The sequence below is a fragment of the Eurosta solidaginis genome, chromosome 1 (assembly GCF_040869045.1).
Source record: "Eurosta solidaginis isolate ZX-2024a chromosome 1, ASM4086904v1, whole genome shotgun sequence".
In the NCBI taxonomy this organism is placed as follows: Eukaryota; Metazoa; Arthropoda; class Insecta; order Diptera; family Tephritidae; genus Eurosta; species Eurosta solidaginis.
In genome coordinates this window covers 276023433-276167611 of record NC_090319.1, presented here as the reverse complement: position 1 = coordinate 276167611, position 144179 = coordinate 276023433, and the positions used below count along the sequence as shown (strand labels likewise).

General features: G+C 36.1%; 5 protein-coding genes across 6 annotated transcripts in view; 3 read left to right on the top strand and 2 right to left on the bottom strand.

Moving 5' to 3' along the window:
- LOC137237343 (acyl-CoA Delta-9 desaturase) overlaps positions 1-26462 on the top strand; it is a 40791-nt gene extending 14329 nt beyond the window's left edge. For both annotated transcript variants that reach the window (XM_067760866.1, XM_067760865.1), the window contains exons 2-5: positions 21841-22186; positions 22265-22601; positions 24054-24400; positions 24492-26462. In XM_067760866.1, the coding sequence (XP_067616967.1) occupies positions 21841-22186; positions 22265-22601; positions 24054-24400; positions 24492-24721 (1260 nt within the window). In that variant the 3' untranslated portion in view covers positions 24722-26462. The remainder of the gene's footprint in view (positions 1-21840; positions 22187-22264; positions 22602-24053; positions 24401-24491) is intronic.
- An 8146-nt stretch (positions 26463-34608) lies between these two features.
- On the bottom strand, positions 34609-37285 carry LOC137240531 (uncharacterized). Its single transcript, XM_067766955.1, has 2 exons — positions 36709-37285; positions 34609-35042 (listed from the first exon to the last, which is right to left on the bottom strand). Exons 1-2 carry the CDS (start codon positions 37283-37285, stop codon positions 34609-34611), a joined length of 1011 nt encoding a protein of 336 aa, XP_067623056.1.
- Positions 37286-42155: 4870 nt separating this feature from the next.
- apn (apnoia) lies at positions 42156-51556 on the bottom strand. Its single transcript, XM_067770627.1, has 3 exons — positions 51356-51556; positions 42978-43111; positions 42156-42875 (listed from the first exon to the last, which is right to left on the bottom strand). Exons 1-3 carry the CDS (start codon positions 51462-51464, stop codon positions 42723-42725), a joined length of 396 nt encoding a protein of 131 aa, XP_067626728.1. The 5' UTR covers positions 51465-51556; the 3' UTR covers positions 42156-42722.
- An 11753-nt stretch (positions 51557-63309) lies between these two features.
- Positions 63310-70433, top strand: Osi22 (Osiris 22). The gene is made up of 2 exons (XM_067766920.1): positions 63310-64297; positions 70105-70433. The coding sequence occupies exons 1-2, from the start codon at positions 63310-63312 to the stop codon at positions 70431-70433; spliced, it is 1317 nt and encodes a 438-aa protein (XP_067623021.1).
- Positions 70434-71786: 1353 nt separating this feature from the next.
- On the top strand, positions 71787-134560 carry LOC137240508 (uncharacterized). Its single transcript, XM_067766907.1, is given in 23 exon segments — positions 71787-72090; positions 72446-72816; positions 72880-73027; positions 75362-75626; positions 75718-75888; positions 76275-76372; positions 80366-80802; positions 80883-80968; positions 87320-87447; positions 89022-89299; positions 89383-89661; positions 89732-90088; positions 101292-101993; positions 102060-102207; positions 102843-103107; positions 103173-103343; positions 125653-125750; positions 130153-130589; positions 130672-130757; positions 130849-130976; positions 133504-133781; positions 133848-134126; positions 134191-134560. Coding segments are annotated over 23 exon segments (5844 nt in total). The 5' UTR covers positions 71787-71826.
- Positions 134561-144179: the final 9619 nt, after the last annotated feature.

Sequence of the window (144179 nt, the reverse complement as noted above, 5' to 3'; positions counted from 1 at the left end):
TTCAGCGTTTCAGCTCAAGATGAATGGAAGGGGGCACCTGATAATCAAAGCAAAGACGTTTACTAAAGCTGAGACAATTGGGGCCTATGGAGAATGAAAAACTAAAATGCCACGTAGGTTTAACTACAATTTTTGATTTGAATGTTTAACTTGTAAATCAACTCAAATGAAATACGAGAAGGTAATTGACAGTTTTGGTTAGTGTCATAACGAAATACCGTAACATGCGCAGCATAACCAAGTGAAATGTAAAAGTTTAATGACGTCATGAATTGAATTCCGAACTTTATTCATGGCTGCATCCTCGTTTATTACCTTATAAATCATGAGTGTTTATGCTAAACTGATGCATAATAGTACTTTTTATTTGCTGGATTTTTGGTTAATTCACAAACACAAAAAAAAAAAACCCCAATTTATCACACGAACTCTGACATCACAAATTTACCACGCAGCTAGCCTACTTGCGTAGTTGATCTGTTTGTAAATAATAAAAAAATATAAGTAAGGCGCGATAATCTCCGAAGAGATCTAAGGCCGAGCTTCTCTTCCAATTTGCGTCGTGCTCCTCTTGATTTTCCCTACAAATTGGCCGGACGGGACCTACATGTTTTATACCGATTCCGAACGGCATCTGCAAGGCAGGCGAGTTTTCACTGAGAGCTTTTCATGGCAGAAATACACCCGGAGCGCTTGCCAAACACTGCCGAGGGGCGACCCCGCTTAGAAAAATTTTCTTCTAATTTAAAAACCTTATTTCTAAAATTTTGATGTTGCTTTGCCCGGGGTGCGAACCCAGGGCATACGGTGTGGTAGGCGGAGCACGCTACCATCACACCACGGTGGCCGCCAGTTGATCTGTTTGAATTCAGTAAATATTTGGGGGGGGGGGGGGGGGGAGAAGCAGTGCACGGACTTTACCAATTTAATGGTAGATCTAGCAACTTTTTAGCCCATTTTAATTTTCTACCACTTCCACCACCAAAGCCCAAAAATCTACCAACATTTGCCTTTGTAATTTCGAAGACGAAAAATTACACCTTTTGGAATATTTTGATGCAAAAAATATTCAATCTAGTCAAATGACAACGATTGTTCCCTTAGTTAAAGCTTTTACATTTCACAAGACTTCCATGGCAATTCTTAACATCGAATGGCGACCATTAATGTTATATGATAAGGAAAAAATAGAAAAGATATTATCCGACGATATTCTTACAGGATGGATAAAATTGGGAACTGAAAAGAGTCTTCTAGGAGAAAATTGGTTTGAAAGTCTGAGTGAATAAATGTGCTCCTTAGCAATATTACCTCACAGTAGTGCATAAACGACATAAAAACCAACAAGCGTAATGGATTACAAAATTTCAAGCATTTCCAATCAAATATTAATAAAAGAGTATTGTATCGGACGGACTTTATTTCAGCCTCCAACTGAATTAATAAGATTTTACAAAAAAATTTTAATTTGTAGAAGGTGATTTTGCTCCTTGTATCTAATAACACCCATATGGCACTAGATTTTTCTTTTGTTTTTTTTTTCTGACAATTTTTTTGTTGTTGAAAATTTGGTTTTTATTTTGAAAAATTTGTGCACAAATTCAAACAAGAAATAAAATTGTTTATGAAAGAAATGTAGTAGTCACCTACTCGCAAATATTTTCCTGCGCTATTTTCATCAGTTTTTTATGAATAATTGTGAACGAAAATAAAAAAGTTTTAAGTAAACGATAACATGCTAAAGTCGGTTATTTTGTAGCAGAAAATACTAGGTACATTGGAAAATTGTTGTTGTAATTAGACATATCGGTAATTTCCTTAGTATATCAAGCTCAAGATACAGGAAAAAAGCAAGTTTCATATAAGGGCTGATCACATTCAACACGGCGTCTACAGAGCAGAACCACAATAAAACAAGGCTTGACGACAACCGTACTTTGAAAGCGGCAGCCACCAATTGCAGTCATCCAGTGAGTTTTACAGCTCCGGCTCACGCTCAATTCCCACGGCAATGCTCTGGATCATTGAGAGACTTGAGAAGCAGATGTCGTGATATTTTCGCATACGTGAAATTTGATAGGCAGATGTCGCTGCTGTTTTTCATTTAACTCATATGGCGAAAGGCTAAGCAGCGACATCTATTTTTGAAAAAGTAGGTTTAATAAAGGCAGCGTTGCCAAACTAAAGACAAGTAATTAACAAATTGTCTGGCTCACAAATTGAACCACACTTCTATCTGGATTTATCTGGCTCAAATCGTTGTTGTTGCATTTACATTATTTATCTGGCTCAGGATTTTGCCACCGGATGATGGCTAATATAAATTAGAGTAAACAGTAGCGAAAAAATTAGAAAAAAATATTAATTATGTTTTAAAAACGCCCAAAGGAATGATTTTATCTTTTATTTTCTGTTATTTACTTCTATTTTAGTTTTTATTGACAAAATAAAAAGGACGTCACTCACTGTCGCTTCCCAAAAATAGAATTAGGTTTAATCTGGCTACAACAGCTGCCGTGATTGATTGTCGTACTGCTCTGTCGCGCCGAAAATATCGACGCTCATAAGAACATGCGTAAAAATAATATGACAGATGTGGCTGCTACACCGCGTGAATGTAGTCAGCCCTATAGGCATACGCTATGTATATACCATATATGTAATACTCCTATATTGCTACAAAAGGATAGGTACATTCCCAAACACCAGAGTGCCGATATATTGCTGTTTAAACGTTTTTGTTTTTGTATTCAATAATCGAATGTACCAAAATAACATTTCTTTCTTGTCACACTTATGCTGCTACAATCACAGAAATCTTGTCTTGTTTTTGGAATTCAAAACTCATTGCGAGCATTTTCTATTAGCAATAGCCATGTGTTTTTTTGCACGCGTATACGTTTCGTTTGCGCGTGAAAAAAACGCTTATCCTCGCTTAGATAATGCTTAGGAGACCCATCTAGCGGCAGTGGTTAAACAACTAGCTACAGCTACAGGGTGTCAAGCGGAGACACAACCCTCTGTTATATTTCTGGGTATAACATATAGCTGAATCAGATGTGATAGATAGTGGATGCGCATAGAATACATGGAATTAGTGCAGAAGGTGATACATGGACATATATTTCAGTTACATCTGAGTATAATGCGTATTGAAATTTAGTAGTACTAATTTTATGCGTAACAATTTCAAAGGTGCATTTAAATTTTGTCGCTTAGCAGTCCATATAAAGTTGAAGCGTAAACGTATATAGACGTGAAAAAAAACACAGCTAATAAATATAAGAGTATTACATATATGGTATATACAAATTTACATGATGTTTTTTGTTTTGTTACATGTTTTTAAAGTGTTATTTCCGTGAAATGTGCTTTATTTGTTTTACTATAAGATATGAATGGTTTTGTATAAATATAAAGTGTAGCTATTGTTTTCTTGGATAAAAAATCTTCCAACTTCTACCACTATTTTAATTTTTCGTCTACCAACATTCTCTTTTTAAAGGTCCGTGCACTGCGGAGAAGGGTTGCATGTAAATATCTTTTTTATATAACTGATGTTTTGCATTTTGAGAACATTTCCCTATAAATAAAAGGATCATTCGAATATGTTCAGATTTTCGATAGGTGTTCCAATCTAATTAAATGATTATTTGTAAAATTGTAATATGATAATTCAGAATAACCAAGTAGTTTGAATAGTCAAATATTTTTGAATAATCAAGCAATAATACACCATCAAATATTTTAATGATTATAATTCCGTTCACGCAGTAGTCGAACCTAACCAAATCAAAAGAAGTAAGGAAGTTTAAGTTCGGGTGAAACCGAACATTATATACCCAGCTGTACACTTGAAATGCTGTTGTTGTTTGTTTTGTGTGCTTAATAGTGTTACAAGGCTGCGCAATAATAAATATACATATGGTTCTATTATGGACTAATTTTTCTTCGAGTTATGGCTCCCGAAACATAGAAAATTGCTTAGTCGTAAAAGGGGTGGTGCCACGACCATTTTTTAAAATTGAAATTTTTCCTATTTATTGTTATAAATCCACTTGGGAAATGAAATACCCTTTATGTAGAGCTCTTTTTGCAAAGATATGGATTAATTTATTCGTCCACGACCCTTTTAAATACCTTTTATATAAAAGTGGCCGTGGTTCTTAACCGATTTCGTTAATTTTTCTTCAACGCATTCCTTATAGTAAAGGCAACCTCTCTGCTTTGTTGCGATAGGTTTAACGATTTTTGATTTATGATTAATAATATTTGTAAAATTGATTCTATCACAAGTGGGGGTTGCCGCGGCCATTTTAAATTTTTTTTCAAATTTTTATCAAGTTTCTCAATATCAGTCCACACGTCAAATTTCAACATTCTAGGTGTATTATTTACTAAATAATCAGGTTTTTTGTGTTTTCTAAAATGTTATATATATAAAAAGTGGGCGTGGTTATAACCCGATTTCGCTCATTTTCAATATCAATATATTCTGGGTTCAGGTAAGCTCGTGTACCAAATTTGGTGTAGATATCCAAATACTTACTCAAGTTATCGTGTTAACGGACAGACGGACAAAAGGACATGGCTAAATAAATTTTTTTTTCGATACTGATGATTTTGATATATGGAAGTATATATCTATCTCAATTCCTTTATACCTGTACAACCAACCGTTATCCAATCAAAATTATAATACCCTGTGTACAAGTACAGCTGGGTAATAAATCAATAACTGGGAATAATAGAAAATAATTGTTTAAAAATTTGAATTAGTCAAATAATTAACAGGACTAAATAAATGGTAGTACTCCAATAATTAAAATATTCATAAAACTAAAATTGAATAAAATATTTAACTAATTGAAGGGAACAGATAATGTATACGAATTTAAATTAAACAAATAATTGAAGCCACTAATACAATTTGCAGTATTCAGAAAACGAAAAAATAAATCGATGATTGAAAAGAGTAGAAAATAATTAATGGAGATAAAAATTTTAAATAACCAAATAATTGAAACGACTAATAAAATTACAGTACTCAAATAATTAAAACGTATCATATGCATAACAAAACGAATCAAATAATAACAAGTAATCAAATGAATAAAAACAAATTATTTATTAATATAATAGAAAAAAATTGGGATGTTTCCAAATCTAAATCTATAAAATAAAACTTGAAATGATTATAAAAATTTAAGCACTCGAATTAATAAAAATTATTATATAGCTGCAACGACTTAAATTAATGAAAATGAAAAAAGTAATAAAATGAACAAAAATAATTCAATAATTGCAAATAATAACAACTAATATAAGATATCAAAATAATGTAATTAATCAAAAAATTTAAATGGTTATAAACATTTAAGTTATCAAATTATTTTAAATAATCAAATAACAACAAGGAATCAAATATTCATAAGTAATTGAATGAATACAAAGAAATCAATAATTGCAAATAATATAAAAAAGTAAATATAGTTAAAAATAAAATTAATCAAACAGATAACAAATATAGTTAAAAATAAAATTAATCAAACAATAAAAACAATATAATATTTGAAAATAATCAAATAATAAGGGATAATCAATAAATCAAAGAAATCAAATAAGTTAAACGAATAAAATTTTAAAAGCAATAAAATAATTCATACAGAGTAATTTATTAAAAACAATAGAGTAAATAAAACCCAACAATTGATTAAAACAATTATTCTGTAATTTTTATTAGTAAATTGACGTAATTATTTTTTTGATTAATGACATATTGATTATTGGGTAGGGAAAAATTTAGTCATTAATATTGTCTATACCATCAAATAAAAAAAAATCATTAGTTGTAGACTTGTTTTTGAATTTGTTTGTTACTGAAGTGAAAACAATTTGGCAAACAAACTTTAATTTTGATCAGCGCTTCTGTGCGGCCTGATTGCATTGCTCATTCTAAAGCCATCTGCTTAACTGATAATCAAATTTCTGCCATTTTTCATTAAACAAATCAAAAGAAATTAACATGTAATTTCACAATGAATAAAAAGATTATGAGATTAGAACAGAAAGCGCAGTTCCCCCAGTTCGTTCGAAAAGTCGCTGACAGCTTTTCACACACTTCTAGGTATTTAGGGAATAGTATTTCATCAACATAGATATTAGCATATACACATACATATATATACGTACATATTGACATACCAATGCAAGTTGAAGTCGTATTGTTGTTCTTATTCTATGTGAGATATGATATTTGTTTAAAAGTAAATCACGTATGATTTACTTACAAAAATAGTAGAATTATAAATTATTCAAAGTTTTGCAGACCATAAGGAGCATAATAATAACAATAAAAAAATGAAATTATAAAAATTAAACTCAAGAGAAAAAAGTAAGTGCGAGCTACAAAAACGCATACGTCAACTCGAAATCAATCGATCAAATTGATTATTCACAATATGCACGCCAATTCGTTCGCTATTCTGCATATTGATATTTTCTAGTTTGTTGCGATCGAATTGGGAGGATGACAGCGTTTACTTTTGTATATATAAATATTCATATGCTACTTACATATATTAGATGTTTACGCCTATCACTTTATCGGCAGCGGTGGCGTGGGCGGCGCGCCGGAGTACGCCGGTGTTCTTACTTTAAAAAGCTTGATTTTTCTATTAAAAAAAATAATACTTAGGAAAGGTTTTATTTTTATATTTAAGGAAATTAACGTTTCGGCCATTTCGGAAAGATCCGGGATTTTTGCCTCAAAAACCCCCAGTTCGTTCAATAATTTTCAGGAGTAGCTCTTTGCGGAGGGCTTGTCGCTCGTTCACTTACTCCAGGGAGGCTTTGAACCTAACCCCGGTCTTTGGAAGGTACTGCTACGTCTGCTGAAAATAAATAGAGATACATAAAATGGTCACAGTTTTGTCTGCATATCTCGTGCAAAGCGTAGTTTCACCTGGGGTCAAATCCTAATAATCGTGGCGAACACAATTTCTTTAAATCATTTGTGGCTCCTTGCCGGTCACGCACAAAGGCGACCTACGGTTGCTATTAATGGTCTCTTAATACTAATGACCCTCGTGGCACAGAACGTATCCAGTTTTTTCGAGCTACAATTCCCGAACAGTAGCAATCCCAACCACCAGTCGCTACCACGCCTCATGATCCTCAAACCATATGCCAGCACAGAAGCTATAGGACTGCGGCTTCTAACTCATATGTACGTCGTCGACGTCACTTTCCTAGAAGCTCTTGGTGTAGTTCCGAAGACTTTCTAACTCACGTTTTTGTCGCGCTATGCTGCCGAGCTACACCAGAGAAACACCTTCAAACGTTAGGGAGTGACTATTCGGCCAAGGATGCCGCCCTCTAAATCATAAGCACTCTAAGTGGATGTCATTGCGTAACCATGGGTGAAAATCGTATAATCCTCTGCGCATCTACATAATTTTATACATTTTACAAGGACCCTGGATACAATTTTTTAAATCTAGACCAAAGTTTGCAGACGTTTGTGTTCACAACATTGATTTCAATAGTCTTCGTTAAATCAAAACGATATTTTAGAAAGGATGACCGCGTAGTTTCAGTTTTCAGACTAGTTCGACTGTCCACTACGTTAGGGTAGTAGCACACATGGTCATTAGTTCCATTGCCTTGGAAAAGCTTTTGCTTCACCACTTTGGGTGTTCTTGCGAAGGACAAAGCCTCACCTGGTAAATATATGTGACTACGTATTCACATTTGTAAAAGGAGCCGTAACGCGTAGGTTATATTTAAACTTGGTTGGTATGCTATAAACAATGTGATTCACTCCAAGGGACTAGTTTTGGATAGGGCCGCCAACCTTAGGAAATGTCAAACCGGGAGACTTGGGTGTTGAAGGATGAAGTGTGAAAATCAAATTTAACATTTCAGACGCTTTGTATAGTTTCGCAAATAAACAACAGGTGTTTAAATGTAAGCTCGAGTGATTTTCAAACCCTTCTCATACGTACATATATCCTCAACTTAATTATGAGGTAAGAATCATTTCAAATGAGTGTTAATGCCCCTAGAACCTACTAAAGGATTATGCATCACTGATTTCGCTTATTCCTTCAGCCAAGCGCAGTGCAAATTTTTTTTTTTAAAACGGCACCTTTTTTGGGTAATTTGCTTTTTTAACAACTTTATTATACAACTTTTCTTTTAGTGTTTTGTTTTAATAACTTGGTGAATTGGGTGATGCAAAGTCCGTGTTAAGCTGACATCGAAGTAGCAGTAAAGCGCATCCGTTGATACCACTTTCGACCATATCCGACCAATTTTCGACCATATCCGACCAATTTTCGACATGAACAATAAATGGCCTAAACAGTCGTAAACGAGTAGAAAATATAGTAGCTCGCCGGACGCCGCATCCGCCGCCGCCGAGCCGATATTTTTGAAATTCGACGGCGGCGTGCGAAAAACGACTAAAATCGGCAGCGGCGGCGGCGTTTATCGGCGGCGTATATCTCTACCACATATGCCTATAAAATCAAATGTTTAAGTGTAAGTAAATTCAAGAGCTAAGCGGAATCTACTAAACATCTACATAAGTAAACTGAAAAAAATAATTTGTAGTTACACCGCAACAAGCGAGAAACTCTTCATAATTAGTATTTATTGCATGCGCATGCGCAAAAGTGTATGAATCTTGAGCGCGTCTTGTCGATTTGTCTGTGGCGGCTTTGTCTATACCCATCATATTGGCATTAGTTTGGAGTGCCAGTGGCACGTTGACGTTATATGCGTCAGAGCTGTACACGTACGAAGTTTTATATATAAATATGTTTTGTTGGTATTTATTGGTTTTGATAGGATTTACTTATATGCTTTGGATGCTTAGTGGGGGGTGTAGGGGGCTTTGTTTGCTTGGATGTGGGAACCATAAGTTTTTAATTTTTTTATTTAAATTAAACGTGACCAGTTACTAGCTTTCAGTCAAAATAATATGCTTTAATTTTATTATTGGGTCAAACAAGCAGATTTCTTTCTTTACAGGGGATGTTGTCCGGTGAGCAAAATCTAAGGCATACTAAAAAACTTGGATTATTTTCTACTCGTTTCTATGCTTCCGCGGTTTCTTCAGGGAGACAGGTTTTATTTAAGGAGAAATCAAGTCAAAATTTTAATAATTTTTTTACATTGACATACTAAAACTAGTAGTTTTCAATTTATTTTTTATTAAAATATGCTTTTTTTTAAATTATGCTTTTAATACCCAGAAAACATTTCGTGTCAAAAATGACTCAAAAAGAAATTCTCATTCGTAGCTTTTACATTGATTTTGAGCATAGTGAATGTGAATGTGTTTTCCTTATAGCGATGGTCGTCCCATATAAGTTTAATTGACTGCATCATAAGGATTCGCTATGACTCCTAATAGGCTCATAAATATATCAATTATACGTTGATTTCATAGGACTCTTTTCGGTGTCATTTATGACGATACCTGAGCAATTATATTGCCGATTATCAGATCTACATTTTTGGGGCATTTGAAATGCAACTAATAGTCAGGATGAAACTCTAAGCGTTTCATAACAAGTCACGCCAGCCATCGATGTTTCGCGATAGATGACGCCAATTGGTAGTACAAATGGAGGTTAATTCTTCACCTTCCCTCTCCCAAAACAGTGGAAGTCTTTCCCTTCCCCTGCCTCCGACCTGCGGTCTCGACGGAAATACTTCCTTGGCCGCATCGTCTTCATCCATACGCATAACATGGACTATCTTCATATCTGCATAAAGCTCATACAGCTCATTATCATACCCCCCGTCGGCATCATGGACAGGTACATAAATCTTCTCTCCACACCGTCCACTTCTACGGGCAATATATCAGGACAGGTAGGATCAGCGACTTGTAGAGCGTGAGTTTTTTTCGTCGAGAGGAGACTTTACTTTTCAATTGCCTAATCAGTCCCACGTGGTTCTTGTCAGCAAGAGTTATTCTCCGTTTGATTTCGAAGTTGTCATTGTTTTAGCTGTTAATGATTCTTCGCCGAAAGACGAAATTCTTAACACTCTCGAAGTTGTGTCCGTGCGTTGATAACAGCAACAACTGCGTCTCGTCTTCAATTTTAAGCTTGTAAATTATGTGCCCAGCATTCTGAACGACTTCAAATGCATTTCCGCTGGACTACTGTGCGACGGTTTCTGCTCTTGTTGCGACAGTCATCACTCAAATACCGTGAATGAATGAATGGACGGGGTTGTTGATGCGGGTAGGTGTTTTGGTAAAACTGTTCATAGATAGATCCAAGCTGCGCGGAATAGTTAGGTGTGAAGTACTATGCTAAGAACTCGGTGTTATCCGGAAACTGCAGCGTCATCCAAGTCACCTCTGTAACTCTTTAGGAATATAACATCTACTCAGATAGTCAGGCGACTATTAAAGCGGTAACGGCTCTGCCACCGTGTGGTTGAGGTATGTGTGGTATTGCTTGACTTCACTTGCGATGGCATCCAACTACTTTTTGATAAAAATTATCTATATGCCATGCCGTTAGGATATCCCTGGCAACTGCCAGATCTCGTGTCCCGGTGAGGGACGGCGATTTGAACTTGTTCAGTGCTTGACACCACCTCTTTTCGCGTGTCGATATATTTCTTGCTCGTTGTTGACAGTGAGTGCTCGAGTTGTTTTTTGATCAAATTTTGTGAATTATACTTTTTATGTCCAGCTGTACTTGTACACAGGGTGTTATAACTTTGATTGGATAACGGTTGGTTGTACAGGTATAAGGGAATCGAGATAGATATAGATTTCCATATATCAAAATCATCAGTATCGAAAAAAAGTTTATTGAGCCATGTCCGTCCGTCCGTTCGTCTGTCCGTTAACACGATAAATTGAGTAAATATTGAAATATATTCACCAAATTTCGTACACGAGCTTATCTAGACCGAGAATAGATTGGCATTGAAAATGAGCTAAATCGGAAGATAACCACGCCCACTTTTTATATAGATATATAACATTTTGGAAAACAAAAAAACCTGATTATTTAGTAAATAATACACCTAGAATGTTGAATATTGACATGTGGACTTATATTAAGACTCTTGATTAAAGTTTGAACAAAAAATGGGCGTGGCACCGCCCACTTGTGATAAAATCAATTTTACAAATATTATTAATCATAAATCAAAAATCGGTATCGTAACAAAATTCGGCAGAGTGGTTGCCTTTAATATAAAGAATTCTTTCAAAAAAATTAACGAAATCGGTTAAGGACCACGCCCACTTTTATATAAAAGATTTTTAAGAGGGTTGTGGACGAATAAAATAAGCTATATCTTTGCAAAAAAGAGCTTTATATCAATGGTATTTGATTTCCCAAGTGGATTTATAAGAATAAATAGGAAAAGCTTGAAATTTAAAAAATGGGCGTGGCACCGCCCCTTTTATGGCTAAGCAATTTTCTATGTTTCGGGAGCCATAACTCGAAGAAAAGTTAGTTCAGAATAGAACATATGGTTATATATATTATTGCGCAGCCTTGTAACACTATTAAGCACACAAAACAAACAACAACAGCATTTCAAGTGTACAGCTGGGTATGTAATGTTCGGTTTCACCCGAACTTAGACTTCCTTACTTGTGTTTTATTATTTTCGATAATTTAAGAAAAACTTCTGTGAATTGGCGGTTTTAAACTATAGAAAGCAATCCCAAAAACTTTTTGAAAAAATTTCGAAAATTGTATAAGAATTTCGTAATTTTTATTTTCAGTTTTCAGAATTTTTTTGAGTATGCAGTTTTGTAGCCCAATCAATTTAAGTCTAACGAAGCGCAAATTAGAGGTCTCTAGAAATTTGAATTGAGTTTTACTTTTTGTATGGGAGAGAATCTAAAACACCCTTTGGCTAAAATTTTGTCAAGAATCAACGCAAATTTTGAGAAACCTAGAATTTTAGCCTAGATTTTTTGGGCTACAAATCTGCATGATAAAAAGAATATAAGAACTTAAAAAGAGAAATACGAAATTTTTAAAAACGATTTTGAGATTAGTTTGCATAGTTTTAATAAGAAATTTCATGGTAATTTCTTTTTAAATTATTGAAAATAAAATAAAAAAATTCAATGTGCTCAAAAATGCTAAAATATTAAAAACCACATAATGATGGAAAAATATTCCTTTACCAATATATTGAAGTCTTCAAACTTGAGAGCCGCATTCTTCTAATTTTTCACATGACAATCTGACTTTTTCCGAATGGAACACCCGATTCTTTGGCTTGAACTCGAAAGCAACCTTCAGCGAAAGATTAAGAGAAAAGTTTTTTAAAGTACCGAAAAAAATTGCGCCAACTCCTTGGTTCCACAAAAGTTTTTGTTGTTATTATTTTATCACTACAACCAACAATTGTTATGCTTAAACTTTGCGTAGTGATCTTCAGTATTAGATATAATTGAGTACATATTTGCTATGAGCACAAATAATTTTTGAGTATAAATAATATTTTCAATGGACAGAGCAACATAATGATAACAAAAACTTGCTAGAATACTCTAATATATGTTTGTATACATTGCTACAAATATTTGGACATATACATATGCGTCCATACGTAATATATATTAATTATATACGTAACTATCTAAATATATCTAGACAAATATATATACATAAATTCTATGACATGGTACAATGTCTATTACTGAAACCATTTGATGGCTGATGCATGATATAAATACAAAATAAAACAAGTAAAGGTTTCTAAGTTCGGGTGTGACCAAACATTATATACTCAGCGTGAGCTTCAATTGTACATTTCATTTCAGATAAATTACTTTTCTACATAACACGTGGCACCGCCCGTTTAAAAAAATGTCTCCCAATTTCCTCTTACAATAAAATTTGATAAGTGAAATATCATTGACTCAAAACAATTTTTTACTAAGTTATATCTTATTATTCTAGTCTACGACCCTTTTAAGTTTGTTTTATATCTAAGTTGTCGTGGTCTTTAACTGATCCCGTCCATTTTTACTAGAAATATTTTCTGCTATAAGAAAAATATTTGTGCAAAATTTCATTACGATATGTTAATTTTTCTTCGAGTTAAGGCTCCCGAACCATAGAAAATTTCTTTGTCATAAAAAGGGCGGTGCCACCCCCATTTTAAAAACTTTTAGTGTTTTCCAATTTAATGTTATAATTCAATTTAGAAAGTAAAATTCTATTGATACAAAGCTCTTTTTCGCTAAGATATTGCTTATTATTTTCGTCTACGACCCTTTTAAAAATCGTTTATATAAAAGTGGGCGTGGTCTTTAACCGAACTCGTCCATTCTTTCTAGAAATATTTCCTGCTATGGGGAAAATCTGTGTACCCAATTTTATTACGATCCGTTAATTTTTCTTCAAGTTATGGCTCCCGAAAGATAGAAAATTGCTTAGTCATAAAAGGGGCGGCGTCACGCCCATTTTTTTTAATTTAAAGTTTTTCTATTTATTGTTATAAATAAACTTGGATACAATTGATATAAAGCTCTTTTTATGCAAAGATATAGCTTATTTTATACGTCCACGACCCTTTTAAAAATCTTTTATATAAAACTGGGCGTGGTCCTTAACCGATTTCGTTAATTTTTCTTCAAAGCGTTCCTTATAGTAAAGACAACCTCTCTGCCGAATTTTGTTACGATAGGTTTAACGGTTTTTGATTTATGATTAATAATATTTGTAAAATTAATTTTATCACAAGTGGGCGGTGCCATGCCAATTTTTCAGAAACTCAATGTTAGTTCACATATCAAATTTCAACATTCTATGTGTATTATTTACTAAATAATCCGGTTTTTTGTGTTTTCCAAAATGTTTTATATATAAAAAGTGAGCGTGGTTATCATCCGATTTCGCTCATTTTCAATACCAATCTATTCTGGGTGCAGGTAAGCTCGTGTACCAAATTTGGTGAAAATATCTCATAATTTACTCAAGTTATCGTGTTAGCGGCGGACGGACATGGCTCAATCAAATTTTTGTTCGATAATGATGATTTTGATATATGGAGTTCTATATCTATCTCGATTCTTTTATACCTGTACAACCAATCGTTATCCAATCAAAGTTAATATACTCTGTGAGCAAAGCACGCTGAGTATAATTAGACAATGATGAGGTACATTAGTCGCGTGTATATATGTATGTTATTATGTGTCTATTTACAGCCTAATAAGAGGTGCATGCGTAATCATCAGGGCTTTTCAATGTAGATTGTATGAATAACTTATTCATGATACCATGGTGACACCGGCGCCTTATTAAAAAATTTTAAATACCAATTGATATCGAGTTGACATTTACTTCGAAATTGAATGACATATATAGCAGCGGAGTTGGCATATTAAAGTCGTAGGCATGTAATGATGAGGTTGTTGCCCTCTTAAGTATCAAAATTTGAATTAGAGAGTTTATATTCTATAAGAAGTCGGGCTTCATCGTCATTGTCTATATTTGATATTTAACTGTCTAGATGTTTTTCGCTATAAACCAAGCCAGTACGAGACATCAAATGAAGCTAAGCCCTCGACCACGCTTATTTTAATTTTGTGTGCTGCGAAGGAGGCAACGGATGGGGATACTTCTGGAATAGAGGGCTTTAGCTAGATGTGTAGGAAGTCCATATTTAAACGTTTTTTTTTTTTTTTGTTATTTTAAGTCAGCATATTAATATTCGTCATACCTGATGGCCGCCTACCACACCGAAGATCCTGTGTTCAAATCCTGGGAAAAGCAGCACCAAGAAATTTGTAATAAATTTTTCTAATCGGGAACTTCCCTCGGCAGAGATTTGGCTAACACTCGCAGTGTATTTCTGCCATGGAAAGCTTCCAAGTGAAAACTTGTCTTCCTTGCAGATGCGGTTCGGAATCGGCGTGGCCACCATCCCGCCAATTTGTAGGGAAAACTAAAGAAGGAGCAGAACGCAAATTAGAAGAGAAGTTCGACTTAAACTCGTAGGTTATCGCGCATTACTTTTATTTATTTTTTAAGTACAAATTCTAAGTCTCTCAAATTGGTCGCCTTAATCTCATCTCTTTCTCTCTGTTAATTTCTCACTTCACTTCTTTTTTTCTGCCCTCCGCTTCTTCTTACTGTTCCTTTTTCGTTGGTTCTTTTAATATTTCCTGCTCCGTTTCTTCTTCTGCTTCTTTATCTTCCCCTTTTTCTTACACGATTTTATGTTCCTTTTCATATCCCTAATCTTATTCTTCTGCCTATTAGTCTTTCTATTAATATTACTACCTTATTCTGTTCATATTCTTATTTACATACCTATAAGTGTTCCTATTCCTATTTCTCTTCCTACTTCAATTTTCTTTTCTATTCCTTCTCCTATTCCTATTTCTATTTCTTTTGCTATTGCCTTCCTGTTACTATTCCTATTCCTATCCCTTTTCCCACTCCCATTCCTATTCCTATTCTTATTCCCATTCCTATTCCTTTTACTATTCCTATTGATATTCCTACTCCTATTGCTATTCTTATTCCTATTCCTACCCCCATTACTATTCTTATTCCTATTCCTACCCCCATTCCTATTCTTATTCCTATTCCTATTTCTATTTCTATTTGTATCCCTATTCCTATTCCTATTCTTATACCTATTACTATTCCTATTCCTATTCCCATTCCAATTTCTATTACTATTGATATTCGTATTCCAAATCCTATTTCTGTTACTATTCCTATTCCCATTCCTACTCCTATTCCTAATCCAATTTCTATTCCTATTCTTATTACTATTCCTATCCTTAATCTTTTTCCTGTTCCTGTTGCTATTTCTATTCCTATTCCCATTCCAATCCTTATTGCTATTGCTATTCCTGCTTCTGTTCCTATACCTATTCCTGCTCCTGCTCCTATCCCTATTCCTATTAATTTTCCTATTACTATTAATTATTCCTATTCCTATTTTTATTCATATTCCCATTTCTATTCGCATTCCTATTCCTACTCCTATTCCTTTTCCAATTACTATTCCTATGTCTATTCCTATTCCTATTACTATTTCTATTCATATTCCTATTCCATTTCCTATTCCTATTGCCTTTCCTATTCCTTTACTATTCCTATTTCTATTTCTACTCCTATTCCTATTCCTTCAAAACTATACGATTTCTATACACAAAATTTTAACCAAATCGTGTAGTGATTTTCAAGATGATAGATAATCTTGTTAAAACATAGATTAGTTATTACATAAATACATACAGTGTATAAACATTATAAAAACGAGTTGTGTTTATCAATTATCAATTAAAGTAGCTGTACAAAATTTAATAAAAAATCGAACAAAAAAAACTTAAAAACTTAATTCAACGAAAAATCGAAGAATGGCAATTGCAATGTGATAAAGTAGCAGTGGAGAAGGGAAACCACGTATCTTAGAATGTTAGCTATGATTCTTCATATCAAAGAGTGGAATAACTTGCGCTGCTGCTAACAAGGAGGGGTTTGGCAACGTTTGAGGGGAGGTGATAGAAACTAAAGACCTCGCAACTCGTTTTCAATAAATTATTAATACAAAAATACTTAAGCCGGTATATTCACGTCAATGTGTATGTGCTAGTAATTTGCGGTACATAATTTTTATTCAATAAAAACATTCTATAGAAATAAACTTGACCTAGAAAATAGTGCCAATATTTTTAAGTAAGCAAAAAACCGCACCACACATACATTTTTGTATGAAAATGATTAAAACGAGTATGACCATAATGGGTATATGAAGAAAATCTAAAAGAGAGTTGATAAAATTCAATTTAATTTTTAGAAAAATTAAAAAAAAAGCACAAAATATTGATGTTATAAACAATTTCTTTTGAGAGTTAATTTAGTATTTATATGAGAATAAATGCAATATTTTTACAGCATACCTTATCGTACACAACACCCTGTATTTACTACATTTCAGTTAATGTACTTACGCAAATACTCAATTGAATGCCCACTACTGATGCATTGCCACATAATTGTTTGTCGTTTTTTTTTTAATGCCAATGCTACAGTTGCAACAGATGCATTACGAACTTCATCTTACAAGCTAACGTTCAAGGTCGGCGGTGGTAATTTTGCACATAAACATATCCACACATACCTATTAAGCATCATTTGCGTTGCTCAATGTCAAGTCCATCAATTCGCAGTAGCCGCTTTGATGTTGCCAACAAAGTCCAAGTATTTATTTGTGAGCAAAGCTCGTCACAGCATTTTGTTTTCGACGGATTTTAAGTTCACTTTCATGGCTAACAATCTTTCAATGATATGCCTAGAACTTGTTTATTGAAGAAGTTTAGCAAATATAATGAGTTTTGAAAGTTGAATGGTTATTGAATCTGCATTTTGTGTTATAAAAATTTTGTTTGTTCTTTTATGATCTTAAAATTAGTAATAATGGAGTATCTAATATAATTGGTGAAATGATAGGTGAAGGTAGGTATAAAGCACATCTTAATACGATAATTGTTTAAAAGAAAATTCAAAAGACTTAAGCAACGAACTTGATTTTAACTGCGCCTTGATTTTTTTGTTTATTCCGAGAAAAATTATATAGGTACGAGCAAGCCCGCAAATGTTGTTCTGCCCTAACTTTGGACTCTCTGCATGCACTTTAAGAAATTTTGTCTCTTACTCCCCCTCCCTCTCTCTCTCCCTTTTCCCCTTCCTTTTGTTTGCTTTTCCATCTCCTTGAAGACATAAATTGATTGGGCTACAAAACTGCATATTCAAACAAATTCAGAGAACTCCAAAAAAAAGTTCGAAATTGTCGTAAAATTTCTCAAATTTTCGAATTTTTCCGAAAATGGTTTTCAGAAAAGTTACAGTTACAAAATTATTAGAAGTTTTTTTTCTCAAAATATCGAAAAAAAGAATTTAAATGATAAAATTTGATAAAAATTGCCACTACTATTTTTCTGTTCGCTACTGTTTATATACTTCTTATGATGAGGTTACCCTTTACAAGAGGGACTCCATGTGGAGGAGAGAACGTAGAAAGCATCCTTTACTTAGGTTTTCCATTTACCGCAATAGTCCCAATAAGAGAGGTAAAAGGGACATACATGCATACTCAAAGGGGAATGGTCGTGAAATCGTGATCTCTTCCTTGGAACATTGCTACGTTGCGTTGGGTGTGAAATAGGCAATTCACAATATTTGTTATTTTTTCCTTCTCTATGACCTGCTTTGGTGGCAGCGCCTAGAGCTTTTTTCGCTTCCTAGTTCGCTTTCGCCATTCCCAGAGAATCAAGTATGCCACGTGAGTGTTGTTCGTTTGGCACCCTATGGAATATTTTCTGCTGCTTCATAATTTCGTTGTTCTATCTTATACCTGTTTTTGCCCCTCCATATTCCTCTACGTGGCAAATAGACACTGCAAGCGTGACAAAACCAACGCATTATCTATTCAAGTGCTTCTGAAGCATTTGCACTATTGATTATTTGTCGGTAATTCTCTAGTACCGAAGCGGAGAACGTGGCAGAGTCCAACTTGAATGCGTCCAGTGGCAATGTTTTGCGTGACCCGTTCTGTATCTACCTCTGATCGGAATCATTAAGTTCGAAAATGATGTAGTTGTGATCGCTGAAGTTTTGGTCTGTTATAGCTCTCCATCAAACAACGGTCGGCTGCAAGCTTTTGGAAACTTATGCTATTTCGGGAATCAAGTATCCAAATCCCTGCCATCGGTATATTGCGGTCCCAATAGTGTTGACTACGGTCAAACCGAGCTTAGCTGACATCTCAAGGATAAACGTTTTCGTGTGTTTGTCTGCAGCAAAAATTGGGTCACTATTTAATTCCTTCAGGTCATCTTCAATAATTGCAAGCATGCCCCTAAAGGTTGGAATGGGGTCATTCGGGAACAACTGGCAGCTGACAGCTGTGGCAATAGTCGTAGTTACATGGACGTAACCTTGCGCGATAAAACGGTTCACAACATTGACATTAGCATCCGCTATCCAGTTTATGGCTGTGCCTTTTTTTCTATATACCAATCACTTGCTACTCTACAGGGTTCGATGATGATTACGCAGTTGGCCTTGTGATCAAAGGCTGATTGCTGTAGTAGCTCATTAGCAAGCCTGCCTCGGCTTAGATTATCTTGAAAAAACTTGAAACTTAAGAAAACTAATTACTAGTAGGAACTTCATTCCGTAATTCAAAGATCATATGATAACTGCATCATTACAATTCTTTTCTGGCTCTAACGTTATTTAGTTCGGTTGCATGTGTCCAGCACCACTCTGTTGAAGGATATGGGCAATAAGCGCATGCGAATTATCTCTTTCTGGTGAAAGGAATGAAAATGATGTTGTGATGGCTTGGCCTACACTTCCACACGACCCTTTCGTCAGACGCAGTGCTCTTTGAAAAATTATCGAGAAAGTGCCTTGAATTTCCTTTTTGCAATTACGTAGAAGTTTTCCGAGCTACCCTTAGTACTTTTAAGCTCTTCAAATGTTCTAACACGTCAAGCACTGTAGTATCGGTACTACGTTTTTGAAACAGCTTCTCTCCATTAAGGAAAAAAGGAGAAATTCATAAGATTTAAGCAACAAACCTGCAATTACTGTTTGATCTAATAATGTAGTGTCTAAATACGAAAGACTCAAACAACGAACTTTGTTCATACAAAATTACCAAACCCATTTTTTCAAATATATTTTTAATAAATATAAATACTGCACTTTGAAGGAAAATAATGAACTAAATAATTTTAGAAATCAATAAATATTTAGAGAAATAAAATTAATTATTTATTGCACTGGTACGGAATTAAAAAAAGTAACATTTGGGTTCTTTTTTATTTCGTTCATAAAATATTTATATTTTTTTCTTATTTCGTTTAAATTCTTGCCAGAATTTGATACTAAAACTAACTTTAGGACTTATTTAAATATAAAAAAGCTGCACGCCCTGCTATTTTACACGTTTCATAAAGAATTAGCAACTCACCGGTGTTTCTTATGCGCACTGAGTATATGAATTTACTACTATTAATACGAAAATAAAAATTGTAAATAGAAAAAGAACAAAATTTCATAGCCTGACAAGAATATTATATGAGAAATATTCTGCGTAAGTTCAGTCAAGTCAGACTATAAAACGTTTAGAACATATTTGGTAGTCAATGGAGGAAGTCATAGACATACATAAACCGAATTGGTAACGGCTTCAAGGCGAAAATTTGTGGTTGACGACGAAATTGGAAATTATATGGTTAGAACGTAGAGAATATGCTTTCTTGAATATATTTTTATTTTTATATATGTAGACATATGCATGTAAATGTTGGAGGAGGACGGTGATGATGCGTTTATAATTTAGGATTTTATTTTATTTATTTTCAGTGGATATACATTTAAGTATGACAGTTTCCGATATTTGTGTATACATTCCCTTAAGACAAAATATAACTCAAATTAATTAAAAAACGCGATGTACCTCCGAGGAGGTTGAAAATATCCTCAGTGATAAAACCTTAACAATAAATCCCCCAATAGAGTACAATATTTACCTACCAAATTTTATTAGAAAATTTATATTAAAACGATGTGTGAACAAAAATACAAATAGGTGGCAATCTTGTTGAAAATCATAATCCAATACCACCTCGGTAAAAGGGGTTAGAGTATTCAAAACTTTAATGGCTTAAAGCATTTTCGAGATATTGTCGGCCACGCAAAGAAAAATATATAATTGTTCTTTGTGGGAATACTTCTTTAAATACCTTATAAATATCATAAAATATCCTCAGTAGCAAAAGCGAAAAAAAGCTCTAGAACAAAATATTTACTAAAAAATTGGGTAAGAAAATTTCAATTGCAATAACACGTGAGATACTTTTCGTTCGATATTCATATTCATATCTCCACGTGATATCTAAACAACTTTCAAACAAGTGGCAACATTGTAAAAACGTTCCAAGTGGGAACACCTAGTTTCCAATTAAAATATTTATCATCAAATTTTATTAGCAGTGAGATGCCTTGCATTCGATACCAATATTGATAAGTTCCGTATGATTTAAAGATAAAAATTCAAATAAGTGGCTACTTTATAAAACCAAGGAAAGAGATATATGAGTGTATCGAATTACTACATTACTACATATAATATTTTACTAAAAAGGCTTAACTTATTTCCAAAACAATAGCATTAATTCAATAGAATAAGTAAAAAAAGTAAAGATGATAACCCTAGAAGGTAATCATAGTTAGAAATATTTTTTTTTGAAATACAGCGTGAAATATCTTTCGCGTCTCATATTGGCAACGCTGACCCATAAAGGTATGAAAATTAAAATAGGAATCAGCCTTAGATAGCACTAACAATAGCAACACCTGGTAGCAACCCCACCTAATATTAATTTTGTAGCACTGCGGGGGAAATATTTTTTTTTTGAACCATCCTGTCCGTGAGGTCCTCGCATAGACGTACCCTTGTCCACAATGTACACCTTATTAACTTTTCAATTTCAAATAGGTGGCAACCATGGAATTTCAAATAGGCGCAAACCTTGGAAAAATATAAAAATCAGGTGGCAACCCCGCTTAATAATAATTTCGTTACAATTCGCCGTAAAATAATTTTCCTATACCATCCGTATTGCTATATCTTATTAACTTGTTAAAATTTAAATTAGGTGGCAACTTTCTTGAACAGTCTTTGTTGCAAAATTTAAGCAAAAAGTTGAAATATAAAATTATTTTTTAATTAAGTAAACAAAAATTAATTACATAGCCTTAACTTAACCATAATCTTCGCACTTCTTTTTACTTACAGATGGCTCCAAATTTAATTGGCAGTACTTTTCTTATCGCCGAAACGGCCATAACAAATAATGACGCCAACAACAACAAACAAGCAACATTAGCTCAAACCACATGTAAAACGAGCAACAATGATCGTGTACCCAATCAGGGTGAACCAGCAGCATTAATGCGTCAAAATGCTGCAAAGCCACAAGCACAACTACAACTACAAACCAAAACCGAAACACCCACACACAAACCATACAAATTGGAAATTGTTTGGTTCAATGTTATGTTGTTTGTAGTGTTGCATTCGATGGCATTTTATGGCATTTATTTAATATATGCTGAGAATGCTTATTTAGAATTTGTAATTTGTAAGTATAGCTGTATATTTTGTGCATTTCATTTAATAAATATATTTTTCTACTTCTTTCTTCTCTTCCCCTTTATAGCCTACTTGTACGCTATGTTAGGCGGTTTGGGCATTACAGCTGGTGTACATCGTTTGTGGTCACATCGCGCCTATAAAGCTAGATTGCCATTACGTATTTTCCTTATGCTTTGTCAATCGCTCGCTTTTCAGAATAGCATTTACGAATGGTGTCGCGATCATCGTGTTCATCATAAATTTACTGATACAAATGCTGATCCTCACAATTCGGGACGTGGTTTCTTCTTTGCTCATATGGGTTGGTTGATGTGCAAGAAACATTCGGATGTTACAGAACGTGGCAAAAATGTTGATATGAGTGATATTTTAGCCGATCCTGTAGTTAGATTCCAAAAGAAGTGAGTATTAATTTGAATAATTTTTATTTGACCAATTTACTTGATCAAAATTCAAAAGAAAACGAACTCGAGCTTAGTGGTGTTCTCTCACATGGTATAATGATGTTTAGCTTGTTCTATATGTGTTTGTGTGCATGTACTAGGTTAGAGATGGGTGGATGGATAGTCAATTCCTTACTCGGTGGCTCGTCTCGTTAAACATTTTCGGAGATATAGCACCAGAAACTTCAAATTTGCATTGGAAGTGCCACGGAAAATGGTTCGTATTAGTGAAAAATCTTTTAAGAGGGTCGTCAACATAACGGATGCTTGTAGTAAATGAAATATTCAAAACCTTTGAAGTTAAAGTAGGGCAGGCGCGTATCCCTTGACATAATTATACTCATCGCAGGTGAATTCCTTCTCACAGCTAGTGACGTCATGGCATTCGCGATGGGCACGCAAAAAAGCGATGCGAAAATCCGATATCTCCACAAACACCTTTGAAAAAATAATCCAAAGACTTCGAAAAGGAGCTTTATTTACAGCAGCGGACAAAAAATTGCGTAGGCAATTTTTATCAAAATTCTTCTATTTTTTTGTTTCGGATAATTTAAAAAAAAATTGTATGACCTTTGTAGCTAAAACTATGCAAATCATTCTCCAAAACATTTTCGAAAAAATTCGTAGAAAATCAGAAGAATCCTTTGGAAAAATTGTAAAAAATCAATGCAATTTTGAGGGACCAATCAATTGTACTTTAAAGTGAAAATCAAAAAAAAAAAAAAAAAACTAAAAAAAACTTCTGAAAACTCTTGATAAAATGGTCAAAAGTTTTGTAAAACTTCCTCGCATTTTAGAAATCTTTGTTAACACATACTACTACAAAAAAAGTTGCATTTGTTCTGCCGGCGTTGTGCTGATCAAAATTATCAAAAGTAGAAGTGAAGAATAACTTGGGAATACAAATCATCAGAACCCAGTGACTAAAACCCCTGCGCCTTATTAACACCCAATGGGTTAGGGGGCTTCAAATATACCCGTGGGAGGTATCCCCGGATTAAGAGGCGCCTAACATTCCAAATTGATTCAAGCAGATGTGTAGCACAACCGTTTCAAGAGGTTGCCAGTGTAATATATAGATTCTCCAACCCAATTTCCAACCTCACCCACCCGTGGCGAATCGTGTTTCTTTAACACCCGAGACTCTGGCGACCCCAAGTTCCTCATGGATCTAGAAGGTTGGAGGGGGGGGGATGTTCTAGAGGGTTTCATGTGGTCAAAGTAAATCGTTTCCGAGTTCGTTGGGCTAGTACATTATTGGTGCTTGTTGCCGGAAGGTACTGGATCTGCAACCGGCAAAGGACCAACAACATCGATAATACTCCCCAAGGCCTATCGCTACAACAACATCAACAATAACCCCGGCTCCACTAACCACTATATTTTTTTATCTTTTCTCCACCCAAATAGATACTATTTCCTTGTCATGCCAATTTGCTGTTTTGTTATACCTGCAATCATCCCCTACTTCGTGCTTGGATCTTCGCTAAAAGTATGCTTCTTCGTTTGCTCAATGTTACGTTATACGATCTCATTGCATGCCACTTGGTTGGTTAACAGCGCCGCACATTTCTATGGCATGAGACCATATGAGAAGAATATCAGTTCGGTTGATAGCAAAGCCGTTGCAATTATTGCATTCGGCGAGGGATGGCATAACTATCATCATGTCTTCCCATGGGATTACAAAGCTGGAGAATTGGGTACCTATCAATATAATTGGACGACAGCCTTCTTGGATTTCATGGCTTATATTGGTAAGTTGACAATAGTTTTAAACATTTGTGTATACAAAAACAAATTTTTACATTTCTACATTTCTCACTTTTCTTCTGCACTCTTATACAGGTCAAGCTTACGATTTGAAATCGGTGCCTAAAGAAATGATTTTAAAACGCGTACAACGCACCGGTGATGGTACACACCTCTCCGTAAAAGACATTAACAATAACAATTTGAGTGAGCTGGTATCAAAGTTGGATCATGATAAAGAAGAAACAATGGTTTGGGGTTGGGATGATACGGATGTATGTGAAGACGATCGTAAGGATGCTTTACATGTAGGAAAAGTAGAATAAGAGGAAGAAGTTATTTAAATATTTATTCATATTTAATACACATACACGCACATAAAAATATTTGTACTTAATGCCTTTTGGAAACTTTCAATTTTCATTGAACAATTCATAAACAAAGCAGCGGCCCTACCAAGAAAGAAAAAAATTATACACAGCTACTAACATAAAAGTACGCACAAACATGCGAAGAATGCCAAAAACCAATATCAACACGCATATACTCAAACACATACATATGTACGTACACATGCACTTTCTATTTAATCACTTGCGGGTATTGGGGTAAGGAAGTGTTTTTGTATTTTAAAGAAATTATTTTATGTGGAACAAAATATTAGTTTTCTTAATGCTGCGCATACTCAAGAAAAACTTTTAGAGTAATATTTCGCTTATAGAACTGCAGTAAATAATTTTCGTGTTGAGGTTGTTGGTATATGAGATGACGATTGGAAATGATCCCTGCAAAAAATGCTATTAGTCTAGGATGAATCAGAGATGAGTCGTAAAGGAGTATGCGACCAATGCCAGTGGGTTAGGTGGTCAGAATGTTCCAGCGGTAGTTATGCCTGTCGTAAGAGGCGACTAAAATACCAGATTCAAGGGGCTGTGTAGCGCAACCCAAACCCAGTTGTCAACCTCACATATCCGCGGCCAATCCTGTTTCACTAACAGACGATGCTCTGGCGAGGGAGGGGATGGCCTGAAGGTTTAATGTGGCCACATAAATCGTTCCCGATATGGTCGGGCTAGCACCTTAATGGAGCTGTGGTACCGCAGCGTGCCGGATCTGTATCCGGCAAAGGACCATTACATCGATAACACTCCCCAAAGCCTTCGGGGAGCAACCTTATCACTACAACAACAACAACAACCAATGCAAATTTTGATCTCTTTGTACACTAATTGTACCCTTTTATACTCGAAAGGGATCGATAGGACCAATCCCCTTTGTACCCATATTGGAACATATGAAGGCTAGTTCCCTTTTCGGTTCAATAAAGACTCAAATAAGGTCCAGTCGAATTTTCTGCCATGAGAAACACTGTCAAAAGGTTTGCCAAGCCACCAAATCTATTGGACACAAGTTGTTTGCCCGCTTTTCAAAAAAGGAATAACAAATATTCTTCGAAAATTTAACCCTAACACCGGCGTAGTCGTATGGTTCGGTATAGGGCTCCGCATTTTTCTTAAATAATTCGATTCAATCATCTGTAATCTTTTTTATTTTAACAATTTCGTTGCCGTTTTTTTTATTATTTCTTAAAATTGGCTACATAGATTTCAACCTGACTAATCCCAACTGTACCCGAAAGGGACTAAAGGGGATCAATTATGCCCATTTATGGACAAAAGAGATCAGTCGGAGCCCAATCTTCCTAAGGATTCATCGCACGATTTTTTGCAGGGATCGAACGTACTTCAAAAGGCAGGTTCTGTGCGGCATACTAACACACATATACGTTAAGGGAGGCAGTTCACATATTTACAGTGTTAAGGCTAGTTGTTAGACGATTATTTGTGCAATGTTTTGAGATGCTTTTATAATATGTATGTGCAAACATACATGTATATTTATACATATATATGTATTAGTTTTAAAATCGATTGATGTTTTATATACAAATACAATTAAATAGTAGTTATAGTTTGCTTTACAATTATTTTGTATATTACAATGTAAACAAATAACCAAAAATGTTAAGGTAAATTTTTATAAAATAAATAAAATTAAAAAAACAAATTACGGACTTTTTTAGTTTATGAAAATAAATAAGATTGTCTTAGCTTATGACGAACTAAAGAGCATACACTCAGTTCAACAAAAAGTCACATAAAAACAACATAAAAAAATATTCATTATCATATAAATTAAAAATATCAAAAATTAAATATAATTTTCCCTCTTTAAAAAAAATTAAATAAAGCAATCAAATCGACTGCTGAGTAAAATATCAGTATATCTCGGCTACCGTTTCGAAAACGGTCTATCTCAGAAAACGTTTGAATAAAGCCTTATTTCAGACTTTGTTTCATAACACTCTATATCAGCTCAAATTCAATACATTTTCACATAAGCTGTGGTGTTTATGAAAACAGTTCTGAGTTAGGGCGTTCTTCAGCTGAATGCTGAGAAATGGAATTTTTGAAACAAGTTCTGAATTAGGGCGTTATTCAAACGTTTTCTGAGAGAGCCCATTTTCGAAAAGGCAGCAGAGATATAGCATTTTCAGGTCAAATGAAACTTTTTGCAAGTCAAATGAAACTTTTTTCAAGTCAATGAAACTTTTTTCATTTTAAGTGAAACTTTTTTCATTTCAAAAGAAACTTTTTTTCATTTTAAATGAAATTTTTTCAAGTCAAATGAAACCCTTAGTAGTATGGTTATATTTTATATATATATATATATATTTATATCGTATTTTATAGCGCTGTTTATCAAATTTTTCTTTAAGACAACTATTTCTAATTAACCACATTCAAGGCAAAATTTTTGCCCAAATTTTCTTTGTGAATTTAAGCTGCAGTTAAGTTCAGCTTAGTTTAACCTTGCCTTTTGATCGTTTCAATTTTTTGGTAGATAAAGTAGTAAAGGGTTAAACGCTAGGTAACTTATATACTACAGTTTAACCACCCACTGAAAATAAGCACCTATATTATTTACTTGTATCCACTCCTCTTATATATAAAGCACATTCTTCTTCTACATATATATACTTCGTTAATAACGTAGGAATAAAGTAACGTAGAGAACAAAGAGAAGGAACCAAAGAGCATGGTGTGAGCGTATTTCCTATTACTGTCTGACACCAACTAACAAATCGCTTGAATCCTCTGTATTATGCTTTGCTCTTTGACCAACGACTTACCAAACAACATAGAACGATAACAAGATATGGAGAGAAATATTACTTTTACCAACTAGAGCATGTGGACTGTGGAGAGATCTTTTTTAACTATGCTGAAAAACATAACCGTAAAAAGTGATCTTTTCTACTCTGTGGCGCAGTCACATTGCACTTCGCCCGTGTGGGACTTTGAAAACAAAAACAAATATTCCATTATTTTTCATTGTATATTGTATTTAAATGTAATACTTAGAATATATATATTAGACATTAGATTAGACGATTTATTAACCCATATCGCGCCTTCGATTTTTCGATAGGATTTGGGCTCAGGAAAAAAATTCCACTACGCATACCCAAAAAAATAATTTTCGAGCCTGCGAAATTTAATTTTTTGTTTTTACTTTTTTCGACTTAAATTTTTAAGGTTTTTTCATGACCTATTAAAAAAATGTTCATATGTCCGACCCAAAAACGTCCGCTAAAAACGTTGGTATACATGAAAATTATACAATCAGATGATGGTTAAACTGTAGTATATAAGTTTCCTAACGGTTAACATTGCTAATTTATCGATTAAAAAATTGAAACGATCAAAAGGCAAGGTTAAACTAAGCTGACCTTAACTGCAGCTTAAATTCACAAAGAAAATTTGGGCAGAAATTTTGCCTTGAATGTGGTTAATTAGAAATAGTTGTCGTCTTAAAGAAAAATTTGATAAACAGCGCTATAAAGTACGATATAAATATATATATAAAATATAACCATACTACTAAGGGTTTCATTTGACTTGAAAAAAGTTTCATTTGAAATGAAAAAAGTTTCATTTGACTTGAAAAAAGTTTCATTTGACTTGAAAAAAGTTTCATTTGACCTGAAAATGCTATAGTGTAATACTCCACTCAGCAGTCTAATTATTATACAAATTTAATTTTAAAAAGCCGGTAGGGATATCCAATTCCTTTTAACGATGTAATTTTTCGAGACTTTAACTAACGGCTTGACAATTATTTCCATCTCATGTAGGTAAAAATTATACAATACTCTTCTCTTATTTAGATATAATAGCTGATAATTGATTAACGAATAAAGACAAAAAATTGTTACCATATTCCAAAATCTTTATAGTTATTGATTCGAGAATATAGCGATGGCCAATATCGTTAAACAAGTTGGATAATTCGCTTATAGTAGGCGAATTCATTTCCTTTTAACGACGCGACCTATCGAACTAACGATTTTTCACTTTCAATAATGAATGTGCTATTCACTATTCAGAGGTAATTAAGTTAAAAAAACTTAATTATCTAAATTATTAAGCGACAAAGCTGATCACAAATTAACGAATATCGATGAAAAAATTGTTATCGAATATCAAAGTCGTTATATTTATTGATTCGTTATATCGCGGAGGCGAATATGGGTAAAAAAGATACGGAATTCCACTACAGGAGTGTTTTTAAAATTGGTGTTGGAGTCATTGCGGGAATATTATAGCTATTTTCGAGTCCATATGGTACGATTCCGGGATTATTTCGAGATTATGTGAGGATTGCTCTAGGAGAAACTTCTTGATATTTTCAAAATCATTCCTGGGTTAAGTCTCTAATTATTTCGTAATTATTTCGGTGCTTTTTGAATTGATTTTGGAATGGGTCCGAAACTATTTTGACATCTAACGGATATTTACTGAGCTTTTTTCGTTTCGTTTCGAAATTAGTTTGGTTGTGTGATCAATTTGTAGATAATTCTGGAACTAATTTCGGAACTCTTTCGGTATAAGTTGGGACTAGTATAGACTTATTTTTTAATCATTGTATCATTTCGAAGTTTTTTTGTAATAATTTCGGGATTATCTGAAGAATAATTTCGGGATTTTAAATCAATTCGGAGCTTTTAGGGATAATTTTGGGGTTATTTTCACAATCCTTTCAGAACGTTTTCGGAATAATTTGACATTATGATAACAATTTTGGATCATTTCTAAACTATTTTATATCTATTTCAGGAGTAATTTTGGAATCGTTTTGAACCTATTTTGAGATCGTTATGGGATTGTTTTAGGGATAATTACAGACTAATACGGAATCGGTGTGGGATTATTTTGGAATCGATGCTGGATCTTTACGAAACTATTTTAATCACAATGCATGACTATTCTATGGATAATTTCGGGACAGTTTAAGAATAAGTTTGGACTCATTGAGGGACTGTTTCGAGGAGTTGGATTTTTAAACAAAAAATTTTGGGATATTACCACCATTTGTGAAAATTGACTAGCAAATTTGTGCCGTATACTAACTCAAGGCGAAACTCCTCCCAGTTATACTTTTTATCTTGGACTGAGATATCAAGACGTCGTTAGAAACGTAAATGTGTACAAATCAAATTGTTAGCAAATTTAGTTTTAATTTTACTGTTTTCGATAAATCCATACATTGTTCCAGATTGACCAAACTGAGACCTCAAAAAGTTTGCTTTACTTTTATATCCCGTACTCAAGATTTTGCTATAACAAAAACGCAGATATTTTGTTCAACTCCCGGGCAAAATAACATCAAAAATTAAGAAACAAGTTTTTTCAATTAAAAAAAAGTCGGCAGTGATTTGGAAAGCAATCCGAGCGTATTTCTGCCATAAAATTGTTCTAAGTGAAAACTCATACTCTTTGCAGATGCCGTTGGGAGACGGCGTAAAACATGTAGGTACCGTCCCGCCATTTGTAGAATTGAAAACTGAAAATGAGCATGACGCGAATTGGAAAATAAGCTCGGCCTAAAATTCTCTACGTAGGTATATCGCATCTTGTATTTTTATGATCCAAAATTCGTTCAATATTCTATGTTCTTTGCATCGTCGGCTTTCTATAAATGTTTTCAATGTTAACTAAACATTTTCACCTCAGCACCATCAAGCGGAAATTTTTAATATACATAACCATTCTTTTAACATAGTCATGGCAGTTTTATATAAAACTTCGTTAAAAATGTAAACTCTTCTGTTTTAAGTGAAAATGTCTATGAATTTCTAAACTGAAACTATGTAAAGAATTTTCAAAATACTTCTAGAAAAAATTCGAAAATCCTAGAAGACTTTGCGGAAATTTCGATCTAATTTTTTTGAGGTTTTTTTTAGTTTGCTGTTTTGCAGCCCACCAAAATTTATTCTAAAAGAATTCGAGTAAAAGGTCTCTTCAAATTCTTATTGATTTTGAAATTTTTTTTCTGAACGGTGTTTTTTTATATTCGTTCATACGATTTTTTTTTTAAATGAAAGAAGGTTTGTCAAAAATCCATAAAAATTTTAAGGATCATCTATCAATGGTTATTGCGGTTTTGATAGGACACTGTCCAATGGGAATATATGCGATACGTCCCAATATACTTGAAAACCCATCCTGCTGGAGCTGTTTGGAGAATGATGAGGAGGAATCAATGAATTACTTTATCATCAGCTTTTGCCAGAACTAAGCGAAAGTATTTCTGTTACAACTCACTTCGGTTTCCGGATGATTAAGAGAAGTTTGAGATCGTTTTGATTAGAAAATATATCGTTGCTACGCAACGTCTCTGTAAGTAGCTATAACTTAAGTCATTTTACGTTATTTTATAAGGCATTACAACGGACCTTCATGCTATCTATTTCCATACCAGGGCGGCTAAAATCTTACCTAACCTAACCTACTTGTACGTTTTCAATTGTCTACAAAATTCCTTAAATTCTAAATAAAAACTTTGAAAATTTTTTAAAATTTTTTCGAAATTTCACTTTGGGAAAACGGGTTTCAAAAAGTTTATGTTACAAAATTCATAGGTATTTTTTTTAAATTATAGAAAATGGGAAATAGAAGAATTTAATTGACGAAATTTCAATTGAACTACACTGCCATTGTGTTTTGAATTATTTATATAATGGTTTGTTCTAATTAAATTTATTTACACACCTTCTAGTTCGAGGCGTTACAATCAGTTTGCTTTAGTCATATTCGCATCTCTGAATTCTTATTAGCTCAAATATAACCTTTCAACTTTTGATTAATGAGCAACACTCTCGTAGTGTCATAAGTAGCAAATTGCATAACTTTGCGAACTTGATCTTTATTCATCATTATACAATATATTTTATTTAAATTTGTTAAAATTTTGCTAATCGAGTTGCTGGAGAAGAGTTTTTTATTCTGTTATAGAAAACAAATAACAAAGCGGAAGTATTTTAAAAGCAAAATCAAATTCATTCGTCGTTAGATCAACCAGCGAAGAAGTTAAACCTGGCTTTCAGTGTGGCGAAACATGATTTTGATGGTGAACAAGATAAGCAAGGACACACATACATACACACAAAATACTAAATATACTCACAACCAACCACTTTTGCCTAATTTCTTATTCCTCATATTAAAATAATATAATAATTTTCAGCTAATAGTAATGGATTTTTTGGCGCACTGATATATTTAGCATCAAAGTCGGTTGGCTTATTAACCCTTCTGTTACGTGAAGAAAAACATAGGCACGTGTTGTTAAGGTCGCGAAATGCCCAGCCCTATGCTTTCCATGTATATCGCCTTAATGGTTTATAACTCAGATGCAGTTTTCAACATTTATAAATTTTATTGATTATTCTTAGGTTTATAGACAAAGTTTAGGTTTATATGCATATTTATGAGCTCCTAACCGTATCATTAATTGGAAAAAAAACTTCGCCTAAATGTTCTAACAGACCTCTATTATCCAATTACTATCATTTTTATAATTTTTTCCTATAATTTCTTTTAACAGCAGTTTTGCTCCACGTAAGTTTGTTTATTATCAGTTATTGGAATAGGCTAAATCTCGCTGTTTAGTCTTTTTGGGAGTTTCGCTTAATACACAAAGTCATGAAAGGAAATTTCAAAATTTTTCTTTTATCGAAAGGTATCAGAAAAAGAAAGCAAAAAGGTAACCAAATGACCTTAACGTAATAGAAGTGTTAATAAAATATATAATAAAAATTTATTGAAAAATAAAGAGTATTTTGATACTAGTAGAACAAGATTCTTAAATAAACCTTAATAAAATTGTTATTGTATTTCCCCCAGCGACTGATTGGTCACAGAAAAAAATAAATTAAAAAAATGGTGAATTTTAATAAAAACATATCGAACGGACGTTGTTCTATCCGAAAATTGGTTTTGTTACAAACAAAGTAGTCCGTACTTCCCACTGTCACTCTCTATCGCATTCTCGTCTTTGCTATCTTCCATTTCTCCTTCTTATTACTGTCCTTCCTGTACTCTTTTTATCTCAACAAACTTCTAATTCTCCTTCCAGGGCGCTCACACACTTACTTCCATCCCCTGGTACAGTCTATAGATTGCAGTGAACTACTGCGTAGCGACGCTAAGATAGGTAAGGTGAGTTGAATTGGCCGGTCCATGAGGACCTCACATATACTGAATGAGTCCGTAGTGTTACTTGAAGTTAGTTTAATGACCAAAGTGTGAAACCCTATCAAAAATCAGGACCTATGTCATAATAAAAATCCTTCCTCTTGGCAAACACTCGAAGCTTTTTAGACCTACGCCACTTGCTGCTTCTAGATTTGACAGCTGTATAACTCCTTATATCTGGATTTGTAGCCTGGTAGCGGTACGAGCGCAAAACGTGCTTTACCGTTTCCTCTTACAACCTGCACTTACCAAGTCTGCCCTCACTGACAAAGCCTTATTCTTTTTAATGATAGAAGGAACACTGTTAGTCCAAGGCTGTAATATATAACACAGCCTCATACTTAGGTTCACGCCTTTCCCGCTTGGTTGATCATGTGCTCCTGCCGCCTTCTCTTTATCTCGCCCCATATAATTGGAACATCTACGGATCAAGCATCGATGAATGTGCCCTGTTGAGCTAGTTCATCCGCTTTTTCATTCCCATCTATTGCCATATGCCCTGGGACCCAATATAAATCTATGCTTCTCCCTGACCCGTTTCTTTACGGGGATTGCTTACACTCTCACATACTTTTAGAAGTTGTTCTATGCGCGATTATTGCCTTAATTGCTGCTTGGCTGTCAATATAAACGTTTACACGGCTGCAGTTTAAGCTATTATCTTCCTGTGTTTCTACTGCTTTGGTTCCGGCTATTACATCCACCTAACTACAGTGTTTTGACAGGTTGTAGGATCTGGTTATTTCCAGTTCAGCACAATATACTGCATACCTTACCTCTTGCAATTCTTTTGGCACTAAGACACATGTTAATGTTCTATTTTTCGTCTGAAAATTGTGCGAAATCTGGACTGTCAGTGACCAGCTAATTACAAGTCGTCATCTTCCATGCAACAAAATATTGAGCCGCATAGTGTGCGTTCACATCGATAAGAGTTGCATCAAGACTTCAATCAATATTGAGAGCAAGGCCTTAGTGAAACGTAGTAGCTACTTAGCATGGGTGCTGTTCCATCAACGGGCTCACTATCCTCCAGAATCGAAATTGTGAGCGAAGCCACCGCGCTGATGGATACTGATTCACCTTGGGGCTCGTCACCCTACTCGATGCAACAGGTAATAAAGTCACCTGACACTGAGAGATGTTCCGTGGACACCGTACTCAGCAGATCAGAGCTTGCAGAGGATGACCTACAGGTTCCTCTTATCTGAGTACTCTCTTGACTCTGGTAGCGACAGTTTAGCAGCAGCCAAAGCCAAGCATGTTGGGTGCAAAGGAAGATATCTTCTCTACACGGATATGAGCATTATGAGCATCCCCTATAAGACATACTGAGTTCGGCGAACGCTCTGCAGTGCACTCTATGGGTCTTAAACTATAGTGCCTCTACATGTACGTAAGAGAAGAACGGAGTTCTGGGAAGTCTCTAGCGGCAGGTATGTAGGCTGCAGAGATCACATTGGAAACCTTTTCCTATTATTTCTAATACAAAAACTTGGGAAATGAAAACTCTTTACCGTTTTTTTAATTATTTTTTTTTTATTTCTTCGCGAATAAAAAATCGAGTAATTAAAAAAGCAATAAAATCAAAACACAAAACAAAAAATAATTTCCTAAAAATGTCCTTGTGGCGGATAACTGATGTGTTGTTCCTCCTGTGCATTCGCATGTGTTCGAGCAGCATAGATGAGCGCAGCAATAAATGCGCTATTATTCAATACAATCGACATAATCGTGGCCATTTTCAAAACCGGTAATAAAAACGGTATAACAGTGCCCATGAGAATGGCGGGCATAACCATGACGGGAACAGCCATTTGTAAAATCGTCGTTTTATAAGAAGAGTAAGAAGAACCCTTCTTATTTTTACGGCGTATACCGCCAACACCAACACCGCCAATGCCACCCAATTCGCCATTTTTGGTATTTGCCAATTCATCGCTTTGTGCCTCACTCATATCCGCCGTCGATAGAGTTTCATCAAGGCTGCTATCAAGTTTTGTAGTGCGGCCGCTAGAGATATCATTCTTGTTATGTTTTTTGGGCGCTGAAAGTTTTAAAAAAGTTTAAATTATTAAAAAATGGTAGAAATGTGTTTTAAAAATATGCTTTTAAATCGACTTTTGTTTTTATTTTTACGCACTCCGTTTGTATTACAAAAATAAGTAACATATACAAGCTTTGTTCTAAAATGCGCCTTTTAAAAAAAAAGGACGTGTGGCACTCGGGGACTGCCACGGTAAAGCTATTGCATATTATCAACTTATGCAATTATAATATTTATGCAAAATTTTGTTGTCTTTGATATTAATTCAAGTTACACTTTTTAAGCGTGGTGACCGATAAGAAAACAAATTTTTTACTTTTATTGAATAAATCTAGCATGCAGCCCATCTGGCATCTGGCGATTATCAGTGCCATCTACAGTGCAGTAGTGAAGATAAATGTACACCAAAGACAACAACCAATATTCGCATAAATAGATCCAATTTTATGTAATCAGCCTGTTGCTAACACCGAAACTTTTTCGAACCTTTTCGAACCTTTTTTGACAAATATCCGTTGCCGTTTTTATTGATTTAGTCGCCAAGCCCGCGATAAAATCTATGCAATAGCTTAAAAATATTTTTTGAGATTTTATTTCGTAAGGAAAATAATACGAAATATTCGAATTTTTTGTTTCCATAGGAAAACACAAAATAATTTTTGAGATTTTAATTTGGTCGGAAAATAACAGTTACTTTTGTAGTTTTTACTTTTTTTCGGAATATAACTGTTATTTCTCAAGTTTTGTATTTTGATCCCAAATGCTCATTTTTAGAGTTTTTTATTTCGAATCGGAAATAACTGTTATTTTTTGAGATTTTTATTTGGATCAAAAAATAAAAGTTATTTTTTAGTTTTTTATTTCGTTTGGCAAATAAAATTTTTTTCCTAAGTTTCTTTTTTCAATGCGAAAATAATTTTATTTTGTTTTTATAGTTTTTTCTCAACGGAAACAACAGTCTATAATTTTGATTGAAAAGTATTAGTTATTTTGTGGGTTTTTTTATTTTCGTCCAAAAATAACAGTTAATTTTTTTTCTATTCGATTAAAAACAAAAAAGATATTTTTTGAGTTTTTATTTCATGCGGAAAGTAACAATTACGTTTTGTTTTTTTTTTTTTTTTGTTCAGAAAAAGTAATTTTTTAAGTTTTTCACTTCGAACAAAAAATAATAGTTATGTTTTCGATTTCATGTTCTGTTCAGAAAATAAAATTTATTTTGGGTTTTTGATTTGATCCGGAACAAAAGTTTTTTTGTATATATATATATATTTTTTTTTGTCGAAAAATGGCAGCTGCTTTTTTAGGTTTTTATTTCGATCACTTATTTTGAAATTTTGATTTCGCTCAAAAAATAAAAACAATTTTTAAAGTTTTTTATTTTGGTTCGATAACCATAATTATTTCTTGAGTTTTTTATTCCGCTCGGAAAATAAAAGTTATTTTGTAAGACATTTTATATCGAACCGAAAATAACAGTTATTTTTCAAAAAACTCAAAAAAATAATTATTGTTTTCGAAACAAACTAGGAAACTTAAATGAATTGTTTTCCTCCAATATAAATAAAATTAGTTTTTGGTTTAAATTTTGAACAATAACCGCTATTTAAAACCTCTTGAAAACAAAAAAAACAAACATATAAAACTCTTTCCCTTCGCAACTCACTTTTTCCTTTCTTTAGCGCAAAACTCAAATTATTATTACGGCTTGGTACTATTTTCATTTCCACACCCGGCAGTATATGCAATTTGATGTCGCGGTGCTTAAAAAACTTTTGAAATTCCAATATTAAAAACTTATTTAGCTGCTCATCAGACATATTTGCAAATTTGTTATTGATTAAGCTGCCCAACCTTTCGTCCGAATCAAAGAATTGATTGAGAAAGTCGCGCGTTATATTGTCAGTATGAGCCACATTTTTACGTTCTTCCATTTTTTGCAGCATAAATAATTTTGTACAACGTGAAACGCTAAAATCACGCAAACATTCGTAGACGCGCATGGTCAGCGACGCCTGAAAATATGGCACATTTTTCGCAAAGCTGTTAGTGTTGCGTGCGGCCGTAGCGGAATCGTTTTCATTGCTGCTACTACTATTTTCACTACCTTCATTGTGTATGTGCGTAGGCGCGTTAGTTGTTAAGCTTTCTTGATTGGTTGGCGTGATTAGACAAAGAAGAAGCAGAAGCATCATTAGCAATACGAATGTGAAATATTTTAATTGTTTCAGTTTTTGCGCCATTTTTTTAAGAAAATGTTTAAAGGATGTTTTTCCCTCTACAACAAAACCGAATATTTAAAAGCCCGTACCGCGTTACACTACAATTGCACTTCTGTGCAGTTTTGTGCGCCAATAGTGACTGCTGCGCTTGATTGTGCATCGCACCAGCAAACACCAAACGCTTTACAAATGCTTTCCAATTTTTCTTGATCAAGATTTCTAGCTGGAAATTCTAGACTTTCTTGTCTCAAGTGAAATAGATACAATCAATGTAGCTGTTCACTATCATTGAAGAAGAATACTTACTGCCGCTAGCTGCTGTAACATCGAATTGTCCATAGCGTATTTATTTTTAATTGGGTTCTTGGAAAGAATCTAGTGCAGCTCAACAGATGCAGCAATGCCTAAGCAAATTATTTATATGTATGTATGTATAACGTCCGTCCGCAGCTAGTTTAGAAAATCAACTTTCGGTTCATCGATTTCTGATATTTGCTATTTTCACTTAATAAAAACCAACTCACATACATACGCGCAACCGAAGATAAGCGCCATATGCGGATCATATTTTTGTATGTGCAAATCTCTTTAGAATGTCTTGCATTGTCTTCTGCAACATAGCAATAAATGTAGAAAAAACGACCCAATTATGATTTTGCGTGAAAGTAGCTTAAGTGTGTTATGTTTACTGTAAACATAAATATAGTTGTTGTTTTGTATTATGGTAAATGCCTCTAACACTTTTGGCGCTGGGGCGTACAACATGTAATTGATTAATAATTGCTTGAAATATCAGCGCGTCTAAAGGTGTTTGATGGCAATTAATAAGAATGGTACAGCTTTCAAATGATACTAAATGGCATTTATTTCGAATTCGACGGATTAGAAGTCAAGATGCAAGCCAAAGCCGAAGCCAAACCCTAATGGATGGCGTTTTACTAAGTTGTTATCGAAAAGTTATCGGTTTGTAAAAAAATACTATTGATATTTTAGCGAAAAGGGGTCGATTATTTAAAGGAAATTTATCGATATGTTATTAAGATATTATCGTTAAATTATCAAAAAAATATCGTTTTAGTATCGAAAAGCTATCCATTATTAATTGAAAAGTGATCGATAAGCTTTCAACGCGGTAGCCATTTGCTTTCAAAAATTATATTTGTTATTGCGGTGTTGCTCCCCGAAGGTTTTATGGAGTGTTATCGATGTTCATGGTCCTTTTCCGTATGCAAATTCGCTACGTTCCAGAAACAAGCACCATTATGGTACTAGCCCGACCATCTCTGGAACAATTTAGAATGACCACACGTCCTCGCCCATGAGGAATTTGTGGTCGCCAGAGCCTCGACTGTTAAGAAACAGGATTCGCCATGGGTAGGTGAGGTTGACAATTGGGTTTGAGAAGCTATGTATTGCGCTGGCAAACCCTTGAAAGGGTTACGATACACAACGATTTGAATCAATTTGTTGTTTTAGTTGCCTCTTAGCCCACTAACCCCCTGGGGTCATTATTATTGTTATGAATAGAGGTCAGTTTCGTATGCAAGTGCATATTTTTGTTTGATGTCAAGGAGACCCCAATAAAGTTACGATTTTTTATGCATACGTACATTAAGTAGTACAATGATTTCAGTTAGAACCTCCGCTATTATTTCAATTATGTCAGTCTATGTACATATGTTAATAAATTAAAAAATAACGTTGTGGATTAAAAGAGCGTTTATCCTAATTGTTGAAAAGGATTAGAAAGATTAGAAACCAAAACCGAAATCGCAACCAAGCCGAAACCAGATGGCGTGATATCGTTTTGTTATCGAAGTGTGAAGATTTTGATGTAGATAACAACCGTTATCGACGGGTTATCGGTTTGTAATCGGCGAGCTGATTTAACGACCAGTTATAGATTTGTTATCGAAATGCTATCGGTTTGTTATCGAAGTGTCTTCCATTTGTTATTGACGACTTATTGGCTTGCAATCGGTGTGCTATAGTTTCAAATGGACGTGCCAACGTTTTTTAATCGATAACAATGGTTATACATGAGTTATTGGTATGTAATTGGCATGCTATCGCTGAGTTATCGGTTTAAAAATAACGTGTTATCAATAGCCACGTTATCGACGACTCTTGGGTTTGTTACTAAATAGATACCGAGAACAGCTCATCAAGTCGGTAACACATCCATAAGCCTTTAATAAAAAGCCGATAGGTTGTTACCGATGACAAGCTGATGAGGGTCTTCTCAAAAAGTCCCGAAATTATATCAAAGGGACCCTGAAATATTTTCATCATGGTTGGAAATTATTACGAAATAGACTCGAAAAGAATCACAAAATAATTCCGAAGTAGATCGGAAATGACCCTGCTGATTTACCGAAGTGATCCCGAAGTAGTACCTACACCATTACGAATAGTCATTTCCAAAAGATTCATAACTCATCTTTTAAGCGTCCCGATAACATTCTGCAAAAATCGTATTCAAATTCCTAAAAGCAGCATAAAATAATGCCGCAATACTTTTAAAATAGTTAATACCTCGTAAAGTACTAGTTGTCAGCATTCTTTAAAGCTTGAGCTTGTTCCGCACGCATTATAGGTGAGAATACATTTTTTTCCATTGGGAATGCTCTCAGTTAGTGTCGGATGGCGGTAAATTCATTCAGTCAGAATGTATATTCTGAGCATCGAAAGAGAAAGCGTTGAATCGACTTTTCTTTCATCTCATCCTGACAGCTTCTGCTCAAAAAAAGGAAATATTGAAACGCCCTATGGATGAGAGCGTGGCTCAACTTCTCCGCACGATATGCGACTTTATCAAGTTGTATTGCTATGTATTAAAGGCAGCCTGGCTGCCCACAAAGATAGTTACAATGGTTTCTGAGATCGTGTCGTCTGAAGCAATGAAGCTGATCTCCATCTGACCCATGATGCATATAAGGTTTAAAGATACATATAAATTGATTGTAAAATTAAGAGAGAAAATTTATCATAAATAAATACAAGGCGCGATAGCCTCTGAAGATATTTTGGGTCGAGCTTCTCTTATAGTTTGCGTCGAGTCCCTTTTTAATTTGTCCTACGAATTGGCAGGACTGGACCTATATGTTTTACGCCGACACATAATGGAATCTGCAAGGTAGATGACTTTTCACTGAGCGTTCAAGGTAGAAACACACTCGAAGTGTTTGCAAAATCACTGCCTAGGGGGACCCCACTTAGAAAACCATTTTTTTCTAATTGAAAAAACATTAACAGAATCTTCTGTATAGTAGGTGATACCCATATACACCGATGGTTTAAAAGTAGTGGAAGGAGTGGGGTCTGTTGAATACTACGCTAATCCGGATATGAACAGATCCAACAAGCTGCACAGATTACTGTAGCGGAAGTGCTAGCCGTAACCAAAGCAGTAGAAGCACTGGAATAAAGTAGCTTAAACTGCAGCCGCGTCAGCTTTTATTTTGACAGCCAAGCAGCAATTAAGCAATCCATGGAAAGAAACGGAACAGAGAGAAGCTTACATATATATTGGGATCCAGGGCATATGGGAACAGATGAAAATGAAAAAGCGGATAAGCTAGCTAAACAGGACACATCCCTAAGCTAGCTCCGTAGATGATCCAATTAGATTGGACGAAATGAAGAGAAGGCTCTCGCCTTGCACATGATTGACCAAGCAGGAAAGGCGTGGACCCAAGTGTGAACCGTGAACCTTGAACCAACAAAGCTACTTCTATCATTAAGAAGAGAGGACATGACGGATATTCTGGCTGGACACTGGCTTCTAGCTTCACATGCCTTTAAATTAGGCTTGGCCAGTAATAGCAGACGAAGGATGAAGGATGAAACGATCGAGCACGTTTTGTGCTCGTGTCTTGCGCTTGACACGCTGAGTCTGCAGATATTAAGATTGATGCGACGGTCAGATCTGTTGTTGTTGTTGTTGTAGCGATAAGGACACTCTCCGAAGGCCTTGGGGAGTGGCATCGATGTTGATGGTCCTTTGCCGGATGCAAATCCGGTACGTTCCGGTACCAAGCACCATAAAGGTATTAGCCAGATCATTTCGGGAACGATTTGGTATGACCACATGAAACCATCTAGGCCATAACGCTCTCACACCCCCTAGATCCAACAAGAGTTCGGGTCGCCAGAGCCTCGGCTGTTAATAAAACAGAATTTGTCACGGGTAGGTGAGGTTGACAATTGGGTTCGAGAAACTATATATTGCGCTGGCAACCCCTTGAGAGGGTTGCGCTACACAACCCCTTGAATCAATTTGGCATTTTAATCGATAGATGATGATTTCTTTGTAGTTTTAGTACTGTAGCAATAGCCTACAAATGTTTGTTTTTCTTGGATAACAAAAAACAATAATTGAAACGCAATTATTACTAAGTGACATTTAGCCAAAAGTTGAAGAAACTGAATTACCAGTTTAGAATATAAAGACGACATGGTCCATTAAAATCTATAACTACTTTCTCCATTGCGATTTTAATGAGCAGCAAATAATACTTTAATTAATTTGTCACATACATGCCTAAAAAGCACATGTAAAAAAAAGCAACCACAGAAGCCACAATTGCACGACATTTGCGTTTACAATATTTTCCAAAATTTTATCGAAAGCGAAGAATTGTTTCCCAAACATAGCATTTGACATCATTTACCATTTGTTTTGCTATCGACGACACATTTTTTATTTGCGTAGTTGCGTGTACTTTCTTCTTTCTACATATTTCAGCAGCTGTCATCGATCAAAACGTGCAATCCTCAATCGTCACGTTCCGCTCCGTCCATGTCCATAAAAACTGAGGAAGTGCTGGGCAGCAATTTTGAATATTGATTACAATCAACATAATTTTAATAATTTCACTTTCAAATGAGTAAATGTTTTGCATATTTGCATAATTAATTTTCGTGCATTTCTTTATTTGCTAATCCAATTGCTTTCTTTCTTCTTCAAATAAATAAATATTTTAAATTCAAATTTTTTATAAATATTAAAACTAACTTAAATAATTAAATTAATATAAATTTAAAGTAAATTTTTATTAAAACTTTTTCCGAGTTCTAGGCCATGTATATGTAAATTGAAACACCAAAACTGCTTATGGACAGGTCGACAGGCACTCAAGAGTTCCTGAAGATGATTTCAGTTTGAAATCGAAATATCGATAAAAATAAATTAATAAAAATAAACTTGACAAATATACAATTTATATATAAAATAAGCATTTTTGGTGTTTCAATTTACATATACATGGCCTAGCACTCGGAAAAGTTTTTTATAAAAATTTATAAATTTAAAGAATATTTGGTCTATTTGCAATTTTCGTTGTCAGCGTCGCTACACTGAGGTAATTTCGTTTATTTACTCGCTATTTAAATGACTGGTGCGATAAGACATGTTAATAGTCCTCTTTGTACTATTTTATTCTGAATATTTTCTTATTTACCACTCCTTTTCAAGCCAAACAGGCTGTTGGGTATGCGAATGTGAGTAAACTACCGGCACGGGTGCTGGAGCAGCTGTGTAGGCGGCCGCATGGACTTGTGGAATGGCGCGTGATAGCATTTGACCGATAGCTAAAACTAGCAGGATTACCTAATTGGGAAAGAAAATGTTTTGTTAGCTAAAAGTGTTCAACTCGGTGAATTTTTTGAATATGAATTATTTTACAAAAAATAATCGAAGCGTAATACTCACACCTACACCTAGGCCCTTTATTGAGACGACGGTGAGTGCAGCCAGCAATGTAGTAATAACTCCAATAACAAAGGCACCGGGAACAACAGCAAAACTCATACGCTTCAAAAAGTGATGACTGAATGTGCGGCCTTCTGTTAAAAAAAATTTTAATATTTATTAATTTAAACTTAAAAATTACTTCAAAGTTTTTTTTTTTAATAAATAGATAAAAGGCGCGAAACCCTCCGAAGAGATTTTAGGCTGAGTTTCTCTTGCAATTTGCATCGTGCTGCTTTTAATTTTTCCTACGAATTGGCGCGACGGGACCGACGTGTTTAACGCCGAATCCGAAAGGCGTCTGAAAGTTTTCACTGAAAAGCTTTTCATGACAGAAATACACTCGGAGTGTTTAGCAAAACACTGCCGAGGGGCGTTCCCACTTAGAAAAACTTATTTCTAAATTTTTGATGTTGTTTCGCCCGGAAATCGAACCCAGGGTCATCAGCGTGGTAGGCTACCATCACACCACGGCAGCTACAAAATCAAAATTTAAATTTTTTTAAAAATATATTAAACAATAAAGGACATTCCCTTTTGAGCAATAACAACTAACATGCATACTTAGTTAATGTGCTTCTAAAAGTAGCATAATGCAAAAACGTCGTCATAAAGAACATGCCAACAACAATTCGTAAGTTTCGTATATAGTGCCATCCAAAGCTATGCACTCTACGGACGTATAAATATATGCAGTAAAAGTCTATCATTACAGGAGTGCAGGTCCGTTTTGTCTATTCTGATGCGGTGTTGTTTAAAAAATATTTAATAAAATAAGAATTGTACCCTTTATTCATAAACAATAATATAACTTTATAAAACTCCTGTATTAGGCAAATAATATGGAAATATTATCATAAAAATTGTTGGAAAACTTTTCAAATTAAAACACTAAGCTGCAAGGAATACACGTTGGCATCTTTCCTCGACATTGAGCGCGCTTTCAACAACGTGCAGACAGAGGCCATCTGCAAGGCTCTTACACGATATGGAACCCAAAGCTCTATAGTTGCATGGATCTATGCTTAGGAGTAAAGTTGTCAATGCGACTTTAGAGACTGGTTCTATTGGAAAAATGACCACCAGAGGCACCGCCAAGGCGGGTTGCTATCGCCTCTTCTCTGGATACTGGTAGTCAACGAAATTCTTGAAATCTGTAGAAGAAAAGGAAGAAAGGTAGTTGCATACGCCGATGACTTAGTGATTCTGAACAGAGGCAAATTCTTGCCAACCATCAGCGAACTCATGGAGTCGGCACTTTACGACATTTCGCGATGGGCAGGGCAAAATGGGCTGGGGGTAAACCCAACAAAATCCGAACTTGTCCTATTCACGACAAGGACAAAGATACCCTCCTTTAACTTACCGAGGCTAAACGGCACAATGTTAAACCTATCTTCGGAAGCGAAATATATTGGAATTATACTTGATTTCAAGTTAAGCTGGATAAGGAACGTTGAGATGAGATCAAAGAAAGCTCTAGCAGCATACTACGCGTGAAAAACGGCTTTTTGGCGGAACTGGAGACTGGCACCACATGTCATTCATGGCATGTACAGCACAGTCATTCGACCGATACTAACATATGGAGCTCTAGTCTGGTGGAAGGCGCTAGACAAAAAGAGTAATCAGCAGAGGATCGGGAAGGTACAAAGGCTGGCATGCCTGGGAATGTCAGGCGCCGTGAGCAGCGCACCTCAGGAAGCGCTAAATGTCATCTTTCACTTGATGCCTCTACAAGTGTTCGTGCAGGGATTAGCCGCTAGAGGAGCTCTACGACTAAAAGAATCCAACATGTGGAAAAGAGCTAAGCACGGACACGCGACGATTCTGGACGATATGACGAAGGGGCAATTAAACAGAATAATAACTGACCTAACATCCAAAACAGACGACACTACAGGGGTTTTGGACTTCCAGGTTCAGAACATACGATATCCTTCAAGGGAGGAATGGGAAGAAGGCCTAGACAACGGCAGGGGCATCACAATATACACCGACGGCTCGAAAATGGAAAAGGGAACTGGAGCTGGGATGTACTCGACACATCTACAGCTAAGCCAATCATGCCGACTTCCTGACGTATGCAGTGTATTCCAAGCCGAGGTCTATGCCATAGACAGAGCGGCAAAGCTGCTCCAAGATAGCGTGGTCTCCAACACCGACGTAACAATCTTTGTTGACAGCCAAGCCGCCTTAAGGGCATTAGAGTCCAACATGATAAAATCGGACATCGTGCGGAGGTGTAGAGCCTCTTTGGCTTCTATAAGTCATCTCAATATCTCCCTTTGCTCGGTCCCTGGCCACAGTGGCATTGAAGCGAATGAACTCGCGGATGAGGTGGCTAGGACTTAGACATAAGTGAGGTGGACAGCTCCGTCCGCCCGCCGCTGAGTTGTCTCCTAGGGAGAATCGACGAATATGAGAACAGGGCTACGGAACTGCTATTGAACAATAGGGTTGACTTCGAAGTCTCAAGGTCCTTATGGCCATGCTTGGATAGGAAGGGCACCAGCTACTTTCTCTAACTGAACAAATCTGTGGTGAGGGTGTTTACGGGTGCCATCACAGGTCATTGTGCTATCGCAACAATGCTCCGACGGTGGCGAATACCAACAAGCTCCCTCTGCAGAAGCTGTCAGGATGAGGAGGAAGAGGAGTCGATCTAGCACTTTCTCTGCCGATGCCCGGCGCTTCAAAGACGAAGGCTCAGATTTCTGGGCTCACGCTTCTTCGACAGCCTGGCAGAGGTTGGGAGGGTGTACGTCTCGCTTCTTCTTGGGTTCATCAGGGAAAGAAAGTGGTTCTTTGGGGACCGCTAGGAGGTAATGACGCTAAATGGATTTGCCGCCACCCTGTACTTACTGAGGGCACTCACAATGGACAAAAATGTCTCCGAGTGGAAGTGTGCGTATCGCCCACGCACGCCTTCTTAACCTAACCTAACCTAAGGGTGTCTAAGTTCGGGTGTAACCGAACATTATATACTCAGCATGAGCTTCAGTTGTGCAATTAATTTCAAATAAATTACTTTTCTACAAAACATATGGCACCGCCCACTTAACAAAAATGTCTCTCAATTTTCTCTTGCAATACAATTTGGTATGTGAATCAATGATAAATATAATACTATTATTATACTCAGTTGAGCAGAGCTCACAGAGTATATTAACTTTGATTGGATAACGGTTGGTTGTACAGGTATAAAGGAATCGAGATAGATATAGACTTCCATATATCAAAATCATCAGTATCGAAAAAAAATTCGATTGAGCCATGTCCGTCCGTCCGTCCGTCTGTCCGTTAACACGATAACTTGAGTAAATTTTGAGGTATCTTGATGAAATTTGGTATGTAGGTTCCTGGGCACTCATCTCAGATCGCTGTTTAAAATGAACGATATCGGACAATAACCACGCCCACTTTTTCGATATCGAAAATTTCGAAAAATCGAAAAAGTGCGATAATTCATTACCAAATACGGATTAAGCGATGAAACTTGGTAGGTGAGTTGAACTTATGACACAGAATAGAAAACTAGTAAAATTTTAGACAATGGGCGTGGCACCGCCAACTTTTAAAAGAAGGCAATTTAGAAGTTTTGCAAGCTGTAACTTGGAAGTCGTTGAAGATGTAATGATGAAATTTGGCAGGAACGTTACTCTTATTACTATATATCTGTTTAATAAAAATTAACAAAATCGGAGAACGACCGCGCCCACTTTTTAAAAAAATTTTTTTTTTAAATTCAAATTTTAAAAGAAAAGTTAATATATTTACAGTATATAAGTAAATTATGTCAACATTCAACTCCAGTAATGATATATTGCAACAAAATACAAAAATAAAAGAAAATTTCAAAATGGGCGTGGCTCCGCCCTTTTTCACTTAATTTGTCTAGGATACTTTTAATGCCATAAGTCGAACAAAAATTTACCAATCCTTGTGAAATTTGGTAGAGGCTTAGATTCTAGGACGATAACTGTTTTCTGTGAAAAAGGGCGAAATCGGTTGAAGCCACGCCCAGTTTTTATACACAGTCGACCATCTGTCCTTCCGCTCGGCCGTTAACAGGATAACTTGAGCAAAAATCGATATATCTTTACTAAACTCAGTTCACGTACTTATCTGAACTCACTTTGTATTGGTGTAAAAAATGGCCGAAATTTGACTATGACCACGCCCACTTTTTCGATATCGAAAATTACGAAAAATGAAAAAAATGCCATAATTATATACCAAATATGAAAAAAGGGAGGAAACATGGTAATTGTATTGGTCTATTGACGCAAAATATACCTTTAGAAAAAAACTTGGTAAAATGGGTGTGACCATATTAAGTAGAAGAAAATGAAAAAGTTTTGCAGGGCGAAATCAAAAGCCCTTGGAATCTTGGAAGTAATACTGTTCGTGGTATTACATATATAAATAAATTAGCGGTACCCGACAGATGATGTTCTGGATCATCCTGGTCAACATTTTGGTCGATGTCTCGAAAACGCCTTCACATATACAACTAAGGGCCACTCCCTTTTAAAACCCTTATAAATACCTTTAATTTGATACCCATATCGTAGAAACACATTCTAGAGTCACCCCTGGTCCACGTTTATGGCGCTATCTCGAAAAGGCGTCCACATATAGAACTAAGGTCCACTCCTTTTGAAAATACTCATTAACACCTTTCATTTGATACCCATATCGTACAAAAAAATTCTAGAGTCACCCCTGGCCCACCCTTATGGCGATATCTCGAAAAGGCATCCACCTATAGAACTTAGGCCCACGCCCTTTAAAATACTCATTAACACCTTTCATTTGATACCCATATCGTACAAACAAATTCTAGAGTCACCCCTGGTCTACGTTTATGGCGATATCCCGAAAAGGCGTCCACCCATAGAACTAAGGCCCTCTCCCTTTTAAAATACTCATTAACACCTTTCATTTGATACCCATATCGTACTCACAAATTCTACAGTCACCCCTGGTCCACCTTTATGGCGATATCTCGAAAAGGCGTCCACCTATAGAACTAAGGCCAACGCCCTTTTAAAATACTCACTAACACCTTTCATTTGATACCCATATTGTACAAACGCATTCTAGAGTCACCCCTGGGCCACGTTTATGGCGATATCCCGAAAAGGCGTCCACCCATAGAACTAAGGCCCACTCCCTTTTAAAACACTTATTAACACCTTTCGTTTGATACCCATATTGTACAAACGCATTCTAAAGTCAACCCTGGTCCACTTATATAACGATATTCCGAAAAGGCGTCCACCTATAGAACTAAGGCCCACTCCCTTTCAAAATACTCATTAACACCTTTCATTTGATACTCATATCGTACAAACAAATTCTAGAGTCAAGCCTGGTCCACCTTTATGGCGATATCCCTAAATGGTGTCTAACTATAGAACTATGGCCCACTTCCTCTTAAAATACTCTTTAATACCTTCCATTTGATACACATGTCATGCAAACACATTCCAGGGTTACCCTAGGTTCTTTTTACAACATGGTGATTTTGCCTTACTTTGTCTCCACAGCTCTCAACTGAGTATGTAATGTTCGGTTACACCCGAACTTAGTCTTCCTTACTTGTTTTTTTCTAAAATATATCTTATGATTATAGTCTACGACACTTTTCAAATTATTTTATATAAAGGTAGGCTTGGTCTTTAACCGATAACATCCCATTTTACTAGAAATATTTCTTGCTATAAGGAAAATATGTTTATCAAATTTTATTACTATACATATGTTAATTTTTCTCCCAGTTATGGCTCCCGAAACAAAGAAAATTGCATAGTCATAAAAGGCCATGCCCATTTGTAAAAATTTGAATTTTTTCCTATTTCTTGCTATAGCTCCAGTTGGGAAAAGCAACATTATTGACATAAACAGCGTAGTGAGGTTTTCTTGCGCACGGGGCTAAATATTTTTTGCCGCCAAAAAAATCTCTTCTCCATACGAGATTATAAATGTATGTAATTCTAACGGATTTTTAGGTTCAATTGGCGCCCCTCAGTGAGTAGCGCCCGGGGAAAGATGCCCCCCTTTCCCCCTCACTACACCTATGGATATAAAGCTTTTTTTTGCAAAGATATAGGTTATTTATTCGTCCACGAACTCTTTAAAAATCTTTAATACAAAAATGGGCGTGGTCCATAACCGATTTCATTGATTTTGCTTCGAAACATTCCTTATAGTAAAGGCAAGCTCTCTGGAATTAAATTATGATCGGTTTAACGGTTTTTGATTTATGATTAGTAACATTCCACAATTTTTTAAAATTTATGTTTTGCGTCATAAAACCAATACACTTCACAAATATCCCCCCAGCGGTTTAGGGGGCTTAGAATATACCCGCGGCAGAAATGCTTGTCGTAAGAGGTGACTAAACTACCAATTTGATTCAAGGGGTTGTGTAGCGCAACTCTTTCAAGGGATTTCTAGCGCAATATATAGCTTCTCCAACGCAATTGTCAATTTCACCTACCCGTGGCGAATCCTGTTTCTTTTACAATCGAGGCTCTGGCGACCTCAAGTTCCTTATGGATCTAGGTTTCATGTGGTCATACCAAATCGTTCCTGAGATGGTCGGGCTAGTTCCTTAATGGTGTTTGTTACCGGAACGTACCGGATCTGCATCCGGAAAAGGACCATCAACATCGATAACACTCCCCAAGGCCTTCGATGGTGTCCTTATCGCTAAAAGAACAACAACAACCTATCAAATTTCATTAGCTTAACGCTACTCGTTTTTGAATTAACTAATTTTTCTATTTCTCTAAATTTTCGATATCAAAAAAGTGGGCGTGGTCATCGTCCGATTTCGCAAATTTTTAATACCAATCTATTATGGGTCCAGATAAGCTCATATAGTGAATTTTATATCAAAGATATCTCAAAATTTGATCAAGTTATCGTCTTAACGGACGGACGGGCTTACGGACGGACACAGATTTATCCAATTATTGCCGATACTGATGATATTGATATATGGAAGTCTATATTTATCTTGATTCCTTTATATCGTAAAACCAACCGTTGTGTTGCCAAAGTTAATATACTCTGTGTGTAAAGCGCGCACAGATTGCTTATTGAAAATTATTTTAAGAAGGTGCAACTAAATTTAAACCGATTTTATTTTGACTATGACTATGAGCCAATAGGTCTATCCCTTTACTCTAAAAAACTTAGAAAGAGTAGAAAGTTTCCCAAAATTGTATCTTTGCCATACTCAAAATATGTTATGTTAAGTTATGTTTGAATAGCCAGCTTATAAGTTTCATGATACCTATATGACACTATTTTGTTTTCTGTGTATTTTTCTTGTATTCTCTCTTATATTTTTTTGTCGCCCTCCCCCCTAATACGGTTTCAGTACTCGTGTAAGTGTGTAAACTAAATTTAAAAACCTAACGAAATACAAGAAAAAAAAAACACAACTAAAATAAACTTTCTTGTGAAAAAAGTGGACCATCAGAGACCGAAATAATTTTTCCGTGTTATTTGCATTGTTTTTATTGTTAAAAATGTTAATGTAAAAATAAAATTTAAAACATAAACAAAAACATGTCAAACTCATTCATTTTTGGGGGAATAGTCGTCTCGTTTTCCCATGGTAGAAACTGTTTTTGTATTTTGAAGTTCCGATAAAGTTTCGTCATTTTCTCTAGCTTGGATTCCAACGCACAATAAAGTAGTGTCATATAGGTATAAGAATGTTGAAAACAGAATACAATTAGTTTCTCAAATTCTTCTATCTGTAAAATTTTGTGTAAAAAATTCATTCATTAAGCGGCATTTAACCTGCGTACCGAAATGTGCCTCAATAAAGAAAAAATCGTTTCTTGACCGCTTAATTCAGGATTTAGTGCAGTATTATAAAATTTGATAAAAATTTGTGCAAGACCTGCAATTTAAGACACGTTACTCAAAATGTGTGTTTTCACTGTCATATAATGTTATTTGTAACATTTAAATTTTTTCGCTAGATGTAACACCTTGTATGTAGCAATTTGAGACTTAACCAACTTTAAACTACTTAACTTAAAACTAGGTTTAGATTCGTTATTTTTCACTAAGGTCTCTGCGCAATTTCATTACACATGAGCACAAAATTGATAAATTTCTTGTTATATCTAAAAAACTTGACATTTTGGCACGGGTCTTAAAAGATTCATACAGATCTTTTAAAAGATCAGACATGTTTGTTTTATTGTTATTAACAAATTTTTTTTCTGAAATTTCAAACTAGCCAATTCTCAAATTTTCAGACATTCACTTGTAACTTTTAAATTCTCAAAAATTTTCCAATCACTAACCAGCAACATCGGAAGTATTATCCTCTGCGATATTCTTGCACAAAGCTTCGCTCAGCATTGCTGCAAACATAAGCAAAGCAAACACAATTTTTTTGTTGTTAGCAACCATTTTTGTAATTTGTAATCCTTGACTTGTATTACACACACACACACCAACAATGCAACGACAGCAGCGTCAAAAAGTGTTGATTTACTGTTGAAAGTTCGTAAAGTATTGAGTATTAATTTAACTTCGACAAGCGCTTTAATAGCGCACGTTTTAGGGTAGAATTTGATAAGCCCAAGAAAGAAAAAACGATTTAAAAAAGAAAACAATAATGCCAGCAAAAACAACGAATAACAACACAGAATTGTAAAAAAAGAAATGCTCACGATTAGCCATATTTTAGCGCTCACGTTGATTGACATATTCTTCTTTTTCGAATCATGCTTACCATAAGTCATAAGTTACACATATCGACATACATATATACAAATGCCATTACCCATTTTGTAAAGAACTTTTATTATACTCAGTTGAGCAGAGCTCGCAGAGTATATTAAGTTTGATTGGATAACGGTTGGTTGTACAGGTATAAAGGAATCGACATAGATATAGACTTCCATAAATCAAAATCATCAGTATCGAAAAAAATTCGATTGAACCATGTCCGTCCGTCTGTCCGTTAACACGATAACTTGAGTAAATTTTAAGGTATCTTGATGAAATTTGGTATGTAGGTTCCTGGGTACTCATCTCAGATCGCTATTTAAAATGAACGATATCGGACAATAACCACGCCCACTTTTTCGATATCGAAAACTTCGAAAAACCTAAAAAGTGCGATAATGCATTACCAAATACGGATTAAGCGACGAAACTTGGTAGGTGAGTTGAACTTATGACGCAGAATAGATAACTAGTAAAATTTTGGACAATGGGCGTGGCACCGCCCACTTTTAAAAGAAGGTAATTTAGGAGTTTTGCAAGCTGTAATTTGGCAGTCGTTAAAGATATCACGGTGAAATTTGGCAGGAACGTTACTCTTATTACTATATATCTGCTTAATAAAAATTAGCAAAATCGGAGAACGACCACGCCCACTTTAAAAAATTTTTTTTTTTTTAATTCAAATTTTAAAAGAAAAGTTAATATCTTTACAGTATATAAGTAAATTATGTCAACATTCAACTCCAGTAATGAATATTTTAACAAAATACGAAAATAAGAGAAAATTTCAAAATGGGCGTGGCTCCGCCCTTTTTCACTTAATTTGTCTAGGATACTTTTAATGCCATAAGTCGAACAAAAATTTACCAATCCTTGTGAAATTTGGTAGAGGCTTAGATTCTAGGACGGTAACTGTTTTCTGTGAAAAGCGACGAAATCGGATGAAGCCACGTCCAGTTTTTATACACAGTCGACCGTCTGTCCTTCCGCTCGGCCATTAACACGATAACTTGAGCAAAAATCGATATATCTTTACTAAACTCAGTTCACGTACTTATCTGAACTCACTTTGTATTGGTGTGAAAAACGGCCGAAATCCGACTATGACCACGCCAACTTTTTCGATATCGAAAATTACGAAAAATTAAAAAAATGCCATAATTATATACCAAATACGAAAAAAGGGATGAAACATGGTAATTGTATTGGTCTATTGACGCAAAATATAACTTTAGAAAAAAACTTGGTAAAATGGGTGTGACACCTGCCATATTAAGTAGAAGAAAATGAAAAAGTTTTGCAGGGCGAAATCAAAAGCCCTTCGAATTTTGGAGGAATACTGTTCGTGGTATTACATATATAAATAAATTAGCGGTACCCGACAGATGATGTTCTGGCTCACCCTGGTCCAAATTTTGGCCGATATCTCGAAAAGGCATCCACCTATAGAACTAAGGCCCACTCCCTTTTAAAGTACTAATTAACACCTTTCATTTGATACCCATATCGTACAAACAAATTCTAGAGTCACCCCTGGTCCACCCTTATGGCGATATCTCGAAAAGGCGTCCACCTATAGAACTAAGGCCCACGCCCTTTTAAAATACTCATTAACACCTTTCATTTGATACCCATGCTGTACAAACGCATTCTAGAGTCACCCTGGTCCACGTTTATGGCGATATCTCGAAAGGGCGTCCACCTATAGAACTAAGGCTCACTCCCTTTTAAAATACTCATTAACACCTTTCATTTCATACCCATATAGTACAAACAAATTCTAGAGTAACCCCTGGTCCACCTTTATGGGAATATCTCGAAAAGGCGTCCACATATAGAACTAATTCCCACGTCCTCTTAGAATACTCATTAACACCTTTCATTTGAAACCCATATCGTACAAACAAATTCTAGAGTCACGCCTGGTCCACTTTTATGGCGATATCCCTAAATGGCGTCCATCTATAGAACTATGGCCCACTTCCTCTTAAAATAATCTTTAATACCTTCCATTTGATACACATGTCATACAAACACATTCCAGGGTTACCCTAGGTTCTTTTTACAACATGGTGATTTTCCCTTACTTTGTCTCCACAGCTCTCAACTGAGTATGTAATGTTCGGTTAAACCCGAACTTAGCCTTCCTTACTTGTTTTTACCGATTTTTGGCCACGTGCGGTAAAAAAATGGAATATGTATTATAACTTAATAGTTTAAAAGAAATTTTTTGTGCGCATTGTCATGTCCAAAAGTCATCAATAAGTGACCAAATGTTTGAAGGAAAGTTGCATGTACCATATAAATAAATGAAAAGCATTTTCGTGATTAAAATTTGCTACCAAGTAACCACAAATATAGCCAATAAAAAATATGCATATATTAAAATTGTCTGGCTGCGATTTAGTCATCACTTGCACTATTTTGTCTGTAATATACAACTTGCTTCTCTTAAGTTTATTTGCTTGTGGCTTTAATATGGAAAAGAAAATTTTATTGCTTTTTTATTACTTTTTGAAGGGCCGATTTTTGATGATTTGTGACTAATCACCCAGTGTGCTATTATTTACGATCTTTGCTTCTTTTGCGAGTTAAGCTTAAAAGAAATATACATCCGTAGTGAAGATGTTTGATTCTGCAATAGTTTGCACTGATTTCAGGTTTTGCTTACATGTGTAATAGGCAGAGCAGGTTTAGCTTCCATCCGTCAAGGCTGATGCATATGCTTCCACAAATTCCATAATATTCACTTCGAAATCCAACTGAAAATCACATGCACCACAAATGGCGACTTTAAACTGTAGGCGAAAGGGAAGCTCTGAAACTGAAGGTGCTGAAATTTCCATCATTTGTCGATTAGAGCTCGTGGGCTCTCGCCTTTTGCATTTTGTCGTGGGCTATTCAAATCAAAATTAAACTTGCCAATAAAAAAAAGAAATACTTTGCGCGATTAGCCACCGAGAAGATTTAGGCCTATTATTCTCTTCCAATTTGCGTCGTGCTCCTTTTAGTTTTCTCCAGAAATTGGCGGAACGGGATTTACATGCTATATGCCAATTCCGTACGGCATCTGCAAAACAGATCAAGAAGCTTTTCATGACAGAAATACACTCGTAGTGTTTGTAAAATCACTTCCGAAGGGCGAACCGATTAGAAAAACATTGCTTAGCCTATCTCCAAGGTGCCCGGCTATGTGACCGAGCTGTATAGAGAATTGCGTCATCGCCATTCCGTCTCAAAGTAGGGCGGCGGGATGTTGGCGACCAAGAACTGCCAACCCCCTAATCCAGGGGGCTACGCTGACCGTGCATATTGACTTATTTGCATTTAGCTGTCTTCTAACCTCGGAAAGTAACGATGGCTTTACTTAATTAACAGAGGCTACTGTGACAGACGGGGTTTAAGATCCCCGAACCGGCCTTGTTGGGCAGGTGGTTGTACAAGAAAAATTAACAATTCAATAGATTATTTTAATGAGGAAGATGAGAAAGGGGGAACGGAGTAGTAAGCTAAGGAATACTAAAAAGTACAAGCGCTGCTTGAACTCGATGAGCGAATGTGGTGAAGATTCAGCTGCGTGATGAATCAGCAGGTGAATCCCAACGGAGAAGTGGGTAGAGAAGGGTGCCGAGCAGCGCTAAGAAATGTCCAATGCTTGGGAGCATTGCTCAACCAAAGAGACCTGGAAAGTAATCCCTGGGTAGCAATGGGAGGAACGCAGTTCTAAAATTTTGCTGCGAGCAACTCTCTGTACTGCAACCGGTACGGGAAGGAAAAAGCTTCGACGAGCGAGAAAAGGCTTTGAGTAAGTGGCGAGGAGATTAGCCAAAGGGAGGTAATGCTTAGGCTCCAGCTTTGTCCAAGGGACCAGTGGGAGTTAACACTAAGACTCCGGAGGTTATCCGAAGGATGTTGTGGCGATTAGAACTGATTAGTTGATCAAAGCAGTCCTATCGGATATAGGTATTTTTAATGCTCAAAGTGAAGTGGGAAGAATCAAATAAGGCATTTCTAACCTTTGATAGGGCGGGATGGTACAATGGTCTAAAGATGAAACCGTGCGACAGCATCGCGAGCTTGAGGCTGCTCCTAATCTTCAAAGACAAGTCCGGAACGTGTAGGTTGTGGTGGTAGGTAGAGCAAAAATCCTCACGATACCAAATGCCAAGGTATAGATACCAGACGTGATGAAGATGGAGGATACGCTGCGCTTTATGCGGATTCAGAATCCGAATATATCGACACAGGATTGGAAGATACTTAAGGTCGGCCTATGGAGGGGGGTCAGCATTAAATCTTCTAAATAAACAAGCAGGCGGGGAAAAATAGCGGCGGGTGAAATGAAGGCCTTTGCTTAACATACCGGATTGGCTGCACACCTTAGGCCCTTATTAATCTGTTACATCACAATGACTTTACTAAGTTCAACTGAATGAAATCCTCCCAGCTTTCTGGGGACCACACAAACACTTTTATATTACAATCGCAGAAAGGCACGAATCGGTCGACTTTTAGTTCTGACCTTGAGTTTATGGCCATCTTTACACACAGTGGCACTTACTTAAAACATTTTGTAGCATCATTTGAGTGGCATTATAAGCCAAAAGGAGCCGTGTATTAGCTGCTATCTAAAAATGTTATACTCATGGCGATTTACTTTGATATTGAAGCAGGTATAAAGGTCGTACAGGGCAGAAAAACTTTGTGTAAAGTATCAATAGACTTTAGACCGTCGTTTAACGTGCAGGTGCGCAGGTTACAGTGATGCACCTGGAAACTGTGCTGGCGACGAACCAGCGAGGAAAGCAGAAAACTAATAACATATTTAAACTGGACCCTACATGTGTGAAGTCTGCTTGAACGGATTCCAGGGCTACCTGGGTGGACATTTAAGTCTTCACACCGTAGTCATCTAACGCTGTTAAATATACCTTCTCACATATTCTCATATAAAGCTACCAAATATGCTTGGGTACAAAATTTGGAATCAATTTAAACATTTATAAATTTTGGTATACTGGGTGATATATACTTAGGTTAAAAAAAATTTACATTAAAATATTGTCGTTAGTACGCGCGTTAAATATAAATCAAGTTCTTGCCTTCATTCAATGTACTGCATTGGGTTTTCAAAATATGCGTATATAAGTAGCGGTGTATGGGCATTTATTAGCTTTACTTATTTCAACTTGAGCATTACCTTAAGCAATCATACATACATATGTACACATTTTTCTTTTACTACGACGCTTCGGGCTGACGTAGATTTTTTTTTATCTTGGACGTTAGGTTGCACTGCCCTCAAGTAGCCAATGAAATTAGGCTAGTCCTGTTCATGTACGCACACCCCGCAATACCTCCTTGAGGCATAACGTCATGGAAGGTAAGGTGCTTTAGTTACTGATGCTTCTCATGCGCATTTCTCTGCGCCTCCTTGCGGCATGCATCAATCGCGTCATCGCTAGAAACGAAATTTTACTGACAGCAGTCCAACAATTTATTTCTCTGCACATTAGGAGAACCAAATTCCCAACGGTAGGCTTCTCCCCAAAAACTATGTGTACAGAGAGTCTTTCGCCGTGAGAACGAGGGCAATGAAATTTTACGTGTTCTGGGCTTACCAATTCGGTGCGAAAATGTGGACAGAAAGGATCCTCCTCTATCCTACGCTTATGTAGATACCCCTTTGAAACCGCCGTGCTCACTCAATATCTGCTTGAGGTGCTAGTTTAGTTCCGTTCGTACCATTCTAGTATGTTCCGAACCAACATAAAAGTCCAGCGTCTTTCCTTCGATTCTTCCTACCTTTCTTGACACCTAGCTAATGTTCGTTAGCTTGCGCTTTTCTTGGCATCTTCAGATGGTCGGCTGATTCCAATGCCATACATATCGGTAATTTCACTTGACGGTAAATCCACTGCGACTTTTCGGTAATACGGTACGTTGCTAGTATATTTTGTTGGAACAATTTATATCCGCACCATAGTGGTGCTGCATATAATATTATCGAGCAGGTTATATTGGGTAAAAGCTGACGGGTAGCTGCGCCTGGGCCGCTGATCTTGGGCATTATTCGCGCTAGGGCTCCACTAACTCAAGAGATTTTCTCTCGACGCCGTACTTAATGACTTAGATATTTGAACCGACAGGTCCTCCGCATGTGTCCTTCGTATTGTCGCACCATTCCAAACAACATGAAATGTTTGTGGTTCAAAAAGGTGTTGTTTACATCTTCTTCTTTGTAGTTGATTGGCAGCTATCCCTGGTGAAGTTTCCACTAGCTCTAAGCTAATATCTTTGTGGTCGCTGAGTTTATGACGTTACTGATGTACCACTTTGCTCGCCTCGCTATTGCGCTACTAGAAAACGTAAGATCTATAACGGATCGTCTACTGCCAGTGTCGAAAATATATTTCCCCCGATCACCTAGAAGTTCTAGTCTCAGCTATGTAAAGCTTTCGAAAAGAACTCTATCTCTATCCTTAGTTCGACTACGACCCCATACAGTTGACCAAGCATTAAAGTCTTCACCTATTATAAGTGGTTACTTACCCTGTGCTTCTAAGCTCCCAAGAGTCATGCTTTCAAACTCCGTGCTAGTCATATTCTCAGGTGCATAGCAACTAAATATGTATATTCCTTTGATTTTCGCCCACGTGAATATAGTCGCGATCGGTGCCATCTTTTCCCGTGAAAGAAGTTTTCCTGGTATCCAAATTTAGGCTCTCCCAGCTGAGTTCGACAGTCAATCTTGCTTCTGAGTATATCAGTACGGTTCTGAAAGTACTGTTATATCAAATCCTCCTCTATTGTTTGGGATAAGAGGTCTTGAGACGCTTGGCAGTGGTATAGATTGAGTTGTAACAATCTCATGCCTATAGGCAATGAGCAATCACATTGCCCCCCATTGTGGGCTTCTTAACTGCCTCCCGGATGCTGTCCCCCACGTACCACATATTTCGGTAAATGTGAGCAGTTCACGGCCTTGTGGTACTCCTGACAGCATTTAATGCAAAGATTTGACCTATCTTTAAACCCTCATGACGACTGTGTTCATTCTTAATTCGCTTCTACAAATACATCAATATTTCATTAAAGATGTATGTATATATGTAAGTATGTATGTGTGTTTATTTTCCTGAATATACACATATCATAAACCCATAACCAAAAAACGGATGTCAACGCATAAAAATTTAAGAGGTATGTCTAAACATTTTCATGTCAATTAATTATTTTATTTATGTACATTGGTGAAAATGAAAAGCAAAAGCTAAGTGGTGCAATTTCTTTAATTTATTTTGGATTAAAAGTTAGCACTTGCCACTAACCAAATGGATATTTTGCTACCGTATTACACAGGCAAAAGGAAGTCGTAGGCTCATAAACACATCTTTGATTTACTTAATGGCTTTCAAATTAATTTCCGTCAAGGCCTTTGCTAAGTTATGCTAGCGAGCTGAGAAAGATTTGCATTCGAGTTGTATACCGAACGCAAAACTTATGTTGCAGGTTAACAGGTCGGGTTCGATCTACATCAAATTGCTGCACGTAAATTAATGGATCACTTAGTGCATTCATTGCACTTTAAGTATTGGTGTAAAGAGTTGTGGTTGGCAGTATACTGCTTGTAGGGAAGAGGGAATCCCGAGCTTACCAAGCGACTTTGTGATTATAAATTATTCATAGTAAATAGGTTGGTAAAATAAAATGAATTACGCAATCGTTTAGAACATTTATCAAAAACGGGGTCGCCACTCAGGAGTATTTTTTTCAGCAACAATTTGAGAAACATCATTTTCACCGTAGCCAAGAACCAATATCTTCTATATAGGTATCGATAAAGCAGATTCTCCCTGTATGTTGTCGATTGTTTGCTCCTACCGCAGGTTTCGGTTTCGAGACACTATTGTCAGTTATACAGATCGACCCCGCCTGTTACTAGCTATCTCAACCACCGGCCGCTACCGCTCCTACTAGCATACCTTATCTATTACTGCATGGCTAGTTCGACGGATGTCACCCAATAGCTGTTGAAATTGTTGCAAAGATGGTCCGGCATTTTGTATCTGTTGTGACCCCCGTCCAAATTGCCCATATGCTAATCAGTACTTACTTACTAGCTTAATTGGCGCTTAACCTTTTAAACGTTTATGGCAGTCCGACAAGGCGCGCCAGTCGCTTCTTATTTCGGTTAACTGACACCAATTGGTCGCACCAAGTGAATTTAAATCTGGTACTTCCATTGGGGTGGGGACAGCCCTCTTTCTCTGCTTTCGTAGGCGGGTTGCGATAAAAATATATACTTTATTAGTCTTTCGTTCGTGTAATATGACCCAGCAAGCGTAGCCGCCACGTTTTAATTCGCTTAACTATATGATTGATGTCCGCGTAATGTCTGTTGTTGTTTGTGTTAATGCTCGTTCCCAAATAAACGAAATCTTTTTTTTATGGAGCGCTTGTTCAGGCAGATGATATCAATGTCATCAGCATATGCTCCACAGTTCTGTAGCTAGTATGATTTTCTTCAGGATCAAATTAAAGAGATCGCACGATAAGGGGCCCCCTGTCTGAAACCTCTTTTAGCTTCGAAAGGCTTTGCAAGATTTTTCCCAATTCTGAAAGAGGTCATGGTGTTGCTCAACGTCATTCTGCACAGTCGTATAAGTTTTGCAGGGAAACCAAATTCAGACATAGCGACATATAGGAAACTCCTTTTCGTGCTGCCGAAGGCGGCTTTAAAATCGACGAATAGGTGATGTGTGTCGATTTTTTTCGCGGATTTTTTCCAAAATTTGGCGCATTGTAAAAATCTGAAGCCGCACTGATAAGGTCCAATCAGTCGATTAACGGTGGGCTTCAATCTGTCGCATAATACACTTCACAGGACGGTATATGCGATGTTAAGAAGAGCGATTTTCCGATAGTTGCCGCTGTTTTCTGGATCCACTTTCTTGTGGTTTAGGCATGAATTCATTCTACCATATTTTGAAAAGAAGTTGTTACATACGCCTTACCAATCCATTAACGCCTGCGACGTTCTGATTTTTAATCTGATTTTTTCTTTTTTGACTTCGTTATGATCGGGAGGACATTTATTCCATCATCATCGATTGCGGGATCGGATTCATCATTCCTATGCGGTACATCGCTATCTCCTTGCATTCACGCTCTGCTTTTTTTCCTGAAAAGGCGTCTTGCTTCCCTTTATGATACGAATACAGGCCACGCGAGAGTTGAGCTTATGGCAGGAGCACTCAAAGCCAGACCCAATCGTAAAGCGGGAAGAGTTTCAAAAGCATTTATTCCATAAATTCAACGGCGATAAAGCCGGAAGGTACGCTGAAAGAAAGATACTTCTTTTATTTGGGAACCAGCATTAACACAAACAACAACATCAGCTCTGAAATTCAGCAGAAAATCACTCTTGCCAATAAATGCTAATTTGAACTAGGTAGGCAATTGAAAAGTAGAGCCTTCGCTCGGCAAACGAAAATCATGCCCTACAAGTCACTTAGCGTACCCGTCCTGCTATATAGTTCAGAAGGTTGAACCATGACAACATCAGATGAAGCGGCTCGGGGATTGTTCTAGAGAAAAGTTCTTTGAAAGATTTATGAACCTCTACGCGCTGGCGACGTGAAGTATCGAAAAATATTTATTGATAAGCTGTACGAGCTTTATGCAGACATCAACATAATTCAGCTAGTTAAAATGCAGCGGATACGGTGGCTGGCCTTGTTGTGCGTATTGAAGACGACGCTTCGGCTAAGAAAGAATATATTTTTATAGAAACCCGCCGACCCAGTTGGAGAACGATTTAAATTCCTTTGGTGTGACCAATTGGCGCCAGTTAGAAGAGCGAAGAAGCAACTGGCGCGCTTTATTGGATGACTATAACCGTTTAAACGGTTAAGCACCAATTGAGTAAGCTAGTAATTGCCTTAACGATGAAATTAATAAAAAAAATGTATTGGGTATATATAATTTAATTAAACGTCATATCTGGTCTATTTTAATTGTATAAATTTATTCAGGCCTGTTCTGAATTCCGATTCCGATCAATTTTTTCGGAATCGAAATGGATTGGTGTTCTCAATTTCGATTCCGACCAAAAATTATCGGTTTGAAAAGTATTGCCTCTGAGCAGTCGGAATGAAAATTAATTGACAGATTATACACAAATGTTGCGATATTTGTCTTTCAAATAATTTTTTTTAATTCTTCATTTTATTTGGAAGAGTTGTGTGTATTTTTTGTTTAAATTTGAGTTAAGTTGGCATAATAAATCTTTCTTTAAAAACTTCTGTCAAGAAATCTATTAGGCAAACAAATCGATGCTGATCGAAATGAAGTCGACCTGTTCTGAATTCCGATCCAGCGCATTTTTACGATTCGCACGCACAATAGCACATCTTTTTGCATCTGCGCATCCAAAAACCATATCTGCAGGCATTTTTTAATTAAAATAAAATTTTATGATACTTAAACCAAAACACATAAACAAAAACAGCTGATTAAACTGGTTACCGAATCGGAATGAAAACGATTCGAAATCGACTTTGAATCGATTTTTTACAATCGGAATTGAGAACACCAAATAGAAACCGAGTCGAAATCAATGTCGTTTTACTTTTCATTCCGAGTCGGAATTCAGAACAGGCCTGATTATTGTTTTCTCACTAGCGGGCATGCTCTGTACTCGCAGTAACTCAAAAATTAGATCAACATAATGCATTATAAGGTTAAATTATAAAGTGCTTTTACGCTTGGGAGTAGAATAAGCCTAGTTTTAACGCATAGTATAAACGTAAAAGCATCATGATCAACTTGATAAATTCACCAGTTCTAAGGCAGTATATTTCTAGAGCAAAAGACTGACTGCCTGCCACTAAAATTGGAAAGCGAAGCGCAAAACGAAGAGAAAGTGGAAAAATTATTGCAATAACAGTATATTTGAAATGATTGTTACGCCTCGATATACAAATACTAGATCCTATTAACTGTCTGAGAACCTATTTAAATATGTATTTATATTAGTTGAAATGAAAGTATTTATGCGATCAGAGATTGCATAGTAAACAAGTGGTTTTGCATCAAATGACACTATGTGAGCTACTCAAGCTGTTGCTGCTAAGAAATCTTTAGCTAACCACTGCTTTGTTTCAGCCATACGTTTAACTGCGCATTGTTGTAGCTAACTGAGTTCTTGCTTATCATTTGGCTGGAAAATCAAGAATCGCCAGTTGTGAAGCTGCTTACAAATATATATTAAGGTGAACATGTTGGCTCCCGCTTTTCCATTAAAACTTTTCTTGGTTACGGATGGTCATGTCTTCCAAGCAGATGAATGCGAGTTTATAAAATGCACTCCATTACAGCGTTTAGCACATTTCTGCTTTTATGACTGAAGTGCAAAGACGTTATTGCGAATTGTTGCCAAGCTTTAGTGTTTGAGCGGTGCTGGGAAGCATTTGAAATTAAAAAAAAAAAATACATAAATTTAATAAAAATTTTAAAAATTATGTATGCCAAATTTCGTTTATTACTAACATTGTTAGTGTTTGCGTATATTGATGCGCTAAGACCTAGCGAATCTTATGCAAAGGAAACAAATAGTAATACAAAAAAAATTACGCCTCCAATAGAAATAGCGAAGAAGGGAACAGAAATTGAAGCGAGAACTACGTTAGCTGATGAAACAACAACAATGCTGTCGTTAAGTGAAGAGGAAGAAGTGCTAATAAGCGGTGAGGAAGAACTTATGAACGATGACGAAGCAACAAGTGACGAATTACTATCAAAAGGACGCAGTTTTGCTGGAAACGAGAACGATGCACCAAGACCGCTCAAAAATATGCTAAGAGGCATTTATAAAAGCTACAAGAGTACCTATATGGGTAACGGTACTTCAGCTGAGTATAAAAAACGTTTGTTAGAACGCCTAAATGCTGCTGCATCAACGAAGCACACAACCTCCACCACCTCGAATTCAGCAACCAAGCCGCAAAGCGAGGAAGTAAACAAAACTAACGAAAGACTTAAGAAACAAACTTCATTGACTGAAACTGAAGTGGCAGCAGCGCCACTCTCAGCTCTATCACCTACACACGAAAGTGAAGCGCTTAAAGTGAAATTAATTGAAAAACAACGAAAACGCAAACGTAAAATAAGTCGCGCGCATTCAAATGCTAACAAACGTGCCAAAGTAAATAATCACTTAAATGTTGTAGCTGATAGCGTGAATGAAAATAATAACAACAACAACAGCAGTTATAGTTCGCATATCAATAGCACTTCAGCAGTTAGTAGCAGCGGCAGCGCCAGCGGCGGCGGCATAAGAATACACACAGATATCAATGAATTGCATGATAAGCATTATCGCTACTCAATTGGACCCGGTGTTAATATGAGTTTTGATATGTTAAATGATATTGTTAATGTTAATTTAGATGGTGATAATTTACGTGATATAATGCGTGGCCGTTGGCTGAGTGATAATACAGAAGAGGGTATGTAGTGATATAATTAAAAATAATTATTTGTTAATCAAAAGTGTTTGTATACATTTACAGTCGTTCAGAATTGAAATGGGACAACATAATTTTGTTTTGTTTTTTTACTTATTAAATTTAACATTTTAAGCTCCAGCTATTATAAAAATTGTGTGTAGCTCTGAGGAGTTTAAAACTAAACTTTTTTAATAATTTTTTAATGCCAAAAATACACTTAGAGGAATACAAAGTTGCAACTCCAGTATAAAAACTTTTTCCTGAAGCGTTAACTATTATGTTAAGAGCTGCATTCACACTTGTCGCCACGTTTTTCGAGAAAGAGTCAAAGAAATTTCTTTTGGCATTTTAGATAAGAAGTGTAAACTCTGATCCCTGAAAAAAGTGCAGCTGTGTATTTAGACACACCATCCGTTTGATAGCATTGCAATACTTTAATAAGTTCTTGACTGATATACTTAGACTGAAAATTCGGTCTGTTAATCGATCAAAAATTGTCAGCCTAGATTATTTCAAGCAGCATTTCGCTGTATTGATGGGCTAATGAGCATAGGTTTTGTTGTTGTTGCTGTTGTTGTAACAGTGCTTCGCCCCATCCAATAGGTTCGACCGATCACAAATTTTCATCAATATCCTCTAACGGGAGCCAAAGAAAGTTGCTGTTTCAACAGGGGTGGACCATAATGGGAGGGGTGTTAGAGACGTTGCTTCCACAATACAGTTAAAGAGATGGTTGGTGTCATGTGGGGATACGGTGCAAGCAGGACTTAATAGTTTACAGAAAAAACCCACATAATTTTTTTCGATTTGGCAATTATTCGCTATTCCAATGTAAGCCTAAACAAGTAAGGAAGGCTAAGTTCGGTTGTAACCGAACACTATATACTCATCTGGGAGCTTTGGAGACAAAATAAGGGAAAATCACCATTTAGCAAAATGAACCTAGGGTAACCCTGGAATGTGTTTGTACGAAATGTGTATCAAATGAAAGGTGTTAATGATTATTAAAAACGTAGTGAACCTTAGTTCTATAGGTGGACGCCTTTTCGAGATATCGCAATAAAGTTGGTCCAGGGTGACCCAGAACATCTTCTGTCGGGTACCTCTAATTTATTTATATATGTCGTACCACGAACAGTATTCCAGCCAAGATTCCAAGGGCTATTGATTTCGCCTTGCAGAACTTTTTCATTTTCTTCTACTTAATATGGTAGGTGTCACATCCATTTTAAAATTTTTTTCTAAAGTTATATTTTGCGTCAATAAACCAATCCAATTACCATATTTCATCTCTTTTTTTCATATTTGGTACAGAATTATGGCATTTTTTTCATTTTTCGTAATTTTCGATATCGAAAAAGTGGGCATGGTCATAGTCGGATTTCGTTCATTTTTCATAAAAGATAAAGTGAGTTCAAGTAAGCACGTGAACTAAGTTCATAAAAGATATGTCGATTTTTGCTCAAGTTATCGTGTTAACGGCCATGCGGAAGGACAGACGAACGACTGTGTATAAAAACTGGGGGTGGCATCAACCGATTTCGTCCATTTTCACAGAAAACAGTTATCGTCATAGAATCTATGTCCCTACCATATTTCACAAGGATTGGTAAATTTTTGTTCGACTTATGGCATTAAAAGTATTCTAGACGAATTAAATGAAAAAGGGCGGAGTTACGCCCATTTTGAAATTTTCTTTTATCTTTGTATTTTGTTGCACCATATCATTACTGGAGTCGAATGTTGACATAATTTACTTTTATACTGTAAAGATATTAAATTTCTTGTTAAAATTTGACTTAAATTTTTTTTTTTTTAAAGTGGGCGTGTTCGTCATCCGACTTCGCTAATTTTATTTAGCACACATATAGTAATAGAAATAACCGAACTTCATCATGATATCTTCAACGACTGCTAAATTACAGCTTGCAAAATTTTAAATTACCTTCTCTTAAAAGTGGGCGGTGCCACGCCCATTGTCCAAAATCTTACCAGTTTTCTATTCTGCGTCATAAGGTCAACGCACCTACCAAGTTTCATCACCATATCCGTCCTTGGTAATGAATTATCGCACTTTTTCGGTTTTTCGAAATTTTCGATATCGAATAAGTGGGCGTGGTTGTAGTCCGATTTCGTTTATTTTAAATAGCGATCTGAGATGAGCGGCCAGAAACCTACATACCAAATTTCATCAAGATACCTCAAAATTTACTCAAGTTATCGTGTTTACAGACGGACGGACATGGCTAAATGAATTTCTTTTTTCACCCAGATCATTTTGATATATAGAAGTCTATATCTATCTCGATTAGTTTATGCCGTTACGGATTACCGTTATGCGAACAAAGTTAATATACTCTGTGAGCTCTGCTCAGCTGAGTATAATAAAAAATTTGAGCGAATTCGCCTCACATATCAATAATCTAAGATTAATTTTATTGTAAAATTTGCAACAATGGATGGTGAACTTTACTTGTTTGTCTTAAAAAAAGTGGGAGTACAGAGATAGGAAAAATGTATTTTTAAAACAGAAAGTTTCCGATCTCACCTATTATATCGCTGAAAGGAACCTAAGATGGCTTTCACTACTACTTCCAATGAATCTTTTACGACAAAAATGTAATTTAATTTGGAGTTTTATTAAAAAAAAAAATCAGTTTAGGGTTAAACCAATTTCACAGAGAGGTTTAGTTAAATAATTATCAAGTTTTCTCTATTTAAGGCCTTATTGAACTTACAATGTACAAATTCCTAATTATCTCAATATTGCTTTATTGAATGCCCAATGGAGTCAAAAATCAAGCACGTCAATGCAACAAATGAATTGCTCTAAACAATTTACGAAAAATTTAAAAACAACAAAAAAATTAAAAGTTTAATTTTCGGTGCATTTGCAGCAAAGGATAACATAGTTTTTTTTTTTTTTTAATTGGCAAATATTTGGTTAGGTGGAACAGCATTTACTTTTAAATTTCTTTATAAATAAGGAATAAACGGGTGTTACAATTTTAACTATTTCTTGTAAGAGCGAAATATTTTGTTTGGGGCTGCTGACAGATTTTCGCTTAATGAAGCAAGTGGCCCTGTGTGAAAAGGAAACTTTAATTATTTCATTAAACGAAATTGTGATTCCATTACGTTTCTGAGTGAAATTGGAATTAAATTGTTTAGTCATTGTTTTTGATGAAATCTTGGGCTTTAGGTTTATTGCATGTAGAACCATGAATTCAATATCCGACTTTGTTAATAATTTTTTAATGTACAGAAAAACGAATATTGTTTAGAAAAACCTGATTTAGTACATAAAACTAGCCAGCCAACCCAAAATGCTATACATTCGTGATGACTCAAAATAGAACTTGAGCACAAAAATAATTTTTTTAGCAGATGGAAAAAGTTCAAAAAATGTACGGCAAAAATAATACATTTTTTGTTTTTTGAATTAACTGTAAAAAAAAGTTGTTGAATTGGCGGTGCCTGATGACGTGTAAGCTTTGCAAAATTAATTATAAATTTCGCAACACATTTAGAAGTTTTTCTTCGATTAATATAACCTTTTGTATATAATAAATAAAATAAATATAAGGTGCGATAACCTCCGAAGAGATTTTGGGCCGAGCTTCTCCTCCAATTTGCGTCGTGCTCCTCTTTATTTTCCCTACAAATTGGCCCTACATGTTTTATGCCGACTCCGAACGACATCTGCAAGGCAGGTCAGTTTTCACTGGGAGTTTTTCATGGCCGAAATATACTCGGAGCACTTGCCAAACACTGCCGAGAGGCGACCCCGCTTAGAAGAAATTTTCTTCTAATTTAAAAACCTTATTTCTAAAATTTTGATGTTGCTTTGCCCGGGGTGTGAACCCAGGGCATACAGTGTGGTAGGCGGAGCACGCTACCATCACACACATTTTGGGAAATTCAATTTATTTTAAACCTTCTGCTTTCGATCGAATCGCTGAACTGTTGAATAAGTAACTCAAATATTCAATATAGCAATATCTCCTTTATTTACAACTCTAATGAAGTAGTAGTACTTCACAATTACAATACTCGCGAACTTTACTATAAGCGTGTTAAAACTATGGCTGCAAACCGCCTCTAAAATCGAAGCGGTTCGGTTCAGTGGTTCGAACCACTCAGGCAAAACTTGAACCGGTTCGTTACAAACTAAAATATATTCATGAACATGTAAATGTGTATGTGAAAAATAATATGGTATCCCTTTGGAACGGTATTGTTCCCCAATTATGTTTATTTATTAGTTTTTAGTAATTCAAATTTAAAATATCGTTCTAACTACATATAACACAAGCAATATATATATATAAATTTCAAAGCTTACACAAAGCTCCCAACAATTAATAAAATTTTCATCAGTTTTCCAGACTTACTAAAAACTTTCAAAAATTTTCCGAGTGTGCGGTTTTGTAGCTCATCTAACTGTAGTATAATAATATGCAAGTTTCAAGAGCATGAACAAAATTTGTTTTTATATGGAAGATATGGGCAACACCCTAGGGGAAAAAAATTAAAAAAAAATTAACGGTATTTCTTCTACTTGCACACTATTACACTATAATTGAATGAGCTTCAAGACTGCACATTCAGAAATATTCTGAAAGATGTTAATAAAAAGTTTAGAAAATTGATAAAAATTTGATTAATTTTACTTTAAAATTTTTATAATTATACATATGTATGTGGTTTGTGTTATAGTTCGGACTATGCTATAAATGAAAACATGTTATAAATGAAAAATGAAAAAGCTCTTTCATATACAAAGTTGTTATGCACGGGGTTTGAACCCATTTCGTAAATTTGTTTATGTTTTCACAAGGTTTTGACCACAGGCGCAAACAGTTGACGCTATTGCTATCAACAGTGACAACTCAAGGCGTTGCCATCGAGAAAAATGTATGCAATTTTATCTTAGAGTTGTATTTTCAAGCAAAGTGGTGAATTAAATAAGTTAAGTGATTTTTGTTGAAAATTTATTTTGAACCGAACCCAAAAATCTCGGCATAACGAAATCTCGTCAACACTATAACCGACCACATACTATCCCGATTTGGAAAAATCCTGAAAACTCCGAATCCCGACGCAAACCAGAAAAGTTTATTAAAATTTCGTTTTTACACGTTACGCATACGCAGAAAGATGTTCTGCCCAGAACTACTATCAATCGCGTAGGCGAAGTTGGGTCCGATTAGAGTTACGCAGAAGGTGTTCTACGCATAAATACTGTGGATCACGTAGTTGGTGTTTGGATCGGATAAATGTTTTTGTGCAGAGATGTTTAAAATAGTAGAACAATGCCGATATGTGTATTTTTATGACATCAAGTGTGATTTCCCAAATTTCGGGATTTGATAGTGTCGGGACTATGAATGACCTGAATTTGATCCTGTCGCTATTGTAAATTATCTGGATTTGATCGTGTCGATATTATGAATTGCCCGGATTTGGTAGTGTCAGGATTATGTGTTTCGTGATTTTGTTTTTGGGGATTTCGTAAGTCAGGAACACGATCCATGATTACATTGATGTGCAGCCGATAGTTTTAGAAAAAGCAAATTGATCAATTGGTTTACATACATATGTATATATAACGCAGCAATAAAAATTAAAATAGATATTGGGTCCCATTTGGATTGTGCATAACTGTATGATTATAATCATGCAAATTTATGAATTAGACTGTTTTCCATTGTACATAAATATATATATGCACACATGCACCTTACATCAATTTCTAACCTAAAACTTTAATATTAACAAATAAATTTATTTCCGTCCCTCCTCAGGTCGCGGCAAAAAATATGATATGGTCACGAAAGTTTTACCGCTATTTGTGTTGCCATTTCTCATACAATCAGCTATTGTACCATTTTTGGTTACTAAACTGAAATTATTATTGGTAAAATCGATACTTATCGGCAAGTTGGCGATATTCCTAATCATCATATCGGCCATAAAGAATAGCAACAATAAAACGGTGCAATCGTATGAAGTGGCGCCCTCGTATTGGGCTGGTGAGCCCAGTAGACGATCGGAGTTGGCGTCAGCGGCGGCAACATCAGCTGCTTATAATGGTTATCGAGTGGAGGGAAAACCAGCGGCTTGGATTAATTGATAATGAAGTTTCTAACTTGGGAAGTAATGTTTTTGAAATTTTGTTGTTAATAAAGGTCATAATTAAAAACAAAAATTAGTGTAATATGGTTTTATTTGAATGGATAGAGAAGGTAAGTGAAAAGGAAAGTTTTGATGATTCAAATTCGAAGATTAAATATATTTACTATTTCGTCAACTGGTATATTTTGGAGTCGAATTAGAGATTTGTCGACATCGACCGAATGAGACCATTATAGTAAAGTTTACTTTTGCTTGATGGCAGCCTCGTCAGGTAGTCTTCACATTTTTGCACGCAACTTCAGCTCAGATATTGCGATATTTCGTGTGTATGCTTACTTCCTTTCCTTTCAAATAAATATGAAATTGCCAAAGTCTCCAATTCGTTTTATGTACTACGAGAAGAAGATATCAATGTTTAACCATTGCACAAAGAAAGGCTTAAAACAGTATTGTATAGCAGGAAGCCCAAAAAATGATTCGGGACTGATAGAATATCCACGGAGGCAATTAAGTTATCGAAAATCAACACCAACAGCAACAAATATTTCGACACAAGCATCTTGCCCACAAGGTGGAATATATAGTGGCTTCTTCTTATTTCGGAGGGCAACTGAGACCTCGTCACGTCCATTGTGCATGCTGGATACTGCAGAAAAAATTATGGAGAGCCTGCTGAAGTAGGCCTCATGGCATCAGTAGAAGATGGGGAGGGAATGTTTCATTGAAAACATAGTTTCCAGAAAAAATACATGCGTTTTAATAGCCGCCCAACTATCTGAATACATGTTGAATTTCCTAACAGATACAGCGACGGATAGCGAATTACCTACGGCATCCTTAATAGCGGCTACTTCCGCTTTGAAAATGCTGTATCATTTCCACAGAATGGGAAAGGTGGAAGGCCAAGACGCCTAGGCTTCGAACAAAAAGCACGTAGGACATACTTTCCTCGAATGCGAAAACTTCGCTCACCAGCAAGGGAGGGTGGACACTTATCACCGAAAAGTGCCATCATGGCCTGCAGAAGTGAGCGATCTGAACTGACCGTAGTAAAAGTCAAAATTATCTGTACGAAAATGGAATTAAGAAAAACGCAATGCATTACTAAATGCATTATGAGCTGAAATTATAAAAGAACTATAAAAGAACTTATTACTTTCAGTCTAAAGACATGAATCTGAATATCTCTATTAAAATTGATCGTTAAGAACTTGGTAGGTTTTCATTATCAAAATCGATTTATGAGGCAATAAATTGAAGATAACATTCGAATTATGATACAAGAAAATGAAGCAATTTAAGTAGTTGAACTTATTTGTTCAGTATTAGTTTCAACTTACACCATTGCGGATTGAGAAACTTCCGCAGTATATTAAATACAAAAAATAAAAATGTTGATAACCGCTAAATTGGTGGCAATAGGTTTAGGCGTTGTACTTATACCCTTTACGATATCGACAATTGTATTGGCTGTGCAAAAGTCAAATTTAAATGAAAAATTAAATGATGCACTCAATGAGATAGCAGAGTTGGGTAAAAGTTCGACCACTGCTAGCACAGTGAGCACGCCAATAACAACAACGAGTAGCGCCACTACAGCGGCAACAACAACAACTACACAAACGCCAGAAACTACAACCGAAGAACCAGAAATTGTGAGTAATTGGCAATGCATTTCACTTCATGCATGAAAATTGAGCATTTTCTCAGATACGATTGTTGAAGTAATGGCGGAACCGTACAAGGTGGCAGCACGGTGACATACCTACAAATGAATGGACTAATGTAAAAATCGTACTGCGCCGGAAGTTGATGTATGAAATCATCATATTAAAAAAGTACAAATCAGCTGCCACCTTGTATAGTTCCGCCATGGTTGAAGTCAAATGTGTCTAGTTTGTTTTTGTTACAAAAGCAACATAGCAACATTTTACTGAAAAAAAAATTCTTTTTGCTTTTGCCTAATGTGCCCGACTTCGCTTAGTAATGCTCCTAATGTTCTATCCTCAGATCAACTATCGATTACCCGATAGCGTATATCCCCTAAATTATGACCTTTATCTACATCCCGATATCGATACGGGCAATTATACTGGCGAACTGCGCATTACTGTGAATACCACCAGAGCCATCAAACAAATTGTTTTGCATTCTAATAAATTAAAAATAAATAATGTTTATTTGGATTTTACAAATATTCCAACTGTGCATGTGAAGAATTACGATTTCGATTTAGTGCGTGATTTTTTGATTGTGGAATTAAGTGAAGAGTTGCCAGCTGCGCTTGTTTTCGATCTTGGCATATTATTCGAAGGTAGTATGACGGGAAAAATTAATGGACTCTACAGTTCATCTTATACCAAGGCAGATAGTACGAAAAAGTATGTGATTTTTTTTTCAAGTTCTTGACTTGATTATTGCATACATATTAACATTTCTTACAGGGTTATCGCTACTTCTAAATTTGAACCAACTTATGCGCGTTTGGCTTTTCCTTGCTTTGACGAGCCAGCTCTGAAGGCAACATTTGATATTACTTTGGTTTATCCCAAACAAGGCGGTTATCATGCTTTATCAAATATGGATATATCGGTGAGTAGCTACATTAGGGTGACAAGAAATGATAAAAATAAATAAAGTTTTTGAAATACAGTCTAAATTGACATGTCTTAACAATTTCCTACTCAGCGAAGTTTTTGGGGAGTGTTATAGATGTTGATGGTCCTTTGCCGGATTTAGATCCAGTGCACTCCGGTAACAAGCAAAATTAAGATACTAGCCCGATCATCTCGGCCTTCTAGGCCTTGCCGCCCCAGTTCCATGAGGAACTTGGGGCCGCCAGAGCCTCGAATGCTAAATATGTGTATGATAAATTCAAATTTGTAATAGGATTCTGTTCGCGTAAGTGAGGTTGACAATTGGTTTGCGGAAGCTCTGCAGCTTTGTATTGCGCTTATTTTGCCTTGAATCCCCACCGAAATTTGTCAAGCCCCGTTTCGTTCTTTTCCACTTATAATACTGTACACTTATGACTACATAATAAGGGATGGATTAAATAAAAGAGAAATGAAAATGAAAAAGGAGGAGGGAAAGGTAAAAGTAAAGGAGAAGAAAAAGAAGAGAGGGAGGAGGGCGAAGCAGGGTATCTATGGAGATGATAGTAAGGAGGACTTTATGGAGTATGGTAAGGGTATCAAAAATGAAACAAGAGCAAAGAAATGTACAAGAAAGGAAAAATTAGGAAATCAAAATACTGCAAAACCGATCTTTCAGTCGGGTATAATGATACTCTTAGCTGTGATGATGATATACGTAGCTGTTAGCTATTATCGTGCAGTTCATTTAGGTCCAGTTCCTTCACGTACTGTTCATAATGATTTTTCCCACTTTTATTAGAATTAATCCTCGTTATAGGGAAGTTATTTGTACCCAGTTTTTTCGTGATAGGTCAATTCTTCTTCCAGTTATGGCTCCCGGAGCCAAGGAGCCCATATATGTGCTAAATTTAAACAAGTTATCTCAAAGTTCACTAATGTTTTCAGGTGTACAGACGGACGAGGGAAACGGCTGACATACAACCATGACTGAATCAACTTTTTTTATGCTGATGGAACATGTGCAAACGCGTAAATTATCGACTGATGAGTTATTGTAGATTAGGGTATGTCTAAACGTGGTCTTACGATGTACAATGCGTACAAAATTAGTAAACTTTGTGAATTTTGCTCTGTTAAATATGAGCACTTAGAGCCACCAAGCGAGAGACAATAGCCAAATCAGAACAGCAACAGTGATGAATTTGGAGGTAAAGGGGGAGAAAAGAAGGATAAACAGATAAATATTGAGTTTGACACCCAAACTTAATTACATAATTTCATGATTCTTCCAGATCAATTTCAGATATTTCAGGACTATTATATAACCATTCATATTTGCCTTCGGCACTGTTTTAGGATCATTTTGAAATGATTTCGTGGTTGTTTTTGAGATCATTTCGAAATTGTTATCAGCATTGTTTTGGGATTTATTTTCGATTACGGCATCACATTAGAATCATTTAGAAATTTTTCGAGATTTACTTCGTAACTCTTTCGGCATCATTCGGAACTGTTTCGGATCAGATCGAGATTGTTTTTGGAATAATTTTCTTATAATTTTTGGCATGTCATAGGATTTTTTTTTGGGATAATTTCGAGACTATTCCGTAAATATTTCGGAAGCAGTTCAAGATTAATTCCGCATTGTTTTCGGAATCAATTATAAATCCTTTTTCTGGATTTTCTCAATTCATGTGGTATTATTTTGAAAATGGTTTTGGGCTCACCATGGCACCCTCTCGGGAAAAGTTTAGGGGCAATTTCAATATTGTTTTCAGTACTATTTTGAGGGCGATTTCATGACCATTTCGAGAATGTTTGGTTTATAATTTCGGGACTTTTTGTGGATAATTTTGGGATTGTAATCGGGAACATTGAGGAACCATTGACTTGTATAATTTGTGAAACTGGCCCCAGAGCTTATGATTTTCGAGAAAAATTTCTCGCCAGGATCGACTTCCTGCGAGATTTTTGAATCTCGAAAAGCATTTTAACTCCAGCATTGGCATAATTCAAGCGAATATTTTTACAAAGCAAGAAGTACAAACTACGGAGTTCATATAGTACAGCTAATGCACCGACTAAATTGAATGGCGAGAAGCTCAAAAGGTTTACGAGTATTTCGAGGTAGGAGCCGAGTCCTCGATTTTTCGAGTCTTGAAACTCGACTAGAAATCGTAAGTTCTACTTAAAATATAATGATTATTTACATGTAGGCTTTAGATCAAATTGGAAGTTTTGCCATAATAGTTTACACCTACACTCAGGCACTCTTACTGCTTTATTTTTATAAAAATATTACGAACTTTTCTTCTTTTCTATTATCTAGCACGAATCAGTTCAAGGCAACTATGTGGAGGCTTATTTTAACACAAGCGTTCCAATGAGCACCTATTTGGCCTGTTTCCTTGTTTCTGATTTTGCACACAAGACAGCTGAAATCGATACAAAGGGCATTGGCGCTCCATTTAATTTACGAGCGTTTGCTACACCCGAACAAATTGATAAAGTTGATTTTGCATTATCTGTTGGAAAAGCAGTATTGGAATATTATATACAATATTTTCAAATTGAATATCCTTTGCCGAAAATGGGTGAGTTTTTTTCTAAACGTATCTTTCCATTTACTCAGTGAGATTGTCTTCTAATTGTTGTCTTAAAATTACATCCAACGACTTCTTACAGATATGGCAGCTATACCAGATTTCGTTTCGGGTGCTATGGAACATTGGGGTCTGGTGACATATCGCGAAACAAATTTGCTTTACGTAGAAAACGAGAGTTCAACTGCAAATAAACAGAGAGTGGCACAGGTTATTGCTCATGAATTCTCTCACATGTGGTTTGGTAATTTAGGTAAGTCTAGTCTTTTCATGAACAGTGTTCTCGAACACCTGAATCTCATAGTTTTTTATTTAGCTACATACATGTATATGTGTTAATAATGTCATCTTCGCTCTGAGCTGGTGACTACATGTATGTATGTGAAATATTCTCTTCGCTGGTAGCTTTGCTGCTTACATGTATGTGTGACTGCTTGTAACTGTTGTTGTGCATTTATTTAGTAGCAGCATAGTGATGTATCGAAATCCTAATATTCGTCACAATATATTTAAGTGTCAAAACCATAAATAGTTTAGCAATAAATAAAGTTATGTTTACAATACATATATCCAATTTATCAGATTTTTATTGTGCTTTTTTTGTTACTACCCATGTAATTGTATGCTATCTGATTACAGTCACAATGAAATGGTGGAACGATTTATGGCTTAATGAAGGTTTTGCTAGATATATTGAAAATAAAGGTGTGAATGCAGTCTTTCCTGAGTGGAAAATGGTGAGTGAATAAACAGTTATCAAAAATAATTAAACTGCTTCAACATATTTCTTTCCGCAAACTTTTTACTTGGGGTAGAAGAATCTAACCCAACAAATTTCGGGATTTTACCAAATATGAAAAGGGAAGAGGGTGGGTGCCACCATCCGTTTTTCTGGTTGATAAACTGGCAAATACTTTCATAGTCATTGCAAAATTTGTTTGCCGAATTTTTTCAATCCAACTTCACAATTGATGAAGTAGTATCAACCAAATATAATAGTCATTCTAATCATCAAGCAATTTTGAATTTTGGTCATCTACGATTTATCTTAAATGACATTATTAAAGGTACTCTACTCCGACTGATCGCAATGGATGTTCTTCTCAGCAATTGTCCTGCTATTGTTGTCTCTCTTATTGTAACCTATCTCTAAGTTCAGGAGTAAACTTTTCACTGCCACCTCTGGCGTACCTCAAAGGAATATCTTAGGTCCTCATTTTTAATTTTGTTTATTAATTATATTCCCAATTGTTTAACCTCGTCGGAGTTCCTACTCTATACTCAACTGTTAAAAGTTTTGAAGATGCACAGTGTCTACAAGTAGACATAGATGCATTATCACTCTGATACCGTGACTCGCAATTGTTTCTAAATCTTAAAAAGTTCTACCATATTACATTTGCTAAAATTCGCAAAACCTTAGCAAAGATATACAGTATCACAAGCGTTCCTATTCAAGCTCTACTTGAGATAAGGGACCTTTAACTCCTCGTTTTCGTTCAATTAGCAAATCGTCGATGCCTTTCCAAAACCATCTATCAACCAACTGCATTTGAATTTTAGAGGAGAGCAGAAAAACATATCGTGCGATTTCTTTAATTTGATGCTGGAGAAAATTATACTAGCTGCAGGACATAACCGCTCTGGAACAATATTCTATAAAAGCGTGCTATTCTGGCATATGCTGATGATATTGATATCATCCCGCGTCGTAATATGCTTACTCCAAACTGGAAAAAGAAGCGGTAACGATGGGTTTGATGGTGAGTTAGGACAAAAGGAAGTACCTCCTGTCCTCGAGGAAAGAGTCAGCGCATAAGCGCCTTGGAAACCACGCTACTGTTGGCAGCCATACTTTCGAATTAGTAAAAGACTTCGTTTATTTGGGAACCAGCATTAATACTAACAACAACATCAGCTCTGAAATCCAGCGAAGAATCACCCTTGCCAATAAATACTACTTTAGACTAGGTAGGCAATTGAAAAGTAAAGTCCTACCTCGGCAAACAAAAATCATACTCTATAATCCACTTATCATACACGTCCTGCTATATGGTGCAGAAGCATGGGCCATGACAAAATCAAGTGAAATGTGTCCGGGAGTATTCGAGAGTAAAGCTCTTCGTAAGATTTATGGACCTCAACGCGTTGGCGATGGCGAGTACCGAAGTAGATTTAATAATGAACTGTACGAGCTTTACGCAGATATCAATATTTGACAGCGAATTAAAACGCAGCGGCTACGCTGGCTAGGCCATGTTATGCGAATGATAGATGGCGCTCCGGCTAGTAAAGTGCTTTTATCGGAAACCGCCTATGGAAGCAGAGGAAGAGGCCGGCTGCAACTCCACTGGAAGGACCAGCTGGAGAACGATCTAAACTTCCTTGTTCTGACCAATTGGCGCCAGTTGGCAGAGCGTAGAAGCGACTGGCGCGCCTTGTTGGACGGCCATAACCGCTTAAACGGTTAAGCGCCAATTATATAAGTAAGAAAACACACCCTTTTTTCCTCAGTAATTTTTTCCATGAAATATTGCAGTAATCTCTTTTCCGCTGTAAGGCGCTTCATATAAGCTTAAATACAATTTTGGAGTGCAAATTAAATTTAACCGTTATTTTACACAATCGATACTCAAAATTGAAAGTTATGCTTTTTTTTGATGGAGCTGTATGCACTGAGCTTAGGGTTAAGAAATCTCAAGTTTGCCATATGGTGATATTTGGGTGCTTTTGCAATTCGTCGATAGATGGTTTTGCAAAGGCAACGACGATATTACTTAGATTATTTCCAATGCGCATATCTCTCTAGGTTTCCGAAGACGTAACAGCATACAGTTTTTTAATCCATATACCATGAAATTGTCATACTCATCGTTTTTATGTTCCAGACTTGAAAATGCTGCTTTTATTTGGAGACCGGTGCCATAAGTTTGCCATTGACTGTATTGAGCGAGAACAAAAAGGCTTTTCTTAAATTTTGTCTTAGATCCCTACATTTCTCTGACGCAGTCGCTACTTACCACCATGGTGTGGTGATAGCGTGCTCCGCTTACCACACCGTAGATCCTGGGTTCAACTCCCGGGCAAAGTAACATACAAAAATTTTTTTATGGGAGTCGCCCCTCGGCAGTGAGTCCTAAATTTACTCGGAGCTAAATCGCGTCAAGTTCCTTTTTTTAAACTTCCCTACCGCTGACGCCTGCTGCTTATAAATTTACAATCCTTAAAAATTAGAAGGACAGCGCTACCAACTAAGTATCTATGTTTTTATTATTCCTTTAATATTAAACATACGTCTATTACGTTTTATCTTTTTCGAAACCTATTCTTCTCTTCACAACTACTTGAGATTTGTATACTCTTCGGGCCGGTTTTTTAGTACTTGGTTAAGCTAAGTTTAAACTAAGTTTGTTTAACTCTAGTCAATTTTAAACTCCAGTTAAACTACTGAGCAAGTTTTCAGTCACATTTTAAGGCCGCCTTTTGGGTAGGACTTTTTGTGCGGCAACATTGGCTTTTTATTATCTAGATAGTTTGTTGGCGGCCACCGTGGTGTGATGGTAGCGTGCTCCGCCTACCACACCGTATGCCCTGGGTTCGCACCCCGAGCAAAGCAACATCAAAATTTTAGAAATAAGGTGTTTAAATTAGAAGAAAGTTTTTCTAAGCGGGGTCGCCCCTCGGCTCCGGGTGTATTTCTGCCATGAAAAGCTCTCAGTGAAAACTCATCTGCCTTGCAGATGCCGTTCGGAGTCGGCATAAAACATGTAGGTCCGGTCCGGCCAATTTGTAGGGAAAATCAAGAGGAACACGACGCAAATTGGAAGAGAAGCTCGGCCTTAGATCTCTTCGGAGGTCATCGCGCCTTACATTTATTTTTTTTTTAGTTTGTAGATACGGTAACGGCTGGATTTTGTTTACCCAACAAACATGGGACAAAAAATTTTCCAGTGCAATATATATCTAGTTCCGGATGTGATATCCAACATGATTATTTAATTTTTCTTAAACCAGATAGTTCTAGAGTTTATATCCAATTTCATTCTCCAATCACTATCCAACCTTGGAGAAATTTTGTAAAATTTAGAGTTCTCGAGCTGAACTTTAACGTTATTATCATTATCAAACTATTATCTAACCTTTGAGAGATTTTGATAAATGTACATCTGTCACATGGATATTCATCACATTTCTCAAGTTGATATCCTACATTGGATATCGAGTTGAGGTAAAGTTGAAAACAAATATTCAAGGTGGTACCACCAAAACCAACAGCTGTTTATTGTGAGAAATATACAACTGGTTGACAGAAGTAATGAAGCATGATATCATTTTTTGTTTATATAAAAAATTCCCTGTTTTGCTGAGTATGCTATGATTCTCGAATTGAGCCACTGTTTCGAAACAACTCTTGTGATTTCAGAAGTATTCCTAGTTATCAACATGAGCTCTAAAGGTACTCAAGCCCAAATGCTTGTTGGGTATATCTATATATATCATTTCAAACGAACGCAAATAACTGATAGGTTAACTAGAGTTTAAACCTGCAGATCAGCCGCTTAATCGCTGCTTAAACTTCAATTAAAGTAAACCGAAAAACTGCAGAATAAGTTTAAGCGTAGTTTAACTGACAAACTGAGTTGAACTTGTAATGAAAAACCAGGCCTAAGTCCAACTACGATTATAACAAATTTCCTTCAATATTAAAAAAACCCAAAATATTTTCATAGCTGGATCAATTTATTACCAACCGCGTGCATAGCGTTTTCACGTTAGATGCCACCTTAGCTTCACATCCGATCATCGTAACGGTAGAGAGTCCTGGTGAGATTACTGAAATATTCGATCAAATTACTTATGGCAAGGGCGGTTGCATTTTACGCATGTTGGAAGATTTTATTGGATCCAAGAATTTCGAAACAGCTGTTACAAATTATTTAAATGAGTTTAAATTTCGAAATGCAGTCACCGATGACTTTTTAACAGAAATTGATAAATTAAAATTGGGAATTGATGTTAAAGCGATAATTGACATTTGGGTTGTGCAAATGGGTTATCCGGTGGTGATGGTGGAGCAAATAACATCGCAACAATATCGTTTAACACAAAAACGTTTCTTTTCAAATCCTGATGATTATCAGGGTATATATGATGACTCACCGTATAAGTGAGTACAATTTAAAGAGAGATAGAGATATAAGTAAATTTGTTGGCAAATAACATAAATATTTTATATGGTAAATTTAGTTACACCTGGACGATTCCGATTACATTCAAAACAAGCTTATCCAATGATATACAACGAGCTTGGTTCTTTCATAAACAAAAAGAGCGTGAGTATTTTATTCATACATACAGCAGCGCATAGAAAAATAGCAGTATCAAATTTCGCCAATGAAATACTATTTTCTTATATTAGATATTGTAACTGAAACTAAGCAAACCAATCTCGAAAACGTTTTCGAAAAAATTCAAAAACCAAGAGTTAATTATACCTTTCATAAACATGAAATGGTATATTAAATTTGGGCCGATGTTTGCAATGTTGAGAAATATAGAAGATAGACTCACCATTAAGTATACCGAATTGATCAGGGCGACGAAATGAGTTGATATAGCCATGTCCGTCTGTCCGTCCGTCTGTCTCTTTGAACGCAAACTAGTCCCTCAAATTTCGAGATATCTCAATGAAATTTGACACAAGGACGTTTTTGTATTATATTAGAGATTAGTCGGATCCGGTAGCATCGGACGACTATAAACATATATATCCCATACAACCGATCGTTCAGATAAGACCATTTTGGTCATTCCTGCTGCAATTTAGAAAGTATAAACGTGAAACTCGGTGATATATATTCTAATATATCATAGAATATATCCTGAAAAAATCACTTTGATCGGAGCTATATATAGTTATATCCCTGTGAGGTGGGTTTTGTCGAAGGCTGAGGTAAGCTCAATCGCTCCAGGGTCAGGCGAAGGTCCCACTAACCTCTACAAATTAATAACACAATTAGTTGTTGTTTTGTTCCGAACACGCACACACACACGATGCGGCTTTTGCCTTTCGATGCCGGCAGCCTTTGATCCCAGAGAGAGAGGGAGCGAGATAGAGAGGGAGATGCCACGGATGATAGCGCAGGAGCGGCGGAAAGTTGACAGTACGGGTCGCGGTTCTCAGGGAACGGTGAAGATAATCCGCAAGTATTTTACCCAGAGAGAGCTTACGGATTGGTTCAGGCGGGTTGCGGTGGTACTCCTATGGTTAACGATAGGCGGCGGCGGGCAGTAAGGGCGCAGTTTCACCTAGGTGAAGTATATCTATTAGTAATACCCAACGTATAGATGTATGTGTATACATGGGTGCTGGGTAGATTCAGTACTCCTCTTAGGGAGCCTCGGACAAGAGTCCTAGCGACCATGAGCGGTGTAGTGAAGTCCACCATTGCATTCGGCTCGGCACCCCAATCAGGAGCCGGGGGGGGGGGGGGGGGATGCTCCTCGGCCGCCCTGAGTGAACTGTCCGCGCCTCATGCCATCCCCATTTGTTGCTGGGTAGACCCAGTACTCCTCTCAGAGAGCCTAGGACAAGAGTCCTAGCGACCAAGCGTGGTGTAGTAAGGTCCACCGTTGCATATGGCTCGGCACTTCACCCAGGGAGTGGGGGAGCGAAATGATCCTCGGCAACCCTGGGTGAACTGTCCGCGACAAATGCCACCCGTATTGATATGTATTGGGCCTGGCATGTCCCTCAAGTGGAGCCCAGGACTGGTCCTGGATGCGCCTTGGGGGAACTACCCGTGCCCATCCGTCCTTCAAGGTAGAAGGGGAGCGTATCCCCTCCTACCCCGCGGGACGTTGTGCAAAGGTTGGTTTCCCATATGTGGGGGGGGGGAGATCTATGAGCCCGATGGGTTCGCTGAGAGTCTTCCCCGTTCACCTTGGGACCCCTTTGATACCTACCATTATAAGTTGGCCTCAGCCTTACTTACCTAGGTGAAGTATGCAGTGAGTGATGGCGTTTGCTATTTCATACTTGGTAGCGTATAAAATTGTTAAGAATTCAGCTCATCAATAACTCCTCGTTATGATAGCGAATGAAAAATGCACGCCAGATAGTCAGTACCACACGTGCTGAGTATGTTTGGTTGTTCACTGTTGGTACTTGGCATACTATGTGCGGGTGGTTGTTCGCTGTGCAAGGCGATCCTAGGGTATGTATATTTAATTGGCATATTATGTGCGGATGGTTGTTCGCTGTGCAAGGCGAACGTAGGGTATATTTAGTGTTAGGGTATGTATATATTTAATGTTAGGGTTGTGAGTAGGTTATTGTGACGTAGCATTTTGCTTTGTTACATCCCATACAACCGATCGTTCAGATAGAAAGATTTTTAGCCATTTCTCCCTTAATTTTCAATATAAAAACGTTAAAATTAGTGATATTTATTCTAATATATCATAAAAGGTTTCCTGAAAAAATCACTTTGATCGGAACTATATGTATATAATATATATCTATCCCATACAACCGATCGTAGAGATAGAAAGATTTTGGCCATTTCTTCCTTAGTTTGCAGTACAAAAACGTGAAACTTGGCGATATATATTCTAATATATAAAAGATTTCCTGTAAAAATCATTTTGATCGGAGCTATATATAATATATATCCCATACAACCGATCGTTCAGATAAGGGGGTTTTTGCCATTTTTTATTTTAATTTTATAAAATCGTTTAGGTATTTACATCTCTTCACTATATATTTCTTATCTTATACATCCGATTATTTGGAGATTACGAACGGTATGAGTTCATGAAAGGTGTGAAGTCTTCGGCACAGCCGAAGACAGTCCCTTCCTTACTTGTTTTAGTTTCACAAAGTACAAGTTAAAGGTCTGTCGAAGTTCGCATTGATTTTTTAAAATCTTTTATCCGAAGTTTTAGATTATCCTTCATACAAAGTGCGACAACGTTTTGTATATGGAAAATAATTTGAAAGAATCTTCGAAAAGGAAATTGTCAAAAATCTATGCGAGTTTTAAAAGACATATAATTGTACTTTCCGTGTCCAAAAAAATTCAGAGAACTCAAAGGTAAAAGTTCGAAAATTTCGGAAAATTTTCGAATTTTTTCGTAAAAGTTTTTGTAATTGGTTGCCTAAGTTTCAGTTACAAAATTCATAGAAATTTTTTCTTAAAATATCAAAAATAAAAAAGAGCTAAATTAACGAAATTTCTTAAAAACTGTCACTGCTATTTTACTGTTCGCTGCTATGGATATAGGTGATTTCATTTATTTGCCTACATACGAGTTTCATTTTGAGACTATAACTTTTCTTTAATCTCTCAGAAAATTTGAGACATTCTCTCAAATCGGCACTATTGCTTCTATATGTATGTCTCGGAACTCTCTTCTTCTTCGCTTTCTTGTAGCAGTGCTTCGCCACATCCAATAGGTGCGATCCCTCATACATTGACACCGATATCCTCTAAGATTTTACCCTATTACAGTTTCCATATCGCAGTTGTACCAAAATCACACACAACTCCCTAGGAAGTTTGCTTTCCTCTGGTGTGAGCTTCGGCCATTTGACTATGAGAATGGGGTTCACCGGGCAATAGTTGGCATACGATTTTACCGACTCTTTGTAGATGGAACTGAGCGCCTGTCTTTGCTCATCTGGTGCGATCTAGCTCAAACGATTACGGATACTCATTAATAAGTTATCTGTTAGGATGCCTAGGTTTCTGAGCATTTAACAGAAACTGTTTGTACCATATAGGGAGTAATCCTGCCTCACTGTGTAGATGAAGTTCAGGCGGCATAAGAAACCATACCGCGGCACGGTGTTTTGAGCACGGAGTTTTGATAGATCTGTAACATCCTTCAGTGTTTTACCATTAAGTTCGGCGACCAAATTAGGGTTGGCCAATTGCTTTACAAGTAGCTTTAAGCGTTTCTTTGTCTTTGTCCCAAATGCTGTCAGCTAGGAACTTGAGGATTTTGCTAGGACTTAGACCCAGTACTTTTCAGTGCCAGACAGCGTGAAGCGTAATGCAATCGAGGTTAATGTCCAACATTGTTGACAATTGTCATGCCTGGTCGATGAAAGTTCCAAGCTAAGCGAGAAACAAAACTGAAAAGACTTGGAAGAAAGTTGTTCATTTTGTAGTATAGCTCATCAATGGATTAGCCATTATCTTGCAGTTATCGACGCGGCAAATAATGGTAATAATTTCTGCTTTGGAATGGAGATTCGAAATAAAAAAAATTAAACAAAAGTTGGGATAGGACATCACCTTGTTTAATTCTCCACAATTTTGATTTTACTCAAAGAATTTGAGACCCACCTTGTGAGACTAGGTGGAAGGGTTGACCCTTCTTGCAGTATGATGGCTTTAAATATTTTGGCTACCGGCGACAGGATAGATTAGCCCGATGAGACTTTCATCGTCAAAAATCTCTCTTGTCACATCTCTTCGCTTCTTAAACTGGTATCTTTCACTTTTTTCGGGTGTACATTACTCCGATTTTTTTTTTAAACGGTTTTATTTAGCTTGACTTGGCAGGCCGGCACGAATTTTGTAATTAAAATTTAAGTAACTTCCCGATAAGCTACAAGTTCTAACTTGGAATATAGTTCAGAACCCGATGACAATGCAATAATAAGAAAAAACTCCGATAGGTGGCGCATCGGAATATTTCAAAAAATCGTATTTGTGGTCCGATTTGGCTCATATCTGTAACAAATATTACATAATGTTCGGTAGAAGTGACTTCAAAATACTTTGGAGTTCGAGGACTTAGATTACAACAAACTGCCAGGAAAGAGTCCTTATAATAATGAGTCACTAAATGAACTAAATAGAATGAGAAATAATAGGCAATTAAGACTAAAAACTTGAAGATATCATAATAAAAAAAATTTAAGTTTAACGGTTTTATTTAAAACAATACTTACAGTAAATAATAATAATACTAAAAAATAGAAAGTAATTAGGTAGGAACTAGTCATCACACTCCTCATCAATCTACGGCGTTGATCAGACAATTACATAAAAGCGTTGGCGCGTAAAATTTCTATTGATAGTCATAAGTATAACAAACTGAACCTTAATTAGGTTATGCTACGCCTCACATTTTTAGAAATTTCATGCGCCCAACGCTTTTATTTAATTGTCTGATCAACGCCCTAGATTGATGAGGAGCGTGATGACTAGTTCCTAGGACCTACCTAATTAATTTCTAGTTTTTAGTATTATTATTATTTACTGTAAGTATTGTTTTCAATAAAACCGTTTAACTAAATTTTTTTTAAAATTATTTTGGTTGATTTATTTTATTGAGAGGTTGGAAATCGCTTGTTTCCCGTTCCAAGTCGTAGGCTCCTTAACTACGTCATTTGCCTACGGTGACAGCACACTTTTTTTCCAATTCTTGTTACTTTACGGCACATGTCCTAAAAGTGTCGAATAGTGTTATCTTCTTAATATATGATAGGCATATAAACTCTGGCAAGCACAAGACGTATTGTCTTTATTATCTACTACTTCTTCGTTTTTGAATCGGCGAAGATAGTTCTTAAAAGTGCTTTGCTTGGGTAAGAGCTGGGCCTGATATCCACTTCGGGATGCATAAGGGACAGCCAGAGTCAAGAATGGGAATGCAGCGTTATGGTCAGCGCCGTGTTGTCTAGTTATTTCATCTGAGCTTAAAGCTGGAGTACCGGGTCGTTTTCTAATATGTGGCCCGAATGCATTATTCTCTCTCCAATCTTCCGTATATATAAATACTAACCTTCCATACTCCATCCTTGCTGCAGGCAGCATATCGATGTATTTCGATATCAATATTCTTTCTTGATCCACACCCGTGCTTCATTAGAGGTGGGCTTGTAGCATATTTCGATCAAGTATTGCAAGATTGTCTTTGAGCCCGAATATTTTTAATATGTGGGTACTTTAAGGCGCAATGTTCCATCAAACTTTCCAGAGCAGTGTACCGACCGCGGATTTTTGTGAAAAATCTCCTGTAAAATGAAGCCTTCTTCAATCTCTTCTTTTTTGTACCATCCGATGGTTCGAATTCGAGAAGCCGACATTTAAAGTAGCTGTGTATGATCTTTCTCAGCCTCTGTACTTAACGCGGTATTGTTTTTGGTCTTTGATCTATCGAGTATCGTTAATGTTATCTTGACCTGCGTTTTCGCCCATGTTTACTACATCAATGTTAGATCTTACTTTTAGAAACCAAAGTGGTTTTCTTACATACCTCCATCACTTCAATCTCCCTTTACAGGCGATTACATATGGATAGTTATGTATTCTCAATCCACTCCGACTACTTTGTTAGAATTTTCAGTATAGCTTTCTATAAACTATAACAGTGTTTTTCAGGGAGGTGTTTCAGATACCTACCGATTTGTTCGAAAGATGATTTGATTAAAATTAGGAGAAAGGAGGGATTCTCTTACTTTAAAACGTTCTTGATAGTATCTTTAAAATTCTTAAACATCTGGCAGGTCTGTTAATTTTTATGAATAAGAAAAAGTAAAATTGTATCGGTTGAAAATGAAACAACCCAGCGTATGTATATATTCGAGTTCGCAAGGTTGGCTGCCGAACCGGAAGAAGCTCAGCGCAAAGCATATTAATATATTTATTATATTTCTTTCTTAGTTATAATTAATCTGGAAAGTCCAGTGGAATGGATTAAATTCAACTACGATCAAATTGGTTTATATCGCGTCAACTATCCTAGTCAGCTATGGGAAGGCTTTGTTAAAGCTTTAGAAGCTAACCATACGGTAAGTAAGGAAACTAAGATGGTACACTTTCAAAAAATTTAGATAGTCTAGTTTAAAAACAGTTATATGCAGATCAGTGATGCACACTAGAGCTTCGTAGAGCACCGGGAAACTATTCGGCGTTCACTCTTTACATATCGTTTGGACAGTCAATCAGTTTAAGCTTTTACTTCAAGCACTAAACTTCACATGGGTGAAATCTATGATCAAACATCCCACAAAAAATGTGGGTATCTGAAGTTCTGCTGGCGTTAAGCCGCATCAACAAAAATGCAAAAATTAAGATATGTTTTTATAGGTTAGGTTAGGTTAAGAGGGCGTCCGTGAGTTACCCACACTTCCACTCGGAGACATATTTGTCCATTGTGAGTGCCCTCAATAAGTATAGGGTGACGGCAAATTCGTTTAGCCCCATTACCTACTAGTGGCCCTCAACGAACCACTTGCTTTCCCTGATGAGCCCAAGAAGAAGCGAGACGTCCACCTTCCCAACCTCTGCCAGGCTGTCGAAGGAGCGTGAGCCCAGAAATCTGAGCCTTCTTCTTTGAAGCGCCGGACATCAGCAGAGAAAGTTGTAGATCGACTCCTCTTCCTCCTCCTTCTGACAGCTTCTGCAGAGGGAGCTTGTTGGTATTCGCCACCGTCGGAGCATTGGCGCGATAGCACAATGACCTGTGATGACACCCGTAAGTTCCCTCACCGCAGATTTGTTCAGTTTGAGAAGGAAGCTGGTGACATTCCTATCCAAGAATGACCATAAGGACCTTGCGACTTCGCAATCAATCCTATTGGTCTATAGCAAGTCCGTTACCCTGTCCTAATATTCGTCTATTCTCCTTAGGAGATAACTCGGTGGCGGTCAGACGGAGCTGTCAACCTCACTTATGTCAAAGCGGAACCTTTCCTAGCCATCTCATCCGCGAGCTCATTGCCTTCAATGCCGCTGTGCCCAGGATCCCAGCAAAGGGAGACATTGAGATGACTTACAGAAGCCAGAGAGGCTCTACACCTCCGCACGATGTCCGATTTTATCACGTTGGACTCTAATGCCCTTAAGGCGGCTTGCCTGTCAACAAAGATTGTTACATTCGTGTTAGAGACCGCACTATATTGGAGCAGATTTGCCGCTTTGTCTATGGCATATACCTCGGCTTGGAATACACTGCGTCAGGAAGTCGGAATGATTAGCTTGCATGGAACACAAATCACCACGGCACTATGATAAAAAGCTTGTCCGAAAATTCTATTATAAAGAATCAGTAAAATTTAGGTTACGTTGAAATGGGCCATCGATAAAGACTATGTGAGGCGTCCATAGTGTTACCAGAATTTTCGGACGACCAAACGGAATAACCCCAATCAGGTTCCAACACTTTTGTTATAAAATAACTCCATCTTCATCGCAAATACTAGAAGTTTTCTAGGACCTAACTTAATTGCTGCCTCGAGATCTGGCAACCCTCCTGCTCCTAGTAGCTGGAGCCTTAATAAAACTAAAACTTTTCTTAATGTGCATATATATGTACATATATTTTTAGTTACATAATTTCTTTTTTGTCTTTTGTGATGTACAGACATTTGGCGTTGGTGATCGAACTGCCTTATTAAATGATGCATTCTCATTAGCCGAAGCAACGCAACTTCCCTTCGATATAGCACTCGATATGACTAAATATTTGAGTCAAGAAGACCAATATCTACCTTGGGTCGTAGCCACTACACAACTAACTGCAATTAATCGAGCTTTAATGTTCACGGAGACTTATGTGAATTTCAAAAATTTTGCGCGCGACTTAATACAACCAATATATGAGATTGTAGCTTGGGAAGTTGGACAAAATCATTTGGAAAAGTAAGTGGTTACATGACACCTGCTTATTAATAATAAGATCTCTTACTCAATGGATTATATTTATAATTTATAATTATGCATAGCCTTCTACGTCAAGCAATCCTCAGAGCTGCGTGTTCACTTGGGCTCGAATCATGTTTGACACAGGCAGGAGTTCGCTTTAAAACTTGGCTTGCTGAACCAACGACTCGACTAAGTCCTGATATACGTCAAACAGTTTACTATTATGGTATGGCCACAGTTGGAAATGAGCAGTTATGGCAAAGTATGTGGAAGCTTTTTTTGATTGAGCAAGATGCTGGAGAAAAAACAAAATTAATGTATGGCTTAGCTGCAGTACAAGTGCCATGGATATTGAGCAAGTAAGTTGCAAGGAACTTCATACTATTTACACCCATTCTTCTTATTTCTATTATTCTTTTAACCATTCAGCTTTGTTGAACTCGCTTGGTCTGAGAAGAATGTGCGCACTCAAGATTACTTCAATTGCTTACAATATATTGCAGCAAATCCCGTTGGAGAATCTATCGTTTGGGATTATGTGCGCGAAAATTGGCCTGCTTTGGTAGAGCGCTTTGGCATCAATGAACGTGCTTTGGGTAATTTAATACCTGGCATAACAGCCAAATTCGACAAACAAATAAAGCTGGAAGAAATGCAGCAGTTCTTTGCTAAATATCCAGAAGCTGGTGCTGGTGCTGCTGCACGTAGCCGCGCTTTGGAAAAGGTTAAGAATAATATCGTATGGTTGGCGAATAATCAGAAAAACATTGACGCGTGGTTGAAGAAGTCTAGGCTTTAAATACATAAATTTACAAAACTTATTGTTTTAAAGTATAAATTAGCCTTTACGCACAAAGCAAATAGAACATAACATTTTCTTGAATTCAAAGTTAAAATATTAGCAGGGAATGTGGTATGATAAGAAGATGGGGAAAAGGGGAGAAAATGGGGAATAATCCCTGTATGGGGTACTAGAAATAATGTCGAAGCAGTCCTGATCATAATGCAAAAGACGTCATGCAAAAACCAAACCGGATATAACAGAAAGTATCCATAGACGGTCCAGAAGTGATCTTGGAATTGCCGGAAAACAACCGAAGTTACAGCGAAATAGTAGCGAAAAGAAATTTATATAGTGCACCTATAATATACGTTGCACCTTTAAGTATTCCACAATATCTCGACCCCAATTTATATGACCTTGATACCAAATATTACTGAACTTGGTCAAATGAGCTCAACTATATATCCAATTTAAAAAAATTTGGCGTTGATACTTACTTTTACTTGGAGCTCAATACTCTAGGTCACCAAATATTACTGACTTAAGCCAAGCAATCTTAGAACTAAAACGACATAAAAACTTATTTTCTGAGGAAGGGAAGTGCCATTGCTTACTTTTCGTAAATCATTTAGACACCAACCCATATGACCATATTAACTCTAACATTAATAGCATTGCTTAAGGTCAATGAATCTAGAATTATAACAGTTATAAACTAAATTAAAAGTTTACTTTTCACAAGGTGCTTAATACCCTTCCCCCTTTAAAAACTATTAACAGTAGTATCGTCTAGACTATCGGCTACCTATGAGCAAAATATCGCCAAAATTCGTCTAGCCATTCTGGAGGGATTTTATCACGTAATTGACTCAAACATAACTGCTCCCATGGGGTATAGAACCCTTTTTAGAAAAAATAAATAAAAATAGGCAGCCGATCTTTCCAGACTATTGGCAAACTTGCTCTTGTTTATTAACATACTATTTTGCGGTGTTTCTGTTCTACAAACAAGAAGTGCGTAGTACAGGATAAACCTAACAATCGCTGCAAATATTTAATGAGAGAGAGCAGGCGAAGAGGCCACGCCCCCTCCAGCAGTCCTTTATATGTATTCAATGTTGTGGAAGCTTTCTTCACTCTCCTCCCCGCATTGAGCTACTACTTCCTATATATTTTTCAATATGCGCTTTATGCAGGATGCCCATCCCAGCATAGGCCTGGTCCAATTCAAGACCTTACCACTCCTGTTGAATAGAACCATAAACGCATTCTTCGCGTTGGCGGTCAATTCGTCGTCATATGCCGAAAAATGTAACTCCTAAAGCACCTCATCCACGAGTGGGTAAGCCACTAACACTTCATTTGCGTATGACGTGAGTTTGATGGGTTCTTGATCAAACCGCTTGAGTAGTTCGTCGTTCTTCTGTAAACATATAGATCAACGTATGCCAATTGAACTCTATGACCTGCAATTAGCTTCCAATTCAATTGACATATCCCACCGATTTGCGATTTCTGAAAGGCTTTTGACTTGGCCGATAGCAAAAAAAAAAATTTATAAAACAATTTGCTACTGTCGTTCTAGTGAAGCGAAGATGTCATATATCAATTATTTTATTAAGTTAATTAATTACACTGGATCACAAATTCCAATTTTTTTCTGCATCAGAGACGCCAGTATGAAATTTCTATGTAAAATCATCCCCTGATTCCAAAAATCAAGGTTATTTTTAATTCTATGGTAACGTTCTTGAGATATTTACGAATTACCGTTTTTTAAAAAAAAAAAAAAAAAAAAAAAATAATTGTGTCCACTTAATCATATATATCTCAAGAAGGAATTCAGCAATTCCAAAACGGTTTGAGCTTTTAAAGGGTAAAGAAATTTGCATACAACACTTTTTGCTAGGCCCTGCAGATTCCAAGATAACGAACAATCATTACGGATATTTTCAATTTTTTTTGTAAAAATATAAAAAAATTTGTACTTTGCGAGGAAGAATCCCGAAAACCTTTTATTTGTTTGCAGATTTTTTTTCTCTCTTAGCTCTGTTTTATTACAAAAAAAAATTAGCTTTCATTCAACAAAATCCATGCACTAATACAAAAGTTATAAGTATTCAAGTACAGAGAAACCTCCCTTGGGCGGACACTCATCGTCGGCCAACTTTTGCCCGCCCAAGAGAGGTGTCCGCTCAAGGGCGTGGATGGCTATTTTAGACATTTTTCAATTTTTAAAGGGATAAATACTCACCACTTTCCATATTAAATAAAAAATATTGATATTACATCGCTCAAAAAAAAATATATATATTGCTTGAAAAATTCACATCAAAACATGTATAACTCATTTACATACTTTCAGATAAAGTAATAACATAAATAAGAAGTAAAGGTGTATAAGTTCGGGTGTAACCGAACATGATATACTCAGCGTGAGCTTCAATTGTACATTTCATTTCAGATAAATTACTTTTCCCCATTTCCTCTTACAATAAAACTTGATAAGTGAGATATCATTGATCATTCAAAACTATTTTTGTTAAGTTATAGCTTATTATTATAGTATGCGACCATTTTAAACTTGTTTTATATCTAAGTTGCCATGGTCTTTAACCGATCCCGTCCATTTTTATTAGAAATATCTTCTGCTATAAGGAAAATATGTGTACACAATTTCATTACGATATGTAAATTTTTCTTCCATTTATGGCTCCCGAAACATAGAAAATTGCTTAGTCATAAAAGGGGCGGTGCCACACCCGTTTTCAAAAATTTTAGTGTTTTCCAATTTAATGTTATAATTCAATTTAGAAAGTAAAATTCTATTGACACAAAGCTCTTTTTCGCTAAGATATAGCTTATTATTTTCGTCTATGACCCTTTCAAAAATCTTTTATATAAAAGTGGACGTGGTCTTTAACCGATCTCCTTAATTTTTTCTATAAATATTTCTTTCTATAGGGAAAATTTCTGTACCCAATTTTATTACGATCCGTTCATTTTTCTTCGAGTTATGGCTCCCGAAACATAGAAAATTGCTGAGTCATAAAAGGGGCGGGGCCACGCCAATTTTTTTAAATTTGCAGATTTTCCTATTTGCTGTTATAAATCCACTTGGGATATGAAATACCATTGATATAAAGCTCTTTTTTGCAAAGATATAGCTTATTTTATTCGTCCACGACCCTTTCAAAAATCTTTTATATAAAAGTGGACGTGGTCCTTAACCGATTTCGTTAATTTTTCTTCAAAGCATTCCCTATAGTAAAGGCAACCTCTCTGCCGAATTTTGTTACGATAGGTTTAACAACCACGCCCATTTTGAAAAATTTTTCCAAATTTTTATCAAGAGTCTCAATATCAGCTCACATGTAAAATTTCACCATTCTAGGTGTATTATTTACTAAATTATCAGGTTTTTTGTAATTTCCAAAATGTTATATATATAAAAAGTGGGCGTGGTTATCATCCGATTTCGCTCATTTTCAATACTGGGTCCAAATAAGCTAGTGTACCAAATTTGGTGAAGATATCTCAATATTTACTCAAGTTATCGTGATAACGGACGGACGGACATTGCTCAATCAAATTTTTTTTCGATACTGATGATTTTGATATATGGAAGTCTATATCTATCTCGATTCCTTTATACCTGTACAACCAACCGTTATCCAATCAAAGTTAATATACTCTGTGTGCAAAGCACGCTGAGTATAAAAATAAGTATAAATTATACTGCAGATAATAAATAATATAAATCCATAAATATCAGACTCATTATTTAAAAAATTGGTGAATTGTCGATTGCTTAAGGTTTTTTTTTTTTTTAAAAGAAAACTATTTTTCAAATGGCATTCTAATTTTTGCAACATTTCGAACGCAATAAGGTCTTCGCTGCAAAATCTTTTAAATTTAAACAGAAGTCAAGGTGGTTTCGCTTGTGGAAATTTCATTAACTTCATCTGTATCACTCTCAGCATGAGTGCTATTTTAATCAATTGTTTCTATGTTGTCGGCAATAACAACATCTAACTCGAAGTCTGAACTTTCAGTCCATGCATTGTTATCAATATCCACAAAGTCATCCGGATTCGAAGAAGTAGAATCTCCAAAAGATTTCGATAAATCAAAAATTGAAGCCAGAGTTGCCAGCGGTATGTCATCTTTGGGCTGGAATTCAAGTGCCTGATTACAATTTTTGTCGAACACTGCCTTTTGAAAACAATTTTTTATGGTTTCTGCTTGAACTTTTGCCCAGTCTTCCTTTATAAAATGTATTGCCTCTAAGACGTTCATATTTTTTTTAGTGGAACCAGTTTCTTTGCTCACCAATGTTTTTCACTTACAAGTTGCGGTAGTGAATTTTTAAATTTTGGATTATTCCTTGATCAAGAGGCTGGCAAACTGAAGTAGTGTTGTTAGGCAGAAATAGTATTTTTACATTGTTCAAACTTATACCTCGTGGGTGGGATGCTGCGTTATCTAAAAGCAATAGAACTTTTCGGTTTTGCGACTCCATTCTCTTGTCGAAATCTTTCAGCCACTGTGTCATAACATCACGCGTCATTCATGCCTTTTTATTGGACTGCCAATTTACTGGAAGATTTTTCGTATCTAATGATGCAAATGCTCTCGGACGAGCAGCCTTGCAAATAATAAGAAGTTTTTCTTTTTCGCCGGCCCTATTTGCACAAAATAGGACAGTCAGTATTTCTTTCGAAAGTTTTCCTCCACGGCACACTTCGTTTTTTAGAGCCAATGTTTTGTTTGGCAAAGTATTGAAAAAAAGACCTGTCTCGTCAGCATTGAAAATATTTTTGTGGCACTATACCCAATCACCAAATACGGTAGTTTTTCTGAAAATTGCTGTAAGTCTTGCATATTAACGGCAGCACTTTCACCACAAAGATATCTATACTTTATATTATGACGGGTTCGCCATTTTTGTATCCAACCGTTAGAAGCCACAAAGTCATTGACCTCCAGTTATTGGACAATTTCTTCTGCCTTTTCTTGTATAATTGGTCCAGATATGGGAATGTTTTGGTTTCTTGCCCTAATAAACCAGTCAGAACACATTTCATCAGTTTTCATAAAAGACCTTTTGAATTCAACATTGCTGCCAGACAGCCATTTTACTCGAATTTCTTCTTTATTTTTTATTATTAACGCAGCCTGCGTTTTTCCAATTTTGAACCTGATCAAAAAATCGGACAGCTTTAATCAATAACAAACAGATCATAAATCAAAATAGGGTTTGTACGATTTTAATTTAAAACTTACCTTTCGGGTAATGTACGAACAGACAAATTATTTTCCTCACTAGCGTTAATTATTTCAATTTTTTCCTTTAAGCTCAGGATTGACCTCGCCATCTTATAACACATCTAATATTTACAGTATGACTGAACACAATTAACTCACTGTCACTAGTAAACGTTTATCCTGAAAATTTATTTAAAGAACATTTCATTATGTAATTACATCTCCACTGTGACGAATTTTAAATTTGATTGTTTACCTAACGCCCACTTGGTTTTATTCGGGGAATCGCCACTTTTCATTTGGTAAATATATATGTACTAAAATACTTATACATGTATATATTTTGTTCGCTTAAGGGGGGTTCGCGTCCGCTCAAGAGAGGTTTACGATTGATTTGTTATAAAAACTGATCTTAGTGTCCGTTGATAAGAGGTTCGTGTCCGCTCAGTAGAGGTTTTTTGTCCAATTTTAAAGCGTACGGCCAAGAGAATGTCCGCCTAAGGGAGGCCAATTTGTTTTAAAAAATGTACTTAAAACTTGGTGCATGAAAAGCTGTCCGGCCAAGGGAGGTGTCCGTTAGGAGAGGTTTCTCTGTAAATATATCCATTTAGTACTTAAGTACCCTATTGGTACCTACATATGTGTCAGTATTCGTATATCAGTTAGCTGGTAGATTTTCGAAGGGTTATTAGATACAAAAAACTGTTAGTGTCGTTTTCTCAAACCCAGGTACATTTCAAGCAAGAGCATATTTTTAAGGCAGGTAGTGTTTTCCTTGCAGAACTAGAGAACCTTTTTGTCCAGGTAGGTTTGAATTTTTACTTGATCTAAGTATAAATAATAGTACATGCGCCTTGTTTCTTTATAATATCTACAAGACTCGCCGGGTATGTTCCGTTTATAATTGCAATTTATAACCCGTCATTTACTTAAAAATATAATGTGAATAAAATGGCGCGAGAGTTTGAGTGTACAAATGATCCAGATATGTTATGTTTCATCTGCGGTCAATTTATCGTTAAAAGGATGCGACGTGTGTTTTCAAATCCTTTGAAAGTTACATACTATAAGTATTTTGGAATTGAGCCTAAAAACAATGAAAACCCATGGACACAGAATACAGGGTGCACCACATGTCGAGTCGAATTGATTTTTTCGGAAACCGGAAAAAAAAGTGCGTTGTAAAAATTAGGAATTTGCTCCCTTTTAATGCATAGCTTACTAATTTCTGAAACTATCTATTTAGGCGACATATGAAATTTAGTACACCAATAAAGTGGAGGGAACCAATTTGCCATTCTACGGACTGCTATATTTGTACTACAAAAGTACTTGGGGTTGGAAAGTCAAGAAAAGTAACCTACGCGAGCGTATCTACAGTGTCATTACCGGAACTAAATTCAACGGAAGCTACATTGCTAGAATCAAATTTAACTTTAGTTCCGGCTCCAGTTTCATTATCAACAGCAGTATCTGATTACGCGGCATCATATTGTACTGGATTTCAAACTGAAAACGAAAGAAACTCTTTGCCATAAGCAAAACTTAATGATTGGATATGTATATTTGGAATTGTCAAAGGAAAAGGCCGAACTACACGCCTCCCGTGTGCAACAATTTAAATTTGTTTCATCCGATATTAAGGTAACATATTATAGAACTCGTCACGAACAATTTCCCAAGTACTATACGAAGGAGGACAGCGTTTGTTACTGCAAAGACATTGCTGGTCTATTCAAACAGTTTGGTGAACCATATGATTCAAAAGAGTGGCGATTGTTCATAGACGGAAATAAATTAAGTTTAAAGGCCGTATTATTTCATATTGGCAACCAAAGCTATCTATCCCGATCGCGCATGCAGAAAATACGAAGGAAACATATGAGATAATGCAAAAATTGCTCAAAATAATCAAATACGAAGAACATGATTGGAAAATATGTGCCGATCTTAAAGTCATTGGAATGCTATGTGGTATACAAAGTGGATACACAAAATACTGTTGCTTTCTATGCAAATGGGATAGCCGAGCTCGTCAAGACCCCTACATCATAAAGGATTGGTCAGAACCAATCGCGTTTCAAGTTGGGTTGGATAACATAAAATACTCCCCACTTATAAAGTAGGAAAAATAATTCTACCTCCGCTCCACATCAAGCTCGGCGTTATCAAAAACTTTGTCAAGGCTTTGGACAAAGAAGGCTTTTCACTTTTCACTATTTGAAGACAATCTTTCCAAATATTTCAGAAGCAAAAATAAAAGAAGGGATTTTTGTGGGACCGCAAATAAGGAAAGAACTATTGTCACCAGTGGAGGCAGCATCGTGGGATTCTATTGAAAAGGTCGTTACTTCGTTTTTGGGCAAATACAAAAGTCCTAACTACGAGATGATAGTGAACGACTTAATCAAAAACTATGCGGAAATGGGTAAATAAAAGAACATATTTAAGACCGTTTTATCAGTTAACTTTAAAACCTATCTGCCCGATATACAAAAAAATTTTATGAAAATTTTTCAATTTAAATGATAATATATAGCCCTAAATCTGAATTCGTCGTTTAGTTCCGAACAAACAAGAAAGAGAAAAATGTAAACAAAAAATTTGTTCTGAATTTAAAGATAAATCCAGCCGAAGAAAATTATATGCTAATGTGTCACTTATGTATTTATCTAATATACTTTTTTATTTTCTTTCAGGAGTAAATATATCTTTAAAAATTCATTTTCTATACTCCCATTTAAATTTTTTCCCGCAAAATCTTGGCGACGAAAGTGACGAGCATGGCGAAAGGTTTCACCAGCAAATGAAAATGATTGAAAGTCGGTATCAAGAATTCTGGGATGCCGCAATGATGGGTAACTAATGTTGGTTTCTCATAAGAGAAACCGATCCTAATCTAAAAAAGCATCAAAACAAGACACATAACTTTTTCAATTATAAAATGAGATCATAGAGTTAAGACAGAATCATATGTACATATGCTATTATTTGTAGGGTACTTAAGTTTTGTATTAGTTCATCGATTTTGTTGAATGATAGCTTATTTTTTCCAATAAAACGGAGCTTAGAGAGAAAAAAATCTGTAAAAAAATAAAAAGTTTTCGAAATCCTTCCTCGCAAAGTACACATTTTTTTATATTTTTACAAAAAAATTGAAAAAATTCGTAATGATTGTTCTTTATCTTTGAATGTGCTGCAAAAAGAGTTGTATACGCAGTTTATAGCAAATTCCATTACCTTTTAAAGGCTTCAAACCGTTTTGGACTTGCTCAATTCGTTCTTGAAATATACATATATGATTAAGTGGACCCAATTTTTTTTTTTTTTTGGAAAAAACGGTTATTCGTAAATATCTCAAAAACGTTACCATAGAATTAAAAGTAACCTTAGTTTTCGGAATCTGGGGGTGATTTTACATAGGAATTTCATAATAGCGTCTGTGGTGCATTTTGGCTGTAAACCAGTGTTATTAATTATTTTTCTTATTGACTACAAAATTATTTTGTAAAATAAAAACAATTGTACGTTTATGGATAAACAGTAAAACAACAAAATTTATTATTTATTTAACTTAATCAAATGCATTTCGGGCAGACCTGCAGTCCATCATCAGCGACGCTCTACATATATCAATGACCTTCACAAATTATAGTTGCATTTCAATTTACATATAATCAACCGGTGAATTTTTGACCGGGTTTGCATATAAAGCTTCACCATTTTATCTGTAGATCAATATTGGAAAACGCCTAAAGGTATGCTTAGAAAAGCTGCATACTATTCAGATACTGTACAAACTGATCGCTACACTTGCTTCTAACGGTATTTACATACATACATATTTGGGGCTTTCCATGATAACATATTGCCTTAAAAAAAAGGAAGTAAAGTGTAATAAGTAAAATCGGAGAAAATTTTTATTTGGGAAACTTAAACTTTTCCAAGTAAACATCAAAACTAAAACCTTGTGTTATCTTTCACTGTGAATTTTAAATGAGTTTTCTTTAGTCAATGAGTCAATTAGAACAACTGAAATTTATTGGCATTAAAATTCCTAAAAGACTGTAAGTGGCCTTTACTGTTTTTTGTGCTGTTCGAAAAAGGTTTGTATAATATTTTTTAAATTTTTCCATCGATATTTTTTTTAATATAAATTTTCAGGATTTTTTTTAAATTGAATACAACCAAAAAATTATCTTATATGAGAGAGAGAATCACGAACGAGAGGAGCCGTGTGGACATAATCTTATTAATATTATCAGTATGAAAGTTAGGAGGCTTTGGATTTCTGGATATACAGGTGCTTGATGTGGTTGAAATTTGCCCACAGGTAGCCAATATCATGAAATGTTTAGAAAAATAAGTGGTCCTTTTCCCATTGTTGTCTTTTTCAATCATCTTTGCGTCTCAATCGCGTTAGAATAATTAAACAGATGTGTATGAAAATTAAAATTATTTTGGATTGTTATAACTTTAAGCATGTTGGCCTTGACCAATCATATTAAGTTGATGTAAAACAATTTTGGAAAAGTTGCCAATGCCCGACCAATAATATTTATTATCTGAGTCACTTAAATAAGGATCTAAGCAGTTTTGGAAAGTGGTGGAAGCCAATTCCATAATTTTGTGACTATTTTAAGAACATTTCGGTATTATTTTCGATATCTTGCCGGAGCTATTTCTGGATAGCTCTGGGACTCTTTTCGCTACTATCTTACGATTATTATGATGTTTTATTCGAAATAACTTCAGGACAGTTTTAGGACTTGTTTTCGAGATCGTTTCGGAAGAATTTCGGGAAATCCTTTGGGAATACGGGAAGACTAGTTTAGGGGCGAATGCGTTCATAGCTATTTTAAGGATCAAATTGGACTATCTTCGGATCATTTTAGGATTGTTTGCGGAAGCATATATTTTGACTATTTTTTGGGATTTTGTTTGGGGGGGTTGATTGGTAGAGAAGCTCGGCCTTAAATCTCTTCGGAGGTTATAGCGCCTTGTATTATTTTTTCATTATTTCAACAAAGTTTCGGCATTTTCTATGGACCATTCCGATTTTTTTCAGGACAACTTTGGGTCAATTTAAGAATCTTTAGGAATCTTCATTTGTTTATTTTGATACCATCTGAAATTCTTTTAGGTTAATTTCACGATTTTTTAAGGGATCATTTGAAAGTGTTTGAGGTTGTTCTTTAAGAACTCTCTAGGGATAACTTCATAGCTACATCTGGAGATTTTCGGGATTTTTTTGCTAACATTGTGCGACTGTTTGGAGATGGTTTCGGGTCTATTTGGGGATAATTTTTGGGATAGCTTAAGAATTATTTTCTAGTTGTATCAAAATTATTTCAAGATATTTTTTTTAATTGTAACAACTATGGATCTACTCGGTAAAGCCTAACATTATTCGACACGTACCAAGCCTTTAAGATTTTTAGTTCAAATAAATTGTATGACTTAATCTCCTCATAAAGACGGCGCCGCGGGTGAATTCACTTAACTTCTATTTACTTATATACATTTGGTATGATTTTACATTTTTATTTCTAAATGATTCAAGAAAGCATACATTTGTTTACTATACTTAAATACTTGTTTTCCTACTGGGTATGAAACATTGGACATGGTCAATCAAATAATAAAACTTATTTCCGAAATAGCTGCTTACATTGTTATTTAGTTTATTGATTAGAAATAGATATCGTGTTCGGAATTGTTTATGATGCAAGAACATACATATGTAAGTATGTATGTTATCCGTAAGAGCAATATATTGTCGCTGATAGGGCGAGATTAAATTAAGCAAAAATGTTTGATAAACACAAAAGTGTGATGATAACTTGATTGGCTATTAATTGTAGCAAATTGTTTCAACAGTTACGGCTGAATTTCCGTAAGTTTAGGCTGAAGAGTGGTGCTATTTGAATTTTAAAGAGTGAAAAATCAAAGGAATAAGCAGAAAATGATTATCACAGCCAATCTAGTGGCTATTGGGTTGGGTTTAGCCCTTACAGCTTTTACAGTATCCACAATTGTATTGGCCCTGCAAAAGTCAAATTTGACAAATAAACTGAATGATGCGCTCACTGAGATAGGAGAGTTAAGCAAAAGTACAACCGCTGCCAGTACCGTAAGCACTTCAACAACAGCAACGAGCACTACTACGCCAGAGACTACAACTGTAGTGCCAGAAATTGTGAGTGAATAACGGCAGACTGCGTTTGGTGCGTTTATTTAATTTTTTGTTTTTGCATTTTATTCATAGATCAACTATCGACTACCTGATAGCGTATATCCCATTAACTATGATCTTTATCTGCATCCTGATATCGCTACTGGCAACTTTTCTGGGCAATTACGTATACTCGTGAATACCACCAGTGCAACCGATCAAATAAAATTGCATTCAAATAAATTACAAATTACGAATGTTTATTTAGATAATACGAATAGTGCAACAATCGATGTAAAACAATTTTATTTAGATACAGTGCGTGAATTCTTGGTAGTGAATTTGAGCGAAGAGTTGCCAGCTGGACGCGCTTTTATTCTTGGTATATTATTTGAAGGTAATATGGCTGGAAAAATTGTTGGTCTCTACAGTTCGTCGTATGCCAAGGCGGATGGTTCTAAAAAGTAAGTGGTACTCGGAGGAAGGTATAAAATAATTTGATGAGTTTGTCGTTTATCGGAAATTCTTAGAGTTATTGCCACTTCTAAATTTGAGCCGACTTACGCACGCTTGGCTTTTCCATGTTTTGATGAGCCCGCAATGAAGGCAACATTTGAAATTACGTTGGTTTATCCGAAAGATGGTAACTATCATGCATTATCTAATATGGATATTTCGGTGAGTAAATATTAAATATACTTTAAAGGGCTTCCAGATTGCTATGATGACTAACCTCATAAGCTTAAAACATTTAAAATCCTAGCTTTCTAAAATAAATTTCAAATTTCATTGTGGACAAAAAAAATATTTGGCCTCATCCTAGTGCTAGAGCTGTCATAATATTTTATATTTGTACTAGCAGACGCGAGAGACCCAGCAGACGTTGCTTTGCCTTTGGTTTGCTTAGCTATTTTAAGAGAATTTCAACAAGACTTTCTTGCTACTCCTCTCCCTTCTTCTCTTCGTGTTGCTCTTCTTCACCTCTCCTTTTTCATTGTTCTTTTACTAATGGCATCCATCTCTCTCGCCCTAACCTTTGACATCTCCTTCTTCCTGACTTCCTCACCCTCCTTTCACTCTAAGTAAATCCCTTCATAAATAAAAATTTGCTAATAGATCGGTTCCATGTCCATTTCCGCGAAAATAATAAATCTTCTGTACACTAACAGTAGCCAGATGTTGTCCAGAATAAACTTTCTCCTCTCACTCCTCATATCACTCTTTTTGTACTTGTTCCTCCTCTACTCCCACTGTCCATCTTCCCAAGGAGTGTCCTTTTTCGATGTTAAAGTAATCGTTATTCTCTCTTGCAGCACGAATCCTATCAAGGCAACTATGTTGAGGCTTTCTTCAATAAGAGTGTGCCAATGAGCACCTACCTAACATGTTTTATTGTATCCGATTTTGCCAACAAGTCCGCTGAAATCGACACCAAAGGCATTGGAAACTCATTTATACTACGCGCCTTTGCTCCAAGGGAAAAACTCGAAAAGGTTGATTTTGCATTAAGTGTGGGTAAGACTGTTTTGGAATATTATATACAATATTTTCAAATAGAATATCCTTTGCCAAAAATGGGTGAGTTCTAATGCTTAATATTAAGTAAATCCAATACTGAAACAATAATTTTTTGTTACTTGCAGACATTGTTGCCGTTCCAGATTTTGTTTCGGGAGCTATGGAAAATTGGGGTTTGGTGACATATCGTGAAACTTCTTTGCTTTATGAAGAAGGCGTTAGCTCAACATCGAATAAGCAAAGTGTTGCTATCACTATCGCTCATGAATTTGCGCATATGTGGTTCGGAAATTTAGGTAACGTATACCTATAACATAGCTTAACATTAAATAATATAGCATAACATAATCTATCATAACATAGCATAACATAACAGAACAGTATGTATATAACATAACGCAAAATAACCTAACACAACTTGACATAACTCAATAACTTTTGCAGGTTTTTTATTTCTATTGGGAAATAACAGTTATATGTTGAGTTTGCTATTTCGGTCGCAAATTAAGAGTTATTTTCTAAATTTTTTCATTTCGGTCGGAATATAACAAGTAGTTTTCGAATATTTTATCCGTCAATCATGCAAACTAGTCAATATGACTGTAGTAAATGTAAAAAGAATCATATTGGTGTAAAATTTACTACTTAATTTATGCATTTAATCTAGTCAAAGTTTGCATGACGTCTATAACCGTTTAAATGGTGAAGCGAAAATAAAGTATGTATGTAAGTACCCTGCTAGACGGCTATCAGTCATTTGAGGTATCAATTGACAGATATGACTGAGGGAAATTTACATCACAGCGTAAAGCAAAGTTTCTATCAGGTTGTTAAGGCCGTGGTACAATGACATTTTTCATATAGCTGCGTTTAACGCAAGCTTATGCATTCCAATAACATCGCCACAATCAACCAAGATGTTGCGTTTGTAAATATGAAGGAACTTCAGACTTGGCAATTGAAGTTTATTACGCCTTGCCCATTCACATGCAAAATTTCGCGAAGCCCTGTTGTAAACATTCTCCCAATACAACAAAAATACTTGCTAACATATTTTGTGTCGTATTCGATTGTTATATTGCACTTTTTAATTACGAAAAATGTTAGAAAATTTACCAACCAGTGGGAAAAATAATTTCACTTGCAAAGTGTGCCAACATCCTTACCCAAAGCAAATGTCAAATTCTTCTTCTTATGGTTTTCTTGGAACAAAATTGGGGAGTTGGCGACTTTTCAATATCAGATGGCGCCAGTGTCGCTCATTCTAACATTCTCCATAAAATGCGTGTAATCTACTCATAATGCATAATAAATAAAATAAATGTAAGGCGCGATAATCTCCGAAGAGATCTAAGGCCGAGCTTCTCTTCCAGTTTGCGTCGTGCTCCTCTTGATTTTCCCTAAAAATTGGCTGGACGGGACCTACATGTTTTATGCCGACTCCGAACGGCATCTGCAAGGCAGATGAGTTTTCACTGAGAGCTTTTCATGGCAGAAATACACCCGGAGCGCTTGCCAAACACTACCGAGGGGCGACCCCGCTTACAAAAATTTTCTTCTAATTTAAAAACCTTATTTCTAAAATTTTGATGTTGCTTTGCCCGAGGTACGAACCCAGGGCATTCGGTGTGGTAGGCGGAGCACGCTACCATCACACCACGGTGGCCGCCATATGCATAAGCTTGTGTTAAACTCATTTATATGAAAAACTGCTTATGTGTCGGAGCTATTAGAAGCGACATGACAAACCTGATGTAAACATTTTGTATACGTGTATGCATACACATACATACCATGGTTTTCCATAGGAATAAAATGAAAAATTTATGCGAGTGTATTAGCGATGTCAAAAATTCTGTTAATGTGTTGGAGTTTCCGTCAGCTCTGTCTAGCAGGGTAAGTAAGTTTGCATTAACCCAAGAATATGTCCAGTGCTTTGATCAGACCTCCCCCAAAATACTGCAGCCCGATTGAGCCCCTCCGCTTGCATTCCTAAAATTTGATATTAAAACTAATTAAAGGTTAAACGAAATCTCAATATACCTACATCCACGTTAGGGTGGTCCTTATAAATCAAACAAACACATTTTTCACAAATCTCATCCATTCAGACGGTAATACATAGGTCAAAAACCTCACATATAAATTTTGGCTCCGCACGGAGGTCGAAGTTAAGATTACTATGAGAAGATTTAAGAAATTAATATACAACTTTTTGGTTTATAATACCCAAAATCGAGAATACTATAGCTGGCGATATTGCATATAAATTTTAGGCACGATTGGAAACGTTTAAGACGTATTTTGCGACACCCCTAACTTTTTCTAATAGGGATCAAAATTTATGTGTTGTTTGTTTGTAATTGTTATTACCGTTTGAAGGGATCAGAAAAAAAATAGTTTATTTGATTTATAAGGGCCACCCTTATGTTCATATATCTTAGTAAGCTTCGGATGCCCGTTATATGCATCTAGCATTAGGGTTTACTAGCTACCATACCAAAATTATGCATTACTAGCTTGGTAATCAACTTTTTATGGTGGATTTTCTTGTGTTATAAATTTGTTTTATAACCTTTGACGGCAGTATCAATTACGTTAAGAAAGCTAATCACTTAAATAGGGTTACTCACTACCAGACCGACGGTGTTTAATTGAGATTTTTTTAATTTTGGCAGGAATTATGTACAGAGATTTAAACCTGAGTTCTATATCGATTGTTGAGTTGAATATCACTTTTTTTCCTCGGCTGCCCTATATGAGAATACCCTATTTACAAATAGGTTTCAAAACGACCTATCTCTGAATTCTGAGACAGGGCGTTCTTCAACCAAACATTCTGATATAAGGTGGTGTTCAAAAGTTCTCCGAGATAAGGAATTTTCGAAACGGTATCCGAGATAGGCTGTTATTCCATACATTAGACTGGGTCGGCCCCATACGAAATAAATACGTTGCAAACGGGCGTCATAAATTTAGACCTTTTTTAAGAGAGTCGCGCGAAATTTAATTTTTTTATTTTTTTTTTAAATACAAACAAAATTGTAGTTCTATAAATAGAACAAAAACAAAAATATTAGTTTCTGTGAAACTGCCACCAACAAAAAGCATAACTTTAACACATGATTACATACAAAGTATGTACTGTGCAAAGAATAAAATATGCAAGGAAGGCATTTTGGATAAAGCTTACAACAACTAAAGCATGATGTGGCTGAATGCGTTTGTAAAAGTTCAACCATCGTAGAAATGTGGGTTTAAATCCCACTCACTTTGAAGAGATTTACAAAGTATAATCGAAAAAGCTGTCGCCTTGTCCGCCCGGATGTCACGTTGTTGATATTTTTCCCAAATTATTAAATAAAATGTTTTTTTTGGTAGTCTGGGGGTATATTCAGTAAGTGTGAGTTTTAAAATTTACACACTTACTGGATACAGACTCTGGTTATTTGACATCTTATTCTTAGAACTTATATATCATAATTTATTCAAATGGTAAAAACAACTTAGCTTATAATTGACTAATTACGTTAATACCGCAAATAACACATTAGCTAAAAAGTTAGCTATTAAACTAGTTGTCAAGTCATGCAAAATTGTCATACAAGCAACCACCGCTAACGAATTTTTGGTGGTCATGTCATTCAGGACTAGACTAACTTTTTTTTCTTATTTTCAAAGGAAAGCTTTCTCATTATTTCATTGTAAAAAATAGTAATAAATTGTAATAAAAATAAAGTTTTGTACAAATAAATAAATATAACTCACATGTTCGCTAAGTATTAAGCAAAATATAATACCACAGTGAAAAAAGTGTAAGAACATAAAAAGCAGGCATACCAAATTTTTTACTTCCGTAAAATGAGTCTTTACCTTTACCGAAAGAAATTCAAGGGTTTAAAACTCATTCGTATTGAGACCTTACATTGTTTAGGGATTAATAGTTTATAATTTTCTGCATTTTTATCGAATTTTTCTCTAATATCAATCTTTTCACTGGAATAATGAACAGATAACGATATTCACTGTTGTTTTTAATTATAAGGAAGGAAATACTGTTTCACATAAAAGTATGGCAATTTTATCAGATAGTCTGAAACATGACACAGTAGCTGTATATGCTTTCCAACAACTACTGATGAATTTTTTAACTAACAACTTCAAAGTAGCCAGAATTATATATTTTACTGAAGGGGCAGCACAATATTTAAAAAACAAGTATAACTTTCAAAATTTTGTACATCACGAGGAAGATTTCGGTATTCCAGCAGAATGGCATTTCCATGCTAGTGCACATGGCAAAGGCGCATGTGATGGAGTTGGTGGAAACTTGAAAAGACTTGCAAGGCGTGCCGGTTTACAAGCTTCACCGGATAGTCAAATTCTTAATTGCGATTCTTTTTATAAGTGGGGCAAAGGAAACTTACTTCAAACAGAGATTTTGTTCAGTTCTAAGGAGAGTCATGCAAAAACATGCAACGAATTAAAATATCGTTTTCATTCAGCTGAACCAATACCTGGAACACAAAAATTTCATTCATTTATTCCTGCTTCTACAACACAGCTTGAAGTAAAAAGATTTTCCCTTCATACTAACAGCCAAGAATTTCCCAAAAACAAAAAAAAAAAAAACAAGTAAGGAAGGTTAAGTTCGGGTGTAACCGAACATTACATACTCAGTTGAGAGCTATGGTGACAACATAAGGGAAAATAACCATGTAGGAAAATGAACCGAGGGAAACCCTGGAATGTGTTTATATGACATGTGTATCAAATGAAAGGCACCAATAAGTATTTTATGAGGGAGTGGGCCATAGTTCTATAGGTGGACGCCATTTAGGGATATAGCCATAAAGGTGGATCAGGGTTGACTCTAGAATGCGTTTGTACGATATGGGTATCAAATGAAAGGTGTTAATGAGTATTTTAAAAGGGAGTAATCCTTAGTTCCATAGGTGGACGCCGTTTCGAGATATTGCCACAAAGGTGGACCAGGGGTGACCCTAGAATTTGTTTGTACAATATGGGCATCAAACGAATGGTGTTAATGAGTGTTTTAAAAGGGAGTGGGCCTTAGTACTATAGGTGGATGCCGTTTCGAAATATCGCCATAAAGGTGGACCAGGGGTGACTTTAGAATATGTTTGTACGATATGGGTATCAAATGAAAGATGTTAATGAGTATTTTAAAAGGGCGTGGGGCTTAGTTCTATAGGTGGACGCCTTTTCGAGATATCGCCATAAAGGTGGACCAGGGGTGACTCTAGAATGAGTTTGTACGATATGGGTATCAAATTGAAGATATTAATGAGGGTTTTAAAAGGGAGTGGTGGTTGTTGTATAGGTGGTCGCCTTTTCGAGATATCGCCAAAAAGGTGGACCAGGGGTGACTCTAGAATGCGTTTGTACGATATGGGTATCAAATGAAAGGTGCTAATGAGTATTCTAAAAGGGAGTAATCATTAGCTCCATAGGTGGACGCCGTTTCGCGATATCGTCATAAAGGTGGACCAGGGGTGACCCTAGAATTTGTTTGTACAATATGGGTATCAAACGAAAGGTGTTAATGAGTATTTTAAAAGGGAGTAATCCTTAGTTCCATAGGTGGACGCCGTTTCGAGATATCGACATAAAGGTGGGCCAGGGGTGACTCTAGAATTCGTTTGTGCAATATGGGTATCAAACGAAAGGAGTTAATGAGTATTTTAAAAGGGAGTGGGTCTTAGTTTTATAGGTGGACGCCTTTTCGAGGTATTGCAATAAAGGTGGACCAGGGGTGACGCTAGACTTTGTTTGTACGATATGGGTATCAAATGAAAGGTGCTAATGAGTATTTTTAAAAGGGAGTGGGCCCTCGTTCTATAGGTGTTCGCCTTTTCGAGATATCGCCATAAAGGTGGACCAGGGGTGACTTTAGAATATGTTTGTACGATATGGGTATCAAATGAAAGATGTTAATGAGTATTTTAAAAGGGCGTGGGGCTTAGTTCTATAGGTGGACGCCTTTTCGAGATATCGCCATAAAGGTGGACCAGGGGTGACTCTAGAATGAGTTTGTACGATATGGGTATCAAATTAAAGGTATTAGTGAGAGTTTTAAAAGGGAGTGGTGGTAGTTGTATATGTGAAGGCGTTTTCCAGATATCGACCAAAATGTGACCCAGAACATCATCTGTTGGATACCGCTAATTTATTTATATATGTAATATCTGCCAAGATTTTAAGGGCTTAACAGTTGGTTGTACAAATATAAAGGAATCGAGATAGATATAGACTTCCATATATCAAAATAATCAGGATCGAAAAAAAATTTGATTGAGCCATGTCCGTCCGTCCGTTAACACGATAACTTTAGTAAATTTTGAGGTATCTTGATGAAATTTGGTATGTAGGTTCCTGAGCACTCATCTCAGATCGCTATTTAAAATGAACGATATCGGACTATAACCACGCCCACTTTTTCGATATCGAATATTTCGAAAAACCGAAAAAGTGCGATAATTCATTACAAAAGACAGATAAAGCGACGAAACTTGGTAGATGGGTTGAACTTATGACGCAGAATAGAAAATCGGTAAAATTTTGGACAATGGGCGTGGCACCGCCCACTTTTAAAAGAAGGTAATTTAAAACTTTGCAAGCTGTAATTTGGCAGTCGTTGAAGATATCATGATGAAATTTGGCAGGAACGTTACTCCTATTACTATATGTACGCTTAATAAAAATTAGCAAAATCGGAGAAGGACCACGCCCACTTTTAAAAAAAATTTTTTTTTAAGTCAAATTTTAACAAAAAAATTTATATCTTTACAGTATTTAAGTAAATTATGTTAACATTCAACTCCAGTAATGATATGGTGCAACAAAATACAAAAATAAAAGAAAATTTCAAAATGGGCGTGGCTCCACCCTTTTTCATTTAATTTGTCTAGGATACTTTTAACGCCATAAGTCGCAAAAAAATTAACCAATCCTTTTGAAATTTGGTGGGGGCATAGATTTTATGACGTTAACTGTTTTCTGTGAAAATGGACGAAATCGGTTGATGCCACCCCCAGTTTTTATACACATCGTTCGTCTGTCCTTCCGCATGGCCGTTAGCACGATAACTTGAGCAAAAATCGACATATCTTTTATGAACTTAGGTCACGTGCTTACTTGAACTCACTTTATCTTGGTATGAAAAATCAACGAAATCCGACTATGACCATGCCCACTTGTTCGATATCGAAAATTACGAAAAATGAAAAAAATGCCATAATTCTATACCAAATACGAAAAAAGGGATGAAACATGGTAAGGTAATTGGATTGTTTTATTGACACGAAATATAACTTTAGAAAAAACTTTATAAAATGGTTGTAACACCTACCATATTAAGTAGAAGAAAATGAAAAAGTTCTGCAGGGCGAAATAAAAAACCCTTAAAATCTTGGCAGATATTACATATATAAATAAATTAGCGGTATCCAACAGATGATGTTCTGGGTCACCCTGGTCCACATTTTGGTCGATATCTGGAAAACGCCTTCACATATACAACTACCACCCCTCCCTTTTAAAACCCTCATTAATACCTTTCATTTGATACCCATATCGTACAAACTCATTCTAGAGTCACCCCTGGTCCACCTTTATGGCGATAACTCGAAAAGGCGTCCACCTATAGAACTAAGCCCCACGCCCTTTTAAAATACTCATTAACACCTTTCATTTGATACCCATATCGTACAAACAAATTCTAGGGTCACCCCTGGTCCACCTTTATGGCGATATCTCGAAACGGCGTCCACCTATGGAACTAATGATTACTTCCTTTTAGAATACTCATTAGCACCTTTCATTTGATACCCATATCGTACAAACGCATTCTAGAGTCTCCCCTGGTCCACCTTTTTGGCGATATCTCGAAAAGGCGACCACCTATACAACAACTACCACTCCCTTTTAAAACCCTCATTAATACCTTTAGTTTGATACCCATATCGTACAAACACATTCTAGAGTCACCCCTGGTCCACCTTTATGGCGATATTTCGAAACGGCATCCACCTATAGTACTAAGGCCCACTCCCTTTTAAAATACCCATTAACACCATTCGTTTGATGCCCATATTGTACAAACAAATTCTAGGGTCACCCCTGGTCCACCTTTGTGGCAATATCTCGAAACGGCGTCCACCTATGGAACTAAGGATTACTCCCTTTTAAAATACTCATTAACACCTTTAATTTGATACCCATATCGTACAAACGCATTCTAGAGTCAACCCTGATCCACCTTTATGGCTATATCCCTAAATAGCGTCCACCTATAGAACTATGGCCCACTCCCTCATAAAATACTTATTAGTGCCTTTCATTTGATACACATGTCATATGAACACATTCCAGAGTTTCCCTCTGTTCATTTTCCTACATGGTTATTTTCCCTTATGTTGTCACCATAGCTCTCAACTGAGTATGTAATGTTCGGTTACACCCGAAATTAACCTTACTTACTATTTTTAGATTAAATTTATTCACTAACCTAGCAATAGTCTGTAAGTACAATCTGTAGAATGAAATAAATAAAATGGGTATAAACACAGAATAATATACAGGTGTTCAAGTGATTATAATATTAATACAATGGCATTATGTGGGTGAATTTCTATCTGTACCTTTATGTTAAAAAAAATGTATCAAAGAAATTTTCGAGCAGCATAACAAGATAGGTACCATTTTAAAGGAAAAATATCAAGCTTTTATTTAACAAGTAAGGAAGGCTAAGTTCGGGTGTAACCGAACATTACATACTCAGTTGAGAGCTATGGAGACAAAATAAGGAAAATCACCATGTAGGAAAATGAACCTAGGGTAACCCTGGAATGTGGTTGTATGACATGTGTATCAAATGGAAGGTATTAAAGAGTATTTTAAGAGAGAGTAGGCCATAGTTCTATGGATGGACGCCATTTAGGGATATCGCCATAAAGGTGGACCAGGGCTGACTCTAGAATGTGTTACGATATGGGTATCAAATGAAAGGTGATAATGAGTATTTTAAAAGGGAATGGGCTTTAGTTCTATAGGTGAACGCCTTTTCGAGAAATCGCCATAAAGGTGAACCAGGGGTGACTCTAGAATATGTTTGTACGATATGGGTATCAAATGAAAGCTGTTAATGAGTATTTTGAAAAGGAGTGATCCTTAGTTCCATAGGTGACCGCCGTTTCGAGATATCGCCATAAAGGTGGACCAGGGGTGTCTCTAGTTGTACGATATGGGAATCAAATGAAAGGTGTTACTGAGCATTTTAAGAGGGAGTGGGCATTAGGTCTATAGGTGGACGCCTTTTCGAAATGTCGCCATTAGAGTGGGCCAGGGGTGACTCTAGAATGTGTTTGTATGATATGGGTATCAAATGAAAGATGGTAATGAGTATTTTAAAAGGGAGTAATCCTTAGTTCTATAGGTGGACGCCTTTTCGAGATATCGCCATAAAGGTGGACCAAGGGTGACTCTAGAATGTTTGTACGATATGGGTATCAAACGAAAGGTGTTACTGAGCATTTTAAGAGGGAGTGGGCATGAGGTCTATAGGTGGACGCCTTTTCGAGATATCGTCATTAGGGTGGGCCAGGGGTGACTCTAGAATGTGTTTGTACGATATGGGTATCAAACGAAAGGTGTTACTGAGCATTTTAAGAGGGAGTGGGCATTAGGTCTATAGGTGGACGCCTTTTCGAGATATCGCCATTAGGGTGGGCCAGGGGTGACTCTAGAATGTTTGTACGATATGGGTATCAAACGAAAGGTGTTACTGAGCATTTTAAGAGGGAGTGGGTATTAGGTCTATAGGTGGACGCCTTTTCGAGATATTGCCATTAGGGTGGGCCAGGGGTGACTCTAGAATGTTTTTGTACGATATGGGTATCAAATGAAAGGTGGTAATGAGTATTCTAAAAGGGAGTAATCTTTAGTTCTATAGGTGGACGCCTTTTCGAGATATCGCCATAAAGGTGGACCAAGGGTGACTCTAGTATGTTTGTACGATATGGGTATCAAACGAAAGGTGTTACTGAGCATTTTAAGAGGGAGTGGGCATAAGGTCTATAGGTGGACGCCTTTTCGGGATATCGCCATTAGGGTGGGCCAGGGGTGACTCTAGAATGTTTGTACGATATGGGTATCAAACGAAAGGTGTTACTGAGCATTTTAAGAGGGAGTGGGCATTAGGTCTATAAGTGGACGCCTTTTCGAGATATCGCCTTTAGGGTGGGCCAGGGGTGACTCTAGAATGATTGTACGATATGGGTATCAAACGAAAGGTGTTACTGAGCATTTTAAGAGGGAGTGGGCATTAGGTCTATAGGTGGACGCCTTTTCGAGATATCGCCATTAGGGTGGGCCAGGGGTGACTCTAGAATGTTTGTACGATATGGGTATCAAACGAAAGGTGTTACTGAGCATTTTAAGAGGGAGTGGACATTAGGTCTATAGGTGGACGCCTTTTCGAGATATCGCCATTAGGGTGGGCCAGGGGTGACTCTAGAATGCTTGTACGATATGGGTATCAAACGAAAGGTGTTACTGAGCATTTTAAGAGGGAGTGGGCATTAGGTCTATAGGTGGACGCCTTTTCGAGATATCGCCATTAGGGTGGGCCAGGGTGACTCTAGAATGTGTTTGTACGATATGGGTATCAAATGAAAGGTGGTAATGAGTATTTTAAAAGGGAGTAATCCTTAGTTCTATAGGTGGACGACTTTTCGAGATATCGCCATAAAGGTGGACCAAGGGTGACTCTAGAATGTTTGTACGATATGGGTATCAAACGAAAGGTGTTACTGAGCATTTTAAGAGGGAGTGGGCATTAGGTCTATAGGTGGACGCCTTTTCGAGATATCGCCATTAGGGTGGGCCAGGGGTGACTCTAGAATGTTTGTACGATATGGGTATCAAACGAAAGGTGTTACTGAGCATTTTAAGAGGGAGTGGGCATTATGTCTATAGGTGGACGCCTTTTCGAGATATCGCCATTAGGGTGGGCCAGGGGTGACTCTAGAATGTTTGTACGATATGGGTATCAAACGAAAGCTGTTACTGAGCATTTTAAGACGGAGTGGACATTAGGTCTATAGGTGGACACCTTTTCGAGATATCGCCATTAGGGTGGGCCAGGGGTGACTCTAGAATGTTTGTACGATATGGGTATCAAACGAAAGGTGTTACTGAGCATTTTAAGAGGGAGTGGGCATTAGGTCTATAGGTGGACGACTTTTCGAGATATCGCCATTAGGGTGGGTCAGGGTGACTCTAGAATGCATTTGTACGATATGGATATCAAATTAAAAGTATTAATGAGGGTTTTAAAAGCGACTGGCCCTTAGATGTATATGTGAATGCGTTCTCGCGATATCGACCAAAATGTGGACCAGGTGATCCAGAAAATCATCTGTCGGGTACTGCTAATTTATAACTAACAGTATTCCTGCCAAGATTCCAAGGGCTGTTGATTTCGCCTTGTAGAACTTTTTCATTTTCTTCTACTTAATATGGTAGGTGTCACACCCATTTTACAAAGTTTTTTCCGAAGTTATATTTTGCGTCAATAAACCAATCCAGTTACCATGTTTCATCCCTTTTTTCGTAGTTGGTATAGAATTATGGCATTTTTTTCATTTTTCGTAATTTTCGATATCGATAAAGTGGGCGTGGTTATGGTCGGATTTCGGCCATTTTTTACACCAAGATAAAGTGAGTTCAGATAAGTATGTGGGCTAAGTTTAGTAAAGATATATCGGTTTTTGCTCAAGTTATTGTGTTAACGGCCGAGCGGAAGGACAGACGGTGGACTGTGTATAAAAACTGGGCGTGGCTTCCACCGATTTCGCCCATTTTCACAGAGAACAGTTACCGTCACAGAATCTATGCTTCTACGAAATTTGAGAAGGATTGGTAAATTTTTGTTCGACTTATAGCATTAAAAGTATTTTAGACAAACTAAATGAAAATGGGCGGAGCCACGCCCATTTTGAAATTTTCTTTTATTTTTGTATTTTGTTGCATCATATCATTACTGGAGTTGAATTTTGACTTAATTTACTTATATAGAGTAAAGATATTAAATTTTTTGTTAAAATTTGAATTAAAAAAAATTTTTTTTTAAAAAGTGGGCGTGTTCTTCATCCAATTTTGCTAATTTTTATTTAGCACATATATTTAGTAATAGTAGTAACGTTCCTGCCAAATTTCATCATGATATCTTTAACGACTGCCAAATTACAGCTTGCAAAACTTTTAAATTACCTTCTTGTAAAAGTGGGCGGTGCCACGCCCATTGTCCAAAATCTTACTAATTTTCTATTCTGCGTCATAACGTCAACCCATCTACCAAGTTTCATCGCTTTAGCCACCTTTGGCAATGAATTATCGCATTTTTTCGGTTTTTCGAAATTTTCGATATCGAAAATGTGGGCGTGGTTATAGTCCGATATCGTTCATTTTAAATAGCGATCTGAGATGAGTGCTCAGGAACCTACATACCAAATTTCATCAAGATACCTCAAAGTTTACTCAAGTTATCGTGTTAACGGGCGGACGGACGGACGGACGGACGGACGGACATGGCTCAATCAAATTTTTTTTCGATCCTGATTATTTTGATATATGGAAGTCTATATCTATCTCGATTCCTTTATATATGTACAACCAACCGTTATCCAATCAAACTTAATATACTCTGTGAGCTCTGCTCAACTGAGTATAAAAATAGGAATAACAAGTAAGAACGGGACTGTCTTCGGCTGTACCGAAGACTTCATACCTTTCATGAATGGGGCTGAACAATAATATTATCCCGTTCGTAATCTCCGAATAATGGGATGTATAAGATAAGAAATATATAATGAACAGATCTACATACCTAAAAGATTTTTAAGATAAATATAAAATAAAAAAGAGGTAGGTACTTTGTGTGAGGGTGAACAGTTTCAGGTTTTTTGTGGTCTGCGTGTAAAAACTATGACTACGAATCACGTATTTCAACAATATATGACGTAAACGTAACTATTTGATAAAATGTTATGAATTTTGAAGCTTCTAGCCGTAAAAAAGGGGCAAAAAAATACAGTTTATATGGGGTATATAATATATGTACCACCGATCTCTATGATTTTTTCAAGACAACAATATATGCTATATACGTAAGCATTTGGTGAAATTTGAAGCTTCTAGCTGTTAAAATGGGGCAGAAATTTCGCAAAGTTTCTTATCTGAACAATCGGTTGTATGAGATATATACTATATATACCACCGATCTCAATGATTTTTTCAGACAAAAATATATACTATACACGTAAGCATTTGGTGAAATTTGAAGCTTCTAGCTGTTAAAATGGGGAAAAAATTGCGCAAAGTTTCTTATCTGAACAATCGGTTGTATGGGATATATACTATGTATACCACCGATCTCAATGATTTTTTCAGACAACAATATATACTATACACGTAAGCATTTGGTGAAATTTTAAGATTCTAGCTGTTAAAATGGGGAAGAAATTGCGCAAAGTTTCTTATCTGAACAATCGGTTGTATGAGATTATATATACCACCGGTCTCTATGATTTTTTCAGACAACAATATATGCTATACACGTAAGCATTTGGTGAAATTTTAACATATCTAAACGATTTTTAAGATAAATATAAAATAAACATGTAAGGACGGGACTGTCTTCGGCTGTGCCGAAGACTTCATACCTTTCATGAATGGGGTTGAACAATAATATTATCCCATTCGTAATCTCCGAATAATCGGATGTATAAGATAAGAAATATATAGTGAACAAATCTACATACCTAAACGATTTTTAAGATAAATATAAAATAAACAAGTAAGGAAGGCTAAGTTCGGGTGTAACCGAACATTACATACTCAGTTGAGAGCTATGGAGACAAAATAAGGAAAATCACCATGTAGGAAAATGAACCTAGGGTAACCCTGGAATGTGGTTGTATGACATGTGTATCAAATGGAAGGTATTAAAGAGTATTTTAAGAGAGAGTAGGCCATAGTTCTATGGATGGACGCCATTTAGGGATATCGCCATAAAGGTGGACCAGGGCTGACTCTAGAATGTGTTTGTACGATATGGGTATCAAATGAAAGGTGATAATGAGTATTTTAAAAGGGAATGGGCTTTAGTTCCATAGGTGAACGCTTTTTCGAGAAATCCCCATAAAGGTGGACCAGGGGTGACTCTAGAATATGTTTGTACGATATGGGTATCAAATGAAAGCTGTTAATGAGTATTTTGAAAAGGAGTGATCCTTAGTTCCCTAGGTGGACGCCGTTTCGAGATATCGCCATAAAGGTGGACCAGGGGTGTCTCTAGTTGTACGATATGGGAATCAAATGAAAGGTGTTACTGAGCGTTTTAAGAGGGAGTGGGCATTAGGTCTATAGGTGGACGCCTTTTCGAAATGTCGCCATTAGGGTGGGCCAGGGGTGACTCTGGAATGTGTTTGTACGATATGGGTATCAAATGAAAGGTGGTAATGAGTATTTTAAAAGGGAGCAATCCTTAGTTCTATAGGTGGACGCCTTTTCGAGATATCGCCATAAAGGTGGACCAAGGGTGACTCTAGAATGTTTGTACGATATGGGTATCAAACGAAAGGTGTTACTGAGCATTTTAAGAGGGAGTGGGCACTAGGTCTATAGGTGGACGCATTTTCGAGATATCGCCATTAGGGTGGGCCAGGGGTGACTCTAGAATGTTTGTACGATATGGGTATCAAACGAAAGGTGTTACTGAGCATTTTAAGAGGGAGTGGGCATTAGGTCCATAGGTGGACGCCTTTTCGAGATATCGCCATTAGGGTGGGCCAGGGGTGACTCTGGAATGTGTTTGTACGATATGGGTATCAAATGAAAGGTGGTAATGAGTATTTTAAAAGGGAGCAATCCTTAGTTCTATAGGTGGACGCCTTTTCGAGATATCGCCATAAAGGTGGACCAAGGGTGACTCTAGAATGTTTGTACGATATGGGTATCAAACGAAAGGTGTTACTGAGCATTTTAAGAGGGAGTGGGCACTAGGTCTATAGGTGGACGCCTTTTCGAGATATCGCCATTAGGGTGGGCCAGGGGTGACTCTAGAATGTTTGTACGATATGGGTATCAAACGAAAGGTGTTACTGAGCATTTTAAGAGAAAGTGGGCATTAGGTCTATAGGTGGGCGCCTTTTCGAGATATCGCGATTAGGGTGGGCCAGGGTGACTCTAGAATGTGTTTGTACGATATGGGTATCAAATGAAAGGTGGTAATGAGTATTTTAAAAGGGAGTAATCCTCAGTTCTATAGGTGGACGCCTTTTCGAGATATCGCCATAAAGGTTGTCCAAGGGTGACTCTAGAATGTTTGTACGATATGGGTTACAAATGAAAGGTGTTACTGAGCATTTTAAGAGGGAGTGGGCATTAAGTCTATAGGTGGACGCCTTTTCGAGATATCGCCATTAGGGTGGGCCAGGGGTGACTCTAGAATGTTTGTACGATATGGGTATCAAACGAAAGGTGTTACTGAGCATTTTAAGAGGGGGTGGGCATTAGGTCTATAGGTGGACGCCTTTTCGAGATATCGCCATTAGGGTGGGTCAGGGGTGACTCTAGAATGTTTGTACGATATGGGTATCAAAGGAAAGGTGTTACTGAGCATTTTAAGAGGGAGTGGACATTAGGTCTATAGGTGGACGCCTTTTCGAGATATCGCCATTAGGGTGGGCCAGGGGTGACTCTAGAATGTTTTTACGATATGGGTATCAAACGAAAGGTGTTACTGAGCATTTTAAGAGGGAGTGGGCATTAGGTCTATAGGTGGGCGCCTTTTCGTGATATCGCCATTAATGTGGGCCAGGGTTGACTCTAGAATGTGTTTGTACGATATGGGTATCAAATGAAAGGTGGTAATGAGTATTTTAAAAGGGAGTAATCCTCAGTTCTATAGGTGGACGCCTTTTCGAGATATCGCCATAAAGGTTGTCCAAGGGTGACTCTAGAATGTTTGTACGATATGGGTTACAAATGAAAGGTGTTACTGAGCATTTTAAGAGGGAGTGGGCATTAAGTCTATAGGTGGACGCCTTTTCGAGATATCGCCATTAGGGTGGGCCAGGGGTGACTCTAGAATGTTTGTACGATATGGGTATCAAACGAAAGGTGTTACTGAGCATTTTAAGAGGGGGTGGGCATTAGGTCTATAGGTGGACGCCTTTTCGAGATATCGCCATTAGGGTGGGTCAGGGGTGACTCTAGAATGTTTGTACGATATGGGTATCAAAGGAAAGGTGTTACTGAGCATTTTAAGAGGGAGTGGACATTAGGTCTATAGGTGGACGCCTTTTCGAGATATCGCCATTAGGGTGGGCCAGGGGTGACTCTAGAATGTTTTTACGATATGGGTATCAAACGAAAGGTGTTACTGAGCATTTTAAGAGGGAGTGGGCATTAGGTCTATAGGTGCACGCCTTTTCGTGATATCGCCATTAATGTGGGCCAGGGTTGACTCTAGAATGTGTTTGTACGATATGGATATCAAATTAAAGGTATTAATAAGGGTTTTAAAAGCGAGTGGCCCTTAGATGTATATGTGAAGGCGTTCTCGCGATATCGACCAAATGTGGATCAGGTGATCCAGAAAATCATCTGTCGGGTACTGCTAATTTATTTATATATTCAATAACACTAACAGTATTCCTGCCAAGATTCCAAGGGCTGTTGATTTCGCCTTGTAGAACTTTTTCATTTTCTTCTACTTAATATGGTAGGTGTCACACCCATTTTACAAAGTTTTTTCCAAAGTTATATTTTGCGTCAATAAACCAATCCAATTACCATGTTTCATCCCTTTTTTCGTATTTGGTATAGAATTATGGCATTTTTTTAATTTTTCGTAATTTTCGATATCGATAAAGTGGTCGTGGTTATGGTCGGATTTCGGCCATTTTTTATAACAAGATAAAGTGAGTTCAGATAAGTACGTGGGCTAAGTTTAGTAAAGATATATCGGTTTTTGCTCAAGTTATTGTGTTAACGGCCGAGCGGAAGGACAGACGGTGGACTGTGTATAAAAACTGGGCGTGGCTTCCACCGATTTCTTCCATTTTCACAGAGAACAGTTAACGTCATAGAATCTATGCTCCTACCAAATTTCAAAAGGATTGGTAAATTTTTGTTCGACTTATGGCATTAAAACTATTCTAGACACACTAAATGAAAATGGGCGGAGCCACGCCCATTTTGAAATTTTCTTTTATTTTTGTATTTTGTTGCATCATATCATTACTGGAGTTGAATTTTGACTTAATTTACTTATATACAGTAAAGATATTAAATTTTTTGTTAAAATTTGAATTTAAAAAAAATTTTTTTTAAAAAGTGGGCGTGTTCTTCATCCAATTTTGCTAATTTTTATTTAGCACATATATAGTAATAGTAGTAACGTTCCTGCCAAATTTCATCATGATGTCTTCAACGACTGCCAAATTACAGCTTGCAAAACTTTTAAATTACCTTCTTGTAAAAGTGGGCGGTGCCACGCCCATTGTCCAAAATCTTACTAATTTTCTATTCTGCGTCATTACGTCAACCCATCTAAAAAAGTTTCATCGCTTTAACCGCCTTTGGCAATGAATTATCGCATTTTTTCGGTTTTTCGAAATTTTCGATATCGAAAAAGTGGGCGTGGTTATAGTCCGATATCGTTCATTTTAAATAGCGATCTGAGATGAGTGCTCAGGAACCTACATACCAAATTTCATCAAGATACCTCAAAATTTACTCAAGTTATCGTGTTAACGGACGGACGGACGGACGGACGGGCGGACGGACATGGCTCAATCAAATTTTTTCGGGATCCTGATTATTTTGATATATGAAAGTCTATATCTATCTCGATTCCTTTATATATGTACAACCAACCGTTATCCAATCAAACTTAATATACTCTGTGAGCTCTGCTCAACTGAGTATAAAAATAGGTAGGTACTTTGTGTGAGGGTGAACAGTTTCAGGTTTTTTGTGGTCTGCGTGTAAAAACTATGACTACGAATCACGTATTTCAACAATATATGACGTAAACGTAACTATTTGATAAAATGTTATGAATTTTGAAGCTTCTAGCCGTAAAAAGGGGCAAAAAAATACAGTTTATATGGGGTATATAATATATGTACCACCGATCTCTATGATTTTTTCAAGACAACAATAAATGCTATATACGTAAGCATTTGGTGAAATTTGAAGCTTCTAGCTGTTAAAATGGGGCAGAAATTTCGCAAAGTTTCTTATCTGAACAATCGGTTGTATGGGATATATACTATATATACCACCGATCTCAATGATTTTTTCAGACAAAAATATATACTATACACGTAAGCATTTGGTGAAATTTGAAGCTTCTAGCTGTCAAAATGGGGCCGAAATCGCAAAAAAAAATATATATATATACTATATATACCATCATACTATATATACCATCATATATATATTATATATATCACCGATCTCTATGATTTTTTCAGACAACAGTATATACTATACACGTAAGCATTCGTTGAAATTTGAAGCCTCTAGCTCTTAAAATAGGGCAGCAATTACGAAAAGTTTCTTATCTGAACAATCGGTTGTGGGGGATATATACTATATATACGACCGATCTCATCAATTTTTTCAGGCAACAATATGTGCAATATACGAAATTATATGGTGAAGTTCGAAGCTTCAATCTGTTAAATTAAGTAAGATATTACAAAAATCCTCTTTTTCTGAAAAATCGGTTGTATGGAGGATATATGCTATAGTCTTCCGATCCGACCGGTTCCGACAAACGTCTAATGGGACACCCAAATACATTCGCTCACCAAATTTTATCAAGATATCTCAAAAATTGAGGGACTAGTTTGCATATGTGAAATTTGAAGCTTATAGCTGTTAAAATGGGGTAGAAATTGCAAAAAGTTTCTTATCTGAACAATCGATTGTATACTATATATACAACCTATATCTAGGATTTTTTCAGACAACAATATATGCCATATACGTAAGCATTCGGTGAAATTTGAAGCTTCTAGCTGTTAAAATGGGGCTAAAATTGCGAAAAAATATATATATACTATATATATATACTATATATACCACCATATATATACTATATATACCACCGATCTTTATGATTTTTTCAGATAACAATATATGCTATATACGTAAGCATTCATTGAAATTTCAAGCCTCTAGCTCTTAAAATAGGGCAGTCATTACGAAAAGTTTCTTATCTGAACAATCGGTTGTGGGTGATATATACTATATATACGACCGATCTCATCAATTTTTTCAGGCAACAATATGTGCAATATTCGAAATTATATGGTGCAGTTTGAAGCTTCAATCTGTTAAATTGAGTAAGATATGACCAAAATCCTCTTTTTCTGAAAAATCGGTTGTATGGAGGATATATGCTATAGTGGTCCGATCCGGCTGGTTCTGACAAATGTCTAATCGGACACCCAAATACACCTGCTCACCAAATTCTATCCAGATATCTCAAAAATTGAGGGACTAGTTTGCATACAAACAGACAGACAGACATGGCTAAATCAACTCAGCTCTTAAACCTGATTATTTCGGTATACTTAATGGTGGGTCTATCTATTTTCCTTTAAGGACTTACAATTTTGGGTTTCGTGACGAAATTAATATACCATTTCATTTTCATGAAAGGTATAAAAATACATAGAATGTTAAAACTTGAAAAAAAAAATAAACAAAAAATACAAAATTTATGGGTGAATTTTAGCTGGAACTCTATATGTTTCAAATAAAAATATATTAAAGAAATTTTCGCGGGACAAAATGAGATAGGTATCATTTTAAAGGAAAAATATCAAGCATATGAAAAATTCTCCTCTTTGAAAATAATTAAAAAAAAAAAAAAATTTTTATAAAATTTTTACTACAATTTTTCTAAAAAATTTTTTATATTTATATTCGAAAAGAATGGAAAAAATACTTTAGAAACCGTTTTATTCATTTCTTCTTAGAAAGCCAATTACACGACTTATAATTTATAGAAAAAGGGTTCCACAAAAAAAATTGAGAATTCAGACGCTTATATCTCCGTAACCATCCAAAATTTAGAAGCGAACTTAAGCGAAATTAACACTACTATATAGCGCAGAAATTTCACCAAATTTCATTCAAATCGAAGCGATGAAGCTTTTTAAGTGGAACGGTTGATATACTTTACCCCATATATGTACCTTCAGAGTTGTATCCCTGCAGTCAACCCAACTAGTTGTATACTAGAAGAATACTAGTTTGCCAAAAATCTCAACTAGTATGAGTTTTGTCTTTTTTCCATATTAGCAACTGGTATTTTTAACACAGCGATGTCCCTGCAGTCAAAAGCCAAAGTAGTCAGCAAACATTCTAGTTCATTGACTAGAATTTTGTGGGTTTATTCATACTAGTCAGCTTTTGAATAGTTCATTGACTATAATTTTGTGGTGTTATTCATACTAGTTAGTATTTAAATAATTCGTTTGACTAGAATTTCGTCTGTCGGCTCGAGGAAATGCGCTAGTGCTTTCTGTAGCCAATTTTCAATGCATACCTCAGTTGACAATGCTAGATATCGTCCAAAACAACGGGCACATAAACACAAGCATGACGAGTCAACCCTCACCGTTACATCAACAGAGATTAAAGAAGTTATTGAAAAGGCCAAGTCTTCTATATCAATAGTCCCAGACGGAAGACCTATACCGATGCCAAAACACCTTGGCCATGAGGGCATCAGTTTCCAGAATAACAGAGAAAGACCAGAACCCAGCCAGTATCTACCGATATTATCCCTTTAGTCAGTAACGAAAACGTTTAAAGCCGTTATGATTCCCTCAATTAAATGAAATTGTTCGGTTATCCAGGCATAAGCATGACTTCCGGAAAGTGCATATCACTACCACCATTCTGAACTCCATTAACGCTCATAACAGGACGGCGCTAGTGCAGCTTGGCCTGTTTTTACACAGTCAACCACTACTGGTTCGTTCCTTCTCCGTTAGATAGATAGATAATTTATTGGGGATTGCACTGCGACCTTTGGTCAGCACCTCATCCCATCCAACTTCCATGATGAACCCTAGCAGTTCTCTTGGCTTGAGGGATTTAAATTGGGAATGTTCTGGCCATGGTGAACCCATAAACTTAGCCCTGCGTCTTGAGATTGCGTCACATTCGTGTGTTATTCCGTTACTTTTTAGTTTTCATATATATGTACGTATTTTATTAAAATTTATTCCAAAGTATAATGTATTGAAGTGATAAATTTTAAAGTTATATGTATATGTATATTAGACTGGGTCGATTTATCAACCGATATCGCGCCATTGATTTTTACAACAGTTTTTTGAAAAAAAAAAAAATATTTTTTGGGTTTTGGGGAGTGTTTTGGTCAAAAAATTTACCCTTTCGCCATTATTTTTTCGCAGGCTCGAAAATTATTTTTTTTGGGTATTAGTAGTGGAACTTTTTTCTTGAGCCCAAATCCTATCGAAAAATCGATGGCGCGATATTGGTTAACTTTCGTCCATACAAATCGACCCAAGTTAATATTCATACATATATCACTTTAAAATTTATCAATTTTGATAAAAATACGTACATATATATAAAACCTAAAAGGTAACGGAATAACACATGCCGAATTTTGTGATCGATCAGCGGAGCCGGCGGACCATATCCTGTGACGCAATCTGAAGATACAGGGCTAAGTGTATGGGCTCACCATGGCCAGAACATTCCCACATTAAATCCCTCAAGCCAAGAGAACTGCTAGGGTTCATCGTGGAAGTCGGATGGGATGAGGTGCTGACCAAAGATCGCAGTGCAATCCTCAATAAATTATCTATCTATCTAACGGAGAAGGAACGAACCAGTAGTGATTGACTGTGTAAAAACAGGACAAGCTGCACTAGCGCCGTCCTGTTGTGAGTGTTAATGGAGCTCAGAATGGTGGTAGTGATATGTACTTTACGGAAGTCATGCTTATGGCTGGATAACCGAACAATTTCATTTAATTGAGGGAATCATAACGGCTTTAAACGTTTTCTTTACTGATGTTACTGGGTTTCCGGTCTTTCTCTGTTATTCTGGAAAGGCATAGGCTTTTAACGACAAGTAGAAAAAGTGTCCTAGGCTACTGATGCCCTCATCGCCAAGGTGTTTTAGCATCGGTATAGGTCTTCCGTCTGGGACTATTGATACGGAAGACTTGGCCTTTTCAATAACTTCTTTGACCTCTGTTGAGGTAACGGTGAGTGTTGACTCGTCATGCTTGTGTTTATGTGCCCGTTGATTTGGACGATATCTAGCATTGTCAACTGAAGTATGCATGAATGTTTGCTGACTACTTTGGCTTTTGACTGCAGGGATATAGAAATGCACCTTAAGTTAATTTATTAGGTACCTTTTAAGCATTTTTTAACTACATATTTATTCTCTAGAAATTTTAAATAAGTGTGCACGTAATTAAGATTGTGCTTGCATTATCTTTTTTTATAGTGACTATGAAATGGTGGAACGATTTATGGCTTAATGAAGGTTTTGCGTCTTATATTGAATATAAAGGTGTGGATGCAAAGTTTCCTGAATGGAAAATGGTGAGTCAAAATTTTTGAGTAAGAAGATATGAAATTAAAAAATAAAATGTATTCTTTGAGAGAAATAAAAACCTCAAAAAATCTATTTCATTCCGAACAAACGAAGGAAAAAACTGTTATTTTCCCAGTGAAATAAAAAACTTAAAAAATAATTATTATATGTATATATGTTGAGGCTTGAGCCAGACTTGCCTCACACATATTCTTACTCTCCATCGTTCAGTCGTTAGCGAGACCGTTGCATAGGTTTACAACAGTGGTCGGCAAAAATTTAAATGTAAGTGTATTAGAGTAGCAACACCATTAGCATCCCAGCAGGAAATTAAGGTTAAATGGCAACGTGAATTTATTAAAGCAGTTTTATCTAATTTTCTGGAAAATTAAAGCGCCGATCACTTGCTTCAAATATATCACAGAAACTTATTAGTTCGCCGCAACCAGAGAAGAGCAAAATGTTTTAAAAATATGTGGCTGACTTAAAGAAAAAAATATAAATGTTAATTTCTTGACTATTTTTAACATTCTAAAGTAGTTTTTTGCACAGCAAAAGTTAAATTCTTTTATTGCTTGGAAAAAAGTGAGTCCAAAATATAACTGCCACAACTTTTGTTAAAATAAAAAGTTAAAACCCCACCCCAAACATGTTTAGACCAAGAGTTTATAATCGTCCTCACACTTAAATTTCCCACCTTAATATTTCTCACAGCGAATCTTAACGTTTGTTCGACAGCGGATCACTGTGTTTATTCGTTGCTGTCTCGCTAACGACTGAACGATGGAGAGTAATGCGGCAGTTACTCACGAACGTACGTACCAAAAACGTGTCAGCTGACACGACCTATCTTATGAGTGTGCAATCTAAACGAAAACTCACCGACGTGCAACGCCCGTACGTACGTAGCCCGGAACTTAGAAATCAAAACAATTTTGATTTTTTCCGTAAGAACGTGTCAGCTGATCGCTCTCTCACTAGACAGAGTTGCCTAGTAAACTTTTGTGCGCTAATTTTTGACCGTTTGCAATTTTATGCAAAAACACCTAATTAAAGTTTGAAAAATTGTGAAAATAATTCGAAATAATTATGTTAAAGTGCAGATTATAAATATGTAATCTATTTATGCTTATTTAATATTTATTCCGGCCTTTTACAATATCAAAAATTAAATTGGAAAAAGTTGATGTATCCATAAGCATGCATGCATCATGCGGCAGTTACCCACCGACGTGTGCCGTACGTACGGACGTTGGTCGTACGAAACACGTTTGACCGAACCCTCAAGCCCGTACGAATCAATGTGTGCGTCTGTGTACATGTACATAAGATATTTGTGTGTGTATTGTTTACAGATAAGCACTGTTGCCATTGTCCATTTTGCATGCATGCTTATGGAAACATCAACTTTTCCCAATTTAATTTTTGATGTTGCAAAAGGCTGGAATTAATATTAAATAAAAATAAATAGATTACATATATATAATCTGCACAATCTTACATAATTATTTCGAATTATTTTTACAACTTTTCAAACTTTAAATAGGTTTTTTGCATAAAACTGCAAACGGTAAAAAATTAGCGCACAAAAGTTTACTAGGCAACTCTATCTAGTGAGAGAGCGATCAGCTGACACGTTCATATGGAAAAAATCAAAATTGTTTTTATTTCTACGTTCCGGGCTACGTACGTACGGGCGTTGCATGTCGGTGAGTTTTCGTTTACATTGCACACTCATAAGATAGGTCGTGTCAGCTGACACGTTTTTTCTACGTACGTTCGTGAGTAACCACGGCTTAAGAATATGTGTAAAGCGGCAATTACCCACCGACGTGTGCCGTACGTACGGACGTTTGTCGTACGAAACACTTTTGACCGAACCCTGAAGCCCCTAGGAATCAATGTATGCGTCTGTGTACATGTACATAACATATTTGTGTGTGTATTGTTTACAGATAAGCAATGTTGCCATTGACAATTTTGCATGCATGTTTATGGAACATCAACTTTTTTCGTATTTAATTTTTGATGTTGTAAAAGGCTGGAATTAATATTAAATAAATATAATTAGATTACATATTTATAATCTGCACTTTTACATAATTATTTCGAATTATTTTCACAATTTTTCAAACTTTAATTAGGAGTTTTTGCATAAAACTGCAAACGGTCAAAAATTAGCGCACAAAAGTTTACTAGGCAACTCTGTCTAGTGAGAGAGCGATCAGCTGACACGTTTTTACGGAAAAAAGCAAAATTGTTTTGATTTCTAGGTTCCGGGCTACGTACGTACGGGCGTTGCACGTCGGTGAGTTTTCGTTTACATTGCACACTCATAAGATAGGTCGTGTCAGCTGACACGTTTTTGGTACGTACGTTCGTGAGTAACTGCCGCATAAAGCTGGAGTCATTGGTGCCGTTTGTCGTATCGCTGTAGTCGTATCCCTAACGTAATCAGCTGTTTATCGTTACGACGGTAAACCAAAACCCAATTGGTTGGCTACGATACGGTTACGGCCTTAGCGGCACCAATAATCGATTGCATTGATTCTCATAAGGTTGGTCGAATCAGCTGTTATAAGGTTACCGATACGGTTACCGATAAAGCACCAATGTCTCCAGCTTAAAGCAGTCGTCGGCAAAATGAAAATGCATATGTGTTAGTGAGAGCGCGCACACCATTAGATGCATCCTTCATGCGATTATTAGCAAAAAAACAGACAAAATCGTTTATTTATTTCTTTCAATTGTGCCAATTCTACTCAGTAAAATAATGGTTTATCCTAAAATGCATTGTTTGCAGAATATATACCCTCTAATACATATTTTTGTTTACCAAATATGTACTCCTAATATACATAAGGACAACATTCGTCAACATTTCGAGCGACGCACACAATCGATGTTACTGCGCCAAATGCTCAGCGAATGCTAAGCTGAAGAGAATAAGAATACGTGTAAATTGAGTGCGAACAATTATTTCACTATTCGCCGACGTCTGGTGTAAAGCAAGTCTGGCTCAATGGAGCTATGACGCGGGTTTACAATGAGCGAGGCAGCAACGAATAAACACTGTCGAACAAATGTTGAGATTCTTTGTCAGAAATATTATGATGGGGAATCGCAACTGTTAAGATATAATTAAATAATTAACTCATGGTCTAAATATGTTTAAGGTGATTTTTTAGATAATCAGTATGAGTTTTTTTTTTTTAATTTGAACAAAGGTTATATTCTGAGCAAAAAATAAAAATTAAACTTCTGCTCTGCAAAAAATTTCTATTGAATGTACAAAGTAACTTAGTAAAATAGTAAAAAAATTAACATGAGTGAATGTTTTTTTTGAAATCAGCCACATATTTTATAAACATTCTGCACTTAGTTGGTTACGGCACCCGTATTAGTTTCGTAGATATGATTTTTTAAGGAAGTGATCGGCATTATTTTTGTGCTATTAGTCGCGTCAAGCTGCTTTGACAAGCCAAGTTTCATATGCATTTACATGTAAAAATATCGATTATACTTCCAACCCACTTCAACTTGATGAATTAAGGGACATGGGAATATTTCAAACTATTTTTAAATCAAAAATTAAATTTTCCAAAAAGTTTGATAAAACTGTGTTTAATAAATGCAAGTAGCATTTAACTTAAATTTCGTGGTGGGATGTCTGTGCTCTCGCTCTTGCTACACATTTAAATTGCTTACATTTAAATTTTTGCCGACCACTGTCTTAAAGCCTCGGCAAAGTTGGGTTTTTGGTTTCTCTCCATATCCATAACCTATAAATATTTAATTTGGTAAATTTACTACCTTTTTTTTGTTTTGGATACGTTTTGACTAAGCGGCTAATTATTTGTGGAATTTGTACGTAATTTTTTACATTTTCTTATTTCTTATGAAATTGTCACATATTTTAGGTTAAGGCACCAGAAAAAGATGCCAATATGGATAAGTAAAAATGTGGTTATAACTATTAGGTTATGACTATGTCAATTTCGCCAGGCCCTTTAAAGGCATCTCTGCTTCAGTCCAGAAGTCGTTAGGAAGGTAGGTAGAGAAATAATTATTGACGCTCACTTCACAAAAATATTTTGCAAACAAACGCTCATGTTTAATTAATTAAAGTTAGCAATATATTTTGTTTTAATTTTTTGTTAGACTCAAGCAATAAAATAATATTTGTGTAGCATATTTACTAATTGCTTTTTGTGTTTGACAAATATCCGTTCATATATTTTGCCTCGTTGCTCGTTAGTCAATGACTAAACTACTACCACTACGATCCGCCAACAAAGCCACAGTTTAAATTTTTTTCTTTTAATTCTTTTAATAAAATGCCACACATATACGCTAATATTAATTAGCTTTTTTCTTGAATTTTTTTGATTTCTCGCTTACTCACATCAGCGCGATCAATTCGTTATATCCACATTACAAGACGTACTCACTTTGGACTCTACACTCGGCGCACATCCCATCATACAGACTGTAGCCAATCCTGATCAAATTACTGAAATTTTCGATACCATCACCTATTCGAAGGGTTCATCCATAATAAGAATGTTGGAGGATTTTATTGGTGAGAAAAATTTCCAGCAAGCTGTTACGAATTACTTAAATACGTATAAATTTAAAAATGCTGTAACCGATAACTTTTTAACTGAGATCGATAAATTGAATTTGGGTTTTGAGGTTAAAGCGATTATGAATACGTGGACAGAACAGATGGGTTTGCCTGTAGTCGAGGTTGAGCAAGTAAGTAATACACAATTTAAGCTAACTCAGCGACGTTTCTTTACCAACCCTGATGACTATAATGGCGTATATGATAATTCACGTTATAAGTGAGTAGATATGATGTCGTATTAAGTTTTCTCTTTGTTTGTTTCGTTAAATTTTTTATCTGTTCTGCTTTTAAATTTGTAGCTATACTTGGTCTATTCCAATTACATACAAAACTAGCGACTCAAATGATGTTGTAAGAGAATTCTTCTACTACAATCAGAAAGAGCGTAAGTCATACATTGTAGTATTAAATTTTAATACTAAATTATCTTTTAGATGTATTAGAATTAATATTTATCTATCCTTCTTTTTATTTAGTGTTAATTAACCTTTCTTCGACATCGGAATGGATTAAGTTCAATTATGATCAAATTGGTTATTATCGTGTCAACTATCCTGAAGCTTTATGGAACAAGTTGTCCCATCAACTTAAAACCGACCCAAATGTAAGAACTTTATTTTTAGCTCTCCGAGCTAAAGCCGCTTAATGTTATACACATGAAATTAAGTCTGCGGTCAGAGTATAGCGTTATTCAATCGAGTTCTGAAATAGGGCGCTATTCAAAAGTTTTCTGAGATAGAACGTTTTCGAAGCGGCTCCCACTCACTAGTCGATATGTGCCTTTTTCATTAGCGTCAAAACCAATCACACCACTTGACTGCTTCAGTAGTGTCTGCACTGTAAAAGTGCTCGGAAGAAGACTAAAAGCACACACACAAAGTGTGCGAATACTTGCATGTATTTCATTCACCTACACTGTAAGAGCGTAAGATTCTCAAATAGTTTGTTATAATTTATTCACATGAGAACAAATATACGTAGCTTACAAACAGATTGAGAAGGGCGGTTTTCGTTTTCGGTACAAAATGCGATTCGTATACGATCATCTCTAAGATATTGGTACATCCGCCGTACCCCCGGAACCACACAACCGAATAAACGTGTGTTTCTTTTCAATATCCACAAGTTGTTGGATATCGATACATCGGTCCCCGATCCCCCGATAATTTGGAAATCGGCTCACCTGTTATTTGGACATCGGAATATCGGGCATAGATGTGCCTCCACGGGTAATGTTGGCACAAACAACTCGCCATTTTACTGTCCACCGGATGACTCTCCATTGTTCACTTTTCATCACACACAAGTCCTCATCAAACCAGCTCTGCCGTTGTAGATTTATTGGTAACTTTTAGGTGGGCCACTAATAACCGATTCAGTATTCAATATTTGCCGTTAATCACAAAATCCTCCGCCGGTTCAAAGTTCGTCAGTTTCATGGCTCAACGCCTACTTGTAACTTTACCACGACTCATTGCTTCAACATCCATCGGCCGACCATCCACCATTCACCTTTAAACACCCATCAGTCAAAAGTTCTTCATTTATCATCCCAGTATTCACAATCAACTTGTTTTACCTGTCGAACAGGATCCAAATGATCACCAATCTACCGATAATTTTGGAAATCGGTCAATTAATTCATAGCCATACCATTACACAGGTTAGTTTTGGCAACAGCCATCCGCTCACACTTTACCAATACACTGAAAATTTTGGGTATCTGTCAAACGGTTCACCGTCAGTCCGTTTCACTAGTGGGATGTGATATTCAGCGCGATTCACCGTTCTCCGATTATACCGGAAACATTGACACAATCCACCGACATTATCGTTAGACGCCCGCTTTTCCTTTAAGCTTGAACTTTGATCTTCGCAATCTAACGTTCCTCTCCCTATCATTCTGATTAGTAATATTACTCCGCCGCGAGTTATATGTAGCTGAGCCAAATATCACCATCAAGTTAAAGTGTGACTGGCTGAGTTCTTTTATGCTTGGTGTGAGTTTAAGTAGGGGATCGATTTCTTTTACCTTTGACAGAAGATCGCTAGAACGTGCCTTCAAAAATGTAAGTCACTCTGCCTGTAGTTCTGAGCTTCAACAAATAAAGTGATGAAAAACTAAAGGCAGAAGTAGCACTCAGTTAATAGAGGGTCAAGTAGAGGTCCCACTTTACTGAAAAATAATACAATATTACAGTGTAAGCCTCGAATACACATACGGAGTAAAGCGGATGGTGTAGGAAATTACTTCTGCGGATGGATAATCGGTAGCAGTTTGAAAGACGAGTGCCTAAACAACTGGAGGTTGCCAAAAGTAGCAGTTATAAGCGAGAAGTATCGGCATGACAACAGCTGGGAGACTGTTTGCCGGCGGGTGGCTGCAGTTGGACAAAAGTGGAATGGCGTTATGTTAGAAATGACGGCAAAACATTAATGTAGGCAACAGTGGAAATTGGGCGACGGAGACCGTACCAGTAGCGGGGCCTGTCAAATGCTAGTGTCGGTGTTGACGGACTACCTTTGCCATGGCTGCTTATCTCAGGGCGGCAGCCCCTGTTGGGAGACCAAGGAAGCTCATCATTTGAAGCTGTTTTTCTCGCCACCCCCGCCTCCATATGTTCGAATGGGAATCGAAGTTGTTATAGACATAGTGTTAGCCATCCTTGCTCGTGTCCCAGCAAACTTGTTTTTGTGTCAACTTTTCTGGGTGGGACTACCGACCTTTTATGCTCAAAGCAATAAACACACCTAAGGAAAAGTTATCAAAAAACTTTCCGGTGGTTACTAAAAAGGGTTGTGGAAGATGGAACCCAAAGTAATTGAAGGAAGAGTGCGTCAAAATGTGAGCTGCAATAACAATCCGGCAATCTTCAGGTGAGGAAATCATAGCACCAGTACCGTAACCGTCACAGGAATTTATTATAAAAATCACTTTTATAATTGTCGTTTTGTTTTGTATTTTCTGAAGTTCCTTTAATATGATATGAGTTTTATTTGGTTCAAGGTAACTTTATGCACTAAACCATGATTAAAAAGGAAGAGATGGAATATTTGTCCCGTCCCGAGTAGCCTTGGTGTTCTTTCCGTCTACAAATTTAGTAAAAATCTGCGGTTCTCTTTTTATTTAGAAATTCTCAGTAAGCGACCGTGCTGGCCTCCTGAACGACGTTTTCTCACTTGCAGACGCGACCCAGTTATCCTACGACATTGCGTTCGACATTATAGAGTATTTAGCCAAAGAAACAGAATATGTGCCATGGACTGTAGCATCTTCAAAACTTACATCTCTTAAGGACAAGTTTATATACACCGATATTTATGGAAACTATACAAAATATGCGCTCGAGCTAATTGAACCCATATATAAAAGTGTTGCCTGGAACGTGGATGCGGATCATTTACAAAAGTGGGTAGCGACATAACACAAAGTAGGCGTTGGGCACTTTATTCAATCTATAACTTATCTTCCTAGCCACTTGCGGGTCACAATATTATCAGCGGCTTGCTCTCTCGGTCTAGAGGATTGTCTAACAGAAGCGGCGCAACGTTTCAACGCCTGGCTAAGTAATACAACTCAACGTCCAAATCCAGACATACGTTCAACGATTTACAATTATGGCATACAAAGTGCTGGCAATGAGAAAACTTGGCAAACTATGTGGCAACTATATCTTAGCGAAACGGATGCCAGCGAAAAAAGGAAATTGATGGTTGGTCTTGCTGCAATACAAGTCCCATGGATATTGAGCAAGTGCGTCTACTCATTATGTTTTTTTCGCATTCCTTTTAACTTGTATTTACGGTTTATCTTTTAGTTTCATTAATCTTGCTTGGGATGAAAGTAATGTACGTAGTCAAGATTATTTCACATGTTTGACTTACATTTCCTCCAATCCCGTTGGTGAGTCTATTGTATGGGATTATGTGCGTGAGCATTGGCTAGATTTAGTTGATCGTTTTGGCTTGAATGAACGTTATTTGGGAAATATGATTCCTTCGATAACTGGTCGCTTTAGCGCACAAACAAAATATGAGGAAATGGTACAATTTTTCATTAAGTATCCAGAAGCGGGTGCTGGTGCCGCTGCACGTGTAAGCGCCTTGGAGAATGTAAAGAATAATATTGTATGGCTCGCTAATAATAAGCAGAATATCGGAGTATGGCTGGAGGAGCACTTAAAATAAGATAAAAGTTGTCTTGTTTTTATCTGATAATAAATTTTGTAAATATGAGCTCCTGGGGCAAGTTATTGGGCACAGTGTGTGCTGCAAATGTAGCTGGGAATGTTGACAAAATGGCTTGATTGGGTTTGAACTCAATTAAAGTTGACTGGACTATCACCCTGCCACTTAAGCCGCTTAAACTGAGATTAGCAGCACAGTTGTATCTAATCGAGCAAAATGGCAAGGTTAAACTCTAATCAACTTTTTTCTTCCGAAGCCAAATAGTCGTACGAATCATCCGAAATGTTCATGCTAATAAATCCGAAATTGGGGCACATTCCCAAAATAATCTCAAAAAATAACCTCAAAATACTCCCAGAATGATCTTAGTATTACTCAAAAGGAGTCTCGAAATGATTCCAAAATTATCGGTAGATATGATCTCAAAATCGTTTCGGAAATTACCCCAAAATTATACGTTCGGGAGGTACCATGCTTTTTCTGGTTTAAATTTGAGGATTACAAGACGAGAGATTTGCCATTCCCAAAACTTATGTAGGCCGCATACTAAGAGCTTTAAAAAAACCTTTAGCAAAAAGTCGCGCTAAACGATCTATAGTGCTAAAATATTAAAAAAAAAATCACTGTGAAAAACCAAGGTGAAAAAAAGAAATTCAACCAAAACGCCTGAAGAAGAATGTCAAGTGAAAAGAAAATTTTCATTGATTTCGATTAACTGCCATATGGTTGCACAAGGCCATTGTGAACTCATACAAATGAAAATTCTTTCGTTCCTCCATTGTCATACCTACCTGTCAAATAAAAGCTGACAGGGAGAATGGCTGTCGCGAATGGCCAGAGAAGAAAGGTTTGGTTTTTGCTCGACGTTGTTAAACTGAAGTGCCATAAATCGTCCATTTGTGTTTCAAATCAGCTTTTCTTTTAATTGTGCATACAGAAAGTCAGACTACATATTGACTTTAATTTCTAAAATCTAGTTATTAGATAAAATATGAGCAGCCAATTTAGCAAGAATTTTAAAATATGTAAATAATGTAATACACCTATCGTTTACAAAAATTTTTGAAAAACACTTTTGGTAAGTGATTTAAGTAATCGAACAGCGATTGAGCAGGTGATCGAGGATTTTTACTATTGTGAACGTTTTTTTTCAAACATTCGCCACTTGTATGAATTCACAATGCACAAGGCGTTGTATGGAAAATTATCAAGAAGAAGCAATCAGCTGTTGGGATAACAAAACATGGTACTGAATTCAAAATTAGTATATCTCATTGGGAAAGCACTTTCTTGTGCTTGGAAATCGTTTGTTATATGTGATATAGTGAACTGCTTTTCCTGGTTCATCGTTAAACGAAATCTCAGATATTTAGGGTAGACTCGGAGTGAACTGGAAATGCTGCCTTTCCAATTACTCCAGATTTAATAAGATACGCTGGATGGAATGCTAGCTAGGGTTCTCACAGTTAGGTGGAAAATGGATGTGGCGAGCAATACGAACATTGTAATGCGCTGACTACTTACAGCCTCTACATGCAAAAGTATGTGCCAAATCAAGCAAGGAATCATTGAGCTGGTTATCGGACTATCTGTTACGCAAAGCGCTCAGTTCAACTCATGCCATGATCACTGTTGTGTTAACAAGGCACTACTTCCTGCCGTTCGTCCTAATACTGCAGAGCAATTTGAGTTTAGCGAATATATTGTTATTGTGCTGCGACTTTCTTTTAAACCAAACTATTGAACTCATGCACATCTTTGATAGTACAACTGTCGATTTGTGTATTGAATATACTGGAAATAACGGTGTATGCATTATTCCAAAATTTGTTTTTTGAAAAGGTTAATTATACTCCGCGTGCTTTGCACAGGTATAAAGGAATCGAGATAGATATGATATAGACTTCCATATATCAAAATCATCAGTATCGAAAAAAAAGTTGATTGAGCCATGTCCGTCCGTTAACACGATAACCTGAGTAAATATTGAGATATCTTCACCAAATTTGGTACACGAGCTTATCTGGGCCCAGTATTGAAAATGAGCGAAATCCGATAATAACCACGCCCACTTTTTATATGTATAACATTTTGGAATACACAAAAACCCTGATTATTTAGTAAATAATACACCTAGAATGTTGAAATTTGATATGTGGACTGATATTGAGACTGAATTAGAAAAAATTTTATAAAATGGGCGTGGCACCGCCTACTTGCGATAAAATCAATTTTACAAATATTATTAATCATAAATAAAAAATCGTTAAACCTATCGTAACAAACTTCGGCAGAGAGGTTGCCTTTACTATAAAGAATGCTTTGAAGAAAAATTAACGAACTTGGTTAAGGACCACGCCCACTTTTATATAAAAGATTCTTAAAAGGGTCGTGGACGAATAAAATAAGCTATATCTTTGCAAAAAAGAGCTCTATATCAATGGTATTTCATTTCCCAAGTGGATTTAAAACAACAAATAGGAAAATTTCAAATTTAAAATTTTTCTCTTAGAAAAAACATAATAATTGAAATTCAATTATTATAAGCTGGTGTTAAGCTCATGAATTCTTAAATATAAGTATAAACTGAACACACCATTAAACAAACATACATAAATATGTACAACTGAGCCCGAGTTGACAAAGCTTCGCATTCACAACGAACAAGAACTTTACAAAAACAAATCTACATGGCACACAAATCAATATAGAGACAGAATGTCTCAATTGTGTTGTTAGTGTAGAAATGAGAAAACCTGAATTAAGCATGAAAACAAATACCAGCAGGATGGCCCAGTGGTTAAAGGCTACTGCAGTCTCACCATGTGATTCACGGTTCGAATCCCAGTGAAACCTTTGATAACATTACAAAATTGCCTGATGATGATTACGTTGGCGGTTTTCGAAATGGTCCATCGCAATATGCCAGTAAATGTTTCTTTCTTTTCAGTTTCTCTTAAAAAAAACATAATAATTGAAATTCAATTATTATAAGCTGGTGTTAAGCTCATGAATTCTTAAATATAAGTATAAACTGAACACACCATTAAACAAACATACATAAATATGTACAACTGAGCCCGAGTTGACAAAGCTTCTCATTCACAACGAACAAGAACTTTACAAAAACAAATCTACATGGCACACAAATCAATATAGAGACAGAATGTCTCAATTGTGTTGTTAGTGTAGAAATGAGAAAACCTGAATTAAGCATGAAAACAAATACCAGCAGGATGGCCCAGTGGTTAAAGGCTACTGCAGTCTCACCATGTGATTCACGGTTCGAATCCCGGTGAAACCTTTGATAACATTACAAAATTGCCTGATGATGATTACGTTGGCGGTTTTCGAAATGGTCCATCGCAATATGCCAGTAAATGTTTCTTTCTTTTCAGCTTCTCTTAGAAGAAACATAATAATTGAAATTCAATTATTATAAGCTGGTGTTAAGCTCATGAATTCTTAAATATAAGTATAAACTGAACACACCATTAAACAAACATACATAAATATATACAACTGAGCCCGAGTTGACAAAGCTTCTCATTCGCAACGAAGAAGAACTTTACAAAAACAAATCTACATGGCACACAAATCAATATAGAGACAGAATGTCTCAATTGTGTTGTTAGTGTAGAAATGAGAAAATCTGAATTAAGCATGAAAACAAATACCAGCAGGATGGCCCAGTGGTTAAAGGCTACTGCAGTTTCACCATGTGATTCACGGTTCGAATCCCGGTGAAACCTTTGATAACATTACAAAATTGCCTGATGATGATTACGTTGGCGGTTTTCGAAATGGTCCATCACAATATGCCAGTAAATGTTTCTTTCTTTTCAGTTTCTCTTAAAAAAACATAATAATTGAAATTCAATTATTATATAAGCTGGTGTTAAGCTCATGAATTCTTAAATATAAGAATAAACTGAACACACCATTAAACAAACATACATAAATATGTACAACTGAGCCCGAGTTGACAAAGCTTCTCATTCGCAACGAAGAAGAACTTTACAAAAACAAATCTACATGGCACACAAATCAATATAGAGACAGAATGTCTCAATTGTGTTGTTAGTGTAGAAATGAGAAAATCTGAATTAAGCATGAAAACAAATACCAGCAGGATGGCCCAGTGGTTAAAGGCTACTGCAGTTTCACCATGTGATTCACGGTTCGAATCCCGGTGAAACCTTTAATAACATTACAAAATTGCCTGATGATGATTACGTTGGCGGTTTTCGAAATGGTCCATCGCAATATGCCAGTAAATGTTTCTTTCTTTTCAGTTTCTCTTAAAAAAAAAACATAATAATTGAAATTCAATTATTATATAAGCTGGTGTTAAGCTCATGAATTCTTAAATATAAGTATAAACTGAACACACCATTAAACAAACATACATAAATATGTACAACTGAGCCCGAGTTGACAAAGCTTCTCATTCGCAACGAAGAAGAACTTTACAAAAACAAATCTACATGGCACACAAATCAATATAGAGACAGAATGTCTCAATTGTGTTGTTAGTGTAGAAATGAGAAAACCTGATTAAGCAGGAAAACAAATACCAACAGTATGGCCCAGTGGTTGAAGGCTACTGCAGTTTCACCATGTGATTCACGGTTCGAATCCCAGTGAAACCTTTGATAACATTACAAAATTGCCTGATGATGATTACGTTGGCGGTTTTCGAAATGGTCCATCGCAATATGCCAGTAAATGTTTCTTTCTTTTCAGCTTCTGTTAGAAGAAACATAATAATTGAAATTCAATTATTATAAGCTGGTGTTAAGCTCATGAATTCTTAAATATAAGTATAAACTGAACACACCATTAAACAAACATACATAAATATATACAACTGAGCCCGAGTTGACAAAGCTTCTCATTCGCAACGAAGAAGAACTTTACAAAAACAAATCTACATGGCACACAAATCAATATAGAGACAGAATGTCTCAATTGTGTTGTTAGTGTAGAAATGAGAAAACCTGATTAAGCAGGAAAACAAATACCAACAGTATGGCCCAGTGGTTGAAGGCTACTGCAGTTTAACCATGTGATTCACGGTTCGAATCCCGGTGAAACCTTTGATAACATTACAAAATTGCCTGATGATGATTACGTTGGCGGTTTTCGAAATGATCCATCGCAATCTGCCAGTAAATGTTTCTTTTTTATAAGCTTTTATTTAGTTTCACTTTTGTTGTCTGTAATGGAATCTTGCAAGTTAAATTTGATACACTTCCCGGCGTCCGATTGAGCTGAAATTTTGCACACATATATAACTCCGATGACAATGCAATATTACTTTGTTAGAATTCGATAAATTAATCGATAACACAGTTATCGGTAAAGATTTGTATTTACTTTGGCATAACAGCCTAAGTCCCATACAAACCCGCCGGTACCTATCCGTGGATTGTGATATTTGGACGTGGTGAATCACGCGTGTCACGCGTGGTGAATCCCAACGCTTGCGAAAAGCGGATACACAACCCTCTGCTGTATTTCTGTGTATAACCAACATAGCTGAATTTTTAAGGCTGTTTAACTCTGTAATCTTTTCTGTAATTTATTTTGCTTTTGGAAAAATTACCTATTTGAAAAAAGCTGGCTGAAAAATATTGGCATAACAGCTTAAGTTAAATCAAGAATGGAAAATCTTGGAAAATTTGAGCAGATGTGGCAATTTCGCGCGTCCGTTGAACAAAATATTGACAATCTGCTGATCATCGCTAGGAAATTAGCGACATTCCATCAACTAAACAGCACTTTAGCAATACTACTGTTATTATTTGGCCGCTCAAACACACACATATTAATTGTGTATTAAATCTAAAATATACAAATACACCATAATAATTTACACGGGCAAAGCCATAATAATTTACCCTACTAAAAATAAAAAAAAAAATTCATATTTAAATTAAATTTAAGAAAAAGGCTTTTCTAAGAACAAGCTTCTATTATTTGTTAATAAAACGAACTAAAAAGTAAAAAATAAAATTAAAGAAAAAAAACTTTTTAAAATTAAGCTTTTATTATTTTGGTTAATAAAATTAACTAAAAAGTAAACAATAAATTGGCGGCCACCGTGGTGTGATGGGTAGCGTGCTCCGCCTATCACACCGTATGCCCTGGGTTCAACTCCCGGGCAAAGCAACATCAAAATTTTAGAAATAAGATTTTTCAATTAGAAGAAAATTTTTCTAAGCGGGGTCGCCCCTCGGCAGTGTTTGGCAAGCACTCCGGGTGTATTTCTGCCATGAAAAGCTCTCAGTGAAAACTCATCTGCTTTGCAGATACCGTTCGGAGTCGGCATAAAACATGTAGGTCCCGTCCGGCCAATTTGTAGGGAAAAATCAAGAGGAGCACGACGCAAATTGGAAGAGAAGCTCGGCCTTAGATCTCTTCGGAGGTTATCGCGCCTTACATTTTTTTTTTTTTTATTATTAAACAATAAATTGACTCTAAAGAAATATAACACTTTATAAGTTCATTGTAAGCTTAAACGATAATTAGGCTTTTTCGTCTGCGACAAAAAAATTCTATATTGTACATAATTATATATTTTTAACATTAAAACTTTACACCTAAATTATTAAATCTTACAGTTTATATCACAGTCCTAATTGTTCTAATAAAAGCGTGTTACATTGCGATAGCAAGAAAATGAGATCCTAAATGTTCTTAATTATACCATCAAAATTTAACACGTTTTTTATTAGAACAATTAGGACTGTGATATAAACTGTAAGATTTAATAATTTAGGTGTAAAGTTTTAATGTTAAAAATGTATAATTATGTACAATATAGAATTTTTTTGTCTCAGACGAAAAAGCCTAATTATCGTTTAAGCTTACAATGAACTTATAAAGTGTTATATTTCTTTAGAGTCAATTTATTGTTTACTTTTTAGTTAATTTTATTAACCAAAATAATACAAGCTTATTTTTAAAAAAGTTTTTTTTCTTTAATTTTATTTTCAGTTTCTCTTAGAAAAAACATAATAACTGAAATTCAATTATTATAAGCTGGTGTTAAGCTCATGAATTCTTAAATATCGTAAATTATAATTTAGGCAAATTTATATACGAAATTTCAGGCAAATCGAATAGGACGTATGTAGATAGGTATGTGGGTATTATTAATTCTTGTCTTTATTTCGGCTTCGTGTGTATATTTATCAGTTTTGCCAGGTTGATGCGACTAAATCAAATATCGCAATGAACTTTAGAGCTCTTAGCAACAGCTTTCATTTGATATCCATAATACACACACATTCTAGGGGTATCCGGGTCCATGTTTTGGCCTATATCTCGAGACCCTAGTCATTCAGTGGTGTAAAACTTAATCTGTATTATAGCACACATTTACAGCTTCAATTTGATACCTATAATATAAAAACACATTCTAGGTATATTAGGGTACATGTTTTGGCCTATATCTTGAGACCGTAGTCACCCAGCGTTGTAAAACTTACTCTGTACTAAAGCATACATCAACAGCTTCAATTTGATACCCATAATGTAAAAACACATTCTGGTGTATCCGGGTCCACGTTTTGGGCTATATATCAAGACCCTAGCCTCCCAGTTGTATGAAAATTATCCTGTACTATAGCACTCATCAACAGTTTTCATTTGATATCCATATTGTATAAGCACATTCTAGGGGTACCCGGGTCCACGTTTTGGGCTATATCTCGAGACCCTAGCCTCCCAGTTATATGAAAATTATCCTGTACTATAGCACTCATCAACAGCTTTGATTTGATATCCACATTGTATAAACACATTCTAGGGATACTCGGGTCCACGTTTTTATTTATTTATTTAGCGAAAAAAAGGTAGACGTTGGCCGATTTTCAGACCTACCCAATATGCTCACAAAATTTCATGGGAATCGGTTCAGCCGTTTCGGAGGAGTTCAGCCTCTAAAACTGGGACAGAAGAATTTTATATATTAGATATTCTTGCTGAACTTTGATTTTAAAATTTGGCATCTTTTTGACACCTTTTCTGCCAACTTTCCAATCCATGTAACGTGCTTATTACGTTTAACTTATATTAACCGTTTTCCTAAGCCGTTACTACGGGAATATTTGGAGCAGTTCGAAACCGTGTTTGCAATCTTTCCGGGAATACATTCAGAATATCTCAGGATTAGGGGACCGTTTCGGGATTATTTGAGGAACACTTTCAGGACAATTTCAAATTTTCTAGAACTATTTCGGGACCGTTTAGAGACTGTGTTCGAGATTTTCGTGGACCTGTTTCTGGATTATTTTCGTAATAATATCGTCGAGACTTTTTGGGAACTAACTCCATATAGTTTCAAGATTGTTTTCCAAAGTATTCCACTATTGTTTAGGGATTCATATCGGAAGAACTGCCACCGAATATTTTTTAACTATCGCCGGATATGTTCGCTGTTTTCGGAACTATGTCAAGATCATTAAAAAAAAAAAAGGTTTTTCAGGGGACTACTGGATCCTCCTTTTTTAAGAACTCCACTAATATCCTTCCTTCTGTTTATTACCGTTTGCTTATCACTGCGAGTATTTCGCGATTTGTTGGGATTATTTAAAGATTATTTACTGAACGATCTCGCTATTTTTTTTTCAAGATCATATCTTGGCATATCGTGCGTACTGGGACGCGGTTTTAGGCCAGGTTTACAAATATGTGAAAGATGAAGAGACGTTTAAATCCACAATAAATTAACACATTATTAGCACTTAATGAAAGATATTGATTATGTCAGCCCATTCAAGTTCGAGCAGTGTTGTTACTAAGAATTGTTTGCACTTCTCCCAACTCTGGTTTTTTGGTAGTATACAAAGTAACTATTAGCAATTTGGACACAGATAAAACTAATTAAGTTAAGTGTTTGTATTTTTTGTATTTATTCACTAAAAGTACAGTCATTGTACACATATAAATTTGATAACACAATTCAACTGTGCAAATATACACATATATAAAAAACAATTACTAGGAAATTTTCTTTTGAAGAAGTATAGAAAAATGTTTTGTCAAAGCCGCATTCATTTCATTTCGCTATGCGTCAATATGAATCTGTTTGTTTACCTAATTAAAACTTTTCATTACAGTTATTAATTAAATAGGCTCATTAGGCTCATATATCAGAAAACTTGTATGGAAATGTAAAAACGCTTAATAAGCTTTTTTTAAGTGCCATAAATCATATTTTAAATTTATCAGGCACTTTCAGCCAAAAATTTACACAAGCTATAATTGAACGGGGTGGCCGCCGTGGTGTTATGGTAGCATGCTCCGCCTACCACCCCGAGAGACCTGGATTCAACTACCGGGCAGAATAACATCAAAAATGAAGAAAACAGTTTTTCTAATCGGTGTCGCCCATCGGAAGTGTTTAGCATACAATGTATTTCTGCCATGAAAAGCTCCTCATTGAAAACTTATCTGCCTTGCAGATGCCGTTGGGAGTCGACGTAAAAACATGTAGGTGTCGTCCCACCAATTTGTAGGAAAAACTAAAAGAAGCAGGGCGCAAATTGGAAGATAAGCTCGGCCTAAAAGCCTTTGGAGGTTAGCGTGCCTTGTATTTATTTATTTATTT

What these genes read in the sequence shown, in the direction of transcription:
- Osi22 (XM_067766920.1), top strand. Translation starts at nt 63,310, where the DNA reads ATGTATGCCAAATTTCGTTTATTACTAACATTGTTAGTGTTTGCGTAT. An exon ending in GAGTGATAATACAGAAGAGG is followed by an intron (nt 64,298 to 70,104) that starts GTATGTAGTGAT and finishes GTCCCTCCTCAG; the next exon opens with GTCGCGGCAAAAAATATGAT.
- apn (XM_067770627.1), bottom strand. Translation starts at nt 51,464, where the DNA reads ATGGTTGCTAACAACAAAAAAATTGTGTTTGCTTTGCTTATGTTTGCA. An exon ending in TAATACTTCCGATGTTGCTG is followed by an intron (nt 43,112 to 51,355) that starts GTTAGTGATTGG and finishes TTTTTTTAACAG; the next exon opens with AAGGCCGCACATTCAGTCAT. An exon ending in TAAAGGGCCTAGGTGTAGGT is followed by an intron (nt 42,876 to 42,977) that starts GTGAGTATTACG and finishes TTTCCCAATTAG; the next exon opens with GTAATCCTGCTAGTTTTAGC.
- LOC137240531 (XM_067766955.1), bottom strand. Translation starts at nt 37,285, where the DNA reads ATGGCGCAAAAACTGAAACAATTAAAATATTTCACATTCGTATTGCTA. An exon ending in TGCGCTAAAGAAAGGAAAAA is followed by an intron (nt 35,043 to 36,708) that starts GTGAGTTGCGAA and finishes TAAAACTTTCAG; the next exon opens with CGCCCAAAAAACATAACAAG.